This window comes from Punica granatum, chromosome 5, assembly GCF_007655135.1.
Source record: "Punica granatum isolate Tunisia-2019 chromosome 5, ASM765513v2, whole genome shotgun sequence".
NCBI lineage: Eukaryota > Viridiplantae > Streptophyta > Magnoliopsida > Myrtales > Lythraceae > Punica > Punica granatum.
The window spans coordinates 20,696,595-20,840,773 of record NC_045131.1 but is presented as its reverse complement, the minus strand read 5'-3'; the positions used below and the strand labels follow the sequence as shown (position 1 = coordinate 20,840,773).

Below are 144,179 nucleotides of genomic sequence, written 5' to 3'. Positions count from 1 at the left end.
CCTGAACCCACTAAGTATGTCCCCAGTGGAGTCGCCAAGCTGTACGGACCCGAATGTGGACTCTCGTCGGGGCCCGCATCGCGCGCTTTTGGATCGCGCGGCTTGGTCGGAACGTCCACCTTCCCGCGGGGACGCGCGTCGGACACGCGTGAGAGAAGGAGTCGCCACTTATCATTTTACGACCCGAAGGTCGAGGGCGGATAAGTTACCCTGGGTCTAGGGGTATGGAACACCTAGTTTGTTGTTAAGGCATTGATCTGTGCGGAACCGGAAAATCCGTGTTCGGGGGTTCATGTTACGTGCGGGCCTATATCCCGCACGCCCTTTCGGTACTCTGGTTTGCTAGGCTTGCATGTTTTATTATTTACCGCGTGAATTAAGCTGCACTCGGCTCGCACGTTTTGACACCGGATATTCGATGAACCAAACGATGTCGGTTGAGAAGCCGGGAAAGAAGTAAATCTATATGTCGGGGAATTGGTTCACAATCTTGCATTACAGTTCATCGAACCATGGAGGTTGAATCCCTGCGTGAACCAGAACCGCGATATCTTGGATTCACTTGTGTCTGGGCAAGCATTAGACCGATTCGATTAATTCGACTCTCGGACCGTTCGCTCACCGACTGGAATTCTTACAGAATAAATGCACCAAATAGAATCCTTACAATGCTCTCAAAAACAATAAATACAAATTGCAAAAGGGTCGAATTCCAGTCGTTTCGCGTTCGGTTATTATTCCACTCTAACTCACCGTGAGTTTAGGGAAAAGACCGAAGAACTGAAATTCAATGAACGCTCTCACTGAATAGGGCGTTGGACCCTGTGAGTGTTGATTAGGGTGTTGGACCCTGTGCTCGATGATTAGGGCGTTGAACCCTAATATTATTCGGCCTAGGGGTCAGGCCCGACCCGCATGGCAAACAGGTGCAGAAAGATAACAAGCAACAGGTTAATAACAGACAAAGTGTTTGTTATTGTCTTGTTTACGTGAATTAACAGATTATTAACCCAGGGGTGTTTTTGCAAGCAAATGCCATATGCTAAACAATCAAACATATGCCAATGTTTCAGCATTCGGCTTTGTTTTGAGAACTTGACAAAGAGAGTCAAATCTCAGGTGTGTGAATCGCTTTTACAGTTGTTCTGTATTGTGACACTGAATTACCACTGAATTAACCAAACTCGTGTTTTGACTCTAGATTTGGAATCTAGAATTCCTCCTAACCATTATCTAGTGTTTGGTTAGGTCGAGTGAAAGGTTAATCAACATTTCACAGGTTTTCTGACAAGGATCAACTGTTCTAGTTACCCGAGTCTATGTTAGGATAGCAGAAACTCATCAGTTAGATAAGAAAAGGCTATGCAGATGAACCTGCACCTGAACAGGTAGCCCGTTCTTATCCCGTACTGTAGTGTTTCTGTTATGCTAACCCTAAGGATGTCGCTGGATTGTGAAAAGACGATTTTGCCCTTTATTTGAAAATTGTTTTCAGAAAAAAGGGGAAACATCACAGTGCGGGCCACCTCGGCCTGTAGCCGGTGTCGACCGATTCCCTGGATCATCCAGGGTTGTGCAAGAACCCTGAAAAAGCCAAAGAATCGGTTGATCTGTCCGGAAGTGATCCAGAAAGATCTTCTGTATCTTGACATGAGTTACCTGGAATCAAGTGAAAACTCAAGTTGAGACACAAAAGCCCTTTTTAGACGTCCATGCTACATCGGACCGCGCGTTTCGGGTTTTGAAATTGATAAGTTTAAAAAGGGCACCAACATCCTTTGACGACTCGTCGACGCGAGTTATCAGTTAATGTCCAATTCGGGTAAACTTTATCAGTGTGAAGTGAGTTTAATCGTGTGAGCGTCCCGATTAACCAGTTTGTGGCATTAATGCTTAAGGGTTGTGCCGAATGCATTAATTGTGAAAACGATTCGCGACTCGACGACCAAGACGATTCCATAAGGATCGAGGATAATTTGGTCTAATGACCGAAACTATCCTCATAACCAAATGGACCCGAATGAGTCATCGATACTCGAATCCATGCATGCTTTGTTTAAAAGAGTCTTTACATGATATTTTAATATGGGAATCGTAAAGACATTGAAGTAAAACTTCACATCATCCGATCAACAAATTAAACTTGAGATAAGGAATTCATTCTTGACTCAAGGAAGGCCAAGAAGCCCTCGGCTTCATCTTGTGAAGGGTGGCCGAAGGTTCTCATGGCTCTATCCGAGTCACGAACGATTTCCTAATCGTGGTTTAATTATTTCTCGCATGCTCAAACATCGACCGTGATAAATAGCACCCTTTTTTAACAAAAGCCGGCGTTATCACGATTTGTTTAGCTCATTCAAACATACAAACATTCACAAACGTGTTAATTAAGGAAAAGGATAACATAACACCGGCTTCATGCATGCAATAATGATAAACAAACTCGGAAATTAACTTGAATAGGCTAAGGAGACCGATCTTAACCCGAAAAGAGCAATTTAAATCTCAACCCTCTCCTTTAGAGAATTGGCCGAGACTTAATGTGCCATAATAGGGTCGGGATAGTCTTCTTTATGATGATCCAAGCCCCTTTCCGACATGGTAGCAAGTCCTAAGATAGTGTACGTGTATAATATAACATAAAATTGCATAAAAATTAAATCTTGTGAATGAAACATGCATGAAAACACCATAATACTCCATAGCCATGCAAAAATATAAAAAGTCCTAACTCCTCTAAGTCGAAGTGTTTTACCTAGCCTCGGAATACGAGGAAAGAGTCGGGGAAGTGTTTGAGAGTCGGGTGACTCGGTGGAACCCTTAAAAGGGTATTCGGGTGCAAGGATGGACGTGCACGGGCACGGTCGAGCACGGTGACGGGAGCTAGTGGGCACGGACGTGCGCTGGTGACGGGCGCGTGCGCTGGTGACGGGCGCGGGCGTGCGCTGATGACGGGCGCGGCGTGCGCTGGTGACGGGCGCGGCGTGCGCTGGTGACGGGCGCGGGCGGGACGCGGGTGACGCCTGGCTGCGGATGCTGGCTGCGCTCGGTGACGCCTGGCTGCGCTCGGTGACGCCTGGTGACGGGCACTGTTCACCCGAGAGCTCCAACTTCACCCGAAATGATCCAAAATGATAAGCAAACGACTCCAAACTAAAAAACTGGGTTCAGAAATGGAATCCTTGGGTCCGAAACATGTCGTCTATGAAGTTTGAAGAATTTTGGATATAAGTCGGAATAGTGCCCGCTATGGATCCCGACCTAAACTCCAAAGCTATTTGGCTTGATTCTTGATTTTCATGAAGTTCTTTGCTTGCTGCTGGTTCCTAAGGAGTTGAGAGCATTTTCTAGAGGGAGAAACTAGCAAGATGAGGTGTGCTTCATGAATCATTAGCTTAATCACAAATAGGCAATATATATGTGAAGCTAATGAGCAATTAAGCAAAACAAAGCACCATTAAGGGCCTCATTAATGAAGGTCGGTTGCCCTAATGGAGATGAGGATGAATGTCATCCAAGTATCTTGATGAGGAAGAGCCAAGAAGCATTAATGGAGGTGGAGTTAATGGCTTGAGTGTTGACTTGGAAGACCAAAGATATTTTGGGCTAGGTGAGGGCAAGAGAGGAAAGGGGAAAAGGCCGAAAAGTTTGGGGCAAAGGGCGGTTGCCCTTGGGCAGCCCGTGGGTCCCACGGCTTGTGAGGAGAAACCGGGAAAAGACTCGGGTCTCGATTGGTCGCGTATTCGAAGTTCGTGGTTCGAATTGAACGTCGAATTGTCTGTATACGCGTGAAAACGGAGTTAATGAGCCCAAGATTGACATTTTCTATTGAGAAATGTCCCGGATGTGTGTGGGGCTCGGGAGCCGATTTTGCCCATTGCAAGTGATCGGGGCGAAGTTGTCCGCTTCTGACAGCATATCCCGTGTCTGCATCTCATGTTGGTCATTTTGGCATAAGTTGTCAAACCACGTGAACAATCATCCCTTAAGCCGGTAATGCTAACGTGGGGCCGGAGACGTCCTAGGAGGCCGAGACTGGTTTTCTCAAGATGACTTCTGAGTTGCTTGGGCACTCCGGAGATTACTGTAATCTCTGTTTGTCAAGATTAGACCTCCAAGGACTTGAAGAGTGTATCTGAGACCTCTAAAGCACTGTTTGAGAGATCTAGATGAGTTGTGTGAATTATTCCGACGACTCCACATTGAGCCTTAAGAAGGCTAGCATTGTGTAACGTAAGCATTCGGCGTCAAATTTCCCCAAAGAGGACCTCCGGATATGGATTTCCACTGAAAATGGTCATTTCCGCTCTTCGGAGGTTACTCGGGAAACCGCGAAGGGTTTTGCTGTCTGTTTTGCCCAATTGTGAATGTCTGCTAGAGTTTTCTGGGCAATGCAGTATGAACTTCGTTTGCCGTAATTCCATCAGACCCTTCTCCGGCTATGCTCTTCTGAAGAGGGGTATGCTTGTTTTGCCGTTCGGAAGTCATTTGAAGTGTCTGTGTGACTTCCAAAAGACAATCTGAAGCGTTGTTCCTACTCTGTGTGCTGATGGGGCATGGCCGCGTCTGATATTTGGAATTAACTTTTCTCTAGGAAACCGGCATTTTTGGACTTCCACTGAAAAGTTGTCTGTATACAGAAAGTTGTTCTGTATAGAACAGATGATTTGCAAAATGCCTTTGGGGACACTCTTCATCTATTTGGCACTGGTGTGGATTTTTGGAGTCCAATATTCACTATCTTCCGATGACCGAGCGAACTATCGGAAAATAGTGCCGTCCGTGTAATACACTGAAAACGCCGGTTTTGGACATTGTTGAGTTCTTTGGTCGCTCTGTTCCCCTTTGGTGACCCCTAGAGTCCTTCTGTCATGTCCATGGGCCATTTGCTCAATTTTGCCAACTTGAGGATGAATAGTGATTTCTTGCTCTGCCGAGCCGTTTTCTGTATTCTGCTCAAGTCGTGGCTTGGGTCATTGCTAATATCATTGTTTGGAATGGTGAGCCAAAATGGGGTGCTGACAGCGAACAGCTGATCGAAGGTTGAGGGGGTCCCCAATCCTTTTGCAAATTTGGCTACAGAGCCACACAAGCCTCTTTGGCCTCGTGCCCCCAGTTCTGTTTTTCAACCACTCGGAGTCGATCATTTTCTGGTTACTACCTTTAGTGCACGTGGAAGAACGCAAGGTTTCCGAGTGGATCAAAATTTTTCGTGAAATATCACCCAAGGGCTTTAAGTGGCGTGCCGCGTGGATGCCACCCGGACCCATGGCCCTTAGATGCCATGATTTTAACGGAATCCCACTTTTGAGCCATGCGGGGTCCACCACTTACTTCCCGTTGCGAGTAATGAGGCAGTTTGGTAGCCTACAGACAGTCCCCGAGGACATGGCACGGACTAGGTTCGAACACACTTGGCGGGAGGATCAGACGTCCGTAGATTGCCAAAGTGATATCCAACAGGTCCTATCCGCATGGCGCACTGCGGTCACAGAGCTACCTTACTTTCCCGAACACCCTACTCAGGATGAACGGGATTTTCGGGCTACGGAAGAGTACATCCTCCGTTTCTACCGACGGAGTTCGTTAGTACACGAAGATTCCACCGACTCTCCACAACTTGAGGATAGCACAGCATATGGGGCACCCTCAACTTCGAGCATCGCCGTCCAAGCGGAACTCACTAGCCTCGGGTCTGAGAGGGACCGCCTTCGTTGGGAGGTCGCTGAGAAAGATGAGCAACTCATCGATCAGCGCCAGCTTCAAATGGAGCTCGCCCAAGCACGCGCCGAGTTACAGAGACGTGATCAGGAGTTGGCACGTGCGAACGCTACCTTGGAGAGGTCCAAGAAGAGGACCCATGGAGGTCCCCACCCATCTTAGGATAGATATCTCCACTAAGCTTTCGCCTGGAATTGGTGTTTTCCGTGGCAATGTTCACTTGTGCCCCGAGCGAGATGGAAGATCGACTTAAGGATTTATTTTCCAAACTGCATTGTATTTTAAACTCTTTGAATCAATGCGAACGACAGCATTAGCTTTCAAAACCCACGCATTGCATACATTTGATATATTTATTGTCTTGCGGCTACAACGCATTTCCGCGCGATAGACAAGTTGTGTCGACCTTCGCGGGTAGACCACTTGCGGTCTTCACCTCTCCATGGCAAGACGTGCTATGACCAGAGGCCGTCCAGCCCGGCCACCCACCCCGCACGATAGGCGAGTCGTGCCCACTTTCGCGGGCAGGCCACTCGCGGCCTTCACCCTTCCTCCACAGCAAGACGAACTGTGGCCCGAGGGCCGATCAACCTTCCCAGGCGAAGTTAACCAACACTAACTTCTTCCTAACAGAGAGTGTCACTGCGTGATCGGACGCACGTCCCTCCGCGTGACCCAGCGCATCTACCAGCGATCGAGCGCGCCTTACACATGTCCAAGCATGTTCACACCAACTCATACATGCCTGCTCAACGTATCAATGCATGTCTCTCGGTGTGCTCGCACGACACCTACCAGGCCAGTTCGCTTCCCTACACACTTGCATTGAAATGCTGAACGGTTCATGCTTCTTCATTGTTTTCTTTTCCCATTGCAGGAAATTCTCAACAAGAAGACAGCCTGAATACTAAGCGACCACAATTGAGACAACAAACGTCTCCCATCCATCCAGCTCCTTGGGATTTCAACACTAAGTCCCCATCCCTGCTCCATAGAGCAATACCGCAAGCAAATCGGCGTCACTGCATTGCAGCGCCTTGCGCTATTCCTCAGCATTGACCTTTGCTCTTACATCTCTTGCATTTTCCTATCGAGCATGCATTTACTGCATCGGACCTCAGTTCTGCATTTACTGCTTTCGGGCCTCGGCCCAGCATTTACTGCTTTTGGGCTTCGGCCCCGCATTTACTGCTTTCAGGTTTTGACGCCTCGCATTTACTGCTTTCAGGCTCATCTGAAATCCAAAATCGACTTGGATACAAATTCATCCAAGCGATACTTCAAGGAGCAAGTCTAATCTTTCCACTACAAAGACAGAAAGTGACAGCTCCACAAACAGAGCATGACCCAACTCTCCATCGCAGACCAGCACGGTCATGCCTCCGATCAAAGAATGGATCTCATCCACCTCCGTTGTGGTCGCCGACTAAACACTGGGGCAACACGCGCAGTTTTCTTTAAACTCTTTGTTGCTTTCATTCAAATGCATTCCCACAAATGGGCTCCCGACATGAACAAATCCTTCAATGGAGCATTAGGACAGTCTCGAAGACGCCCTATTAGTTCTGTTGGACCTGCTCGACTCACCTGTCCTCGTGGGACTCGGCTTCTCGAGCCTTCCCTAGGACGGCTGCGCATGCCTACTCGCAATTAGGGAAAACATGCTTATGTGACCTCAGTCAGGGTCTAACCACTCCAGAGTGATGATGACTACATTCCCGGAAACAAATGTCATCCACACGCGACACCCCATGGGTCGTGTGCGAGACAAAAGGGATTTTCCCATGGGTCCACCCCATATTTCTTACCGCATACTCCACCGCACAATCGCCTAACACACTATCTTCTTTGTCATCTTTTACAGGGACACGTCGGTCACAGGCGAAGAATGATGCACAGGCTCACGCCTTTCTGAGAACTCCTCTCGAGCCTTCTCCCTTATACTTTGACAGGGAAGGGGCTCGGCACGGAGATACCCCCTACAAAGCTAAAGACAAAAACAACTGAGCGAGCCTTATGCCATCAACGCAACGATTTCAGTTGACATTGACGACATGAGACGGCCAGGGGCGACAGTTGCAGAAACCGCCCACCATGAGTCACATCGATGACAAAAGACCGGGGCATTCGCGTTCAACGCTTGCACCGAGACCACCTCGGACATCATCCACCCACGAAAAGCTTTTCCAAGCGACGTACACTGGGGCATCCCCGGTTGAAGTTCGCGCCAACACAACCTCGGCAAGCGACGTACACTGGGCCTCCCTGGTTGAAGTTCGCCCCGAGGTCGCCATCGTGGGTCACTCCAGCAAGTGACGTTGGAACGCTCCTGGTCATTTGCGTTAAGTCCAGGCCTCCTCCACAACAAGCATCAAGACAACTCCGGCCACTGATTCCCTAGGGCAAATTTGTATTTTCCTTCTAGACAATAGGGGAATTCACCTGAAGAGATTGCAAGGGAAAATGACATGAAGTTCAACTTTCGAGTGCACGGGAGTCAAACTTCCAAGAAAGCCGGTCCTCACAAAATAGGGCTAGCAACACACGACAAGTCTCCACGAGGCGAAGCACACCAAAGTGGCATCGGCGATACAAAGTCGAGGAGTTTCAAACAAAGACACGGGGCACAAAACAAACCCCAGCTGCAAGAAAAAAAAAAAAACAGAGCGAAAAGAAGCGGGAAAAACCCGCCAATGAAGAGAGAGAGAAAAGATGCAGGAAAAACCTGCTAATGAACAAAACAAGGCACCGCCGAGATTTAAAACTCCGACGCCGCCAATTCTGAGAAATCAACAAACCCTGACAAAAGGGGAGCAGCAGACACAACTCCTCGACGGAGACAGAAAACAATGCATTTGGAGGTTGAATCCTTCGAACCCTTCGCCCTTGCAAACTCGAGAGATAAAAGAATCGAGCCCGCTAGGTCGAAAACCCCTTTTTGGGGCGACCTAGGCAAAAGCTAGGGTAAAAGAGAGGCACGACCGAAAAAACTTTGGGGCGGTCGTGGCAAAAGGAGAGCTCTTCCCCTTTAGGTTGAGAGGTGCGGCCCCGAGGTGGGTGATCGTAGCAAAAGGAGAGCAAAACGAGAGATAAATAAAATTGCCCCTAGTCTCTCACACATCGTGTGGACAAGAGATCCCCAAGGGAAGTGGCCAGTTTATCTATTCCAACACGATCCCCGATCGGCTCTCCAATACCACTCAACCGTCCAAGGGGGAACCTTCCTCAAGCACAGTGGGTAACTGAATATGCCGTCCAAGCAGTTCAGTACAACCTACACAACAGAAGGACGAAGAAAAATGGGGGTACATCTCATTGCAGGCGTGAACCCGTGTATCCTTTTAGCCTGCGGGCAACATGCTTCCCAAGCTTTCTCTTTTCACTTTGTCTTTGCATAACTCCGAATGGGTCACAGCCACCCTTCAACAGGCTATCACAGAGCCAAAATCCCAGACATTCCTCTCCAAGAGTCTAGTCACAACGCTTTGGAAATGGTCAGACCGAGTCTGACCAAATCTGAGTAGAAATCCCCAAGCGGGTTGCAAATGCAGCGCCCTACTGTACCCTATTGAGAAGGGTTCAAAGCCGACGGGCGCGTCGAACAAACGATAGAATTGCTAGGGCATCGTCGGGGAAGTCTCGATATGCCCAATACATAGCTAACGGGAGCCCCTGGAGGCCTCGCATCTAGGCCTCCGAGAACGGGACCTACTTATACTGTCAAAGCAAAAATCTTCATGGGTTGTTTAGGTGACCCAAAACTGAAGATCTGCGTGTCGCAACAACATTTTCATGCTTACCTGTGTCCATTACTTGTTAGTATTTCTAACATGATTTACTAGTAATGTCAGGATCACAGGTACTGCAAACAGCATGAACTACGACAGACTCTGATTCCTAGTTCCACGGGATACGTAGGCGCTCTGTCTTAGAGCTCGAGTCTCGCAATACAAGACGCCGACTTTTAGCGAACTTCTTGCAGGTCAAAGCATGACCGCCCAAGCAGCAGAGCTGGCCTCCGACAAAGCACAATCATTCCTCAGCAGCAAAGTCGGTTTCCGGCAGCCCAATAGGTAACCGCCTAGCGGCGAGCCCGGCTTTCGGCAGATCAAACGCATCACTGCCACAGAGGTAAGGCTTCAGTGAAATGACTTCGTCCCAGCATCAACGCTTGCCTCCGACAAATCAACGCTCCTTGGAAAATATCTCCCCAAGATCGATTCATCTCTACTTCATGTGACGGATGACAATCTCAACCCAAGAGGAGAATCTTCAGAGCAGCACTCCAGGCACTCAGTTGCATCGCAATCAGTTGGCAAATAACGAAGCATTTTGCCACCACATCGATTGCAACATGGACGAAATCAACGAGGGAAGGAACACAATGATTCCTTCCACACCTCACACCACTCCCCAGTGTTTGCATTTACTTCTCACACATTTATTTCTGCAATGCACTTTCATTAGCGTGCACCCTCTCAGGACTGCAGTGCACATTTATTTCCGCAATGCACTTTCATTAGCGTGCACCCTCTCAGGACCGCAGCACACATTTATTTCCGCAATGCATTTTCATTAGCGTGCACCCTCTCAGGACCGCAGTGCACATTTATTTCCGCAATGCATTTTCATTAGCGTGCACCCTCTCAGGACTGCAGTGCACATTTATTTCCGCAATGCATTTTCATTAGCGTGCACCCTCTCAGGACCGCAGTGCACATTTATTTCCGCAATGCATTTTCATTAGCGTGCACCCTCTCAGGACCGCAGTGCACATTTATTTCCGCAATGCATTTTCATTAGCGTGCACCCTCTCAGGATTGCAGTGCACATCGCAAGTCCACCGGGTAGGCGCCTTTGAACTATGCAGTTCATTCGGTATGCGCCCCGTGCATATTGCAAACCAGCCGAGCAAGCGCTCGTGCACATCGCAAGTCCACCGGGTAGGCGCCTTTGAACCATGCAGTTCATTCGGTATGCGCCCCGTGCATATTGCAAACCCCTTCGGGTCAGTCCCGACTACCTTTCTTGCATTGGGGTCAGTCCCCTTCGGGTCAATCCCGATTACTTTTCCTGCATTGGGGTCAGTCCCCTTTGGGTCAGTCCCGATTACTTTTCCTGCATTCGGGTCAGTCCCGATTACTTTTCTCGCATTGGGGTCAAACCCCTTCGGGTCAGTCCCGACTACCTTTCTTGCATTGGGGTCAGTCCCCTTCGGGTCAATCCCGATTACTTTTCCTGCATTGGGGTCAGTCCCCTTCGGGTCAATCCCGATTACTTTTCCTGCATTGGGGTCAGTCCCCTTCGGGTCAGTCCCGATTACTTTTCCTGCATTCGGGTCAGTCCCGACTACTTTTCCTGCATTGGGGTCAGTCCCCTTCGGGTCAGTCCCGACTACTTTTCCTGCATTGGGGTCAGTCCCCTTCGGGTCAGTCCCGATTACTTTTCTTGCATTGGGGTCAGTCCCCTTCGGGTCAGTCCTGATTACTCTTCGTGCATATTGCAAACCCCTTCGGGTCAGTCCCGATTACTTTTCTTGCATTGGGGTCAGTCCCCGTCGGGTCAGTCCCGACTTTAATTGCCTGTTTCAGCTTTGTTCCGAACTCTACATGTTATTGTGCACATCTCACCATATTCCCTCTTATTAGGTACAACATCCTACATATCCAAAACAAAAAGGAGAGGGCCATATAGGAAATTCCATTTTGATCATTGCTATCAAACTGGGGTGCTTTTGAAATCTTTGATTGCATCCTCTACTCGAGCAAGCAGTCAAAGAGGGGCAAGCTGTCAGCACCCCATTTTGGCTCACCATTCCAAACAATGATATTAGCAATGACCCAAGCCACGACTTGAGCAGAATACAGAAAACGGCTCGGCAGAGCAAGAAATCACTATTCATCCTCAAGTTGGCAAAATTGAGCAAATGGCCCATGGACATGACAGAAGGACTCTAGGGGTCACCAAAGGGGAACAGAGCGACCAAAGAACTCAACAATGTCCAAAACCGGCGTTTTCAGTGTATTACACGGACGGCACTATTTTCCGATAGTTCGCTCGGCCGTCGGAAGATAGTGAATATTGGACTCCAAAAATCCACACCAGTGCCAAAAAGATGAAAAGTGTCCCCAAAGGCATTTTTCAAATCATCTGCTCTATACAGAACAATTTTCTGTATACAGACAACTTTTCAGTGGAAGTCCAAAAATGCCGGTTTCCTGGAGAAAAGTTAATTCCAAATATCAGACGCGGCCATGCCCCATCAACACACAGAGTATGAACAACGCTTCAGATTGTCTTTTGGAAGTCACACAGACACTTCAAATGACTTCCGAACGACAAAACAAGCATACCCCTCTTCAGAAGAGCATAGCCGGAGAAGGGTCTGATGGAATTACGGCAAACGAAGTTCATACCGCATTGCCCAGAAAACTCTAGCAGACATTCACAATTGGGCAAAACAAACAGCAAAACCCCTCGCGGTTTCCCGAGTAACCTCCGAAGAGCGAAAATGACCATTTTTAGTGGAAATCCATATCCGGAGGTCCTCTTTGGGGAAACTTAACTCCGAATGCTTACGTTACACAATGCTAGCCTTCTCAAGGCTCAATGTGGAATCGTCGGAATAAATCACACGACTCACCTAGACCTCCCGAGCAGCGCTTTAGAGGTCCCAGATACACTTTTCAAGTCCTTGGAGGTTTGATCTCGACAAACAGAGATTACAGTAATCTCCGGAGTGCCCAAGCAACTCAGAAATCATCCTGAGAAATCCAGTTTCGACCTCCTAGGACGTCTCCGGCCCCACGTTAGCATTACCGGCTTAAGGGATAATTGTTCACGTTGTCTGACAATTTATGTCAAAATGACCAACGTGAGATGCGGACACAAGATATGCTGTCAGAAGCGGACAACTTCGCCCTGGTCACTTGCAATGAGCAAAACCGGATTCCGAGCCTCGTACACATCCGGGACATTTCTCCATGAAAAATGTCAATCTCGGGCTCATTAACTCCGTTTTCTCGCGTATATCGACAATTCGACGTTCAATTCGAACCACGAACTTCGAATGCGCGACCAATCGAGACCCGAACTTTGGCCTGAACTTACCTCGCGACCCGTGGGACCCACGGCCAACTCATTGCCGCCTCACCCATGCCCATTGCCCTCCATGTCTCTTTTCATCTTCTTCTTCAAGCCAAGAAGACAACTTGCATTTGTCTTCCTTTTGCAAAATATCTAAGTGTTTCAATTCAACACTCCAACTTCCCATCCAAGCCATCAATGCTCTTATCTCTTCTCCATTAATGCAATGGATGAGGATTGAGCTTGATATTTCCTTAAGAAATTCGGATTCCACTAATCCATGGCCCTAATTGCACTTTTCTTCACTAATCTTGCATTTAAGCTTTTCTATATATTGTCCAAATGTCATTAACTTAAGGGGGGACCTTAAAAACACTCTCTCTCTAGCATTTCTCACTCTTCAAAAGCTCTCAAACTCCATAGCAAACCGCAGCAAGCTTCAGCCATTTCCAGCAAGCAAAACCAAGCAAAACCGGGCAAAGTCTTAAGTCGGAATCCATCCCGGCTTGAATCCAAACTTTACCAAACTTCATATCCCACATGTTTTCGAGCCCCTCTATCCATTTCTGAACTTAGATTTTATGTTTGAAGCCTCTAAGCCATAGAACCAGCCTTGAACAAAATCTGGACAGATTTGGTCCTTCTCGGGTAAAAAATGTCAAACCGGGTTTCAAGCCTTTCCAAGTCGGTTTGAGCTACCAAAACCCATCAAACACCTCCCCACACAACCCTAGGGTGTCAAGAAGTCAAGAAATCCAAGAAAAACCCGTCGGTTTAACCCCAGGAAGAAGAAACAGCCCGACTGCCCAGTCGGGTCGAAATTTCTGACTGTTTGTGCGGTTTTCTTGCAGATCGGGTCGATCCGAGACTCTTTTCGGAAAACGACCACCACAGCCACCTCCAGAGGTGAGTTAGCAGTCGGGAGCCGTTGGCCTTGCTCAAAAATTCCATTTGGAACCTCCGTAGCAACGTCCGACCCGACTGGTGCCAGACGGGTCCGAATTTCCAGACGTACTCTGTTTTCCGTGAACTTTGCAGGGCTGTACGGGTCGACCCGATAACTCTGGGACCAAACGACCACCACAGTCACCTCCGGGGGTCAGTTAGGAGTCAGGAGCCACTGCCCTTGCCTCAAAATTCCATCGGGAGCCTCCGTGGCGACGTCCGACCCGACTTGTGCCAGTCTGGTCTGTCCAATATTTCAGCCGGGTCTGTTCGATGCCATTCGGGTCTGTTCAACGGAAAACAGCTCAAAACCGACCCCTCAACGGTCCAACCCGACTCTTGAAGGTCCCATCCCGCATCTCGGGACTAGTTGGAGCTCTCGGGTGACCAGCGTCCGTCACCGAGCGTCACCGAGCGCAGCCAGCGCCCGTCACCGAGCGTCACCGAGCGTAGCCAGCGCCCGTCACCGAGCGTCACCGAGCGCAACCCTCGAGCGTCACCAGCGTCCGTCACCGAGCGTCACCGAGCGCAACCCTCGGGCGTCACCAACGTCCGTCACCGAGCGTCTCCAGCGCCACCCGCGCCCATCACCAGCACACCCGCGCCCGTCACCCGCGCACGCCCGTGCTCGTCATCCAGCGCCACCCGCGCCCATCACCAGCCCACCCGCGCCCGTCACCCGCGCACGCCCGTGCTCGTCATCCAGCGCCACCCGCGCCCATCACCAGCACACCCGCGCCCGTCACCCGCGCACGCCCGTGCTCGTCATCCAGCGCCACCCGCGCCCATCACCAGCACACCCGCGCCCGTCACCCGCGCACGCCCGTGCTCGTCATCCAGCGCCACCCGCGCCCTTCACCAGCACACCCGTGCCCGCCACCCCGCACTCCGTGCTCCTCATCCAGCGCCACCCGCGCCCTTCACCAGCACACCCTGCCCGTCACCCGCGCACGCCCGTGCTCGTCATCCAGCACGCCCGCGCCCGTCACCAGCGCACGCCGTGCCCATCACCCGCGCACGCCCGCGCCCATCACCCGCGCACGCCAGCGCCCGTCACCCGCGCACGCCCGCGCCCGTCATCATCGCACGCCCGCGCCCGTCACCCGCGCACGCCCGTGCCTGTCATCCGCGCACGCCCGCGCCTGTCACCGCGCACTCCCGCGCCCACCACCAGCGCCTGTCCGTGCCCACTAGCTCCCGTCACCGTGCTCGACCGTGCCCGTGCACGTCCATCCTTGCACCCGAATACCCTTTTAAGGGTTCCACCGAGTCACCCGACTCTCAAACACTTCCCCGACTCTTTCCTCGTATTCCGAGGCTAGGTAAAACACTTTCGACTTAGAGGAGTTAGGACTTTTTATATTTTTGCATGGCTATGGAGTATTATGGTGTTTTCATGCATGTTTCATTCACAAGATTTAATTTTTATGCAATTTTATGTTATATTATACACGTACACTATCTTAGGACTTGCTACCATGTCGGAAAGGGGCTTGGATCATCATAAAGAAGACTATCCTGACCCTATTATGGCACATTAAGTCTCGGCCAATTCTCTAAAGGAGAGGGTTGAGATTTAAATTGCTCTTTTCAGGTTAAGATTGGTCTCCTTAGCCTATTCAAGTTAATTTCCGAGTTTGTTTATCATTATTGCATGCATGAAGCCGGTGTTATTTTATCCTTTTCCTTAGTTAACACGTTTGTGAATGTTTGTATGTTTAAATGAGCTAAACAAATCGTGATAACGCCGGCTTTTGTTAAAAAGGAGTGCTATTTATCACGGTTGATGTTTGAGCATGCGAGAAATAATTAAACCACGATTAGGAAATCATTCGTGACTCGGATAGAGCCATGAGAACCTTCGGCCACCCTTCACAAGATGAAGCCGAGGGCTTCTTGGCCTTCCTTGGGTCAAGAATGAGTTCCTTATCTCAAGTTTAATTTGTTGATCGGATGATGTGAAGTTTTACTTCAATGTCTTTACGATTCCCATTAAAATATCATGTAAAGACTCTTTCAAACGAAGCATGCATGGATTCGAGTATCGATGACTCATTCGGGTCCATTTGGTTATGAGGATAGTTTCGGTCATTAGACCAAATTATCCTCGATCCTTATGGAATCGTCTTGGTCGTCGAGTCGCGAATCGTTTTCACAATTAATGCATTCGGCACAACCCTTAAGCATTAATGCCACAAACTGGTTAATCGGGACGCTCACACGATTAAACTCACTTCACACTGATAAAGTTTACCCGAATTGGACATTAATTGATAACTCGCGTCGACGAGTCGTCAAAGGACGTTGGTGCCCTTTTCAAACTTATCAATTTCAAAACCCGAAACGCGCGGTCCGATGTAGCATGGACGTCTGGAAAGGGCTTCTGTGTCTCAAACTTGAGTTTTTACCTGATTCTAGGTAACTCAGGTCAAGATACAGAAGATCTTTCTAGATCACTTCCGGGCAGATCGACCGGTTCTTTGGCTTTTTTGGGGTTCTTGCACAACCCTGGATGATCCAGGGAATCGGTCGACACCGGCTACAGGCCGAGGTGGCCCGCACTGCGATCTTTCCCCTTTTCTGAAAACAATTTTCAAATAGAGGGCAAAATTGTCTTTTCACAATCCAGCGACATCCTTAGGGTTAGCATAACAGAAACACTACAGTACGGGATAAGAACGGGCTACCTGTTCAGGTGCAGGTTCATCTGCATAGCCTTTTCTTATCTAACTGATGAGTTTCTGCTATCCTAACATAGACTCAGGTAACTAGAACAGTTGATCCTTGTCAGAAAACCTGTGAAATGTTGATTAACCTTTCACTCGACCTAACCAAACACTAGATAATGGTTAGGAGGAATTCTAGATTCCAAATCTAGAGTCAAAACACGAGTTTGGTTAATTCAGTGGTAATTCAGTGTCACAATACAGAGCAACTGTAAAAGCGATTCACACACCTGAGATTTGACTCTCTTTGTCAAGTTCTCAAAACAAAGCCGAATGCTAAAACGTTGGCACATGTTTGATTGTTTAGCATATGGCATTTGCTTGCAAAAACACCCCTGGGTTAATAATCTGTTAATTCATGTAAACACGACAATAACAAACACTTTGTCTGTTATTAACATGTTGCGTGTTATCTTTCCGCACTTGTTTGCCATGCGGGTCGAGCCTGATCCCTAGGCCGAATAATATTAGGGTTCAACGCCCTAATCATCGAGCACAGGGTCCAACACCCTAATCAACAGTCACAGGGTCCAACGCCCTATTCAGTGAGAGCGTCCATTGAATTTCAGTTCTTCGGTCTTTTCCCTAAACTCACGGTGAGTTAGAGTGGAATAATAACCGAACGCAAAACGACTGGAATTCGACCCTTTTGTAATTTGTATTTATTGTTTTGAGAGCATTGTAAGGATTCTATTTGGTGCATTTATTCTGTAAGAATTCCAGTCGGTGAGCGAACGGTCCGAGAGTCGAATTAATCGAATCGGTCTAATGCTTGCCCAGACACAAGTAAATCCAAGATCTCGCGGTTCTGGTTCACGCAGGGATTCAACCTCCATGGTTCGATGAACTGTAACGCAAGATTGTGAACCAATTCCCTGACATATAGATTTACTTCTCTCCCGGCTTCTCAACCGACATCGTTTGGTTCATCGAATCTCCGGTGTTAAAACGTGCGAGCCAAGTGCAGCTTAATTCACGCGGTAAATAATAAAACATGCAAGCCTAGCAAACCAGAGTACCGAAAGGGCGTGCGGGATATAGGCCCGCACGTAACATGAACCCCCGAACACGGACTTTCCGGTTCCGCACATACCAATGCCTTAACAACAAACTAGGTGTTCCATACCCCTAGACCCAGGGTAACTTATCCGCCCTCGACCTTCGGGTCGTAAAATGATAAGTGGCGACTCCTTCTCTCACGCGTGTCCGACGCGCGTCCCCGCGGGAAGGTGGACGTTCCGACCAAGCCGCGCGATCCAAAAGCGCGCGATGCGGGCCCCGACGAGAGTCCACATTCGGGTCCGTACAGAGTGTACGTGTTTTAACAAGTTGTTAATCCGGGGTATTTTGGCATGCAAATCCTACCCTAGACAAACAAGCACGTGCCAATGTTTTAGCATTCGGCTTTGTTTTGAGAACTTGACAAAGAGAGTCAAATCTCATGTGTGTGGATTGCTTTTACAGTTGTTCTGTATTGTGACACTGAATTTCCACTGAATTAGCCAAACTCATGTTTCGACTCTAGATTTGGAATCTAGAATTCCTCCTAACCATTATCTAGTGTTTGGTTAAGTCGAGTGAAAGGTTAATCAGCATTTTGCATGTTTTCTGACAGAGATAACCGTTCTAATTACCCGAGTCTATGTTAGGATGACAGAAACTCATCAGTTAGATAAGAAAGGGCTATGCAGATGAACCTGCACCTGAACAGGTAGCCCGTTCTTGTCCCATACTGTAGTGTTTCTGTCATGCTAACCCTAAGAGTGTCGCTGAATTGTGAAAAGACGATTTTGCCCTTTATTTGAAAATTGTTTTCAGAAAAGGGGAAACATCGCAGTGCGGGCCACCTCGGCCTGTAGCCGGTGTCGACCAATTCCCTGGGTCGTCCAGGGTTGTGCAAGAACCCCGAAAAAGCCAAAGAACCGGTCGATCTGCCCGGAAGTGATCTAGAAAGATCTTCTGTATCCTGACCTGAGCTACCTGGAATCAGGTAAACATTCAAGTTGAGACACAGAAACCCTTTTCAGACATCCATGCTACATCGAACCGCGCGTTTCGGGTTTTGAAATTGATAAGTTTGAAAAGGGCACCAACGTCATTTGACAACTCATCGACGCGAGTTATCAGTTAATGGCCAATTCGTGTAAACCTTATCAGTGTGAAGTGGGTTTAATCATGTGAGCGTCCCGATTAACCCGTTTGTGGAATTAATGCTTAAGGGTTGTGCCGAATGCATTAATTGTAAAAACGATTCGTGACTCGACGACCAAGACGGGTCAAGAAAGACCGAGGAAGATTCGGCCAACGATGGCCGAAACACCCTTTGGTCCTAATAGGCCCGAAAGGGTCTCCGAATTGCGAATCCATGCATATTTTGGTTTGGAAAGACATTTCATGTGAAATTATCGATGTAATTGAACTTGCAAATTACACGAAATCCGAGAACGGATTTAAAACGGGAAGAGGAAGCCTCATGGAACCCGAATAACTCCATGAGACTCTCGGCCTATTCTCCTTGGATAAAGCCGAGAGGTCTCATGGCTTGTATTTGGTTTCATGAGTTTTCCCCGTCTTGTTTTGAATCGTTTCTCGCATGCTCAAACATCAAACATGTTAAATAACACGATTAAACGAAAGTCGGTATTATCATGATTTAAATAACACATTCAAGCATGCAAACATGCACAAACATATTATTAAAGGAATCGATAAAACAATACCGACTTCATGGATGTGAGAAAAACGATAAAACTCAGGAAACAATTTAAATCGGGCCAAAGGAATCCGGTCTTGACCCAAAAAGGTCAAGAAAGCTCTAGGTTACCTCATGGAGAGGTTAACCCGAATGATCTCGGCTTTTCCGGGTCGGGATAGTTTCCTCGACTTCGATTTAAATATTTCCCGACATGCTAGCAAGTTAAACGATGATAAACATGCATGGTGTAATAAGGAAATTGCATAATATTAAAGTTCGGAATTAAAATCATGCTTAAAACCCCTCAAAACTCTATAAACACAACAATAATGTAAAAGTCCTAGCTCCTCTAAGTCGGGAATGGTCATACCTAGTCCCGAGATGCGGGATGGTACCTTCAAGAGTCGGGTTGGACAGTTGATGGGTCGGGTTTGGGCTGTTTTCCGTTGAACAGACCCGAATGGCACCAAACAGACCCGAATGGAAGGGTGGACAGACTTGACTGGCACAAGTCGGGTCGGACGTCGCCACGGAGGCTCCCGATGGAATTTTGAGGCAAGGTCGGCGGCCTTGGATAGCCAAGGGACTCCTCTAGGTGACCGTGGTGGTCGTTTGTTCCCAGAGTTGTCGGGTCGACCTGTACAGTCCTGCAAAAATCACCCAAAACAGAGCACGTCTGGAAACTGGCCCGACTGGGCAGTTTTCGGGTCGGAATTCATAACGATGGATTCCGATGGAATTGTTGAGCAAGGCCAACGTCTCCTGACTCCTAACTGACCCCTGGAGGTGGTAGAAGTGGTCGTTCATCGAAAAGGGTCACGGATCGACCCGATCTGCAAGAAAACCGAACAGACAGTCAGAAACGCCGGCCCGACTGAGCAGTTTTCGGGTCGGAATTCATAACGGTGGATTCCGATGGAATTTTTGAGCAAGGTCGGTGGCTCCCGACTCCTAACGAACCCCCGGAGGTGTTTGATGGGTTTTGAAAGTTCAGACCGACTCGAGAAGGTGAGAAAACAGGGTTGGAAGTTTTGACCCGGTTGGGCCAAAACTGTGCTCGGTTCTGTACTGAGCTGATTCTCTAACTTAGAGGCTTCAAACTTGAAATCTAAGCTCGGAAATGGATAGAGGGGGTCGAAAAAATGTAGGATATGAAGTTTGGTGAAGTTTGGATTTAAGTCGGGATGGATTCCGACTTAAGTCTTGAGTGTTTTGCTTGGTTTTTGGGTGGTTCTTGCTTGCTGCGATTTTGCTGAAGTTCTTGGGAGGTTGAGAGCATTTGTTTGAGTGAGAAATGCTAGAGAGGGAGTGCAAGATGAGTTGTGATTAAAGTGTCTTGCAATTAGGCACTTATAGGATGCCTTAATGAGCCAAATTAGTGAGTTTAAGTGCAATTAGAGGGGGGTGCTTAGGGGTTCCGAATTTTGGAGGGAAGATTAGGGTGGGGAAGTTGTCTTGTTGAGTGTGGGGAAAGGAAAGGAAGGAGTGATGGGTGTGATAGGATGTGATAGGAAGTGATGGATGGATGGAGGGAGGTGATGGATGGGAGGAAAATTCAAATGTGTAGTGGGGGTGTGTTGGAGCCGACGGTGGGAGGGGCTTGAGCCGCGGCTTGGGCTGTCCAATCCAAGCCGAGGGTTGAGCCGTGGCTTGGGGTTGAGCCGCGGCTCGATGGCTTGGCTTGGCTAGGCTGTGGGTCCCATCCGATTAGGAGAAAAGCCGGCAAACGCTTGAGACTCGATTGAGCTCGCATCCGACCTCCGATGTCCGATTAATTTGAAGATTTGGAAAGCTTGAAAGACGAAGATTTGGATGAATCTAATATCGCCATGCGTCGCGTGAACGGACGTTCGGGCAACTCGGCGCCTCGGGAGTCGGTTTTGCCCTGTTTGGACGTTCGGAGTGGAATTTAGTGCCCCTTGATCCCCGATTGTTCCTTGTGCATCCTATCATTCATTTTGACGATCCTTTTGCCCCGTGAGGGATTGTTGGCTCGTCATCCTCGATCGGGGACCGTTGGCCCGGGAAGACCTAGGGACCTTGACCGGGATTTTCTCGGTGTGCCCTGAATGCCTTGAGGCGCTTGAAGATTATTGTGAGGTACTCAGAGATCGTTGTGGTCTCTGCTTTCCGTGGGAATACCCGAAGGTTCGCCGGGAGGCGTTCGTGACCACTGAAACGTACTTCGGGAGACCGAGCCGAGTTCCGGAAGGTTGTCTGAAGCTTGCTCCCCGGCCCTGGTGGTCCCTGGGCGCCTGTAGACCCGTTTTGAGGGGCCGTTTGCTTGTCAGTGGAGCGAACCCCGGGAGCTCTGTCAGAAAAGGCGTCCGTGGGGGATCGGGGTGTCCCGGCCTAAGCAGGATGCCCCAGAAATGCGCCCGGACGTGTCATTGGTCACTTTGGCACTGAGAGGGATTTTTGGAGTCCCATATTGGGCACCTTTCGGTGCTTCGGTGACTCGGTGATGAATAGTGCCACAGTGCCAGCTCCGCTGTCTTCGGGATTCCTTATCCGTTCATTCTTCTGACTGCTCTCTTTCGTCTTTCTCGGTGGATTGTGCTCTTCTCCTACTGCTCCTGGCCCCGTGCCCGCATATTTGCCTCTGATTGCCGGGCGATGAATAGTGTCCCGAGCTTCAGTCGGGAATCCTCGCGCGGGAAGCTAGTGGGCCAAAATAGGGTGCTGACACCCGCCAATGAAGAGAGAGAGAAAAGATGCGGGAAAAACCCGCCAACAAAAAATGGGGCAATGCCGAGGTTCACCAAAAGCACCGGCACCCCCAATCCAAAAGAAATAAACAAATCCCGACAAAAGGGGAAGCAGCAGTCGCAACTCCTCGACGGAGACAGAACGTAACACACTCGGAGGTCGAATTATTCGAACCCTTCGCCCTTGCAAACTCGAGAGACAAAAGAATCGAGCCCGCTAGGTCGAAAACCCCTCGGGGCGACCTAGGCAAAAACTAGGGCAAGAGAGAGGCACGACTGAAAATCCCGAGGTGGGCGGTCGTGGAAAAAGGAGAGCTCATCCCTTTAGGTTGAGAGGTACGGCCCCGAGGCGGGTGACCGTAGCAAAAGGAGAGTAAAACGAGAGACAAACAAAACAGTCACCCTAGGCTCTCGCATACTGTGCGGACCAGGGATCCCCAAGGGAAATGACCAGGTTATCTACTCCAACACGATCCCCGATCGGCTCTCCTACCGAACTCAACCGTTCAAGGCGGATTCTTCTTCAAGCACAGCGGGCGACCAAGCACGCAATCCAAACAGTTCAAGACAGCCAACACCAATCGAAGGACGGAAGAGAAGGGGCTACATCTCACGGCAAGCGTGAACCCGTGTATCCTTTTAGCCTTGGGCAACGTGCTCCCCAAGCTTTCTCTTTTCTCTTTGTCATTGCACAACTCCAAAATGGGTCATAGCCAACTTTCAATCGGCTAACACAGAGCCAAAATCCTAGACATTTTTTTCCGGGAGTCTAGTCATAACACTCTGGAAATGACTAGACCGAGGTCTGACCAAATTTGAACAAAAAAATTCCCCATGCGGGTTACAAATGCAGCTGCCCCACGGCACCCTGATGAGAAGGGTCCTAAGCTCACGGGCGCGTCGAACATCCGATAGAGCAGTTTGGGCACCTTTGAGAACGTCTCGATATGCCCATGCAAGGCCAACAGGGGCCCCGAAGGCCTCACATCGGGGCCTCTGAAAGCGGGACCCCCATTCGCATCACCAAAGCAAAAACTCTCTACGGGTCGCCCCGGCGACCCGAAACTGAACAGCATGCGTTACAAACACTTCCTTTTACCTGTGCTTACAAATCGCTAGTAATCCCATGACTTACTAATGATGTTAGGATCACAGGTACAACAAACACAAGAACTACGGCGGACTCTGATTTCTGACCCCTCGGGATACGTAGGCGCTCTACCCTAGAACTCGAGTCCCTCATCGCACGACGGGGGCATCCCCAGCAAACTACAATCGCCCCTGCGATAAAGTCGGCACCTGGCAGAGCAACAAGCAACTGCCCTAGCAGCAAAGCCGACTTCCGGCAGATCAAACACACCGCCACCCCAGGGGCAAAGTAACGATGAAACAACTTCATTGCGATGCGCATGGAACCCCAATGGGCATCTCCTCCTTAACGGACTCATATCTGTCTCACGCGACAGGTCGTGCTCTCGAGGCACTGGAAGTCGTTGAGGGATGCACCACACCGTCCAAACCGACGATGTTTAAAGAAGGACAAACGATGGAGGGTCGTCATCAGCTGCAGCACGTGATGTAATCCAAGCCCAACACCAAGCAAACCACGTTGCCTGACGCTTTATGCGATCCCCGAGCAAGTGTCTCGGGTCTGTCCCAGTTTTCAAATTCCAGTTCAGGTCCATCCTGGTTTTAAAATTCCAATTCGGGTCCATCCCGGTTTTAAACTTCATGTTCGGGTCCATCCCGGTTTTAAACTTCCTGTTCGGGTCTATCCCGGTTTTAAATTCCTGTTCGGTCCAGCCCGGTTTTAAATTTCTGCATTCGGGTCCATCCCGGCCACATTCAGATCTATCCTGGCTCCTGCGGGTCCATCCCGGCTTTAAATTCCTCGTTCAGGTCTATCCTGGCTCTTTCGGGTTCATCCCGGCTTTAAATTCCTTGTTCAGGTCTATCCTGGCTCCTTCGGGTCCATCCCGACTTTAAATTCCTCGTTCAGGTCTATCCTGGCTCCTTCCGGTCCATCCCGGCTTTTAAATTTCTGTTCAGGTCCATCCTGGCCCCTCGGGTCCATCCCGGCTTTTAAATTTCTGTTCAGGTCTATCCTGGCCCCTCGGGTCCATCCCGGCTTTTAAATTTCTGGTCAGGTCTATCCTGGCTCCTTCGGGTCCATCCCGGCTTTAAATTTCTGTTCACGTCTATCCTGACCCCTCGGGTCCATCCCGGCTTTTAAATTCCTGTTCAGGTCTATCCTGGCCCCTCGAGTCCATCCCGGCTTTTAAATTTCTGTTCAGGTCTATCTTGGCCCCTCGGGTCCATCCCGGCTTTTAAATTTCTGTTCAGGTCTATCCTGGTCCCTCGGGTCCATCCCGCCTTTAAATTTCTGTTCAGGTCTATCGTGGTTTCTTTCGGGCCCATCCCGGTCTTAATCTCCAGCGCAATATCCCGACATGTCCAAGCAAGGTGCGAGCAGCCATGGGGGAGGAACGGTATCAGAGCTGTCGCTGGGCTAAAAAAGGGGGTGCTCATTATAGTCTTTGGCTACATCTTCTAACCGAGCATGCAACCAAAGAGGGGTAAGCTGTCAGCATCCCATTTTGGCCCACCGGCTTCCTACATGAGAATCCCCTATCGAAGCCCGGGTTACTATTCATTACCCGGCAATCGAAGGCGAACGTGCTGCCACAGAGTTATGAATGATAGGAAAAGAGCTGGGTCCACTAGAAAAGCAGAAGAGAGCAGTCAGAAGAACATACAAGCAAAGAACCCCGAAAACAACGGAGCCGGAACTGTGGCACTATTCATCACCGAATCACTGAAGCACCGAAAGGTGCCCAATATGGGACTCTAAAAATCCCTCTCAGTGCCAAAGTGACCAATGACGCATCCGGGCGCGCTTCGGAGGTGTCCTGCTTAGGCTGGGGCGTCCCCCAATATCTCAGGGACGTCTTTTCTGATAGGGCTCCCGGGGCCCGATCCACTGACAAATGAACGGCACCCGAAAACGGGCCTACAGGCACCTAGGGACTACCAGGGTCATGGAACAAGCTTCAGATGACCTTTCGGAACTCTACGGGGTTTCCCGAGGGACGTTTCAGTGGTAGCAAATGCCTCCCGGCGAATCTCCGGGGCACATCCATCGAAAACAGAGATCACAACGATCCCCGAACGCCTCAAGACATTCGGGGAACACTAAGAAAGCTCCAGTCACAAGTCCCTAGGTCTTCCCGGGGCAACGGTCTTCGGTCGGAGATGACGAGCCAACGATCCCCCATGAGGCAAAAGGGTCACCGAAACGAACATTAAGGTGCACAAAGAGCAATCGGGGACCAGGGACGCTCAACTCCACTCCGAGTGTCCGAACAGGGCAAAACCGATTCTCAAGGCGCCGAGTCGCCCGAACGTCCGTTCACACGACGTATGGCGATATTGGGCTCATTCAAATCCTCTTCGTTCAAGCATTCCAAATCTATAAATTAATCGGACATCGGAGACCGGACGAGCGTTCAATCAAGTCTCAAGCTTTTTCCGGCTTTTCTCTTATTCGAATGGGACCCACAACTCAGCCAAGCCAAGCCACCAAGCCGCGGCTCAACCCCAAGCCACGGCTCAATCTCCAAGCCGTGGCTAAAACCCAAAATTTGGTGGCTCCAAGCTTCAAGAAGCTCCCCCATCCACACATTTCAAATCCTTCTTACACCCATCACTTCCTATCACTTCCCCATCACCTCCCATCAACTTTCTCTTCTCTTCCTTTCCCCACACTCAACAAGACAACTTCCCCACCCTAATCTTCCCTCCAAAATTTGGAACCCCTAAGCTCCCCCCTCTAATTGCACTTAAACTCACTAATTTGGCTAATTAAGGCATCCTATAAGTGCCTAATTGCAAGACACTTTAATCACAACTAAATTTCCATTCTCTCTCAAGCTTTCTCACTCTAGGAGGACCTCCAAAACCCTCTCAAACTCCAGCAATCAGCCCTGGTCGTTCAGCCCAAGCACAGCCCCGTCCAAGGCCGAAAATGCCGGAAAACTCAACCGTTTTCCGGCGACCGCCATCCAACCTGATCCAAACTTGACCAAACTTCATATCCCACATGTTTTCGACCTCCTAAGTCCATTTCCGACCTTAGATTTTTCATTTGAAGCTCCCAGCACATCGTTCCAGCTCTGTCCAGATTCGGGTCCCTAAGGCGTTTTCCCGGTTTCTAAGCGAGTTCTTCCTTCTCGACTTAAGCAAGCTCAACCAAACTTCATATCCCACATATATTCGACCTCCCGAGTCCATTTTCGGTGTTAGTTTTGCGATTTGAAGTTTCCAGCTTGCCGAACCATCTCTGTCCAGAACCGAGTTCCATAGGCATTTTCACGGTTTCCCGGGCTTCCTCGACATTTCCACCACCCCACGACTATGGCGAGTCGTGCCATCACTTTCTAGGGGTTCCTTACAACCCTCACTCTCCCCCGCAACGAGGTGGTCGCGTGCCGAGATCCGTCCAACCGTGCACCACCGCCATTTCCCTCTTTTCTCCCTTCACAGATTTTTCCAGCTTTTTACCGGTTTTCTTTGCATCTTTCAGGAAAATTGACATATCCAATCCTTCCGAAACCACCGCAGGCATGATCTTCAGTGAGTTAGGAGTCCAATGCCACCGACCTTGCAGCAAAATACCACCAAGAGCCTCCGGGACAGCCATTTCTTTCTGACCTGCCCAGTCGGGTCAGTTCCGCCCAGTCGGTTCTGTTTTCTGCCAGCTAACCCGACTTTGTTTTCTATTTCCAGAAAATCTACGCATGTTCTCCTCCTGAAACCACCGTAGACGCGATCCTTGGTCTCTTGGGAATCCAATGCAACTGGCCCAGCACGAAAATTCCATCCCGATCAACCGGTACAGCCCCGACAAGCCGGACTGCCAGTCGGGTCTGCCGCCGACCCGACTTCGCTGATTCGGGTCTGTTCATTCCAGGGGGCAGAACCGATTTCCCAAGCCCTTTTTCCGGCTTTCCTCGAATTTTCCCGCATCCCGGGGCTAGGTATAATCATTCCCAACTCAGAGAAGTTAGGACTTTTACGTTTTCTTTGCGTTTGTGGGGCGATAAGGCGGTCCATGACCGATTCGCATGCAAGTTTATGTTTTTATGTGTTTTTCACATCGTATTATGCATGTCTTCATCGTATATAGTGCTAGCATGTCGGGAAATAGCATGAATCGGAGTCGAGGAGACATTGTTGGATTGGGCAAGCCAAAGGAGCCTCTCGGCCTCACCCCAAGGGAGGTGGTCGAGAGCCCCTCTTGGCTTCCTCGGGCCATGGATGGCCTCCTTTCCCCGACTCAAGTCGTTTCCCGAGTTTTTACATTTTTCACTTCCCATGAGTCGGTGTCGTTTTATCGATTCCTCTAAATATCGTGTTTGTGCTTGTTTGTATGTTTAATTGCGTTCCTAAGATCATGGCGGCACCGGCTATGTAAAAAATGTACGTTGTCATCATGTTTGATGTTTTATGCATGCAAGAAACGGTCAAAACCGATTCTTGGAATTGATTGTAATCACAATTTTCATTGGGTAAATTACAAAAAAAAACTCAAGTTTTGTAAAATGTCTCAATTTTGTCCTAAATTTTGTTTTGTAACAGAAAAAACCATAAGTTTTCTAAAATGTCTCAAAAATGACCTTCGTTATAACTTCCGTCAATTTTTGCTGCTGATGGTAGGTCCCTTTAACAGTCCACGTAGGTCACACGTAGGCAAAAATTGACGGAAGTTATAACGGAGGTCATTTTTGAGACATTTTAGAAAACTTATGGTTTTTTCTGTTACAAAACAAAATTTATGACAAAACTGAGACTTTTTACAAAATTTGGGTTTTTTTTTTTGTAATTTGCCCATTTTCATTTAATCATCGGTTTCATGTTAATTCGTATGTTAGGTACGTTAATATCGATCAATCATTTCATTGCTCCATAACAATTGAGGCTCGCGGTCTCAATCATTAAACCACTTCACAAACGGGAAACGGGACGTACCATTCGGCTAAATGAACCACTCGGCCTAAGTAATTGGATAAATCGAATATCAACTCGTAAACGCGTCGACGAATCACTAAACGGTGAGAGTGCCCTTTTAAAATTCACAATTTCAAAACATTGAGACACATAACACGAATAGAATTAGTGTCAAGGGAGCACTCGTGCGCTATGACTCGAGTCAAGGCCCGATTTGAGGAGGCTCATGTCTAAGTGCGCGAGTCCTCTTTGGACCTCTTCGTGTCATGCGATCCCAACTTCCACATACACACCCTACACGTTTTACCGTTCAAAGGGCATGACCATCATTTCGTGATTCGCCGACATTCTAGGCGTTAGGGAGACGGAAACACCTCGATCTATGGACGAAAAAGGGCAACCCGTTCGGGTGCGAATTTCATTCGTACGACCCATTCCGTTCACTTTCGGTGTTTCTATCTTCCTACCGTAGATTCGGTGGTGAACATTTTATTTCAGTTACAAAATACCGAAAACCGGATTAATCATGCACTCGGCATAAACGAACATTAGATAATTGATAGGTGGAATGCTAGGTTCCAATCTAGAGTCAAAACACAAGTTTGGTTAATTCGGTGAAACCATAGTGACACTTAACCGAATAAAAGCTCTAAAACAAATCCACTCATGTAATCGGCTTAGAACCATATTCTAGCCCACCATCCATGTTTGCCTAGGCTAGACACATTGTTTGTTAATCAACCCCGGCTAACAACTGATTAGATCACGTACATTCGACTTAGCACACAACTTGTTTGTATTCACCTACATTTGTCAGTTGTTATCTGTCTTTCATCAGTTTTCTTTTGTTTTCCATTGTCTTTTACTGATTTGTTGCGATTCGGGTCCGAGCCCATAAGTTACGTGTTGCACGGGGTCCAACGCCCCAAATCACCGAACACGAGGTCCAACGCCTCCTGATTCACTGAGCGCGTGCAACCCGAGTGCGGAATGGGATCTAGCCTCGAGTCACCATCGTGCTCCAAACATGGCCTATGTGGAAGGCAATTTGGATTGGATGTGTGAAACGTGTTTAGATATCACCCAGGAGCTCAATCGGTCCAACGGTTGCAGTGGGAACTAATCGGTTCTCCTGCAAACCGTCGGTTCGATTGGACCCGACCCCTGGCTCTTTGAGCCTGCATTGCCTTAATTTGTTTGTCGGTCATTCAAAATACGCGGTGAGCCGGAGCGGAATATTGGCCCAATGCAAACCGATCGGGATCCATTTACTTATTCGGTTACTCTTTGTAATTATTCGAGAGAACATTGCGAGGATTTTATCTGTACACTCACTCATTCATTTGTAAGGATCCCCGATCGGCGAGCGAGAGGTTCGAGTGTCGAACCGACCAAGTCGGTCTATTGTTACCAAGAGGTGAGTAAGCTCGAATACTCGCAGTTTCGGTTCGCACAGGGAATCGACCATCACGGTTCGATGAACTGTAACGTTAAGATAGTGAACCGATTCCTCGACGCACAAGCCTACTCATCTTTCGGATTCTTGGCCCAACTTGATCAATTCATCGACTTTACGGTGTCAAAACGGGCGAGTCAAGTGTAACCCTAAATCACGCGGTAAATAAACAAAACGGCAAGCCTAGCAAGCTAGAGTACCGAAAGGGCGTGCGAGATATAGGTCCGCACGTAATAGAACCCCCGAATTCGGAATTTTCGGTTCCGCATGACCATTACCTTAGCATTTAGGTGTACCCCGTACCCCTAGACCCGGGTGACTCAACGGCCCTCGACCTACGGGTCGTAAACAGTAAGTGGCGACTCCTTCTCACGCGTGTCCGTCGCGCGTCCCCGGGAAGTTGGACACTCCCAAGCCGCGTTGCATAGGCTTCGCGCATGCGTGCCCCGACGAGATAAAATTCGGTTGCGCACACCAAGAACTTGAACAACAAATTCATCGACGAACTCTGTGCCCAATTTAAGATTCAGCACCGCAACTCCACTCCATACCATCCGCAAATGAACGGTGCGGTGGAAGCTGCGAATAAGAACATCAAGAAGATCATTGAAAAGATGACGGTGAATTACAAGGATTGGCACGAAATGCTCCCTTACGCTCTCTTGGCATACCGAACATCAATCTGGACCTCCACGGGGGCAACTCCATATTCCTTGGTTTATGGCATGGAAGCAGTCCTCCCAATTGAGGTTGAAATCCCTTCCATGAGGATTCTTGCCGAAACCGAACTTGAAGAAGCAGAATGGGCGAAACAGCGTTATGAACAGTTAAACTTCATTGATGAAAAGAGATTGAAAGCGCTATGCCATGGACAGTGCTACCAGCAAAGAATGGCTCGGGCATTCAACGCAAGAGTCCGTCACCGCGAATTCAACCCCGGTGACCTCGTTTTGAGGAAAGTCCTACACGTCACACCGGACTCTTGGGGAAAGTTCTCGTACAAATACGACGGACCCTTTGTTGTCAAGGAGACCTTCTCCGGGGGAGCCGTCATTTTAAGCGACATGGATGGGACTGAAAATGCGCTCCCGGTCAACGCTGACGCCATCAAGAAATATTATCCATGACCACCCATGTTGTATCTCAATTGCCGGACCTCGTGTCCATTTCTTTTATAACATCTTTTTCATTCATCCATGTGTATACAGACTCCTGTCATTTTCTTCAACACGCAACCTTCCTGAGATAAAAGAATAATAATTTTCCCGCTAGGTCGAAAACCTCCCCGAGGCGGCCTAGGCAAAAGTTAGGGAACGAGGGGCACGGCTTAAAATCCCGCAAAGGGAAGTCGCGGCAAAAGGAGAGCATAAATCATTTCCTCGCTAGGTCTAAAACTCTCAAAGGGAGGCCTAGGCAAAAGTCAGAGGACTCGAGAGGTGCGATCTCACCCAAAACACAGGTGATCGTAGCAAAAGGTGAGTGTTCATGTGAGAAAAATCAAATAAAATACCCCGCTAGGTCATCACGCATCTCGTGGCCTAGGCAAAAGTTAGGGGACAATGTCGGCTTGACCACGAAAGAAAGGCAACACTCCTCCGTGAAGCTACACCGAGTAGTGGTTCGGCATCCTCCGACGCAAGCAAACTCTCTTCGGCTCTCCAGGCCAAAGACCCGCTTCGAAATGGGGTCGAGTCGACGTATCCTTGATTTGGAGGATCCCATAAGATCCCTCCTTTTACCTTTATGCACATATTCTACGGGCTACTCGTTCCAGAAAAAGCCATTCTCCGATAGGGACACGACCACCCTCCAATGGTCACCAATAGCAAATCCCCGACACATCTTTACATAGATTCTTCTTACGCGTCATAGTCTCATCGACTGAGTGCGACTGACGTCCTTTGTAGGTTTCGTTTCTCCGTGAGCAGGTACGGTCGGAAACCCTAAGAGGCATCTTCTCCCCGACGGACGCGCGTTTGGCCCATGTAGCAGGTCGCAATCCCAAACCAAGTGAAGGGCCCAAAAGGGGGAAAACCACTCGACTCCCGCTCAAACCACGACAAATAACGCCTCGCATGGCACAAGCATGACTTCGGTTCCGAAACGCACCATCCGCCTCTGCCGGCACCTCTGAGATGCCATCTGGCATCGATGTCCACCTCTAACTTCCCTACACTTTAGTGATTTTACTGCTTTTTACGGGTTTCGGCCTAGTGATTTACTGCTTTCTACGGGCCTCGGCCTAGTGATTTTACTGTTTTTTACGGGCCTCCGCCTAGTGATTTACTTCTTTCTACGAGCCTCGGCCTAGTGATTTACTGCTTTCTACGGACTTCGGCCTAGTGATTTTACTGCTTTCTACGGGCCTCGGCCTAGTGATTTTACTGTTTTTTATGGGCCTCGGCCTAGTGATTTACTGCTTTCTACGGGCTTCGGCCTAGTGATTTACTGCTTTCTACGGGCCTCGGCCTAGTGATTTTACTGCTTTTTACGGGCCTCTGCCCAGTGATTTACTGCTTTCTACGGGCTTCGGCTTAGTGACTTTACTGCTTTCTACGGGCCTCAGCCTAGTGATTTACTGCTTTCTACGGGCTTCGGCCTAGTGATTTACTGCTTTTTACGGGCCTCGGCTTTCTACGGGCCTCGGCCTAGTGATTTTACTGCTTTTTACGGGCCTCGGCCTAGTGATTTACTGCTTTCTACGGGCTTCGGCCTAGTGACTTTATTGCTTTCTACGGGCTTCGGCCTAGTGACTTTATTGCTTTCTACGGGCTTCGGCCTAGTGATTTACTGCTTTCTACGGGCTTCGGCCTAGTGATTTACTGCTTTTTACGGGCCTTGGCCTAGTGATTTACTGCTTTCTACGGGTTTCGGCCTAGTGACTTTACTGCTTTCTACAGGCCTCGGCCTAGTGATTTTACTACCTTTTACGGGCCTCGGCCTAGTGATTTACTACTTTCTACGGGCTTCGGCCTAATGATTTACTGCTTTCTACTGGCTTCGGCCTAGTGATTTACTGCTTTTTATGGGCCTCGGCCTAATGATTTACTGTTTTCTACGGGCTTCGGCCTAGTGATTTTATTACTTTCTACGGGCCTCGGCCTAGTGATTTTACTGCTTTTTACGGGCCTCGGCCTAGTGATTTACTGCTTTCTACGGGCTTCGGCCTAGTGATTTTACTGCTTTTTACGGGCCTCGGCCTGGTGATTTACTGCTTTCTACGGGCTTCGGCCTAGTGATTTACTGCTTTTTACCGGCCTCGGCCTAGTGATTTACTGCTTTCTACGGGGTTCGGCCTAGTGACTTTACTGCTTTCTACGGGCCTCGGCCTAGTGATTTTACTGCTTTTTACAGGCCTCGGCCTAGTGATTTACTGCTTTCTACGGGTTTCGGCCTAGTGATTTACTGCTTTCTACGGGCCTCGGCCTAGTGATTTTATTGCTTTCTACGGGCTTCGGCCTAGTGGCTTTATTGCTTTCTACGGGCTTCGGCCTAGTGATTTGCTGCTTTCCACGGGCCTCGGCCCTGCACATACTGTCATGCGGGCTTAGGCCCCTCACCCACATTTCCTAATTTCCGCTTCTCAACCATACGGTTACCCTGTGGCAGGTTCGGGCGCTTTTGCACATCCTTCCTAAGTATCCAACGCGGAGGGACGAACTATTACACAGAGTGACAACAAGGCGGTCGCCTGGACCAAAAAGGGATGCTTCTCATGATCTTTGGTTACCTCCTCTAATCGAGCACGCAACCAAAGAGGGGCAAGCTGTCAGCACCCCATTTTGGTCCACCGGCTCCGACGGAGGACTTCGACCAAAGCTCGGGACACTATTCATAATCTGGAAACCGGAGGCGAACGTGCGGGCACAAAGTCGTGATTAACAAGAGAAAAGTGGGGTCCACTAGGAAAGCATGAGAGGGCAATTGGGAGAGTAAACAGACGACGAGTCCCGAAGCAACAGGAGCTGGCACTGCGGCACTATTCATCATCAAATCACCGAAGCATCGAAAGGTGCCCAATAGGGGACTCTAAAAATCTCTCCCGGTGCCAAAGTGACCAATGACGCATCCGGGCGCGTTTCGGAGGTGTCCTGCTTAGGCCGGGGTGTCCCCCAAACTCTCACAGACGCCTTTTCTGACTGGGCTCCGGGAGGCCCGACCCACTGACAAGTAAACGACACCGGGAAACGGGCCTGCACGCACCCAGGGACCACCGGGATCACGGAAAAAGCTTCAGATGACCTTGCGGAACTTGACTTGGCTTCCCGAGGGACGTTTCAGTGGTCACAAACGCCTCCCGGCGAACCTTCGGGGCACAGTCATGGAAAACAGAGATCACAACGGTCCCCGAACGCCTCGAGACATTCGAGGAACACCGAGAAAGCCCCGCTCGCGAGTCCCTAGGTCTCCTCCAGTTAACGGTCTTCGGTGAGGGACGGCGAGCCAACAATCCCGCACAAGACAAAAAGCCCACCGAGACAAGCACTACAATGCACAAAGGAGCAATCGGAGAACGGGGACGATTAATTCCACTCTGAATGCCCAAACGGGACAAAACCGGCTCTCGAGGTGCCGAGTCATCCGAACATTCGTTCACATGAGATATGGCGATATTAGGCTCATTCAAATTCTCTTCGTTCAAGCATTCCAAATCTATTAATTATCGGACATCGGAGATCGGACGAGCGCTCAATCAAGTCTCGAGCTTTTCCCGGCTTTTCTCTTAGTCGAATGGGACCCACAGCTCAGCTAAGCCAAGCCACCAAGCCACGGCTCAAACCCTAAGCCTCGGCTCCAACCCTAAGCCGCGGCTTGGCCGCATCTAGCCACAGCTTGATCCTCATGGCCGGTGGTTCAAACCCAAGAACTCCCCCCCTCCACACAATTCAAATATCCCTTACACTTCTTCACATCAACTCCCATCTTTCCATCAATTTCCATCAACTCCCATCAACCTTCCGCTCACAAACCCCACCCTAATCTCCTTGATATTTTCGGTAGCCCACACTTAGGCATCCTAAACACACTTAACTTTCCCTAATTGCTTCATTAAGCTCCCCTTTATAAGCCTTTGCACCATTAAGTTTAATCACTTCTTCAACTTCATTCTCTCTCAAGCCAACTTCTCTCTAAAAAGCTCTCAACCTCCAGCCCTTGCCCTCATCCTCGCACAGCCCGTTCCAAGGCCGAAACCGGCCAAAATCACCGGAAAATCACCCGGTATTCCAGTAACCACCCGACCCGACTTAAACCAAAAATCACCAAACTTCCTAGCCCACATATTTCCCACCTCCTAAGTCCATTTCCGGGCTTAGATTTTTCATTGGAAGCCTCCATCATCACGTTTCAGCCGTGCGAACAATCGGGTCCCGAGACTGCTACCGAGGGCACACCAGACCTCTACGCGTGCCATTTCGCTCCACGACTTTGGCGAGTCGTGCCATCACGTTCAAAGGGTTCCTCAGAATCCTCACCCTCTCCCGTGAAGAGGTGGTCAGGGTTCGAGGGCCGATCCATCGTGCACAACCACCATTCCACCCGTTTCTTCCTTACCGGGTCCCCTTTTCTTTACCGAACTTTCTTTCACTATTTCGAGCTTGTCCAGGGTTTGGCACGTTCGGGACAGTCGACAAACACCTAGATCCGTCTCTTAGGAGTCCAAGGAGCCCGATCTTGCACCGTGCCGTGGTCGGAGATAGCGTGCCGAGCTCGATCTTCCCAAGCTGTCACGGTCGTTGCTTACGAGTACCCGTCACTCGTAGCGTCCAGCCGAGTCTTGCGACTCTCAAGGCCACTTCCCCGACTCTTTCCCTCATGCATCGAGGCTAGGTAACATTCCTTTACGACTTAGAGAAGTTAGGATCCTTTATGTTTGTTGTTATGAAGTGTTAGTGCGATTTAAAGAGCCCGAATGCATGAAAGTTGTTATTTTTCTTTCGGATCTGCGCCTCCCATGCACTCCCATGCATCGTTACGTACTTTTACTTTCTTTGCTACGTCCGAACATTGCATGAACGTGCATGCCATAATGGGAGACGACCTAGTTCGAGGTTGGAGAGCCCCTCGTGGTCCGTAGGGGTATCGGAACTCACGACCATTCCTCCCGAAGGGATGGCCGAGAGTTCCCTTGTCCCTCACGGACGCACCGGGAGTTCTTTCACCCCGAAGTCCGTTGCTCCCTACACTCACTTGCCTTTAACCATGTCAGCAACCCATTTTAGCCCACCGGCTTCCTACAAGAGAATCCCCGACCAAAGTCCGGGTTACTATTCATCACCGGGCAATCGGAGGCGAACGTGCGGTCACGGAGTCATGAACAACAGGAGAAGAGCTGGGTCCGCTAGAAAAGCAGAGGAGAGCGGTTAGAAGAATAGACAAGACAAGGAACCCCGAAAACAGCGGAGCCGGCACTGTGGCACTATTCATCATCGAATCACTGAAGCACCGAAAGGTGCCCAATATGGGACTCTAAAAATCCCTCTCAGTGCCAAAGTGACCAATGACACGTCCGGGTGCGCTTCGGGGACATACCGCTTAAGCCGGGACGCCTCCAATCTCTCACGGACACCTTTTCTAACAGGGCTCCCGGGGCCCGCTCCACCGACGAGTAAACGACACTCCAAAACGGGCCTACAGACACCCAGGGACCACCGGGGTCGGGGAACAAGCTTCAGACGACCTTTCAGAACTCTACAGGGCTCCCCGAGGGACGTTTCAGTGGTGGCAAACGCCTCCCGGTGAATCTTCGGGGTACATTCACGGAAAACAGAGATCGCAACGATTCCCGAACACCTCGAGACATTCAGCGAGCACTGAAAAAAAAAAAAACCCGGTCACAAATCCCTAGGCCTTCCCGGGCTAATGGTCTTCGGTCGAAGGCGACGAGCCAACGATCCCCCACGGGGCAAAAGGGTCACCGAAACGAATGTCAACATGCACAAAGAGCAATCGGGGACCGGGGACGCTCAATTCCATTCCGAATGTCTGAACAGGGCAAAACCGACTCTCGAAGCGCCGAGTCACCCGAACGGTCGTTCATACGACATAGGGCGATATCAGGCTCATTCAAATCCTCTTCGTTCAAGCATTCCAAATCTATAAATTGATTGGACATCGGAGATCGGATGCGCGTTCAATCAAGCCTCAAGCTTTTTCCGGCTTTTCTCGCAATCGAACGGGGCCTACAGCTCAGCCAAGCCGAGCCATCAAGCCACGACTCAACCCTAAGCCACGGCTCAAACCCACGGCTCCGACGTGACAACCCTAGCCGCGGCTGAAACCCTCCCACCGTCGGCTCCATCCCATGGCCGGCGGCCTCTCTCCTCCCGAATCGAGTCGATTCCTACGTCCCCTTACCTTTAATCACACATAATACGTTGGCATGACGGGAAGTGGTCCGAATCGAGGCCGAAGAAATTCTCCCGACTCGTGTGAGTCATGGAAGCTCACGGCCATCCTTGAGGGAATGTGGCCGAGAGCTTCCTTGGACCACATGAGTCCGGGAAGCCTTCTTCCACCTCGAGACGGACCGATTCCCGTGTTTTATCCATTTCGTTATTATTTGAATCAATGCCCCGCCTTATCGCTTTCATCTAAATGTCTCATTCGTGCGCGTTTGTATGATTTTATGTGATTATGGTCACGGCGGTATCGAGATGAGTAGAACATGTATTATTAACGTTCTTAACGTATTATGCATGCAAGGAAGGGCCCGAACCGATGTGGGATACCACCTGTGACCCAAGACGGGTCAAGGAGGCCTCTCGGCCTAATCTATTGGAAGATGGCCGAGTGCTCCTTGACCCCTCCCGGGTCTAGGGTGGTCTTCTCTGTCGTTTCGCGTTTGTTTCTTGGAATTGAGTGCATTTATGTTCGTGTTCCATCGCTAGACGTATGTTAATTTCATAACAAACAAGCGGACTTCGAACCATTACCCATTAAACCCATGATGCCTATAATATAAGGTCACCACCACCGAATAACTTCACAAACGGGATAAACGGGACGTGCCATTCGATTAATTAAGTCATTTGGACTAAGTAATTGGACAAATTGGTTATTAATTCATAAACGCATCGATGATTTACGGAATGGTGAGAATGCCCTTTTCCATTAAAAGCTCACAACTTCAAAACACCGAGACACGTAACACGAATAGAATTGACGTCTAACGAGTACTCGCGTGCTATGACTCGAGTCAAGACGCACGAGTCCTCCTTAGACTTCTTCGTGTGACGCGATCTCCAATTTATACATGAACATTGCAATTTTACCATCCAAGGGCATAATCGTTATCCCGTGATTCACCGATACCCTAGGCTTTAGGGAGTTGGAAACACCTAGAGCTATGAACGAGAAAGGACAAACCGTTCGGGTGCAAGTTTCATTCGCGCGGCCCATTTCGTTCATTTTCAGTGTTTCTTTCTTCCTATCGTAGATTCGGTGGGGAGCATTTTATTTCAGTTACAAAACACGAAAAACCGGATTAATCATACATTTGACCTAATCAAACACTAGATATTGGATAGGCGGAATGATAGATTCCAATCTAGAGTCAAAACACGAGTTTGGCTAATTCGGTGAAATCGCAGTGTCACCTCACTGAATAAGAGTCTTAAAACAAACACACACATGTAATTGGCTTAGAACCCTATTCTAATCCACCATCTATGTTTGCCCAGGTTAGATACATTGTTTGCCAACCAACCCCGGTTAATAACTGATTAAATCACGTACATTCGGCCTAATATACGACTTGTCTGTATTCACCGATAATTATCAGTTGTTGTTTGTATTTCATCAGTTTTATCAGTTTTCTTCTATTTTATTCTTGCATTTGCTGATTTGTCGCGATTCGGGCCCGAGCCCATAGGTTACGTGTTACACGGGGTCCAATGCCCCAAATCACCGAACACGAGGTCCAACACCTCCTAATCCACCGAGCGCGTGCAACCCGAGTGCGGAATGGGATCTAGCCTCGATTCACCGTCACACTCCGATTGTGGCCTATGTGGAAGGCAAATTTGGATTGGGTGCGTGAAACGGGTTTAGATATCACCCAGGAACTCGATCGGTCCATCGGATACAGTGGGAACCAACCGGTTCTCCTGTAAACCGTTGGATCGATCGGACTCGACCCCCGGCTCTTTGAGCCAGCATTGCCTTAATTTGTTTATCGGTTGTTCAAAATACATGGTGAGTCGGAGTGGAATATTGACCCAATGCAAACCGATCGGGACCCATTTACTCATTCAGTTGTACTTTGTAATTAGTCGAGAGAACATTGTGAGAATCTTATTCGTATATTCACTCATTCACTTGTAAGGATCCCCGATCGGCGAGCGAGAGGTCTGAGTGTCGAATCGGTTAAGTCGGTCTATTGTCACCGAGGGATGAGTAAGCTCGGATAATCGTGGTCTCGGTTCGCGCAGGGAATCGACCATCACGGTTCGACGAACTGTAACGCTAAGATAGCAAACCGACTCCTCGATGCACAAGCCTACTCATCTTTCGGACTCTTGGCCCAACTTGATCAATTCATCGAATTTACAGTGTCAAAAAGGGCGAGTCGAGTGCAACTCTAAATCACGCGGTAAATAAACAAAATGGCAAGCTTAGCAAGCTAGAGTACCAAAAGGGCGTGCGGGATATAGGCCTGCACGTAATAGAACCCCCGAATTCGAAATTTCCGATTCCGTACGACCATTGCCTTAGCATTTAGGTGTACCCCGTACCCCTAGACCCGGGTAACTTGCCGGCCCTCGACCTTCGGGTCGTAAAATGGCAAGTGGCGACTCCTTCTCACGTGCGTCCGTCGTGCGTCCCCGGGAAGGTGGACACTCCCAAGCCGCGTTGCATAGGCGCACGCACGCGTGCCCCGACGAGACTAAATTCGGGTGCGCACAGCTTGGCGACTCCACTAGGGATCACTTAGAGGGTTCGGGCTCGTTTCCGGTTGCTTGCTTGCGTGTTTATTTACCGCTTTCTGTACATTTATTTTCAAGCACCATTATTTCTTGCATTTGCATCGCATCATTCTAGCGGGTTCTTAAGTACCTTGTCCGAAATCCCACGGGCACCAATATAGGAAGCTAGGTTAGTCAGAAGTTCCGAGTAAAGGAACGGATCGAGTCGGCTATGCCACCGAACCGGCCCCCAAAGATCCTCGCCTGATTTCAAGGAACTCACACCCTTGTATCGGGAGCCCCCATCCCTAGTTAGCGGTTCTCCCAGTAGCACCGAAAACCATGCATGCACAGGGACCGTCATGTTGGACCAATTTTTGCCTCCATGCCGTCAACCGACCCAAAAGTTGAGTCCTTGAGTCGGCCCGTAGTTTTTTTTAGGACAGGCATTTTGTTGTTTTTTGTAAGAAAGAGCGATGTATACTGTAAAGAACACGACTATAGTTTACCTTTTCGCACTGCATACATTTTTTCCGAAAAAAAAACTTAGGACATTGCATTGATTTGATTCTTAAGATGTTAAGTCGGCATCTCCTCCATCTAGGTAAGGATGGACCGCCCGGCTCCCGGTCTCAGGCTCAAAGCAATCACACCGCCAAGACAAGATATCATGCGCATCTGGAGGACTCTCCGGCCGGTGGATCACGCTTTCATCCGGGGCATCATCGGAGATATGGTCATGTTCACCGAAACCCCGGTGGATTGGTTCTTCTTGAGGACCGCCATCGAATTTTGGGACCCCGAGCACGCAGTATTCAGCTTCCGGGGGACGGAGTTAGCCCCTACGATCGAGGAATACACGGCACTCATCCAGAGGCCTACGCCCACGACCCAAGGTATCTTCGTGCCTAACCGGTTCGCAACCATTCGGGGTCAGCTCTCCAGCTTCCTCAGCATACCTACCCAAGACATACACGAAGAGCTTCACCAAGGATGGGATCACGGCATCAGGATCGCGTGGCTCTCCGATTGGACGCTCCTCCACGCGATGACACCTACAACGGCTTCCTATCAACGCGATGCCTGTCATGGATTCCTGCTCTTGGTCTTTGGCACTCTCCTGTTCCCACACTTGCCGAACCTCATTGACGGGGCTATAGCCCAAGTCGTCCTCCAAGCGGTGGGAGGCCATAGTTATGTGGAGGCTTTATTAGCCGAGACTGTTCGGTCTCTTGACTACGTTAGGGAGGTTCGGCGCGGCAGGATGAGGGGATCCCCGCACCTACTGCAGACTTGGCTTCTCGCGCACGTCCGCCCCTTTTGCTCATCACATCCGTTCTCCTACATCTCCGACGAGCGTTCGTTGATCGAACGCCTTGCACCAGTCATCCCACCTCCCGAGCACAGCTTCTCAGAATGGAGGCGTTTTTGGCATGAGTTGACGCCCGCACGGTTCTTATGGGTCGCCCGATGGAATCCCGGCGGCCCCATGATCACGGGATGTCCCGGAATTGTGGGAGTTCCCCTTCTCAGCCACTTGGGGAGCACGCTCATATTCCCCGGCCGGGTAATCAGACAACTAGGCGGCCTACATGACATTCCCGCCGAGGCGGACTGCCTACCTTTCCGTATCCAATGGGCCGACTCTACATCCACTGCCCCCGCAAGATTCCTACAGATTCGGGAGATTCGCCGCCAACGGGACGCTAGCACCATATAGCGTCTGTACTTCCCCGAACACCCCACTGACGAAGAGCGAGCATTCTCCGCCACATCAGCATACGTGGCTCGGTTCTATTCACAGGGATCGGCATCGCCGCAACGGTCCCAGGCCGCCCCGACTCCCCGAGCTACATCTACCCTCACTCCCGAAGCCGAAAGCTCCATCCAAGCGGCCATGCACGCAGAACTACGGGCCATCAAGGAGGAACGAGATAGGCTCCGTTGCGAGCTTGTTGATTCCCGCGCAGAGGTCGCAGACTACAAGGAGCTTCAGACGGAGTTGACTCGAGCACGCGCCCGAGTTGCACATCTAGATCGGGAGATGGCCCGTTTGAGCGCGCAGTTGGACCGAGTGCACAAAAGGGCGCGCAACCTCGCCCACCCCTAGGATTAGCGGATGTGCCCAGTTTTGCCCTCGCTCGGACCTACGCCGCTTTCAAACGGCCACCGAGCGCAAAGGGATGTCGGCTTTACGTTTATGTTCCTTTCCTTCTGTGTGTTGTATTTTGTAAAACTATGGAACTCGAATCCGATCAATATAATGACATTAGCGTTTCGAAAATTCATGCATCTCATACATCTCGTTATCTTATTTATTCCGCACTTGTCATTCAGAATATCGCATGGTCTTTACATACTTTTGGAATTCTAGGCGATTATAACTGGCGTCGCACCGTTATCCGACTCGTCAACATCTCAGAATGGCGGAAGAAGATCGAGTCGACATCTCCGAGGAAGTCAACCCGCCGGCTCCAGCCCTTTCTCAACCACCTCCAACGCACGCTCCACCGCCTCCGACTCCTGCAGGCATGCTCCCGGCGTACTCGGGCGCCCCTCCTACGCATCTCCAGCCCCCGACGTCTTTAAGAGCGCCCCTTGCACGGGCCTCACAGACGCCCTCCGCCTCCGACGACCAAGCCCGCATCGCGGCACTCGAGGGCACGGTCAACCAAATGGCCACCAACATGGCAGAGCTGCTTGCCCTACTCAAGGGATCCAACTGAGCCTCTTCGAGCTCTACGCCTCCACCAGGACCGGGGCCGACGGCAGATCCAACCCCGTGGGCTCCACCAACCCAAGCCCCAGAGAACATTGAGGCTCCCGCACCGCCAACGCTGCACACATCCACGGTCCACCCTTTCACCAGCCAATTTCCGCCGCCGCCGGCCCCCACGGCCGTCCCTCTTCCACCGGTGACTTTCCTATCCTCGGAGCACGTCTTGTCCGCGCCTCCGCCCGTTTCCATACCGGCCCCAGCTATGGCCTACACAGTACCTCCACCGATGGTTTTCCCGGCGTCCAGCGCACCTGCTCCGACTCATCTTCAAGCCGCGGAGCTTCCTCCCTATCCGTTTCTACAGCCTCACGACGGCCTCTCCTACCAGGCACCGCCCCCCATAAACACCACCTTCCACGAACCGAGCACGTTAACTCATGCGGCCCAGTTCGCCTCACCGACGCATTTCTTCCCCGAGGCCGATGCCGAACAGGAGCGTAGATTGAAACGAATGGAAGAAACGATACGGGCCTTACAGGCGGGTGATGCTCGTCCCGACGCACGCTATGGCGACTGCAGCCTATTCCCGGGTATGCGGCTGCCCCCGAAGTTCAAGGTCCCGGAGTTCAAGACTTATGAAGGCACGACGGATCCACGCTACCACCTCTGCCACTACCGAGGGAAGATGTTGCAGTATTGGGAATACGAGGAGTTTGTCATCCACTCCTTCTAGGATAGCCTGTCGGGATCGGCCCTCGATTGATTCATGTCGCTGAAGGCCGAGGATATCTCGACGTGGGAGGACCTTTCCCGGAAGTTCACCGACCAATACCGATATTGCGCGGAAACGCCTCCCACCCTTCTGGAACTGAGCACGAAAGAAATGGCACGGGGCCAAAGGTTCGAGGAATACGCTGCCAAGTGGCGTGCCCAAGCAGTGAAGCACATCCCTCCAATCAGTGAAGCGCAACAGATCCAGCTGTTTCACTCTACACTGAGGGGAGTGTACTATTCACACCTGTTGGCGCACACTTCGTCGTTCTCCGACCTCATCGAGGCCGGGAAAAAGCTGGATTTGGGGATCAAGCTCGGAAGGATGGAGGACCCCACCGGCAAAGGGGAGGAGTCATCAAAGAAGGCCCCCGCGGCGCCTTCGTCTTCCGGCGGGAGGAGAGCGAAGGAAGTTTCGGTAAACACCGTCAATACGGCGCATCAGGCACCCCAGCAATATTCGGTGAATCTCACGACCACACCGACCACCACTCCTACCTACTTTCCTCCGCCTCCACAGCACCAACCTCAGTCGATCTACTATTCAGCCCCACCGGTCCCACCACCGACGACCTCACAACCATTCGACCACTTTGCACCCGCCTCCGCTTAGCCCTCTCAACCCAGGCCCCCGGTGTCGAGGGCTCCTCCACCGGCACAACAGAACCCTACTTCGCAGGGCCAACAGGCCGGCGGCACGCAAAGCCGACCCCGCAAACAATACTCACCGTTGTCCGCTCCTCTCTCTCACATATATCTGCAACTCTTGGCGGGGAATCAGATTCAGCCGATATCCCCGGGTCCGAACTTCGACCCGTCCGTTCAGGATCAGTCCAAGCACTGCGAATATCATCAGGGCGCGCCGGGGCACACTCTCGACAATTGTTGGAGGTTGCGGGACGAAATTCAGAGGATGATTGACAGCAACAAACTCACCTTCAACGCCGTCAGGCCCCCAAACGTGCAGGCCAACCCCCTCCCGGACCATAGGCCGAGTTCGGGGCCTTCCATCAACATGATTTCTATATGCGCCTTGGGGAGGGTCGAAGAAGCGCAGGAGAATCCCCTTCCCTTTGTGATCAATTACACTCCTGAAGAAATCACAGTCGGGTTCACGGGACACGTGGCCTCACCGGCCCCGTTCGTTGTCGACATCCCTGCCCGGGAGCCGTACTCAGATAGCAAGGTCCCCTGGACCTACGAAGGAAGTGTTGGGAGTGTCGAGCAGCAATTCAGTGTCATGGGGGTGACACGCTCGGGGCGGGTGTATGAGAGCTCGGCGGCCAAGGACAAGGGGAAAGCGCCCGCCGTTGAAGACGGGGCGACACTCGAAAGCTCGCCTTTCCCGCCCAAGAAGGTGACCGAGGAGGAAGCCGAAGCTTTCATGAAGATCGTGAAGGCAAACGAATACAAAGTGGTCGAGCAAATGGCCAAATCTCCGACCCACATCTAGTTGCTTGCCTTCCTCCTCGGCTCGGAACCTCACCGGGAAGCCCTCTTCCGGGTACTGACCACGGCACAAGTCCCGAAGGAAACACCCCCGGACAGGATAAAGGAGACGATCGGGTCCATCTTCTCCAACACCATCTCGTTCTTGGACGACGAGCTCCCGTCTGAAGGATGGTCACACTCGCGGGCATTGCACATTGTCTGCAAGTGCAACAACTACATCATCGGCCGGGTCATGATTGACAACGGGTCCGCTCTCAACGTATGCCCAGTAACCACCCTGAAACAGATGAACGTGGACCTCAATCGAGTCCGCCCAAGCAAGACAGCGGTCCGAGCCTTCGACGGCTCACGCAGGGAGGTAAACGGGGAGATCGACCTCCTCATAGACGTTGGCCCGTGCTCGTTCAGCATCACATTCCAGGTGCTTGACATCCCGAACGCATTCAGCCTGTTGCTCGGGAGGCCTTGGATCCACTCGGCCGGCGCCGTTCCCTCTTCTCTGCACCAACGGTTGAAGTTCATCGTCGATGAGAGGCTCATTACAGTGAAGGGAGAGGAGGACTACACCATCTACAAGGAGATGGCGGTGCCCTACATCAGCGTCGGGGACGATGAAAACCTCCCCTTCCACTCATTTGAAACTATCTCCGTCATCCGGGACTACGGAGAGAGTGGACCATCCCGTGCCGACCGCATGATAGGGAAGGTTCTCCTGCGCAACAACTACGTTCCCGACACCGGCCTCGGGGCGCGCGGGCAAGGGATCAACCGCCCTATTGAAGTCGAAGGATACAAACACAGGAGGGGACTCGGTTTTCGCCCCTCCTGTCATGAGATCATCGAGGCCTGCAAGGGCAACCATCTTCACCACCTCGCCGCATACTACGGGAGGCTCAACAGGGGCACTTCAGTCCCCCCGCTATCTCGCTTCTTCCCTGGGCCTTCACACACTATCGGGGGCACCCTTGACGACCCTTCCTCGGACTCCGACGACACTCCTGCCACTCCTTCAGCCGTGTGCGCCGTCACCGAGGAGATTCCTTCAGGGGTTCACATCCGCTTGGCGCAAGAAAACGAGGAGCTGGACAACTGGACCTCAGTCCCGCGCTACTCGGCTGTGACTACCGATGTGTAAGGCTTATCTACGTATAGGATGTTCCCCGCGTGTCGGCATAGCCATGCGCCACACGACGGGAGAGGGGTTTCTATTATGGCTTCTTGTTCACAACATCAATGAAATCTCTCACGCATTTTTTTAAATTCCCTTGCATTCTTTCTCCCTCTCCTATTCTCTATTGCGCAGCGTTATAAATTTTCTAAGACGATTATCTCGAATTTCCAGGCTCCACTCGAATCCAAATCCTCGATGCTTCGATTCGAACCTATCCTGAGAGCAACTCGGTGAGCCCCAACCCGTATACTTTGGGAAAGGGCTTCCCGAGGACAGTCAAGTGCCCGAGATAGAAGAGAGTCTGCGTCACCTCGAAGACCATCAAATCACCTCGGTCGAGCCAACGGAGGAGATCAACGTGGGCACCGAAGAAGAGCCTCGCACCTCGAAGATCGGGACAGCCCTCGACCCTACACAGCGAACCCGGATGATCGACTTCCTGAAGGAATATCAGGAGGTCTTCGCCTGGTCTTACGCCGACATGCCCGGCTTAGACCCCTCAATAGTCGAGCACTTCCTCCGGCTCGACACCGAGAAATTCCCGCCCAAACGGCAACAGTTACGGCGACAGCGGGCTAGCCCTCTTCTCCGCATCAAGGAAGAAGTCTTCAAACAGATCAATGCGGGATTCCTGTGCGCACCCGAATTTCATCTCGTCGGGGCACGCATGCGCGAAGCCTATGCGACGCGGCTTGGGAGTATCCACCTTCCCGGGGACGCGCGATGGACGCACGTGAGAAGGAGTCGCCACTCACTGTTTACGACCCGTAGGTCGAGGGCCGTTGAGTCACCTGGGTCTAGGGGTACGAGGTACACCTAAATACTAAGGCAATGGTCGTACGGAACCGGAAATTTCGAATTCGGGAGTTCTATTACGTGCAGGCCTATATCCCGCACGCCCTTTCGGTACTCTAGTTTGCTAGGCTTGCCGTTTTATTTATTTACCGCGTGATTTAGGGTTGTACTTGACTCGCCCGTTTTGACACCGTAAAATCGATGAATTGATCAAGTTGGGCCAATAATCCGAAAGATAGTCGAGGAATCGGTTCACTATCTTAGCGTTACAGTTCATCGAACCGTGATAGTCGATTCCCTGCGCGAACCGAGACCGCGAGTGTTCGAGCTTACTCATCTCTTGGTAACAATGGACCGACTTGACCGGTTCGACACTCGGACCTCTCGCTTGCCAATCGGGGATCCTTACAAATGAATGAGTAAATGTACAAATAAAATCCTCGAAATGTTCTCTCGAATAATTACAAAGTATAACTGAATGAGTAAATGGATCCCGATCGGTTTGTATTGGGCCAATATTCCTCTCTAGCTCTCCGTGTATTTTGAATAATCGATAAGTAAATTAAGGCAATGCGGGCTCGAGGAGCCGGGGGTCGGGTCCGATCGTTCCAACGGTTTGCAAGAGAACCGGTTGATTCCCACTGCAACCGTTGGACCGATCGAGCTCCCGGGTGATATCTAAACCCGTTTCACGCATCCAATCCAAATTGCCTTCCACATAGGCCATATTTAGAGTATGACGGTGAATCGAGGCTAGATCTCATTCTGCACTCGGGTTGCACGCGCTCAGTGAATTAGGAGGCGTTGGACCTCGTGTTCGATGGTTCGGGGCGTTAGACCCCGTGCAACACGTAACCTATGGGCTCGGACCCGAACCGCAACAGATCAGCAAAAGCAAATGGAAAACAGAAGAAAACTGATGGAAAACAAATAACAATTGACAAACGTAGGTGAATACAGACAAGTTGTGTATTAAGTCGAATGTACGTGATTTAATCAGTTATCGACCGGGGTTGATTTGCAATCAATGTGTCTAGCCTAGGCAAACATAGATGGTGGGCTAGAATATGGTTCTAAGCCGATTACATGTGTGAATTTTTTTTAGAATCCTTATTCAGTGAGATGACACTGCGGTTTCACCGAATTAACCAAACTCATATCTTGACTCTAGATTGGAATCTAATATTCCACCTATCCATTATCTAATGTTTGTTTAAGTCAAGTACATGATTAATCCGGTTCTTCGTCTTTTGCAACTGAAATAAAAAGGTTCACCACCGAATCTACGATAGGAAGATAGAAACACCGAAAGTGAACGGAATGGGCCGTACGAATGAAACTCGCACCCGAACGGGTTGCCCTTTTTCGACCATAGATCGAGGTGTTTCGGTCTCCCTAACGCCTAGAATGTCGGCGAATCACGAAATGATGGTCATGCCCTTTGAACAGTAAAACGTGTAGGGCGTGTATGTAGAAGTTGGGATCGCATGACACGAAGAGGTCCAAAGAGGACTCGCGCACTTAGACATGAGCCTCCTCAAATTGGGCCTTGACTCGAGTCATAGCGCACGAGTACTCCCTAGACACTAATTCTATTCGTGTTATGTGTCTCGATGTTTTGAAATTGTGAATTTTAAAAGGGCACTCTCACCGTTTAGTGATTCGTCGACGCGTTTACGAGTTGATATTCGATTTATCCAATCACTTAGGCCGAGTGGTTCGTTTAGCCGAATGGTACGTCCTGTTTCCCGTTTGTGAAGTGGTTTAATGATTGAGATCGCGAACCTCAATTGTTATGGATTAATGAAATGATTGTTCGATATTAACGTACCTAACATACGAATTAACCTGAAACCAATGATTAAATGAAAATTGTGATTACAATCAATCCCAAGAATCGGTTTTGACCGTTTCTTGCATGCGTAAAACGTCAAACATGATAATAACACACATTCTATAAAGCCGATGCCGCCATGATCTTGGATGCGCAAACAAGCGCGCAAACAAGCACATAATGCAAACGCAAATATCGTATTTAAGGGAATCGATAAAACGGCGTCGGCTCATGCAACAACGAAATAAAATAAAATAAAATAAATACGGGACCCGACTGATTTCGGGGCGAAAGAGAGCTCCTTGGACCCATTTAAGTCGTAGAAAAATGTTACCTAGCCTCGGAACACGAGGAAAGAGTCGGAGAAGTGGCAAAGGGAGTCGGGAGACTCGGCTGGAACGAACAGACCCGAACCGGTGCAGTCGGGTCGACTGGCAGACCTGACTGGCAGTCTGGCTTGTCGGGGCTGTACCGGTTGATCGGGATGGAATTTTCGCACGGGGCCAGTTGCGTTGGATTCCCAAGAGACTAAAGATCGCGCCTGTGGTGGTTTCGGAAGGAGAGCATGCGTAGATTTTCTGGAAATCGAAAACAAAGTCGCGTTAGCTAGCAGAAAACAGAACCGACTGGGCAGAATTGACCCGACTGGGCAGGTCAGAAAGAAATGGCTGTCCCGGAGGCTCCCGGTGGTATTTTGCTGCAAGGTCAGCGGCATTGGACTCCTAACTCACTGAGGATAATGCCTGCGGTGGTTTCGGAAGGAGAGCATGCGTAGATTTTCCGGAAATCAAAAACAAAGTCGAGTTAGTAAAAAAAAGACAGATCCAGTCGAGACAAGCAGACCCGACTGGCACCCGGCAAAGAAAAGGCTCCACAGGAGGCTCCCGGTGGTCTTTTGATGCAAGGTCGGTGGCATTGGACTCCTAACTAAGTGAGGAACACGGTGATAGGTGGCTTGTAGCAAGATGCAACCCGAGCTGACCTGTGCGTTCCTGCAAAGTTCGGGTTAGAAAAGACAACCAGAGGAACAAACCCGACTGGCACCCGATGAAGAAACGACTCTACGGGAGGCTCCCGGTGGTCTTTTGGTGCAAGGTCGGTGGCATTGGACTCCTAACTAACTGAGGATCATGCTTGCAGTGGTTTCGTGAAGATTAGACATGTCAATTTTCCTGAGAGATGCAAAGAAAACTTGTAAAAACTGGAAAAAATCTGTGAAAGGAGAAATGAGAGAAATGGCGGTGGTGCGCGGTTGAGCGGCTCTCGGCACGCGACCACCTTGTCACGGGGGAGAGTGAGGGTCATGAGGAACCCCTAGGAAATGATGGCACGACTCGCCATAGTCGTGAGGTAGTGGAAATGTCCGGGGAGCCCGGGAAGCCGTGAAAACACCTATTGAACCCGGTTCTGGACAGAGCTGGTTCGGGCTGCTGGGAGCTTTAAATCACAAAACTAACATCGGAAATGGACTCGGGAGGTCGAATACATGTGGGATATGTAGTTTGTTTGAGGCTCGGATAAGTCGGGAAGGAAGAACTCGCCTAGAAACCGGGAAACACCCTAGGGATCCGATTCTGGACTGGGCTGGAACTGCATACTGGAAGCTTCAAATGCCGAAACTAACACCGGAAATGGACTCGGTAGGTCGAATACATGTGGGATATAAAGTTTGGTCAAGTTTGGTTCGGGTTGAGTGGCGGTCGCCGGAAAACGGTTGAGTTTTCCGGCAATTTTGCCTTGGTTTCGGGCTGAGAGAAAGCTGGACGAATTTTTGAAAAATGCTGAGCTCTAAGGGGCTTGAGAGGATTTTCTAGAGTGAGAGAGCTTGAGAGAGAATGGATGGTGAGTTGTGATTAAGTTAATGATGCAATGGGCTTATAAAGGAAGACTAAATGACAAGATTAAGTGGAGTTAAGTGTAATTAAGTGGTGCTTAGGGGATCCGAATTTTTGGAGGGAAGATTAGGGTGGGGAAATTGTCATGTTGAGTGTAGGGGAAGTTAGGGAAAAGTGGATGGGAGGTGATGGGAAGTGATGGATGGAAGATAGGTGTAAGAAGGTGTAAGAGATATTTGAATTTGTGTGGTGGAGGGAGCTTCTTGAGTTATAGCCACCGAATTTTGGGATTGAGTCGTGGCTTAGGGATTGAGCCGTGGCTTGGGGTTGAGCCGCGGCTTGGTGGCTTGGCTTGGCTGAGCTGTGGGTCCCATTCGAATAAGAGAAAAGCCGGGAAAAGCTCGAGACTTGATTGAACACGCGTCCGATCTCCGATGTCTAATTAATTAATAGATTTGGAACGCTTGCGCGAAGAGGATTTGAGTGAACCCAATATCGTCATATGTCATGTGAACGAATGTTCGGGTGGCTCGGCGCCTCGAGAGTCGGTTTTGCCCTGTTCGGACATTCAGAGTGGAGTTGAGTGCCCCCGGTCTCCGATTGCTCTTTGTGCATCTTAATATTCGTTTCGGTGACCCTTTTGCCTCGCGGGGGATCGTTGGCTCGTTGTCCCCGACCGAAGACCATTGCCCCAGGGGAGACCTAGGGACTTGTGACCGGGGTTTTCTCAGTGCTCGCTGAATGTCTCGAGGTGTTCGGGAATCGTTGCGATCACTGTTTTCCGTAAATGTGCCCCGAAGATTCACCGGGAGGCGTTGGCTACCAATGAAACGTCATTCGAGGAGCCCCGTAGAGTTCCGAAAGGTCGTTTGAGGCTCGTTCCACGACCTCGGTGGTCCCTGGGTGCCTGTAGGCCTGTTTTGGGGTGCCGTTTACTAGTCAGTGGAGCGGGCCCCGGGAGCCCTGTTAGAAAAAGAGTCCGTGAAGGACTGGGGTGTCCCGGCTTGAGCAGGACACCTCCGAAATTCATCCGGATGCGTCATTGGTCATTTTGGCACTGAGAGGGATTTTTAGAGTCCCAAATTGGGCACCTTTCGGTGCTTCAGTGATTCGGTGATGAATAGTGCCACAGTACCGGCTCCGCTGTTTTCGGGGTTCTTTGCCTGTAAGTTCTTCTGACTGCTCTCTTTTGCTTTTCTAATGGACCCAGCTCTTCTCCTGTCGTTCATGACTCTGTGACCGCACGTTCGCCTTCGATTGCCGAGCGATGAATAGTAACCCGGGCTTTGATTGGGGATCCTCGTGTTAGGAAGCCGGTGGGCCAAAATGGGGTGCTGACAGCTTGCCCCTCTTTGGCTGCCTGCTCTGTTAAAGGATGTAGCCAAAGATTATAAGAAGCAACCCCTTTTTGGGCCCGGCGACAGCTCTGATACCGTTCCCCCCCCATGGCTGCTCGTACCTTGCTTGGACATGTCGGGATATTGCGTTGGAAATTAAGACCGGGATGGACCCGAAAGAAATCAAGATAGACCTGAACAAGGAATTTAAAGCCGGGATGGACCCGAGGGGCCAGGATAGAGCCGAACAGAAATTTAAAAGCCAGGATGGGCCCGAGGGGCCAGGATAGACCTGAACAGAAATTTGAAAGCCGGGATGGACCCGAGGGGCCAGGATAGACTTGAACAGAAATTTAAAAGTCGGGATGGACCCGAGGGGCCAGGATAGACCTGAACAGAAATTTAAAAGCCGGGATGGACCCGAACGAGCCAGGATAGACCTGAACAGAAATTTAAAGCCGGGATGGACCCGAAGGAGTCAGGATAGACTTGAACAGAAATTTAAAGCCGGGATGGACCCGAGGGGCCATGATAGACCTGAACAGAAATTTAAAAGCCGGGATGGACCCGAGGGGCCATGATAGACCTGAACAGAAATTTAAAAGCCGAGATGGACCCGAAGGAGCCAGGATGGACCTGAACAGATATTTAAAGCCGGGATGGACCCGAACAGGAATTTAAAACCGGGATGGACCCGAAACGGGAATTTAAAACAAATCGGGATGGACCCGAAACGGGAATTTTAAAATCGGGATGGACCCAAAACACTTGCTCGGGGATCTCGTAAAGTGTCCGGCGACGTGGTTTGTTTGGCATTTGGCCTGGACCACCTTATGCATGGTAGCTGATGATGACCTTCTATTGTTCGTCCTCCTTTGAACATCGTCGGTTTGGACAGTGTGGTGCATCCCCCAACGACTTCCGGTGGCTCGAGAACACGACCTGCCGCGTGAGGCAGACATGAGTCTATTAAGGAGGAGATGCCCTTTGGGGTTCCATGCGCATCGCGATAAAGTTGCTTCGTCGGTTCTCTGCCCCTGGGGTGGGGGTGTGTTTGATCTGCCGGAAGCCGGCTTTCCTGCTAGGGAGATTATAGTTTGCTGGGGATGCCCCGGTCGTGCGATGAGGGACTCGAGCTCTGGGGTAGAGCGCCTACGTATCCCGAGGGGTCGGAAATCAGAGTCCGCCGTAGTTCCCGCGTTTGTTATACCTGTGATCCTGACATCATTAGTAATTCATGGGATTACTAGCGATTTGTAAGCACAGGTAAAAGGAAGTGTTTGTAATGCATGCTCTTCAGCTTCGGGTCGCCTGGGCGACCTGTGGAGAGTTTTTGCTTTGGTGATGCGAATGGGGGTCCCGCTTTCAGAGGCCCCGATGTGAGGCCTCCGGGGCTCCTGTTGGCCTTGCATGGGCATATCGAGACGTTCTCAAAGGTGCCCAAGCGGCTCTATCGGTTGTTCGACGCACCCGTGAGCTTAGGACCCTTCTCATCAGGGTGCCGTAGGGCGGCTGCGTTTATAACTCGCATGGGGAATTTTTTGTTCAAATTTGGTCAGACCTCGGTCTAGTCATTTTCAGAGTGTTATGACTAGACTCCCGGAAAGAAATGTCTAGGGTTTTGGCTTTGTGGTAGCCGATTGAAGGTTGGCTATGACCCGTTTTGGAGTTGTGCAATGACAAAGAGAAAAGAGAAAGCTTGGGGAGCACGTTGCCCAAGGCTGAAAGGATACACGAGTTCACGCTTGCCGTGAGATGTACCCCCCCTTCTCTTCCGTCCTTCGGTTGGTGTTGGCTGTTTTAAACTGTTTAGATTGCGTGCTTGGTCGCCCGCTGTGCTTGAAGAAGAATCCGCCTTGGACGGTTGAGTTCGGTAGGAGAGCTGATCGGGGATCGTGTTGGAGTAGATAACTTGGCCATTTCCCTTGGGGATCCCTGGTTTGCGCAGTGTGCGAAGGCCCAAGGTGACTGTTTTGTTTATCTCTCATTTTACTCTCCTTTTACTACGGTCACCCGCCTCGGGGCCGTACCTCTCAACCTAAAGGGGATGAACTCTCCTTTTGCCACGACCGCCCGCCTCAGGATTTTTAGTCGTGCCTCTCTTTTGCCCTAACTTTTGCCTAGATCGCCCCGAGGGGTTTTCGACCTAGCGGGCTCGATTCTTTTGTCTCTCGAGTTTGCAAGGGCGAAGGGTTCGAATAATTCGACCTCCGAGTGCGTTACGTTCTGTCTCCATCGAGGAGTTGCGTCTGCTGCTCCCCTTTTTTGTCGGGGTTTGTTGATTTCTTCTTTGAATTGGCGGTGCCGGAGTTTTATATCTCGGCGGTGCCTTGTTTTGTTCATTGGCGGGTTTTTCTCGCATCTTTTTTCTCTCTCTTCATTGGCAGGTTTTTCCCGCTTCTTTTCGCTCTTTTTTTTCTTGCAGCTGGGGTTTGTATTGTGTCCCCATGTATTTGTTTTACTTTTCCCGACTTTTTCGTTGTTGCAGGTGCTTTGATGTGCTTTGCCTCGCGGAAACTTGGTGTTTGTTCTTCATGCATTCGGAAGCCGAACTACGTGTTCTTCGACCTTGCAATCTTTACAAGTGATTTCCCCTGTTGTCTAGAGAAAGAAAATGCAAAATTGCCCTAGGGAGTGTGTGACCGAAGTTGTCCTGATGCTTGCTGTGGAAGATGCCCATTCTTGATGCGGATGACTAGGAGCATTCCAATGTCGTTTGTTGGAGTGACCCACTATGGCGACCTCAGGGCGAACTTTAACCAGGGATGCCCCAGTGTACGTCGCTTGCCGAGGTCGTGTTGTCGCGAGCTTCAACCGGGGATGCCCCAGTGTACGTTGCTTGGACGGCCAGATGATGTTCGAGGTGGTCTCGGTGTGAATGATGAATGCGAATGCCCCGATCTTCATTGTTAATGTGACCTGAGGTGGGCGCCTTGTACAATCATCGTCCCCGATCGTGCTTGTGGCTCCAGCATCAGTTGTACGCCGGAGAGGTGTGCTCTCAAAGCCGATAGGCATGTTTGTTTGTCGATTGAGACGGTTGCGCTGAAGGCATGCGGCTCATTCGGATGCTTCCGTCGTCGGCTTCATAGGGGGTACCTCCTTGTCGGGCCCTGCCCTACTAAAGTATAGGAAGAAAGACCCGATAGGAGTTCTCGAGGAGGTGTGAACCCGCGTATCGCTCTTCGCCCGTGACCGGTGTGTCCTGTGAAGGATGACAAAGAGGATGATGCATTAGGCGATTATGCTGTGGAATATGTGGTAAGAAATGTAATGTGGACCCATGAGAAATTCCTTCATCCAACGCGCGACCCATGGGGTGCCGCACGTGGGGGACACTCAATTCCGAGATCTAGTCATCGCCACCCTGGAGTGGGCAGACCGTGGCTAGGGGCCACATAGGTGTACTTTCCCCGATTGCTAGTTGGCATGCGCAGCCGTCCTAGGGAAGGCTCGAGAAGCCGGATCCCATGAGGACAGACGAATCGAACAATTCCGACAGAACCAACAGGGCATCTTCGGGGCTGTCCTAGTGCGCCCGTGAAGGGTTCGTTCATGTCGGGAGCTTGTTTGGGAATGCATATAAATGTAAAAGAGAGTTTAGGGAAGAGTGCATGTTGCCCCAGTGGCTGGTTGATGGCCACAGTGGAGGGTGGGCAGGGATCATTCTCCGATCGGAGATGTGACCGTGCTAGTGACTTTCGCGGCGGGTGGGCAGGGCCATGCTCTGTTCGCCGGAGCTGTTGCTTGTGATCTTTTGCGGTTGAAGGATCAGACTTGCTCCTCGGAGTATCGCTTGGATGAATTTGAATCCAAGTCGATTTTGGATTTTAGATGAGCCTGAAAGCAGTAAATGCGAGGTGTCAAAACCTGAAAGCAGTAAATGCGGGGCTGGAGCCCAAAAGCAGTAAATACTGGGCCGGGGCCCGAAAGCAGTAAATGTAGGATTGAGGCCTGAAAGAAGTAAATGCAGGACCGAGGCCTGATGCGGGGCCGAAGCCCAAAAGTAGGGCTGGAGCCTGATGCAGGGCCGAAACCCAAAAGTAAATGCAGGGCCGGAGGCCGATGTAAGGTCGAAGCCTAATGTAGTAAATGAGGGGCCGGAGCCCGATGCGGGGCCGAAGCCTGATGCGGGGCCGAAGCCCAATGTAATAAATGCGGGGCCGAAGCCCAATGCAAAAAATGCGAGGCCGGAATGCAGTAAATGCGGGGCCCGAGCCCGATGCAGGGCTGAAACCCGATGCGGGGCCAAAGCCCGATGCAATAAATGCGGGGCCGGAACCCGATGCAGGGCTGAAGCCCGATACGGGGCCAAAGCCCGATGCAATAAATGCGGGGCCGGAGCCCGATGCGGGGCTGAAGCCCGATATGGGGCCAAAGCCCGATGCAATAAATGCGGGGCCGGAGCCCGATGCTGGGGTCGAAGCCCAATGCAGTAAATGCAGGGCCGGAGCCCGATGCAGGGCTGAAGCCCGATGCGGGGCCGAAGCCCAATGCAATAAATGCGGGGTTGATAGGAAAGTGCAAGAAATGCGAAAGCAAATGTCAATGTTGAGGAATAGCGCAAGGCGCTGCAATGCGGTGACGCTGATTTGCTTGTGGTCTTGCTTTGTGGAGCAGGGATGGGGACTTAGTGTTGAAATCCCAAGGAGCTGGATGGATGGGAGACGGTCGTTGTCTCATTTGTGGTCGATCACTATTCAGGCTGTCTTCTTGTGTAGAATTTCCTACAATGGGAAAAGAAAACAATGAAGGAGCAAACTATATTCGCGATTTCAGCGTAAGGGCGTAAGGGATTGAACTAGCCTGGTAGGCGTCGTGCGAGCGCACTGAAAGACATGCACAAGGTGTGTCGAGGATGCGTGCATGGGCAAGGTAGGGGTGTGCTCGCACGACGCGGAAATGGCACGCTCAGTTGTGCTGATGGAAGCACTTGTAGCATAGAGGGATGTGTGCTCAACCATGCAATGACATAATCGATTGCGCGGGATTAATGGGGGGTTAGTGTTGCTTGGATGGTTGGCCCTTTAGCTACTGATTGTCTCGCCGTAGAGGAAGGGTGAGGACCACGAGAGGTCCACCTGCAAAGGCGGTCACAACTTTGTCTACCGTGTGGTAGTGTTAATCGTTGTGTGAAACAGTGAATGGATAGGATGCATGCAGTGCGTGAGTTTTCAAAGGCTAATGTTGTCGTTCACATTGACTCGAAAGGTTCAAAGTACAATGCAAATTTTGTAAAATAGAGCCTTAAGCTGATTTGCCACCACACTCGGGGTTTGAGCGAGCGCGGCCTCGGAAAGCACCGGTTCTAGGCGAGGGCCTTGCGGAGATATCTATCCTAGAGTGCATGTATGGTCCTCCACGAGCCCTCTTCCTAGACCTCTCCAGGGCGGCGTTCGCCCAAGCGAGCTCCTGACCGCATCTCTGCATCTTGGCACGGGTTTAGGAGAGCTCCCTCTAAGGTGGTTGGCCGGCGAGTTCTTCATCTCTCAGTGACCTCTCGGTGATCAAACCTAGTGTTGATGAGGTCGATCATGTTGTCCCGGAATATACACCATTCGGGTTCTGTGGCGGGTCGGTGAGGTCCTCGTGTGTTGGCGGACTCTGTCGAGGTGCGGGCAGGAGGCCGAGCAAGGCGTCCCTTACCAAGACGATAGGAAAATCCGCTTAGGACTCGTCAACATGAATGACATCCTAATTTTTGAAAATTGCATGAAGCATGAGTGCGAAGAGAGTAAATGCCCACGGCTTAATAGAAATTACATGTACATCGCTCTTGAAATGGAAAAGACTCAAATGACTCGCAAGCCGACTCGATGGACTGTTGTCGGAGTCGGGTTGAAGGCTTGCATGGAGGCATAACACGATGCATGGATTGGTGCTACAGGGACCGTGCTATCTATGGATGGGGGCTCCCGACTCAAGGGTGTGAATTCCTTGAAATCGAGCGAGGATCTTTGGGGGCCGGTTCGGTGGCATAGCCGACTCGATCCGTTCCCTTACTCGGAACCTTTGACTAACCTAGCTTCCTATTTTGGCGCCCGTGGGATTTCGGACAAGGCACCTAAAGCTAGCATGATATGCAATGCATGTGTAAAATAAATGTGCGTAAGTAGATAAGCGGTAAACGACGAAAAGCAGTAAATAAACAAGCAAGCAAGCAAACGGGTTTGAGCCCAAACCCTCTAGATGTCCCCAGTGGAGTCGCCAAGCTGTGCGCACCCGAATTTCATCTCGTCGGGGTACGCATGCGCGAAGCCTATGCGACGCGGCTTGGGAGTATCCACCTTCTCGGGGACGCGCGACGGATGCACGTGAGAAGGAGTCGCCACTCACTGTTTACGACCCGTAGGTCGAGGGCCGTTGACTCACCTGGGTCTAGGGGTACGAGGTACACCTAAATACTAAGGCAATGGTCGTACGGAACCGGAAATTTCGAATTCGGGGGTTCTATTACGTGCGGGCCTATATCCCGCACGCTCTTTCGGTAGTCTAGTTTGCTAGGCTTGCCGTTTTATTTATTTACCGCGTGATTTAGGGTTGCACTTGACTCGCCCGTTTTGACACCGTAAAATCGATGAATTGATCAAGTTGGGCCAATAATCCGAAAGATGAGTAGGCTTGTGCGTCGAGGAATCGGTTCACTATCTTAGCGTTACAGTTCATCGAACCGTGATGGTCGATTCCCTGCGCGAACCGAGACCACGAGTGTTCGAGCTTACTCATCTCTTGGTAACAATGGACCGACTTGACCGGTTCGACACTCGGATCTCTCGCTTGCCGATTGGGAATCCTTACAAATGAATGAGTGAATGTACAAATAAAATTCTCGAAATGTTCTCACGAATAATTACAAAGTATAACTGAATGAGTAAATGGATCCCGATCGGTTTGCATTGGGCCAATATTCCTATCTAGCTCTCCGTGTATTTTGAATAACCAATAAGTAAATTACGGCAACGCGGGCTCGAGGAGCTGGGGGTCGAGTCCGATAGTTCCAACGGTTTGCAGGAGAACCGGTTGATTCCCACTGTAACCGTTGGACCGATCGAGCTCCCGGGTGATATCTAAACCCGTTTCACGCATCCAATCCAAATTGCCTTCCACATAGGCCATATTTGGAGTATGACGGTGAATCGAGGCTAGATCCCATTCTGCACTCGGGTTGCACGCGCTCAGTGAATTAGGAGGCGTTGGACCTCGTGTTCGATGGTTCGGGGCGTTAGACCCCGTGCAACACGTAACCTATGGGCTCGGACCCGAACCGCAACAGATCAGCAAAAGCAAATGGAAAACAGAAGAAAACTGATGGAAAACAAATAACAATTGACAAACGTAGGTGAATACAGACAAGTTGTGTATTAAGTCGAATGTACGTGATTTAATCAGTTATCGACCGGGGTTGATTTGCAATCAATGTGTCTAGCCTAGGCAAACATAGATGGTGGGCTAGAATATGGTTCTAAGACGATTACATGTGTGAATTTTTTTTAGAATCCATATTCAGTGAGATGACACTGCGGTTTCACCGAATTAACCAAACTCGTATCTTGACTCTAGATTGGAATCTAATATTCCACCTATCCATTATCTAATGTTTGTTTAAGTCAAGTACATGATTAATCCGGTTCTTCGTCTTTTGCAACTGAAATAAAAAGGTTCACCACCGAATCTACGATAGGAAGATAGAAACACCGAAAGTGTACGGAATGGGCCGTACGAATGAAACTCGCACCCGAACGGGTTGCCCTTTTTCATCCATAGATCGAGGTGTTTCGGTCTCCCCAACGCCTAGAATGTCGGCGAATCACGAAATGATGGTCATGCCCTTTGAACGGTAAAACGTGTAGGGCGTGCATGTGGAAGTTGGGATCGCATGACACGAAAAGGTCCAAAGAGGACTCGCGCACTTAGACATGAGCCTCCTCAAATCGGGCCTTGACTCGAGTCATAGCGCACGAGTACTCCCTAGACACTAATTCTATTCGTGTTATGTGTCTCGATATTTCGAAATTGTGAATTTTAAAAGGGTACTCTCACCGTTTAGTGATTCGTCGACGCGTTTACGAGTTGATACTCGATTTATCCAATCACTTAGGCCGAGTGGTTCGTTTAGCCGAATGGTACGTCTTGTTTCCCGTTTGTGAAGTGGTTTAATGATTGAGACCGCGAACCTCAATTGTTATGGATCAATGAAATGATTGTTCGATATTAACGTACCTAACATACGAATTAACATGAAACCAATGATTAAATGAAAATTGTGATTACAATCAATTCCAAGAATCGGTTTTGACCGTTTCTTGCATGCGTAAAACGTCAAACATGATAATAATACACATTCTATAAAGCCGATGCCGCCATGATCTTGGGTGCGCAAACAAGCACATAATGCAAATGCAAATATCGTATTTACAGGGAATCGATAAAACGGCATCGGCTCATGCAACAACGAAATAAAATAAATACGGGAACCGACTGATTTCGGGGCGAAAGAGAGCTCCTTGGACCCATTTAAGTCGTAGAGAAATGTTACCTAGCCTCGGAACACGAGGAAAGAGTCGGAGAAGTGGCAAAGGGAGTCGGGAGACTCGGCTGGAACGAACAGACCCGAACCGGTGCAGTCGGGTAGACTGGCAGACCCGACTGGCAGTCTGGCTTGTCGGGGCTGTACCGGTTGATCGGGATGGAATTTTCGCACGGGGCCAGTTGCGTTGGATTCCCAAGAGTCTAAAGATCGCGCCTGTGGTGGTTTCGGAAGGAGAGCATGCGTAGATTTTCTGGAAATCGAAAACAAAGTCGGGTTAGATAGCAGAAAACAGAACCGACTGGGCGGAATTGACCCGACTGGGCAGGTCAGAAAGAAATGGCTGTCCCGGAGGGTCCCGGTGGTATTTTGCTACAAGGTCGGCGGCATTGGACTCCTAACTCACTGAGGATCATGCCTGCGGTGGTTTTGGAAGGAGAGCATGCGTAGATTTTCCGGAAATAAAAAACAAAGTCGGGTTAGTAAAAAAAAGACAGATCCAGTCGAGACAAGCAGACCCGACTGGCACCCGGCAAAGAAAAGGCTCTACAGGAGGCTCCCGGTGGTCTTTTGATACAAGGTTGGTGGCATTGGACTCCTAACTGAGTGAGGAACACGGTGATAGGTGGCTCGTAGTGAGATTCAACCCGAGCTGACCTGTGCCTTCCTGTAAAGTTCGGGTTAGAAAAGACGACCAGAGGAACAAACCCGACTGGCACCCGATGAAGAAACGACTCTACGGGAGGCTCCCGGTGGTCTTTTGGTGCAAGGTCGGTGGCATTGGACTCCTAACTGACTAAGGATCATGTCTGCAGTGGTTTCGTGAAGATTAGACATGTTGATTTTCCTGAGAGATGCAAACAAAACTGGTAAAAACTGAAAAAAATCTGTGAAGGGAGAAAAGAGAGAAATGGCGGTGGGGCGCGGTTGAGCGGCTCTCGGCACGCGACCACCTTGTCACGGGGGAGAGTGAGGGTCATGAGGAACCCCTAGGAATTGATGGCACGACTCGCCATAGTCATGAGGTAGTGGAAATGTCCGGGGAGCCCGGGAAGCCGTGAAAACACCTATTGAACCCGGTTCTGGACAGAGCTGGCTCGGGCTGCTGGGCGCTTCAAATCGCAAAACTAACACCGGAAATGGACTCGGGAGGTCGAATACATGTGGGATATGTAGTTTTTTTGAGGTTCGGATAAGTCGGGAAGGAAGAACTCGCCTAGAAACCGGGAAAGTCCCTAGGGATCCGATTCTGGACTGGGCTGGAACTGCATACTGGGAGCTTCAAATGCCGAAACTAACACCGGAAATGGACTCGGGAGGTCGAATACATGTGGGATATAAAGTTTGGTCAAGTTTGGTTCGGGTTGTGTGGCGGTCGCCGGAAAACGGTTGAGTTTTTCGGCAATTTTGCCTTGGTTTCGGGCTGAGGGAAAGCTGGACGAATTTTTGAAAAATGCTGAGCTCTAAGGGGCTTGAGAGGATTTTCTAGAGTGAGAGAGCTTGAGAGAGAATGGATGGTGAGTTGTGATTAAGTTAATGATGCAATGGACTTATAAAGGAAGACTAAATGACAAGATTAAGTGGAGTTAAGTGCAATTAAGTGGTGCTTAGGGGATCCGAATTTTTGGAGGGAAGATTAGGGTGGGGAAATTGTCATGTTGAGTGTAGGGGAAGTTAGGGAAAAGTTGATAGGAGGTGATGGGAAGTGATGGATGGGAGATAGGTGTAAAAAGGTGTAAGAGATATTTGAATTTGTGTGGTGGAGGGAGCTTCTTGAGTTTGAGCCACCGAATTTTGGGATTGAGCCATGGCTTAGGGATTGAGCCGTGGCTTGGGGTTGAGCCGCGGCTTGGTGGCTTGGCTTGGCTGAGCTGTGGGTCCCATTCGAATAAGAGAAAAGCCGGGAAAAGCTCGAGACTTGATTGAACACGCGTCCGATCTCCGATGTCCAATTAATTAATAGATTTGGAACGCTTGCGCGAAGAGGATTTGAGTGAACCCAATATCGCCATATGTCATGTGAACGAATGTTCGGGTGGCTCGGCGCCTCGAGAGTTGGTTTTGCCCTGTTCGGACATTCGGAGTGGAGTTGAGTGCCCCCGGTCTCCGATTGCTCTTTGTGGATCTTAATGTTCGTTTCGGTGACCCTTTTACCTCGCGGGGGATCGTTGGCTCGTTGTCCCCGACCGAAGACCATTGTCCCGGGGGAGACCTAGGGACTTGTGACCGGGGTTTTCTCAGTGCTCGCTGAATGTCTCGAGGTATTCGGGAATCGTCGCGATCTCTGTTTTCCGTGAATGTGCTCCGAAGATTCACCAGGAGGCGTTGGCTACCAATGAAACGTCATTCGAGGAGCCTCGTAGAGTTCTGAAAGGTCGTCTGAGGCTCGTTCCACGACCCCGGTGGTCCCTGGGTGCCTGTAGGCCTGTTTTGGGGTGCCGTTTACTAGTCAGTGGAGCGGGCCCCGGGAGCCCTGTTAGAAAAAGCGTCCGTGAAGGACTGGGGTGTCCCGGTTTGAGCAGGACACCTCCGAAATACATCCGGATGAGTCATTGGTCATTTTGGCACTGAGAGGGATTTTTAGAGTCCCATATTGGGCACCTTTCGGTGCTTCAGTGATTCGGTGATGAATAGTGCCACAGTGCCGGCTCTGTTGTTTTCGGGGTTCTTTGCCTGTAAGTTCTTCTGACTGCTCTCTTCTGCTTTTCTAATGGACCCAGCTCTTCTCCTGTCGTTCATGACTCTGTGACCGCACGTTCGCCTTCGATTGCTGGGTGATGAATAGTAACCCGGGCTTTGATTGGGGATCCTCGTGTTAGGAAGCCGGTGGGCCAAAATGGGGTGCTAACAATTCCTCGAGGTTTGCAACTATTCAGAGTGGGTGGCAAACATTGTGCTAGTGGAAAAGAAGGATGGAAAGGTCCGAGTCTGCGTCGACTACCGAGATTTCAACAAGGCTAGCCCTAAGGACAACTTCCCCTTGCCGCACATCGACGTCCTAGTCGACAATACGGCGCGCCACGCCCAATTCTCTTTCATGGATGGCTTCTTCGGATACAATCAAATCCGGATGGCTGAGAAGGACAAACTCAAGACGACGTTCACTACGATGTGGGGAACCTTTTGCTACCGCGTTATGCCTTTCGGCCTCAAAAACACGGGGGCAACTTATCAGAGGGCTATGGTCACATTAGTCCACGACATGATGCACAAGGAAGTCGAGGTTAATGTCGACGACATGATCGCCAAGTCCAAGGAAGAAGAAGACCACATTGTCAACCTGAAGCGCCTTTTCGACCGCCTAAAAGAATACAAACTCCAGCTTAATCCGGCAAAGTGCACATTCGGCGCTCGGTCAGGAAAACTGCTAGGATTCGTGGTCAGTGAGCGCGGTATCGAGGTGGATCCGGATAAAGTCAAGGTGATCAAAGAGCTTCCCCCGCCGTCAACGGTCTGAGAGGTACGCGGCTTCTTGGGGCGACTGAATTACATTGCACGCTTCATTGCAAACCTGACAGATAAGTGCCAACCACTCTTTCGCTTGCTCCGCAAGAATGCAGCGATGGAGTGGGACCGCGAGTGTCAGAAGGCCTTTGACACCATCAAGGCCTACCTAATTCAGCCGCCGATATTGGTACCACCCGTGCCGAACCGGCCCCTCATTTTGTACCTCACAGTACGCCGACAGTCCTTAGGGTGCATGCTGGGGCAAGAAGACGAGTCAACGCGCACAGAAAGGGCGATATACTACTTGAGCAAGAAGTTCACCGAAGTGGAATCCAATTATCCAGAGATCGAGAAGATGTGTTGCGCGTTGGTATGGGTCATACAAAGGCTCCGACAGTACACACTCTATTACACGATCCGCTTATTGTCAAAAGCGGACCCCTTGCGGTATTTGCTCAATAGCCCCTCCTCCATAAGGAACATCGCAAAATGGCGCTGCCAGTTGACGGAATACGACATAGAGTACGTGCCTCGCACGTCTGTCAAGGGGCAAGCGATTGCCGACCATCTAGCAGAATTCCCGATTGACGACGACACGCCGATTAACACGGACTTCCCGGATGAAGGAATCATCCAGGTAGATGAAGAGAAAGAGGAGCCAACGTGGAAGATGTACTTTGACGGGGCTGTCAATTCCGTAGGATCCGGAGTTGGGGCAGTCTTGATATCCCCGGACGGGCGTCATTATCCCGTCGCAGCGAAAGTGGATTTCTCCTGTACCAACAATGTAGCCCAGTACGAGGCGTGCATTCTCGGTTTGCAAGCGGCGATTGATTTCAAGGTGAAGGAGTTAGAGGTGTTCGGTGACTCCATGCTCACAATCTTCCAAATGTTGGGGCAATGGAAGACGAAAGACGCAAAGTTGGTCCCGTACCACGAATACCTTGAGGAGTTGGCGAAAAATTTCGAGAAGATCTCGTTCACCTACACTCCACGCGCGAAGAATCAGTTCGCAGACGCACTTGCGACACTTGCATCCATGGCGAGTATTTCAGAGGGGAACATTGTCGAACCTCTCGAAATCGAGGTGGCCAAAGGCCCGGCCCACTGCAACGCGATTGAAGCGTCCGAAGCGAAGCCGTGGTACGAGGACATCAAGAACTTCTTGCAAACGGGCCAATATCCCCCGTTCGCCGATCGCCACGATCGAAAGACGCTCAGGCGCCTTGCGATGCACTACTTTCTGAGCGGTGAGATACTATACCGCCGCTCCTTTGATTCCACGCTCCTCCGATGCATCGACGAACACAAATCGCGGCGTCTTATGAAAGAAGTGCATGGAGGAAATTGTGGGCCCCACATGAATGGCCTCATGCTCGCTAAGAAAATCATGCGCTTAGGCTATTATTGGTCCACCATGGAGACTGATTGCGTAAAGCATGTCAGACACTGCCACCGATGCCAAGTGTACGCCGATCAGATTAAGGCGCCACCCAACGAGCTACGCCCGATGACGGCCCCGTGGCCCTTCTCAATGTGGGGGATGGACGTGATCGGCCCGATCAACCCTAAAGCGTCTAACGGGCACACATTCATCTTGGTGGCAATCGATTACTTCACCAAGTGGATCGAGGCTATCACTCTCGCATCGGTCACCGCAAAAGCCGTAGCCCGTTTTCTCAGATGCGACGTCATCGCCCGGTACGGGGTCCCTGCGACAATCATCACAGACAACGCCAAGAACCTGAATAATAAGGTCATCGACGAGTTCTGTGCACAATTCAAAATCCGACACCGCAACTCCACCCCATACCGTCCCCAAATGAACGGTGCGGTGGAAGCGGCGAATAAGAACATTAAGAAGATCATCGAAAAAATGACGGTGAACTACAAGGATTGGCACGAGATGCTCCCCTATGCGCTCTTGGCGTACCGGACATCCATAAGGACTTCAACCGGGGCAACCCCGTACTCCCTAGTCTATGGCATGGAGGCAGTCCTCCCGATCGAAGTGGAGATCCCTTCCATGAGGATTCTCGCCGAGGCCGAACTTGCAAAAGCGGAGTGGGCGAAACAGCGATATTAGCAACTAAACCTCATCGACGAGAAAAGGCTGAAAGTGCTGTGCCACGGACAGTGCTACCAACAGAGGATGGCACGAGCATTCAATGCCAAGGTCCGTCCCCGAGAGTTCAGTCCCGGTGACCTCGTCCTGAGGAAGGTTCTACATATCGCACCCGACTCTCGAGGAAAGTTCTCGTACAAATACGACGGCCCCTTCGTCGTCAAAGAGATTTTCTCCGGAGGAGCGGTCATTTTGAGCGATATGGACGGCACCGAAAATGCCCTTCCCGTCAATGCTGACGCCATCAAGAAGTATTACCCATGAGCACTCGTACGTTTTATTGTAAGACATTTCTGTTCTCGTGAACGAGCGTCAATTCCCGCCGTTTTGTCCAATACTAAGCTTCCTTGAGAAAAAAAAATAAATTCCCCCGCTAGGTCGAAAACCTCTTCGAGGCGGCCTAGGCAAAAGCTAGGGAACGAGTGGCACGACTTAAAATCCTGCAAAGGGGAGTCGCGGCAAAAGGAGAGCATAAATCATTACCTCGCTAAGTCGAAAACCTCTTCGAGGCGGCCTAGGCAAAAGTTAGAGGACCCGAGGGGTGCGATCTCGCCCAAACACGGGGAATCGCAGCAAAAGGTGAGCATTCATGTGAGAAAGGTCAAATAAAATACCCCGCTAGGTTATCACGCATCTTGCGGCCTAGGCAAAAGTTAGGGGATAATGTCGGCTCGACCACGAAAGAACAGCAACACTTCTCCGTGGAGTTACACCGAGTAGTGGTTCCGCATTCTCCGACGCAAGCAAACTCTCGTTGACTCTCCAGGCTCGAGACTCGCCCCGGGAATAGGGTCGAATCGACGTATCCTTGATCTGGAGGATCCCATAAGATCCCTCCCATTACCTTTATGCATGTAATTCTACGGGTTATCCGTCTCGGAAAAGCTATTCCCCGATAAGGACACGGCCGCCTTCCAAATGGCCACCCATGTCATATCCCCAACACATCTTTACATAGATTCCTTTTACACGTCGTAGCCTCAACGATTTCGCGCGGCTGACGTCCTTTGTAGGCCTTTCCTTTCCACGCGCAGGTGCGATTGAGATCCCCAAGGGCATCTCTTCCTTAACGGACTCATGTCTGCCTCACGCGACAGGGTGTGCTCAGTACGTCGGAAGTCGTCGAGGGATGCGCCACACCGACCAAGCCGACGATGTTCAAAGAAGGGCAAACGATAAGAGATCATCATCATTCGCCGCACGTGATGCAATCCAAGCCCAACACCAAGCAAACCACGTCGCCTGACGCTTTATGCAATCCCCGAGCAAGTGTCTCGGGTCTGTCCCAGTTTTCAAATTCTTGTTTCGGGTCCATCCGGGCTTTAAAATTCCTGCTTCGGGTCCATCCCGGCTTTAAAATTCATGTTTCGGGTCCATCCCGGCTTTAAAATTCCTGTTTCGGGTCCATCCCGGCTTTTAAATTTCTGTTCGGGTCTATCCTGGCCCCTCGGGTCCATCCCGGCTTTTAAATTTCTGTTCGGGTCTATCCTGGCCCCTCGGGTCCATCCCGGCTTTTAAATTTCTGTTCGGGTCTATCCTGGCCCCTCGGGTCCATCCCGGCTTTTAAATTTCTGTTCGGGTCTATCCTGGCCCCTCGGGTCCATCCCGGCTTTTAAATTTCTGTTCCGGTCTATCCTGGCCCCTCGGGTCCATCCCGGCTTTTAAATTCCTTGTTCAGGTCTATCCTGGCCCCTCGGGTCCATCCCGGCTTTTAAATTCCTTGTTCAGGTCTATCCTGGCCCCTCGGGTCCATCCCGGCTTTTAAATTTCTGTTCAGGTCTATCCTGGCCCCTCGGGTCCATCCCGGCTTTTAAATTCCTTGTTCAGGTCTATCCTGGCCCCTCGGGTCCATCCCGGCTTTTAAATTTCTGTTCAGGTCTATCCTGGCCCCTCGGGTCCATCCCGGCTTTTAAATTCCTTGTTCAGCTCTATCCTGGCCCCTCGGGTCTATCCCGGCTTTTAAATTTCTGTTCAGGTCTATCCTGGCCCCTCGGGTCCATCCCGACTTTTAAATTCCATGTTCAGGTCTATCCTGGCCCCTGGGGTCCATCTTGGCTCTTAAATTTCCAGTTCAGGTCTCTCCTGGCCCCTCGGGTCCATGCCGGCTTTTAAATTTCCAGTTCAGGTCTATCCTGGCCCCTCGGGTCCATCCCGGCTTTTAAATTCCTTGTTCAGGTCTATCCCGGCCCCTCGAGTCCATCCCGGCTTTTAAATTTCTTATTCAGGTCTCTCCTGGCCCCTCGGGTCCATCCCGACTTTTAAATTTCTGTTCAGGTCTATCCTGGCCCCTCGGGTCCATGCCGGCTTTTAAATTTCCAGTTCAGGTCTATCCTGGCCCCTCGGGTCCATCCCGGCTTTTAAATTCCTTGTTCAGGTCTATCATGGCCCCTCGGGTCCATCCCGGCCTTTTAGTTTCTGTTCAGGTCCATCCTGGCCCCTCGGGTCTATCCCGGCTTTTAATTTCTTACTCGGGTCCACCCTGGTTTCTCCTGTTTTCTTTCGGGTCCATCCCGGTTTCTTTCGGGTCCATTCCGGTCTTAATTTCCAGCGCAATGTCCCGACATGTCCAAGCGAGGTACAAGCAGCAGTGGGGAGGGGACGGTATCAGAACTGTCGCCGGGCCCAAAAGGGGGATGCTTATCATGGTCTTTGGCTACATCATCTAACCGAGCAAGCAACCAAAGAGGGGCAAGCTGTCAGCACCCCATTTTGGCCCACCGGCTTCCTAGAAGAGAATCCCCGACCAAAGCCCGGGTTACTATTCATCACCCGGCAATCGGAGGCGAATGTGTGGTCACGGAGTCATGAACAACAGGAGAAGAGCTGGGTCCGCTAGAAAAGCAGAGGAGAGCGGTCAGAAGAATAGACAAGACAAGGAACCCCAAAAACAGTGGAGCCGGCACTGTGGCACTATTCATCATCGAATCACTGAAGCACCGAAAGGTGCCCAATATGGGACTCTAAAAATCCCTCTCAGTGCCAAAGTGACCAACGACATGTCCGGGTGCGCTTTGGGGACATACCGCTTAAGCCGAGACGCCTCCAATCTCTCACGGACGCCTTTTCTAACAGGGCTCCCGGGGCCCGCTCCACCGACGAGTAAACGGCACTCCAAAACGGGCCTACAGGCACCCAAGGACCACCGGGGTCGGGGAACAAGATTCAGACGACCTTTCGGAACTCTACAGGGCTCCCCGAGGGACGTCTCAGTGGTGGCAAACGCCTCCCGGTGAATCTTCGGGGTACATTCACGGAAAACAGAGATCGCAACGATTCCCGAACGCCTCGAGACATTCAGCGAGCACTGAAAAAAAAAACCCGGTCACAAATCCCTAGGCCTTCCCGGGCTAACGGTCTTCTGTCGAAGGCGACGAGCCAACGATCCCCCACGGGGCAAAAGGGTCACCGAAACGAATGTCAAGATGCACAAAGAGTAATCGAGGACCGGGGACCAGGGACGCTCAATTCCATTCCGAATGTCTGAACAGGGCAAAACCGACTCTCAAAGAGCCGAGTCACTCGAACGTTCGTTCATACGACATAGGGCGATATCAGGCTCATTCAAATCCTCTTCGTTCAAGCATTCCAAATCTATAAATTGATTGGACATCGGAGATCGAATGCGCGTTCAATCAAGCCTCAAGCTTTTTCCGGCTTTTCTCGCAATCGAACGGGGCCCACAACTCAGCCAAGCCGAGCCATCAAGCCACGGCTCAAACCCACGGCTCCGACGTGACAACCCCAGCCACGGCTCAAACCCTCCCACCGTTGGCTCCATCCCATGGCCGGCGGCTCCAAGGAGGCTTCCTCCTTCCCTCCACCATAAATTTGAAATATCTCTTACACATCTTACACATCCATCACTTCCCATCACTTCCTATCACTTCTCTCTTGCTTCCCCTACACATTATGTGACACTTTCCCCTCCCTAATCCCATTGGGAATTTCGGCAGCCCATATAAGCTCCCCCTAACCACACTTAGCTCATCTAATCACACCATTAGCCACTCCTATAAGTTCCCATTTATCATTAACTCTAATCACTTCTTCATTCTCATTCTCTCTCAAGCCAATCTCTCTCAAGAATTCTCCCAAGCTCCAGCCCACTCCCACTCATTCGTCCATCCCGAGCCAAGGCCAAAACCGGCCAAAACCGTAGGAAAACCACCCAACCCGACTTAAGCCAAAAATCACAAAACTTCCTAGCCCACATATTTCCCACCCCCTAAGTCCGTTCCGGGCTTAGATTTTCGATTTGAAGTCTCCAATACCCCGTTTCAGACGCACGAAGAATCGGGTCCTTAGACCGATATCGGGTGCACTCCGAATCCTCCACGCGTGCCATTTCGCTCTACGACTTTGCCGAGTCGAGCCATCACGTTCAAAGGGTTCCTCACAACCCTCACCCTCGCTCGTGAAGAGGTGGTCGCGATCCGAGGGCCGATCCACCGTGCACAACCACCGTTTCACTGTTTCCTCTTTTACCGGGTTATTTACTTTCACACCAGACTTTCTCTCACTGTTTCGGGTTCATCTAGGGCTTGGCACGTTCGGGTCTGTCCAGGGACGTCTAGATCTGCCTCTTAGGAGTCCAACGAGCCCAACCTCGCACCGTGCCGTGCCTGGAGCAAGCGTGCCGACCCCGTTCTTCCCGAGCTGCCGCGGCTGTCTTCCTCTCGGGTTACTCACCTGTAGCCATCAACCCGAGTCTTGCGACTCCCACGGCCACTTCCCCGACTCTTTTCCTCGTACATCGGGGCTAGGTAACATCCCTCTACAACTTAGAAAAGCTAGGACCTTCGATCCTTGTTTGTATGAAGTGCTCGTACGTTTAAAGATCCGAATGCATGAAATGTTATTTTTCCTTTTAGATCCGGACGTCCCCATGCATAGCATGCATTGAGCACGTTTATTTCCCCTATTATCCATGCCCATACATTGTACTAGCATGCATGTATAGTACTCGAGGGGTCGAGTCCGTGGGGAGGAGATCGGCATGGACTCGAGGAGGCCATAGAACCTCTCGGCCGAACCTCATGTAGGAGGGCCGTGAGCCTCTTCGGCCTCCTTGGGTCCATGACCCTCTCCTTCCCCCGGATTAAGCCGCCTCTAGATGAGGAAAGTCCCTAACCGTGGCTAAGAAATGCTTAAGTGAAAGGAAACAACTCGGATCCGGATGGAGAGGCTCCCTTGGCCACGAATTGGACCATAGGACTCACGGCCTAGCCTCTAAGGAGAGACCCGTGAGCTCCCTTGGCCGATCCGGGGCTATGGCGGCCTCTCTCCTCCCGAATCGAGTCGATTCCTACGTCCCCTTACCGTTAATCACACATAATACGTTGGCATGACGGGAAGTGGTCCGAATCGGGGCCGAAGAAATTCTCCCGACTCGTGTGAGTCATGGAAGCTCACGGCCATCCTTGAGGGAATGTGGCCGAGAGCTTCCTTGGACCACACGAGTCCGGGAAGCCTTCTTCCACCTCGAGACGGACCGATTCCCGTGTTTTATCCATTTCGTTATTATTTGAATCGATGCCGCCTTATCGCTTTCATCTAAATGTCTCATTCGTGCGCGTTTGTATGATTTTATGTCATTATGGTCACGGCGGTATCAAGATGAGTAGAACATGTATTATTAACGTTCTTAACGTATTATGCATGCAAGGAAGGGCCCGAACCGATGTGGGATACCATCCGTGACCCAAGACGGGTCAAGGAGGCCTCTCGGCCTAATCTTTTGGAAGATGGCCAAGTGCTCCTTGACCCCTCCCGGGTCTAGGGTGGTCTTCTTTGTCGTTTCGCGTCTGTTTCTTGGAATTGAGTGCATTTATGTTCGTGTTCCATCGCTAGACGTATGTTAATTTCATAACAAACAAGCGGACTTCGGACCATTACCCATTAAACCCATGATGCCTATAATATAAGGTCACCACCACCGAATAACTTCACAAACGGGATAAACGGGACGTGCCATTCGATTAATTAAGTCATTTGGACTAAGTAATTGGACAAATTGGTTATTAATTCATAAACGCATCGATGATTTACGGAATGGCGAGAATGCCCTTTTCCATTAAAAGCTCACAACTTAAAAATACCGAGACACGTAACACGAATAGAATTGACGTCTAACGAGTACTCGCGTGCTATGACTTGAGTCCGGGCCCGATTTGAGGCGGGTCGAGTCAAGACGCGCGAGTCCTCCTTAGACTTCTTCGTGTGACGCGATCTCCAATTTATACATGAACATTGCAATTTTACCATCCAAGGGCATAATCGTTATCCCGTGATTCACCGATACCCTAGGCCTTAGGGAGTTGGAAACACCTAGAGCTATGAACGAGAAAGGACAAACCGTTCGGGTGCGAGTTTCATTCGCGCGGCCCATTTCGTTCATTTTCGGTGTTTCTTTCTTCCTATCGTAGATTCGGTGGGGAGCATTTTATTTCAGTTACAAAACACGAAAAATCGGATTAATCATTCATTTGGCCTAATCAAACACTAGATAATGGATAGGCGGAATGATAGATTCCAATCTAGAGTCAAAACACGAGTTTGGCTAATTCGGTGAAACCGCAGTGTCACCTCACTGAATAAGAGTCTTAAAACAAACACACACATGTAATTGGCTTAGAACCCTATTCTAATCCACCATCTATGTTTGCCCAGGTTAGATACATTGTTTGCCAACCAACCCGGTTAATAACTGATTAAATCACGTACATTCGGCCTAATATACAACTTGTTTGTATTCACCGATACTTATCAGTTGTTGTCTGTATTTCATCAGTTTTATCAGTTTTCTTCTGTTTTATTCTTGCATTTGCTGATTTGTCGCGATTCGGGCCCGATCCCATAGGTTACGTGTTACACGGGGTCCAATGCCCCAAATCACCGAACACGAGGTCCAACGCCTCCTAATCCACCGAGCGCGTGCAACCCGAATGCGGAATGGGATCTAGCCTCGATTCACCGTCACACTCCGAATGTGGCCTATGTGGAAGGCAAATTTGGATTGGGCGCGTGAAACGGGTTTAGATATCACCCGGGAACTCGATCGGTCCATCGGATACAGTGGGAACCAACCGGTTCTCCTGCAAACCGTTGGATCGATCGGACCCGACCCCCGGCTCTTTGAGCCCGCGTTGCCTTAATTTGTTTATCGGTTGTTCAAAATACACGGTGAGTCGGAGTGGAATATTGACCCAATGCAAACCGATCGGGACCCATTTACTCATTCAGTTGTACTTTGTAATTAGTCAAGAGAGCATTGTGAGAATCTTATTCGTATATTCACTCATTCATTTGTAAGGATCCCCGATCGGCGAGCGAGAGGTCTGAGTGTCGAATCGGTTAAGTCGGTCTATCGTCACCGAGGGATGAGTAAGCTCGGATAATCGTGGTCTCGGTTCGCGCAGGGAATCGACCATCACGGTTCGACGAACTGTAACGCTAAGATGGCAAACCGACTCCTCGATGCACAAGCCTACTCATCTTTCGGACTCTTGGCCCAACTTGATCAATTCATCGAATTTACGGTGTCAAAACGGGCGAGTCGAGTGCAACTCTAAATCACGCGGTAAATAAACAAAATGGCAAGCCTAGCAAGCTAGAGTACCGAAAGGGTGTGCGGGATATAGGCCCGCACGTAATAGAACCCCCGAATTCGGAATTTCCGATTCCGTACGACCATTGCCTTAGCATTTAGGTGTACCCCGTACCCCTAGACCCGGGTAACTTGCCGGCCCTCGACCTTCGGGTCGTAAAATGGCAAGTAGCGACTCCTTCTCACGTGCGTCCGTCGCGCGTCCCCGGGAAGGTGGACACTCCCAAGCCGCGTTGCATAGGCGCGCGCACGCGTGCCCCGACGAGATTAAATTCAAGTGCGCACAAACCGTGATTAAAATATGTCGGCACGATGGGAAATGGCCGAAATCTAGGGAAGAGAGGCCTCATGACCTCGGTTGCACCAAGAAGGACCCCCGGTTATCTTCCACGGAAGAGGGCCGAGAGGCTCCTTGGCCCACCCGAAGTCGTGGACCTCTTATCCCGTGATTCCGGATATTTCCCATGATTTGTTTCTTCTTCTCTTCGATTTGTTATCATATGGGTCGACTTCGTTTTTATCGTTTCCCTTAAACATAATGCTTGTGTATGCTCCACGTGTTTGTTCGTGCACCGGAAGTCATGATGGCGTCGCTTTATTGAATATCTGCATCATTGACATCTATGGTGTATGAAGTATGTAAGAAACGATTGAAATCGGCGTGAGAGGCCACTCAAGATTCGGGGTCGAGCTAAGGAAACATTCGGTTATTTCCCTCGGGATGTGGTCGAGTGTTCCGTGGCTATCCTCGAGTCTAGGCCGGCCTCTTCCTCCGCTTGGAAGTCGGTTCTTAGAGTTGTTTGTAATTATACTTTTCGTTTAATTGTTGATCATGCATTAACTATTTATTAGTCATGTTAGTTTCGGATAATCACTCATCAAACCCATAATTATGATACAAATTGGTAACCACCGAATAATTCCACGAATAGGGAAAGTGGGACGTGCTATTCGATTAACTAAGCCGCCTGAACTAAATAATTGGATAAATGGACTATTAATTCGTAAACGCATCGATGGTTCACGGAACGGCGAGAATGCCCTTTTCCCTAAAAAGCTCACAATTTCAAAGCACTGAGATGTGTAACACGAATAGAATCGATGTCTAGCGAGTACTCGCATGTTACGACTCGAGTCCGGGCCCAATTTGAGGCGGCTCGAGTCGAGACGCGCAAGACCTCCTTAGATTTCTTCGTGTCGCACGATCCTCAATTTGCACATGAACATCACACGTTTTATTATCCAAGGGCATAATCGTCATTCCGAGACCCACCGATATCCTAGGCGTTAGGGAGTTGGAAACACCTCGATCGATGGGCGAGAAAGGGCAACCCGCACAGGTGCGAGATTCATTTGCACGGCCCATTCCGTTCACTTTCGGTGTTTCTATCTTCCTATCGTAGATTCGGTGGTGGACATTTTGTTTCAGTAACGAAACGCGAACAATTGAATTGATCATGCACTTGGCTTAAACAAACATTAGACAATGGACAGGTGAAACGCTAGATTCCAATCTAGAGTCAAAAACATGAGCTTGGCTAATTCGGTGAAACGGCAGTGTCATCTCACTGAATAAGAATTCTAAAACAAACTCACACATGTAATTGGCCTAGAACCCTATTCTAGTCCGCCATCTATGTTTGCCTAGGTTAGATACATTGTTTGCTAATCAACCCCGGTTAATAACTGATTAAATCACGTACATTCGACTTAATATACAACTTGTCTGTATTTACCTATATTTGTCAGTTATTGTCCGTTTTTCATTAGTTTTATCAGTTTTCTTCTGTTTTCCATTTGCTTTTGCTCATTTGTTGTGGTTCGGGTCCGAGCCCATAGGTTACATGTTGCACGGGGTCCAACGCCCCAAATCACCGAACACGAGGTCCAATGCCTCCTAACTCACTGAGCGCGTGCAACCCGAGTACGGAATGGGATCTAGTCTCGAGTCACCATCACACTCCAAACATGGCCTATGTGGAAGGCAATTTGGATTGGATGTGTGAAACGTGTTTAGATATCGCCCGGGAGCTCGATCGGTCCAACGGTTACAGTGGGAACTAATCAGTTCTCCTGCAAACAGTCGGTTCGATTCGACCCGACCCCCGGCTCTTAGAGCCCGCGTTGCCTTAATTTATTTATCGGCTATTCAAAATACACAGTGAGCCGGAGCGGAATATTGGCCCAACGTAAACCGATCGGGATCCATTTCCTTATTCAGTTATACTTTGTAATTATTCAAGAGAACATTGTGAGATTTTTATTTGTATGTTCACTCATTTGTAAGGATCCCCGATCGGCAAGCGAGAGGTCTGAGTGTCAAATTGGTTAAGTTGGTCTATCATCACCGAAGGATGAGTAAGCTTGAATAATCGTGGTCTCGGTTCGCGCAGGGAATCGACCGCCATGGTCCGATGAACTGTAACGATAAGATAGTGAACCGATCTCTCGACACACAAGCCTACTCACCTTTCGGGTTCTTAGCCCAACTCAATCAATTCATCGATTTTGCGGTGTCAAAATGGGCGAGTCGAGTGCAACTCTAAATCACGCGGTAAATAAACAAAACGGCAAGCCTAGCAAGCTAGAGTACCGAAAGGGCGTGCGGGATATAGGCCCGCACGTAATAGAATCCCCGAATTCGGAATTTCCTGTACCGTACGACCATTGCCTTAGTATTAGGTGTACCTTGTACCCCTAGACCTGGGTAACTTGCTGGCCCTCGACCTTCGGGTCATAAAATGGCAAGTGGCGACTCCTTCTCATGCGCGTCCGTCACGCGTCCCCGGGAAGGTGGATACTCCCAAGCCGCGTTGCATAGGCCTCGCGCATGCGTGCCCCGACGAGATTAAATTCGGGTGCGCACAGTCAATTACATGTGTGAGTTTGTTTTTAAGATTTCATTTCGTGAATGTCACTACGGCTTCACTGAATATGCCAAACTCGTATTTTGACTCTATATTTGGAACCTAGTGTTCCGCCTAGCCATTATCTAATGTTTGATTAAGTCAAATGCATGATTAATCCGATTTTATATGTTTTGTGACAGAAATAATAATGCTAACTACCGAATCTACGGTAAGAAGATAGAAACACCGAAAGTGGATGAAATGGGCCATGCGAATGAAACTCGCACCCGAACGGGCTGCCCTTTTCTATCCATAGATCGTGGTGTTTCGGTCTCCTTAACGCCTAGCATATCGGCGGATCACGAAATGACGGTTATGCCCTTGGGCGGTAAAATGTGTGAAGTGCACGTGTAAAATGGAGATCGCGTGACACGAAGAGGTCCGAAGAGAACTCACATATTTCGACTTGAGCGCCTCAAATTGGGCCCGGGCTCGAGTCGTAGTACGCGAGTGCTCCCTAGACACGAATTCTATTCGTGTTATGTGTCTCGATGTTATAAAATTGTGGATTTTGAAAAGGGCATTTCCACCGTTTCGTAACCCGTCGATGCGTTTACAAATTGATATTCGATTTGTCCAATTATTTAGGCCAAATGGTTTAATTAGTCAATTGACACGTCCCATTTCCTTGTTTGTGGGATTATTTAGTGATTATGTCTTCGAGTCACGAATGTTATGGAGTCGATGGGCGATCGTCCAAAACTAACGCGCCTAACATGGGAGCTAACAAGTAATCAACGATTAAACGAAAAAGAAATTACACTCAATTCCAAGAGCCGATTTCGAAGCGACAAAAGAGGCCAACTTAAACTCAAAAAGGGTCACGGGGAATTCGGTCATTCCATAATGGAGATGACCGAATATTTCCGGATGGTCTCTTGTATCGGTTCTAATCGTTTCTTGCATGCATAAAGCGTCAAACATGATAATAACACACATTCTATAAAGCCGATGCCGCCATGATCTTGGATGCGCAAACAAGCACGTAATGCAAATGCAAATATCGTATTTAAAGGGAATCGATAAAACGGCGTCGGCTCATGCAACAACATATGCGTGGAGGGAAGACAATACGGGAACCATCTTATTTCGGGGAGGGAGAGGCCATGGTGGCCTCGGATGAGCCAAGGGGAACTCACGGGTCCCTCCCTTGGGACTAGGCCTTGAGTTTCCATGGTTCAACCACGGCCAAGACGGTCTCTCCCACCTCGACTTTAGCCGTTTCCCGTCATGCTAACGTGTAATATGTGATGAGCGAACATAAAATGCATGAACCAACCAATTTCGGGGAAAGGGAGGTCACGTTGGCCCCAGATGAACCAAGGAGGCTCTCGGATCCCTTCCTCGGGGATTAGCCATGAGCTTCGATGGTTCGAACGAGGCTAAGTTGGTCTCTCTTACCTCGCCTTCGGTTATTTCGTGCCATGATATACATGCTAGAACAATATTCGAGTGTAACAAACGACATAAATATGCATGGAAACGAATAAAGGTCGGAACTTGCATGCAAACGAGTGTTATTCATCTTATCACTCCATAACAAGCAAATATCGAGAACCTAATTTCCCTAAGTTGTATAGGAGTGTTACCTAGCCTCGGAACACGAGGAAAGAGTCGGAGAAGTGGCAAAGGGAATTGGGAGACTCGGCTGGAATGAACAGACCCGAACCGGTGCAGTCGGGTCGACTGGCAGACCCGACTGGCAGTCTGGCTTGTTGGGTTGTACCGGTTGATCGGGATGGAATTTTTGTGCGGGACCAGTTGCGCTGGATTCCCAAGAGACTAAGGATCGCGCCTGTGGTGGTTTCAGGAGGAGAGCATGCGTAGATTTTCTGGAAATCAAAAACAAAGTCGGGTCAGTAAAAAAGGACAGACCCAGTCGGGTCAAAACAGACCCGACTGGCACCCGATGGAGAAACGGCTCCACAGGAGGCTCCCAGTGGTTTTTTGATGCAAGGTTGGTGGAATTGGACTCCTAATTGACTGAGGATCACGGTGATAGGTGGCTCGTAGGGAGATTCAACCCGAGCTGACCTGTACGTTCCTGCAAAGTTTGGGTTAGAAAAGAAAACCAGAGGAACAAACCCGACTGGCACCCGATGAAGAAATGACTCTACGAGAGGCTCCCGGTGGTCTTTTGATGCAAGGTCGGTGGCATTGGACTCCTAACTGAATGAGGATCACGCCTGTGGTGGTTTCGTGAGGATTTCATGCCTATATTTTCCTGGAAGATGCAAAGAAAACCGGTAAAAACTGGAGAGATCCGAGAAGGGAGAAAGGAGAGAAATGGCGGAGGTGCATGGTTGAATGGCTCTCGGGGGGAGAGTGAGGGTCGTGAGGAACCCTTAGAAAGTGATGGCACGACTCGCCTTAGTCGTGAGATGGAGAAGACATCGAAGAAGCCCGGGATGCACTCGTTGTACGGACCCGAATGTGGACTCTCGTCGAGGCCCACATTGCGCGCTTTTGGATCGCGCGGCTTGGTCGGAACGTCCACCTTCCCATGGGGACGCGCGTCGGACACGCGTGAGAGAAGGAGTCGCCACTTATCATTTTACGACCCGTAGGTCGAGGGCGGATAAGTTACCCGAGTCTAGGGGTATGGAACACCTAGTTTGTCGTTAAGGCATTGATCTGTGCGGAACCGGAAAATCCGTGTTCGGGGGTTCATGTTACGTGCGGGCCTATATCCCGCACGCCTTTTCGGTACTCTGGTTTGCTAGGCTTGCATTTTTGTTTTATTTACCGCATGAATTAGGCTGCACTCGGCTCACACGTTTTGACACCGTAACTTCGATGAATTAAACGATGTCGGTGGAGAAGCTGAGAGAGAAGTAAACCCGTGTGTCGGGGAATTGGTTCACAATCTTGCGTTACAGTTCATCGAACCATGGAGGTTGAATCCCTGCGTGAACCAGAACCGCGAGTTCTTGGATTTACTTGTATCTGGGCAAGCATTAGACCGATTCGATTAATTCGACTATCGGACCGTTCGCTCACCGACTGGAATTCTTACAGAATAAATGTACAAAATAAAATCCTTACAATGCTCTCGAAAACAATAAATACAAATTACAAATGGCCGAATTCCAGTCGACTCGCGTTCGGTTATTATTCCACTCTAACTCACCGTGAGTTTAGGGAAAAAGACCGAAGAACTGAAATTCAATGGACGCTCTCACTGAATAGGGCGTTGGACCCTGTGAGTGTTGATTAGGGCGTTGAACCCTAATATTATTCGGCCTAGGAATCAAGCTCGACCCGTATGGCAAACAAGTGCAGAAAGATAACACGCAACATGTTAATAACAGACAAGGTGTTTTGTATTTACCGAATGTACGTGGATTAACAAGTTTATTAATCCAAAAGTGTTTTTGCAAGCAAATGCCATATGCTAAGCAATCAAACACGTGCCAATGTTTTAGTATTCTGCTTTTGTTGGAAATTTGGAAAAGAGAATCGAATATCATGTGTGTAGATTGCTTTTATAGTGATTCGGTGTTGTGACACTGAATTACCACTGAATTGATCCAAACTTGTATTTTGACTCTAGATTTGGAACCTAGAGTTCCGCCTAACCATTTTCTAGGATTTGGTTAAGTCGAGTGAAATGATTAGTCCGATAACTGTATTTTGATACAGAATACCCAACTGACATCTTAAACTGCGCTAGGATGTCGGCGAATCACGAAATGATGTTCTTGCCCTTGATTTGAAAATTTGTTTTCAGAAAAGGAGAACAACACAATAAGGATTTGAAAGTATGAGGGTTTTGAAAAGGGCATTAACACCGTTTTGTAATTCGTCGACGCGAGTTACAAATTAATGTCCAATTCGTGCAAAGTTATTTAAATGGAATGAATTAACCGTGTGAACGTCCCGATTAACCCGTTCGTGGAATTAATGCTTAAGGTTATTGCCGAATACTTTAATTGTGAAATCGATTCGTGATTCGGCGACCAACACGAATCCGTAAGGATCGAGGATATTTGGTCCAATGACCGAAACTACCCTCGTAACCGAATGGACCCGAATGAGTCAACGATACCCGAATCCATGCATGTTTTGTTTTGAAAAGACATGTAATCGATGTTTTAACATGGGAATCGTGGAAATATCGAAATTACACTTTCGTACAATCCGAGAAATGAATTAAACTCGAAATAAGGAAATCATTCTTGATCCAAAAAGGGCCAAGAAGCCCTCGGCTTCACCTTGTCAAAGATGGCCGAATACTCTCATGGCTCGATTCAAATCACAAAGAATTTCCTTGTCTTGGTTTAATCATTTTTCGCATGCTCAAACATCAAACATCATGAATAACACGTTTTGACAAAAGCCGGTATTACCACGATTTGATTAACTCATTTAAACATGCAAACATTCACAAACATGTTATTTAAGGAATCGATAAAATAATACCGGCTTCATGCATGCAAGAACAACAAAATAAACTCGGAAAATAACTTGGATCGGGCTAAGGAGACCAATCTTAACCCGAAAGAGCAACTCAAGTCTCGGCCATCCCATTTAGAGACTTGGCCGTGAGCTCACTTGCCATTTCCGGGTCGGGATAGTCTTCCAAACAACAATCCAAACCTTTTTCCGACATGCTAGCAAGTTATAAGGTAATACACATGCATAATATAACATAAAATTGCATAAAAGTTAAGTCTTGCAAGTTAAGTATGCATAAAATACCATAGTACTCCATAGCCATGCAAAAATATAAAAAGCCCTAACTCCTCTAAGTCAAGAGTGATTTACCTAGCCTCGGGATACGAGGAAAGAGTCGGGGAAGTGTTCGAGAGTCGGGTGACTCGGTTGAACGCTTGGAAGGATGCTTGGGTGCAAAGGATGCACGTTCGGGGAGCTAGGTGCACGGGGACTGCGGCTGGAATGCACGGGGCGCGGGCAGGCGCGCGGGCGTGCAGGCGTGCGCGCGGGGCGTGCGGGCGTGCGCGGGGCGCGGGCGTGCTCGGGCGTGCGCGCGGGCGTGCGCGCGGGCGTGCGCGCGGCTGGCGCTGGCGGGTCACTATTCACCCGAGAGTAGCGATTTCACCCGAAATGCACTATTTGACCTGAAACAATAATTTAAAGACTTCAAATGGAAAAACCAATTTCACCAATGAACTCCATGGGTCCAAAATGAGTGGGATATGAAGTTTGAGAAATTTTGAGCTTAAGTCGGGATGATGAACATCGGCTTCCGACTTAAGAACTCAAGGCTCTCTTTTGATCTTTTCGGTTTTCTTTTCTCTTCCTTCTAAGTGCTGAAGTTTTCTGGTTCTTGAGTGTTCTTGGCTATGGAGTTTGAGAGGATTTCTTGAAAGAGAAAGGTTGGAGAGAGTGTGTAAGAGGAGAAGTGATTATCTTAATCACTTTTGGGCCATTTATAGGCAAAGCTAATGACACAATTAGCAAAAGCAAGTGCTCTTAACCCCCATGCTTAGAAAATATCAAGCCTCATCCTCTTCCATTGCATTAATGAAGAAGAGATAAGACATTGATGAGCATTGATGAGCATTGATGGAGGCTTGAGTGTTGTCTTCAAACTCTTGGATATTTTCAAGCAAGAGTGCAAGTTGGCTTCTTGCATTGAAGAATAAGAAGAAGCTTCTAGAGTAAAGGGTGACTCATCTTGAATAGCCCGTGGGTCCCACGACCGAAGAGGAGAAACTGGGAAAAAGCTCGGGTCTCGATTGATCGCGCATTCGAAGTTCGTGGTTTGAATTGAACGTCGAATTATCGATATACGCGAGGAAATGGATTTAATGAGTCCGAGATTGGCATTTTCCGTGAGAAATTGCCAAATGTCTGTATGAGGCTTGGAAGCCGGTTTTGCTCCTTTTATGCATTCAGAGCCAGGTTACCCACTTCTGACAGCATATCTTGTATCTGCATCCCACGTCGGTCATTTTGACATAAATTGTCAAATTACGTGGGCCCTTGTCCCTTAAGCCGGTAAATACAAATATGGAGCCGGAGATGTCCTAGGAGGCCGAAACTGGATTTCTCATATTGCTTTCTGAGTTTCTTGGGCGATCCGGAGATTACTGCGATCTCTGTTTGCTGAGATTGGGCCTCTAAGGATATGAAAAGTGCATCTGAGACCCTTAAAGCACTGCTCGAGGGGTCTAGATGAGTTGTGTGATTCATTCCGACAATTCCACATTGAGCCTTGAGAAGGCTAGCATTGTGTAAGGTAAGCATCCGGCGTCAAGTTTCCCCAAAGAGGACCTCCGGATATGGATTTTCACTGAAAATGGCCTTTTGTGCCCCTCGGAGGTTACTCGGGAAACCGTGAAGGGTTTTGCTGTCTGTTTTGCCCAATTGCGAATGTCCGCTGGAGTTTTCAAGGCAATGTAGTGTTCTTCGTTTGCCGTAATTCCATCAGACCAGTCTCCGGTTACGCTCTTCCGAAGAAGGGTATGCCCGTTTTGTCATTTGGAAGTCATTCAGAGTGTCTATATGGCTTCTAAAAGACAATATGAAGCATTGCTCGTGCTCTGTATGATTGAGGGGCATGGCCGCATCTGATATTTGGAATTAACTTTTCTTCGAGAAACCGGCATTTTTGGACTTCCACTGAAAAGTTGTCTGTATACAGAAAGTTGTTCTGTATAGAGCAGATGATTTGCAAAATGCCTTTGGGGACACTTTTCATCTGTTTGGCATTGGAGTGGATTTTTGGGGTCCAATATTGGCTGTCTTCCGATGATCGAGCGAACTATCGGAAAATAGAACTGTCCGTGTGATATACGAAAAATGCCGGTTTTGGATATTGCTGAGCTCTCTAGTCACTCTATTACCCTTTGGTGACCCCTGGAGTCCTTCTGTCATATGCATGTGTCATTTGCCCGGTTTTGCCGACTTGAGGATGAATAGTGATTTTCTGCTCTGTTAAGTCGTTTTTCTGTATTCTGCTCAGGTTGTGGCTTGGATCATTGCTGATATCATCGTTTGGAAAGGTGAGCCAAAATGGGGTGCTGACAGCTTGCCCCTCTTTGACTGCATGCTCGAGTAGAGGATGCAGCCAAAGATTTCAAAAGCACCCCAGTTTGATAGCAATGATCGACATGGAATTTCCGATAACAGTCTTCTCCCTCTTACTTTGGATATGTGGGGATGTTATACCTGATGCAGAAATGTAAAAGTCAGGATGAACCTGAGGGGATGGACCCCTAAACAGATAAGTAGTCGGGACGTACCCGAAGTGCAGGAAAGTAGTCGGGACGTACCCGAAATGCAGGAAAGTAGTCGGGACGTACCCGAAATGCAGAAAAGTAGTCGGGACGTACCCGAAGTGCAGGAAAGTAGTCGGGACGTACCCGAAATGCCGGAGAAGTAGTCGGGACGTACCCGAAATGCGGAGAAGTAGTCGGGACGTACCCGAAATGCGGAGAAGTAGTCGGGACGTACCCGAAATGCGGAGAAGTAGTCGGGACGTACCCGAAATGCGGGAAAAGTAGTCGGGACGTACCCGAAATGCGGGAGAAGTAGTCGGGACGTACCCGAAATGCGGAGAAGTAGTCGGGACGTACCCGAAGTGCGGAGAAGTAGTCGGGACGTACCCGAAGTGCGGAGAAGTAGTCGGGACGTACCCGAAGTGCGGAGAAGTAGTCGGGACGTACCCGAAGTGCGGAGAAGTAGTCGGGACGTACCCGAAGTGCAGGAAAGTAGTCGGGACGTACCCGAAATGCAGAAAAGTAGTCGGGACGTACCCGAAGGGTTTGCAATATGCACGGGGCGCATACCGAATGAACAACATGGTTCAAAGGCGCCTACCCAATGGACTTGCGGGGTGCGGGGCGTGTTGCCCGGCGAGTTTACAAGGTGCGGGGTGTTTTGCCCGGCGGTTTGCATGGTGCAGAAAAGTAGTCGGGACGTACCCGAAGTGCGGAAAAGTAGTCGGGACGTACCCGAAGTGCGGAAAATAGTCGGGACGTACCCGAAATGCGGAAAAGTAGTCGGGACGTACCCGAAATGCGGACAAGTAGTCGGGACGTACCCGAAATGCGGAGAAGTAGTCGGGACGTACCCGAAATGCAGGAAAGTAGTCGGGACGTACCCGAAATGCAGAAAAGTAAATTGCATGGGATGCATTGCAAAAAGTAAATGCAAACGTTGGGGAGTTGCGTGAGGTGTGGAAGGAATCATTGTGCTTCCTCCGTCACTGAGCTTGTCCGTGTTGCAATCGATGTAGTGGCAGAATGTTTCATTGTTTGCCAACTAATTGCGATGCAACTGAGTGCCTGGAGCGCTACTCTGAAGATTCTCCTCTTGGGTTGAGATTGTCACCCGTCACATGAAGTAGAGATGAATCGATCTTGGGGAGATATCTTCCAAGGAGCATTGATTTGTCGGAAGCAAGCGTTGATGCTGGGACGAAGTCATTTCACTGAAGCCTTACCTCTGTGGCAGTGATGTGTTTGATCTGCCGAAAGCCGGGCTCACCGCTAGGCGGTTACTTATTGGGCTGCCGGAAACCGACTTTGCTGCTGAGGAATGATTGTGCTTTGTCGGAGGCCAGCTCTGCTGCTTGGGCGGTCATGCTTTGACCTGCAAGAAGTTCGCCAAAAGTCGGCGTCTTGTATTGCGAGACTCGAGCTCTAAGACAGAGCGCCTACGTATCCCGTGGAACTAGGAATCAGAGTCTGTCGTAGTTCATGTTGTTTGCAGTATCTGTGATCCTGACATTACTAGTAAATCATGTTAGAAATACTAACAAGTAATGGACACAGGTAAGCATGAAAATGTTGATGCGACACGCAGATCTTCAGTTTTGAGTCACCTAAACAACCCATGAAGATTTTTGCTTTGACAGTATAAGTAGGTCCCGTTCTCGGAGGCCTAGATGCGAGGCCTCCAGGGGCTCCCGTTAGCTATGTATTGGGCATATCGAGACTTCCCCGACGATGCGCTAGCAATTCTATCGTTTGTTCGACGCGCCCGTCGGCTTTGAACCCTTCTCAATAGAGTCCAGTAGGGCGGCTGCATTTGCAACCCGCTTGGGGATTTCTATTCAGATTTGGTCAGACTCGGTCTGACCATTTCCAAAGCGTTATGACTAGACTCTCGGAGAGGAATGTCTGGGATTTTGGCTCTGTGATAGCCTGTTGAAGGGTGGCTGTGACCCATTCGAAGTTATGCAAAGACAAAGTGAAAAGAGAAAGCTTGGGAAGCACGTTGCCCGCAGGCTAAAAGGATACACGGGTTCACGCCTGCAATGAGATGTACCCCCATTTTTCTTCGTCCTTCTGTTGTGTAGGTTGTACTAAACTGCTTGGACGGCGTATTCAGTTACCCACTGTGCTTGAGGAAGGTTCCCTCTTGGACGGTTGAATGGTATTGGAGAGCCGATCGGGGATCGTGTTGGAATAGATAAACTGGCCACTTCCCTTGGGGATCCCTTGTCCACACGATGTGTGAGAGACTAGGGGGCAATTTTATTTATCTCTCGTTTTGCTCTCCTTTTGCTACGGTCACCCACCTCGGGGCCGCACCTCTCAACCTAAAGGGGAAGAGCTCTCCTTTTGCCACGACTGCCCCAAAGGGTTTTCGGTCGTGCCTCTCTTTTACCCTAGCTTTTGCCTAGGTCGCCCCAAAAAAGGGTTTTCGACCTAGCGGGCTCGATTCTTTTATCTCTCGAGTTTGCAAGGGCGAAGGGTTCGAAGGATTCAACCTCCAAATGCATTGTTTTCTGTCTCCGTCGAGGAGTTGTGTCTGCTGCTCCCCTTTTGTCGGGGTTTGTTGATTTCTCAGGATTGGCGGCGTCGGAGTTTTAAATCTCGGCGGTGCCTTGTTTTGTTCATTGGCAGGTTTTTCCTGCATCTTTTCTCTCTCTCTTCATTGGCGGGTTTTTCCCGCTTCTTTTCGCTCTGTTTTTTTTTTCTTGCAGCTGGGGTTTGTTTTGTGCCCCGTGTCTTTGTTTGAAACTCCTCGACTTTGTATCGCCGAGGCCACTTTGGTGTGCTTCGCCTCGTGGAGACTCATTATGTGTTGCTAGCCCTATTTTGTGAGGACCGGCTTTCTTGGAAGTTTGACTCCCGTGCACTCGAAAGTTGAACTTCGTGTCATTTTCCCTTGCAATCTCTTCAGGTGAATTCCCCTATTGTCTAGAAGGAAAATACAAATTTGCCCTAGGGAATCAGTGGCCGGAGTTGTCTTGATGCTTGTTGTGGAGGAGGCCTGGACTTAATGTAAATGACCAGGAGCGTTCCAACGTCACTTGCTGGAGTGACCCACGATGGCGACCTCGGGGCGAACTTCAACCAGGGAGGCCCAGTGTACGTCGCTTGCCGAGGTTGTGTTGGCGCGAACTTCAACCGGGGATGCCCCAGTGTACGTCGCTTGGAAAATTTGTGCTAGTGCGAACTTCAACCGGGGATGCCCCAGTGTACGTCGCTTGGAAATGCTTTTCGTGGGTGGATGATGTCCGAGGTGGTCTCGGTGCAAGCGTTGAACGCGAATGCTCTGGTCTTTTATCGTCGATGTGACTCGTGGTGGGCGGTTTGTGCAACTGTCGCCCCTGGCCGTCTCATGTCGTCAATGTCAACTGAAATCGTTGCGTTGATGGCATAAGGCTCGCTCAGTTGTTTTTGTCTTTAGCTTTGTAGGGGGTACCTCCGTGCCGAGCCCCTTCCCTGTCAAAGTATAAGGGAGGAGGCTCGAGAGGAGTTCTCGGAAAGGCGTGAGCCTGTGCATCATTCTTCGCCTGTGACCGGCGTGTCCCTATAAAAGATGACAAAGAAGATAGTGTGTTAGGCGATTGTGCGGTGGAGTATGCGGTAAGAAATATGGGGTGGACCCATGGGAAAATCCCTTTTGTCCCGCACACGACCCATGGGGTGTCGCGTGTGGATGACATTTGTTTCCGGGAATGTAGTCATCACCACTCTGGAGTGGTTAGACCATGACTGAGGTCACATAAGCATGTTTTCCCTAATTGCGAGTAGGCATGCGCAGCCGTCCTAGGGAAGGCTCGAGAAGCCGAGTCCCACGAGGACAGGTGAGTCGAGCAGGTCCAACAGAACTGATAGGGCGTCTTCGAGACTGTCCTAATGCTCCATTGAAGGATTTATTCATGTCGGGAGCCCATTTGTGAGAATGCATTTGAATGAAAGCAACAGAGAGTTTAAAGAAAACTGCGCGTGTTGCCCCAGTGTTTAGTCGATGACCACAACGGAGGTGGATGAGATCCATTCTTGATCGGAGGCATGACCGTGCTGGTCTGCGATCGAGAGTTGGGTCATGCTCTGTTTGTGGAGCTGTCACTTTCTGTCTTTGTAGTGGAAAGATTAGACTTGCTCCTTGAAGTATCGCTTGGATGAATTTGTATCCAAGTCGATTTTGGATTTCAGATGAGCCTGAAAGCAGTAAATGCGAGGCGTCAAAACCTGAAAGCAGTAAATGCGGGGCCGAAGCCCAAAAGCAGTAAATGCTGGGCCGAGGCCCGAAAGCAGTAAATGCAGAACTGAGGTCCGATGCAGTAAATGCATGCTCGATAGGAAAATGCAAGAGATGTAAGAGCAAAGGTCAATGCTGAGGAATAGCGCAAGGCGCTGCAATGCAGTGATGCCGATTTGCTTGCGGTATTGCTCTATGGAGCAGGGATGTGGACTTAGTGTTGAAATCCCAAGGAGCTGGATGGATGGGAGACGTTTGTTGTCTCAATTGTGGTCGCTTAGTATTCAGGCTGTCTTCTTGTTGAGAATTTCCTGCAATGGGAAAAGAAAACCATGAAGGAGCATGAACCGTTCATCATTTCAATGCAAGAGTATAGGGAAGCGATCTGGCTTGGTAGGTGTCGTGCGAGCACACCGAGAGACATGCATTGATACGTTGAGCAGGCATGTATGAGTTGGTGTGAACATGCTTGGACATGTGTGAGGCGTGCTCGATCGCTGGTAGATGCGCTGGGTCACGCAGAGGGACGTGTGTCCGATCACGCAGTGACACTCTCTGTTAGGAAGAAGTTAGTGTTGGTTAACTTCGCCTGGGAAGGTTGATCGGCCCTCGGGCCACAGTTCGTCTTGCTGTGGAGGAAGGGTGAAGGCCGCGAGTGGCCTGCCCGCTAAAGTGGGCACGACTCGCCTATCGTGCGGGGTGGGTGGCCGGGCTGGACGGCCTCTGGTCATAGCACGTCTCGCCATGGAGAGGTGAAGACCGCAAGTGGTCTACCCGCGAAGGTTAGCACAACTCACATGTCGTACGGGGTGGGTGGCCGGGCTGGACGGCCTCTGGTCATAGCACGTCTCGCCATGGAGAGGTGAAGACCGCAAGTGGTCTACCCGCGAAGGTTAGCACAACTCACATGTCGTACGGGGTGGGTGGCCGGGCTGGACGGCCTCTGGTCATAGCACGTCTCGCCATGGAGAGGTGAAGACCGCAAGTGGTCTACCTGCGAAGGTTAGCACAACTCACATGTCGTACGGGACATGGTAGTTGCTGTGCAAACATCGGATGCAGGCAATGTATGAGTTTTCAAAAGCTAATGTCGTTGCATTGATTTGATTCAAGTTCCCAGATTTACGAAGATGGTTCATTTGAAAAAGGGAACTTAAGCAATAAACCAATGCAATGTCCTAGTTTATTTGAAAACATGCATGCAAGTGCAGAAAGAATAAATTATAATTGTATCTGTTACAATGTACATCGCTCATTATAGAAAACAACAAAAGGCCCGCCTAAAAGAAAAACTACGAGCCGACTCAAAGACTCAACTTTTGGGTCGGTTGACGGCATGAAGGCAATTTTGGTCCAGCATGACGGTCCCTGTTTATGCATGGTTTAGGTGCTACCGAGATAGCAACTAACTAAGGATGGGGGCTCCCGACTTAAGGGTATCAATTCCTTGAAATCGGGCGGGATTCTTTTCAAGGCCTAAGCGACAGATGAACCGCGCGCCGTACCCCTACTTCGAACCCCTGTCTAACCTAGCTTCCTAGATTGCCGCTCGTGGGATTTCAAGCGTGGTACTTAAATCCACTAGAATGATGCAATGCAAGTGCAGAAAGTAAAGGTGCATAAAGTAGATAAGCGGAAAATTACAGGAAGCGGTAAATGAACATGCAAGCAAACAAACGGGATCGAGCCCGAACCCACTAAGTATGTCCCCAGTGGAGTCGCCAAGCTGTACGGACCCGAATGTGGACTCTCGTCAGGGCCCACATTGCGCGCTTTTGGATCGCGCGGCTTGGTCGGAACGTCCACTTTCCCGTGGGGACGCGCGTCGGACACGCGTGAGAGAAGGAGTCGCCACTTATCATTTTACGACCCGTAGGTCGAGGGCGGATAAGTTACCCGAGTCTAGGGGTATGGAACACCTAGTTTGTCGTTAAGGCATTGATCTGTGCGGAACCGGAAACTCCGTGTTCGGGGGTTCATGTTACGTGCGGGCCTATATCCCGCACGCCCTTTCGGTACTCTGGTTTGCTAGGCTTGCATTTTTGTTTTATTTACCGCATGAATTAGGCTGCACTCGGCTCACACGTTTTGACACCGTAACTTCGATGAATTAAACGATGTCGGTGGAGAAGCTGAGAGAGAAGTAAACCCGTGTGTCGGGGAATTGGTTCACAATCTTGCGTTACAGTTCATCGAACCATGGAGGTTGAATCCCTGCGTGAACCAGAACCGCGAGTTCTTGGATTTACTTGTATCTGGGCAAGCATTAGACCGATTCGATTAATTCGACTCTCGGACCGTTCGCTCACCGACTGGAATTCTTACAGAATAAATGTACAAAATAAAATCCTTACAATGCTCTCGAAAACAATAAATACAAATTACAAATGGCCGAATTCCAGTCGACTCGCGTTCGGTTATTATTCCACTCTAACTCACCGTGAGTTTAGGGAAAAAGACCGAAGAACTGAAATTCAATGGACGCTCTCACTGAATAGGGCGTTGGACCCTGTGAGTGTTGATTAGGGCGTTGAACCCTAATATTATTCGGCCTAGGGATCAAGCTCGACCCGTATGGCAAACAAGTGCGGAAAGATAACACGCAACATGTTAATAACAGACAAGGTGTTTTGTATTTACCGAATGTACGTGGATTAACAAGTTTATTAATCCAAAAGTGTTTTTGCAAGCAAATGCCATATGCTAAGCAATCAAACACGTGCCAATGTTTTAGTATTCTGCTTTTGTTGGAAATTTGGAAAAGAGAATCGAATATCATGTGTGTAGATTGCTTTTATAGTGATTCGGTGTTGTGACATTGAATTACCACTGAATTGATCCAAACTTGTATTTTGACTCTAGATTTGGAACCTAGAGTTCCGCCTAACCATTTTCTAGGATTTGGTTAAGTCGAGTGAAATGATTAGTCCGATAACTGTATTTTGATACAGAATACCCAACTGACATCTTAAACTGCGCTAGGATGTCGGCGAATCACGAAATGATGTTCTTGCCCTTGATTTGAAAATTTGTTTTCAGAAAAGGAGAACAACACAATAAGGATTTGAAAGTATGAGGGTTTTGAAAAGGGCATTAACACCGTTTTGTAATTCGTCGACGCGAGTTACAAATTAATGTCCAATTCGTGCAAAGTTATTTAAATGGAATGAATTAACCGTGTGAACGTCCCGATTAACCCGTTCGTGGAATTAATGCTTAAGGTTATTGCCGAATACTTTAATTGTGAAATCGATTCGTGATTCGGCGACCAACACGAATCCGTAAGGATCGAGGATATTTGGTCCAATGACCGAAACTACCCTCGTAACCGAATGGACCCGAATGAGTCAACGATACCCGAATCCATGCATGTTTTGTTTTGAAAAGACATGTAATCGATGTTTTAACATGGGAATCGTGGAAATATCGAAATTACACTTTCGTACAATCCGAGAAATGAATTAAACTCGAAATAAGGAAATCATTCTTGATCCAAAAAGGGCCAAGAAGCCCTCGGCTTCACCTTGTCAAAGATGGCCGAATACTCTCATGGCTCGATTCAAATCACAAAGAATTTCCTTGTCTTGGTTTAATCATTTTTCGCATGCTCAAACATCAAACATCATGAATAACACGTTTTGACAAAAGCCGGTATTACCACGATTTGATTAACTCATTTAAACATGCAAACATTCACAAACATGTTATTTAAGGAATCGATAAAATAATACCGGCTTCATGCATGCAAGAACAACAAAATAAACTCGGAAAATAACTTGGATCGGGCTAAGGAGACCAATCTTAACCCGAAAGAGCAACTCAAGTCTCGGCCATCCCATTTAGAGACTTGGCCGTGAGCTCACTTGCCATTTCCGGGTCGGGATAGTCTTCCAAACAACAATCCAAACCTTTTTCCGACATGCTAGCAAGTTATAAGGTAATACACATGCATAATATAACATAAAATTGCATAAAAGTTAAGTCTTGCAAGTTAAGTATGCATAAAATACCATAGTACTCCATAGCCATGCAAAAATATAAAAAACCCTAACTCCTCTAAGTCAAGAGTGATTTACCTAGCCTCGGGATACGAGGAAAGAGTCGGGGAAGTGTTCGAGAGTCGGGTGACTCGGTTGAACGCTTGGAAGGATGCTCGGGTGCAAAGGATGCACGTTCGGGGAGCTAGGTGCACGGGGAATGCGGCTGGAATGCACGGGAGGCGCGCGGCGTGCGCGGGGCGCGGGCAGGCGCGCGGGCGTGCAGGCGTGCGCGCGGGGCGCGCGGCGTGCGCGGGGCACGGGCGTGCGCGTGCGTGCGGGCAGGCGCGCTGGCGTGCGCGGGCGTGCGCGGGGCGTGCGCGCGGCCGGCGCTGGCGGGTCACTATTCACCCGAGAGTAGCGATTTCACCCGAAATGCACTATTTGACCTGAAACAATAATTTAAAGACTTCAAATGGAAAAACCAATTTCACCAATGAACTCCATGGGTCCAAAATGAGTGGGATATGAAGTTTGAGAAATTTTGAGCTTAAGTCGGGATGATGAACATCGGCTTCCGACTTAAGAACTCAAGGCTCTCTTTTGATCTTTTCGGTTTTCTTTTCTCTTCCTTCTAAGTGCTGAAGTTTTCTGGTTCTTGAGTGTTCTTGGCTATGGAGTTTGAGAGGATTTCTTGAAAGAGAAAGGTTGGAGAGAGTGTGTAAGAGGAGAAGTGATTATCTTAATCACTTTTGGGCCATTTATAGGCAAAGCTAATGACACAATTAGCAAAAGCAAGTGCTCTTAACCCCCATGCTTAGAAAATATCAAGCCTCATCCTCTTCCATTGCATTAATGAAGAAGAGATAAGACATTGATGAGCATTGATGAGCATTGATGGAGGCTTGAGTGTTGTCTTCAAACTCTTGGATATTTTCAAGCAAGAGTGCAAGTTGGCTTCTTGCATTGAAGAAGAAGAAGAAGCTTCTAGAGTAAAGGGTGACTCATCTTGAATAGCCCGTGGGTCCCACGACCGAAGAGGAGAAACCGGGAAAAAGCTCGGGTCTCGATTGATCGCGCATTCGAAGTTCGTGGTTTGAATTGAACGTCGAATTATCGATATACGCGAGGAAATGGATTTAATGAGTCCGAGATTGGCATTTTCCGTGAGAAATTGCCAAATGTCTGTATGAGGCTTGGAAGCCGGTTTTGCTCCTTTTATGCATTCAGAGCGAGGTTACCCACTTCTGACAGCATATCTTGTATCTGCATCCCACGTCGGTCATTTTGACATAAATTGTCAAATTACGTGGGCCCTTGTCCCTTAAGCCGGTAAATACAAATATGGAGCCGGAGATGTCCTAGGAGGCCGAAACTGGATTTCTCATATTGCTTTCTGAGTTTCTTGGGCGATCCGGAGATTACTGCGATCTCTGTTTGCTGAGATTGGGCCTCTAAGGATATGAAAAGTGCATCTGAGACCCTTAAAGCACTGCTCGAGGGGTCTAGATGAGTTGTGTGATTCATTCCGACAATTTCACATTGAGCCTTGAGAAGGCTAGCATTGTGTAAGGTAAGCATCCGGCGTCAAGTTTCCCCAAAGAGGACCTCCGGATATGGATTTTCACTGAAAATGGCCTTTTGTGCCCCTCGGAGGTTACTCGGGAAACCGTGAAGGGTTTTGCTGTCTGTTTTGCCCAATTGCGAATGTCCGCTGGAGTTTTCAAGGCAATGTAGTGTTCTTCGTTTGCCGTAATTCCATCAGACCAGTCTCCGGTTACGCTCTTCCGAAGAAGGGTATGCCCGTTTTGTCATTCGGAAGTCATTCAGAGTGTCTGTATGGCTTCTAAAAGACAATATGAAGCATTGCTCGTGCTCTGTATGATTGAGGGGCATGGCCGCATCTGATATTTGGAATTAACTTTTCTTCGAGAAACCGGCATTTTTGGACTTCCACTGAAAAGTTGTCTGTATACAGAAAGTTGTTCTGTATAGAGCAGATGATTTGCAAAATGCCTTTGGGGACACTTTTCATCTGTTTGGCATTGGAGTGGATTTTTGGGGTCCAATATTGGCTGTCTTCCGATGATCGAGCGAACTATCGGAAAATAGAACTGTCCGTGTGATATACTGAAAATGCCGGTTTTGGATATTGCTGAGCTCTCTAGTCACTCTATTACCCTTTGGTGACCCCTGGAGTCCTTCTGTCATATGCATGTGTCATTTGCCCGATTTTGCCTACTTGAGGATGAATAGTGATTTTCTGCTCTGTTAAGTCGTTTTTCTGTAATCTGCTCAGGTTGTGGCTTGGATCATTGCTGATATCATCGTTTGGAAAGGTGAGCCAAAATGGGGTGCTGACACTCGTGAAACCCGATTCTGCTCAACTCTGGGATATGAAGTTTGGTTGAGTTTGCTTAAGTCGAGAGGGAAGAACTCGCTTAAAAACCGGGAAAACGCTTAAGGGACTGTTTCTGGACAGAGCTAGAACGAGGTGCTGGGAGCTTCAAATGAAAATTCTAAGGTCGGAGATGGACTTAGAAGGTCGAAAACATGTGGGATATGAAGTTTGGTTGAGTTTGCTTAAGTCGAGAAGGAAGAACTTGCCTAGAAACCGGGAAGCTCCCTAAGGACCCGATTCTGAACTGGGCTGGAATTGCATGCTGGAAGCTTCAAATGCCGAAACTAACACCGGAAATGGACTCGGGAGGTCAATTACGTGTGGGATATGAAGTTTGGTCAAGTTTGGTTCGGGTTGAGTAGCGGTCGCCGGAAAACGGTTGAGTTTTCCGGCAATTTTGGCCTTGAGCCGGGCTGTGCTTGGACTGAACGAAATGTTGGAGTTTGAGAGGAATTTGAGAGAGTTTTTGAGTGAGAAAGCTAGAGAGAGAGTGCAAGAGGAGTTGTGATTAAGTTAATGACCCAATGCACTTATAAAAGCAAGCTTAATGACAAGATTAAGTGGAGTTAAGTGCAATTCAGTGGTGCTTAGGGGATCCGAATTTTTGGAGGGAAGATTAGGGTGGGGAAGTTGTCTTGAAAGGTGATGGGAGGTGATGGATGGAAGAGTGGAGTTGATGGATAGAAGAAGTGGAGTTGATGGGTGTAAGAGATATTTTGAAAAATGGGTGGATGAGGCTCATTTGGCTTGTCATTAGAGGAGAGCCATGGCTAGCGGCTTAGCTCGGCTCGGCTCGGCTCAGCTTGGCTAGCTCAAGGGTCCCACTTGATTAGGAAGAAAGCCGGAAGAAGCTCGGGGCTCAATTGATCACGCATTCGATTTCCGTGGTTCGCTTGAATGACGAATTACTGATGTATGCGCGAATACGATTTTAATGAGCCTAATATTGACATGCTTATTGAAAGCGAATGCTCGGGTGACTCGGGGACTCGAAAGCCGGTTTTGCTCCGTTTGGAAGATCGGAGCGAAGTTGTCCGTTTCTGTGGCCTGTTCGCGCCTCTGCGTGTTATACTGCTCGTGTTGGCGTGCTTTGTGCTTTGGGCAGAACGGTTTACTTGCCGGCCCCGACTGGAAATCGATAACCGGAGACGTCCTAGGAATCAGCGAACGGGGCTCTCTTAGTGGTTCCCAAGTTTTCTGATGTGTTCGGAGACCACTGCGATCTTCGTTTGTCAAAACGAGCCCCGAAGGTTTGCCGGGAGGCGTTCGTGGCTGTCAGCACCCTATTTTGGCCCACCGGCTCCCTACACGATAATCCCCGACCAAAGCCCGGATTACTATTCATCACCCGACAATCGGAGGCGAACGCGCGGGCACAGAGTCACGAATGACAAGAGAAAGAAGGGTCCACTAGGAGAGCATGAGAGGGCGATCGAAAGAGTAAACAGACGACAAGTCCCGAAGCAACAGGGGCTGGTACTGCGGCACTATTCACCACCGAATCACTGAAACACCGAAAGGTGTCCAATATGGGACTCTAAAAATCCCTCTCGGTGCCAAAGTGACCAATGACACATCCGGGCACATTTCGGAGGCATCCTGCTTAAGCCGGGACACCCCCAATCTCTCACAGACGCCTTTTCTGACGGGGCTCCGGGGGGGCCCGATCCACTGACGAGTAAACTGCACCCGAAAACGGGCCTGCAAGCACCCAAGGACCACCGGGGTCATGGAACGAGCTTCAAATGACCTTTCAGAACTCTACGGGGTTTCCCGAGGGACGTTTCAGTGGTCACAAACGCCTCCCGGCGAACCTTCGGGGCACATTCATGGAAAACAGAGATCACAGCGGTCCCCGAACACCTCGAGACATTCGGGGAACACTGAGGAAGCCCCGGTCACAAGTCCCTAGGTCTCCTCCGGCTAACGGTCTTCGGTCAGGGACGGCAAGCCAACGATCCCGCACAAGACAAAAGGCTCACCGAGACGAGCACTACGATGCACAATGGAGCAATTGGAGAACGGGGACATTCAACTCCACTCTGAATACCCAAACGAGGCAAAACCGACTATCGAGGCGCCGAGTCCCCCGAACATTCGTTCACATGACATATGGCGATATTAGGCTCATTCAAATTCTCTTCGTTCAAGCATTCCAAATCTATTAATTAATCGGACATCGGAGATCGGACGCGCGTTCAATCAAGTCTCAAGCTTTCCCCGACTTTTCTCTTAGTCGAATGGGACCCACAGCTCAGCCAAGCCAAGCCACCATGCCACAGGTCAAACCCAAGATCTCGGCTAAATCCCCAAGCTGCGGCTTGGCCGCAATTAGCCGTGGCTCAAACCCAAACCCGGCAGCTCCAAGGGGTTTTCCCCTTCCCTCCACCACAAATTTCAAATCCTTCTTACACCCATCACTTCCTATCCCTTCCCCATCACCTCCCATCAACTTTCCCTTCCTTTCCCCACACTCTACATGACACAAACCCCACCCTAATTGCCTTGAAAATTTCGACAGCCACACTTAGGCCTCCTAACCGCACTTAACTTCCCTTAATCGAGCCATTAAGCTGGCCTATAAAGCCCCATTCATCATTAACCCTAATCACTTCTTCATCCTCACTCTCTCTCAAGCCAACATCTCTCCAAAAACCTCTCAAGCCCAGCCCTCTCCTTCACTCTACGTTCAGCCCCTCTCAAGGCCGGAACCGGCCAAAATAACCGGAAAACCGCCCAGTATTCCGGTAACCACCCGACCCGACTTAAGCCAAAAATCACAAACTCCCTTGCCTACATATTTCCCACCCCCTAAGTCCATTTCCGGGCTTAGATTTCTCATTTGAAGCCTCCATCATCACGTTTCAACCGTGCGAACAATCGGGTCTCAAGGACGCCACCCGCGTGCACCCGGACTTCAACAACGTGCCATTTCCTCCCACGACTTTGCCGAGTCGTGCCATCACGTTCAAAGGGTTCCTCATAACCCTCACCCTCCCCCGTGAAGAGGTGGTCACGGTCCGAGGGCCGATCCACCGTGCACAACCACCGTTCCACCCATTTCTTCTTTATCGGGCCCACTTTTCTTTACCGAGTTTTCTCTCACTGTTTCGGGCTTGTCCAGGGTTCGACACATTCGGGACTGTCCACGAACGTCTAGATCCATCCCTTAGGAGTCCAACGAGCCCGATCTTGCACCGTGCCGTGGTTGGAGCTAACGTGCTGAGCCCGATCTTCCCAAGCTGCCGCTGCTGCCACCTCTCGGGTACCCGCCATCCATAGCGTCCAACCGAGTCTTGCGACTCTCAAGGCCACTTCCCCGACTCTTTCCCTCATGCATCGAGGCTAGGTAACATCCTTCTACGACTTAGAGAAGTTAGGATCCTCGATATTTGCTTGTATGAAACGTTGATGTGATCTAAAGAATTGGAATGCATGAAAGACGTTATTTTTCCTCTAGATCCGGATTCCTCATGCAAACCCATGCATCGTACGTGCTTCATTCCTTTTATTACGTCCGTATGTTGTGTGAGTAAGCATGCATAACGGGAAATGGTCCGAATCCGAAAGGATGAGACCGTCATAGACTCGAGAGAGTCATAGAGCCTCTCGGCCGAGCCTCATAAGGGGGGGGGGGGGGCGTGAGCCTCTTTGTCTCTCTAGGGTCCATGACTGCCTCATCCTTCCGGATTAGGCCATTTCCACGATCGTGGTGTCCCTAACCATGACTAAGATACAATGGCATGACGAGAAACACTCGTGATCTAGGAGGGAGAGGCTTTGGAGGGTTCGGTCGTGTCAAGGAACCCACGGCCATCTCCTTGCGATGGGGCCGTGAGGCTCCTTGGCCCACTCGAAGTCCTAAGGTTCTCCGTTCCTTGAGGCCGTGTGATTCCCGTGAGTTATTTCCAAGTATATCGTTGAATGAGTTAACGTCGTTGTTGATTCCTTGAATATGGTGTTTTTGAGTGTCTCACGTGTTTATTTGTGTGAATCCGGGTCGTGTTGATGTCGATTTAGTGAAATGTGTGTTATTCTCACGTGCATGTTGCATGATGTATGTAAGGGACGATTAGGAATGACGTGAGAGACCCACCGAAACTTGAATCGGGTCAAGGAGCATTCGGCCAATCATCCTTGGGGGGTGGCCGACTCCTTCGTGACCTCTTTTGGAGTTTCGGTTGGCCTCTTCATCATTCCGAAGTTGATCCTTGGAATTGTTTGCAATTACGCTTCCTTTTAATTGTCGTCTACATGTTTATTACTTATTAGACATGCTAGATCCGAATATCACCCATCCAAACCATAACCGCAATGTGGAACAATTGTGCACACCCGAATTTAATCTCGTCGGGGCACGCATGCGCGCGCCTAAGAAAACGCGGCTTGGGAGTGTCCACCTTCTCGGGGACGCGCGACGGACCCATGTGAGAAGGAGTCGCTACTTGCCATTTTACGACCCGAAGGTCGAGGGCCGGCAAGTTACCTGGGTCTAAGGGTACGGGATACACCTAAATGCTAAGGCAATGGTCGTACGGAACCGGAAATTCCGAATTCGGGGGTTCTATTACGTTCGGGCCTATATCCTGCACGCCCTTTCGGTACTCTAGCTTGCTAGGCTTGCCATTTTGTTTATTTACCGCGTGATTTAGAGTTGCGCTCGACTCGCCCGTTTTGACACCGTAAATTCGATGAATTGATCAAGTTGGGCCAAGAGTCCGAAAGATGAGTAGGCTTGTGCATCGAGGAGTCGGTTCACTATCTTAGCGTTACAGTTCATCGAACCGTGATGGTCGATTCCCTGCGTGAACCGAAACCACGAGTATCCAAGCTTACTCACCATTTGGTGGCGATAGACCAACTTAACCGATCCAGCACTCGAACCTCTCTCTCACCGATCAGGGATCCTTACAAGGAGATGAATGAACATACAAATAGAATCCTCACAATGTTCTCTCAAACAATTACAAAGTATAACCGAATAAGTAAATGGATCCCGATCGGTTTGCATTGGGCCACTATTCCGCTCCGGCTCACCGTGTATTTTGAATAACCGATAAATGAATTAAGGCAACGCGGGCTCAAGGAGCCGGGGGTCGGGTCTGATCGATCCAAGGTTTGCAGGAGAATCGGTTGATTCCCACTGTAACCGTTGGGCCGATCGAGCTCCCGGGTGATATCTAGATCCGTTTCACACGCCCAATCCAAATTGCCTTCCACATAGGCTGTGTTCGGAGTGTAACGGTGAATCGAGGCTAGATCCCATTCCGCACTCGGGTTGCACGCGCTCGGTGAATTAGGAGGCGTTGGACCTCATATTCGGTGGTTTGGGGCATTGGACCCCGTGTAACACGTAACCTATGGGCTCGGGCCCGAATCGCGACAAATCAGCAAAAAGCAAGAATAAAACAGAAGAAAACTGATAAGACTGATGAAATACAGACAACAACTGATAAGTATCGGTGAATACAGACAAGTTGTGTATTAGGCCGAATATACGTGATTTAATTAGTTATTAACCGGGGTTGGTTAGTAGACAATGTATCTAACCTAGGCAAACATAGAGGGCGGGCTAGGATATGGTTCTAAGCCAATTACATGTGTGTGTTTGTTTTATGACTCTTATTCAGTTAAGTGTCACTGTGGTTTCACCGGATTAGCCAAACTCGTGTTTTGACTCTAGATTGGAATCTATCATTCCGCCTATCCATTATCTAGTATTTGATTAGGCCGGATGTATGATTAGTCCTGTTCTTTGTGTTTTGTAATTGAGATAAAATGATCCCCACCGAATCTACGATAGGAAGATAGAAACACCGAAAGTGGACGGAATGGGCCGTGCGAATGAGACTCGTACCCGAACGGGTAGCCCTTTTCCGTCCATAGATCGAGGCGTTTCCGACTCCCTAGCGCCTAGGGTATCGGTGAATCACGGAATGACGATTATGCCCTTGGATAATAAAATTGCAATGTTCGTGTATAAATTGGAGATCGCGTCACACGAAGGAGTCTAAAAAGGACTCTCGTGCCCCGACTCGGGCCGCCTCAAATTGGGCCCGGACTCGAGTTGTGGCACGTGAATACTCCCTAGACATCAACTCCATTCGTGTTACGCGACTCGGTATTTTGAAATTGTGAATTTTTAATGGATAAGGGCATTCACGCCGTTCCATGAGTCATCGATGCGTTTACGAATTAATAATCAATTTATCCAATTACTTAGTCCAAGTGACTCAATTAGCCGAGCGGAGCGTCCCGTTTATCCCATTTATGAGATTTTTTTAGTGATTATCACTCCGCACTGTGGTTACGGTTTTAGCGGGAAATATTCGAGTCTAGTACATCCGCTATGCAATTCGGATTCGTCTATCAACTAGAAGAGATAATATAACCGTGAACAATTCCAAGGATCGATTTCGGAACAACGAAGAGACCAAGCGAAACTCCAAGGAGGTCACGGATGATTCGGCCACCTCTCGAGGATAAATGGCCGAATATTCCTTGACCCGTCTCGAGTTTCGGTGGGTCTTTCACGTCATTCCTGATCGGCCCTTGCATGCAACGAGTGACGTGCGCATAAAAAAACGACATATGTTTCATTAGATTGGCGTTATCATAATACCAATTTACGCAAATAAACACACAAGACATTCAAGGACATCATATTCACGAAATCAACAAACAATTTTACCCAACTTCACGATAAGATTAAGGGTGTGTGCGGGAATCGTACGGCCTCGAGGAAAGGAGAGCTCGGAGGCTTCGAACACGCCAAGGAGCCTCACGGCCCCATTGCAAAGGGGATGGCCGTGAGTTCCTTGGCGTGACCGAGGCCTTCTCAGGCTCTTCTCCCTTGATCCCGTGTTATTCCACTTATTTAATCACGTCTTAGTCATGGTCTCGATCGTATGAAATTGTACACGACACACGAGTGACATGTTTGAATGGAAATAACGACGCAACATTGATCCAACTAATAACATAAAGGAGGAAAAACACAGGAATCGACCCATCCCGAGGTGGAAGAAGACTTCCCGGACTCGTGTGGTCCAAGGAAGCTCTCGGCTATGTTCCTTCACAGGATGCCGTGAGCTTCCATGGCTCACACGGGTCGGGAGAGTCTTCTTCGACCCCGATTCGAGCCCTTTCCCGTCGTGCCATCGTGCTACATGCGACTTAACGGTAAAAAGATGTGGGAATCAACCCTTTTCGGGAAAAGGGAGGACATCCTAGCCCCGGACGAGCCATAGGAGCTCACGGGTCTATCCCTAGAGACTAAGCCGTGAATCCCATGGCTCAACCGTGGCCGAAATGTCCTCACCCGTCCGGAACCGACCTCCTCCCCACCATGGCACGCGAGTTCACACTTCATACGGACATGGCACGATCATATATATATATATATAACATGCGTACGTTGCATGAAAATGCATGGGATTCACGGATCTAAACGAAAAACACAAACCTTCGTACATTCGAGTTCTTTAAGCCACATAAGCACTTCATACAAGCAACGATTAAAGGTCCTAGCTTCTCTAAGTTGTAGATGGGCGTTACCTAGCCTCGATGCACGAGGAAAGGAGTCGGGGAAGCGGCCGTGGGAGTCACAAGACTCGGGGTGGACGTCACGGGTGGGTGACCCGGGTGAAGGCAGCCGCGGCAGTCCGTGGAAAAATGGGTCGGCACGCGAGCTCCTGGCACGGCACGGTGTGAGGTCGGGCTTGTTGGACTCCTTAGAGGTAGGTCTAGGCGTTCGTGGAAGGTCCCGAACGTGCCGAAGCCTAGAAAAACCCAAAATAGTGAGATAAAGCTCGGTAAAAGTCAAGCGGACCCGGTAAAGGAGAAACGGGCGGGACGACGGTTGTGCACGGTTGATCGGCCCTCGGATCGTGACCACCTCTTCACGAGAGAGGGTGAGGGTTGTGAAGAACCCTTTGAACGCGATGGCACGACTCGGCAAAGTCGTGGAACGAAATGGCACGCGTGGAAGGTTCGGTGTGCACCTAGTATCGATCAAGGGACCCGATTCTTCGTGCTGCTGAAACAAGGTATGGGAGGCTTCAAATCGAAAATCTAAGCCCGGAAATGGACTTAGGGGGTGGAAAATATGTAAACTAGGGAGTTTGGTGATTTTTGCTTAGGTCGGGTCGGGTGGTTACCGGAATACAGGGTGGTTTTCCGGCGGTTTCGGCTGGTTTTGGCCTTGGCAAGAGGTCGCACGAACTGTGGGGGTGGGCTGGAGTTAGAGAGGATTCTAGAAGGAGATTGGCTTGAGAGAGAAGGAGAATGAAGAAGTGATTAGAGTTAATGATGGATGAGACTTTATAGGCTAGGTTAATGGCCCGATTAAGTGAAGTAAAGTGCGGTTTAGTGGACTAAGCTAGGGCTGCCGAAAATTTAAGGCAATTAGGGAGGGGAAATGGTCACTTAGAGTGTAGGGGAAGCAAGAGGAAGAGTGATGTGAGGTGATAGATGTGAGAGAAATTCAAATTTGTGGTGGGAGAGAGACTTGAGCCGCCGGCCATGGAGGGGGAAGCCGCGGCTTGGGGATGTCCAATCGGAGCCGTGGGTTTGAGCCGTGGCTTGGGGTTGAGCCGTGGCTTGATGGCTCGGCTTGGCTGAGCTGTGGGTCCCATTCGATTGAGAGAAAGCCGGAAAATGCTTGAAACTTGATTGAGCTGGCATCCGACCTCCGATGTCCAATTAATTTGGAGATTTGGAATGCTTAAATGACGAGGATTTGAATGAGCCTAATATCGCCACGTTTCGTGTGAACGATCGTTCGGGCGACTCGGCGCCTCGAGAGTCGGTTTTGCCCTGTTTGGACGTTCGGAGAGGGGTTTAATGTCCCTCGGTCCCCGATTGCTCTTTGCGCATCCTAACATTCATTTTGGCGATCCTTTTGCCCCATGAGGGATCATTGGCTAGTCGCCCTCGGTCGGGGACCGTCGGCCCGGGAAGACCTAGGGACTTTAACCGGGGTTTTCTCAGTGTGCTCTGAACGTCTTGGGGTGCTCGGGGCTCGTCGTGAGGTGCTCGGGGATCGTTGTGATCTCTGTTCTTCGTGGACGTGCCCCGAAGGCTCGCCGGGAGACGTTCACGACCACTGAAACGTCCCTCGAGAAACCGAGTCGAGTTCCGGAAGGTCATCTGAAGCTTGTTCCCCGACCCTGGTGGTCCCTGGGTGCCTGTAGGCCCGTTTTGGGGGGCCATCTGCTTGTCAGTGGAGCGGGCCCCGGGAGCTCTGACAGAAAAGGCGTCCGCGAGAGACCAGGGTGTCCCGGCTCATGCGGCTTGCCCCGGAAATGCGTCCGGACGTGTCATTGGTCACTTTGGCGCTGAGAGTGATTTTTGGAGTCTCATATTAGGCACCTTTCGGTGCTTCAGTGACTTGGTGATGAATAGTGCCACAGTGCCCGCTCCGTCGTTTTTCGGGACTCCTTTTTCGTTCGTTCTTCTGATTGCTCTCCTCCGCTTTCCTCCGTGACCTAGCTCTTTATCCTATCACTCATGACCCCGTGTCCGCCTATTTACCTCTGATTGCCGGGCGATGAATAGTGTCCCAAGCTTGGGTCGGGAATCCTCGTGTGGGAAGCCGGTGGGCCAAAACCGAAGAATCTCACAAATGGGAAAATGGGACGTGTTATTCGATTAATTAAACTACTAGGACTAAATAATTGGATAAATTGATTATTAATTCATAAACGAATCGATGGTTCACGGAACGGCGAGAATGCCCTTTTCCTTAAAAAGCTCACAATTTCAAAGCACCGAGACGTGTAACACAAATAGAATCGATGTCTAGCAAGTACTCGCGTGCTACGACTCGAGTCTGGGCCCAATTTGAGGCGGCTCGAGTCGAGACACGCGAGTCCTCCTTAGACTTCTTCGTGTCACACGATCTTCAGTTTGCACATGAACATCACATGTTTTTATTATCCGATGGCATAATCGTCATTCCGAGATCCACCGATTTCCTAGGCGTTAGGGAGTTGGAAACACCTCGATCTATGGGCGAGAAAGGGCAACCCGCTCGGGTGTGAGTTTCATTCGCACTGCCCATTCCGTTCACTTTCGGTGTTTCTGTCTTCCTATCGTAGATTCGGTGGTGAACCTTTTATTTCAGTTACAAAATACCAAGAGCCGGATTAATCGTGCACTTGACTTAAACGAACATTAGATAATGGGTAGGTCGAATGTTAGGTTCCAATCTAGAGTCAAAATACGAGTTTGGCTAATTCGGTGAAACCGCAGTGTCACCTCACTGAATAAAAATCCTAAAACAAGTTCACACATGCAATTGGCTTAGAACCATATTCTAGCCCACCATCTTTGTTTGCCTAGGTTAGATACATTATTTGCTAATCAACCCTGGTTAATAACTGATTAAATCACGTACATTCGACTTAATATACAACTTGTCTGTATTTACCGGCACTTGTCAGTTATTGTATGTTTTCGTCAGTTTTACCATTTTTCTTCTATTTTCCACTTGTCTTTGCTAATTTGTTGCGGTTCGGGCCCGAGCCCATAGGTTACATGTTGCACGGGGTCCAACGCCCCAAACCACCAAACACGAGGTCCAACGCCTCCTAACTCACTGAGCGCGTGCAACCCGAGTGCGGAATGGGATCAAGCCTCGATTCATCATCATACTCCAAACATGGCCTATGTGGAAGGCAATTTGGATTAGATGTATGAAACGTGTTTAGATATCACCCGGGAGCTCGATCAGTCCGACGGTTACAGTGGGAATCAACCGGTTCTTCGGCAGACCGTTGGTTCGATCGGACTCGACCCCCGGCTCCTTGAGCCCGCATTGCCTTAATTTATTTATCGGTTATTCAAAACACACGGTGAGCCGGAGCGGAATATTGGCCCAATGCAAACCGATCGGGATCCATTTACTTACTCAGTTGTATTTTGTAATTACTCGAGAGAACATTGCGAGGATTTGTTTGTACATTCATTCATCCATTTGTAAGGAGCTTCGATCGGAGAGTGAGAGGTCCGAGCGTCGAACTGGTTAAGTTGGTCTATCCTCACCAAGAGATGAGTAAGCTCGAATACTCGCGGTTTCGGTTCGCGCAGGGAATCGACCATCACGGTTCGATGAACTGTAACGCTAAGATAGTGAACCGACTCCTCGACGCACAAGCTTACTCATCTTTCGGATTATTGGACCAACTTGATCAATTCATCGACTTTACAATGTCAAAACGGGCGAGTCAAGTGTAACCCTAAGTCACGCGGTAAAATAAACAAAATGGTAAGCCTAGTAAACTAGAGTATCGAAAGGGCGTGTAGGATATAGGCCCGCACGTAATAGAACCCCCGAATTCGGAATTTTCGGTTCCGTATGACCATTGCCTTAGCATTTAGGTGTACCTTGTACCCCTAGACCCGGGCGACTCAACGACCCTCGACCTACGGGTCGTAAACAGTAAGTGGCGACTCCTTCTCACGTGCGTCCGTCGCGCGTCCCCAGGAAGGTGGACAATCCCAAGCCGCGTTGCAAAGTCTTCGCGCATGCGTGCCCCGAAGAGATGAAATTCGGGTGCGCACAGCTTGGCGACTCCACTAGGGACATACTTAGTGGGTTTGGGCTCAATTCCGTTTGCTTGCTTGCATGTTTATTTATCGCTTTCCGTACATTTATTTTAAGCACATTTATTTCGCACACATTTATTTTACGCACTTGCATCGCATCATTCTAGCGGGTTTCTAGGTACCTTGTCCGAAATCCCACGGGCACCAAAATAGGAAGCTAGGTTAGTCAGAGGTTCCAAATAAGGGAACGGATCGAGTCGGCTATGCCACCGAACCGGCCCCCAAAGATCCTCGCTCGATTTCAAGGAATTCACACCCTTGAGTCGGGAGCCCCCATCCATAGATAGCACGGTCCCTGTAGCACCGAACCATGCATCGTGCTATGCCTCCATGCAAGCCTTCAACCCGACGCCGACAACAGTCCATCGAGTCGGCCTGCGCGCCACTTGAGTCTTTTATATTTCAAGAGCAATGTACTTTGTAATTTGTACTAAGCCATGGGCATTTACTTTTCTCTGCACATATGCATCATGCAGTTTTCAAAACACACTACGATGTCGTTCATGTTGACAAGTCCTAAGCAGATTTTCTTATCGTCTTGGTAAGGGACGCCTCGCTCGGCCTCCTGCCCGCGCCTCGACAGAGTCCACCAGCACACCAGGACCTCACCGACCCGCCACGAAATGCGGATGGCGTATACTCCGGGACAGCATGATCGACCTCACCAACACTAGGTTCGATTACCGAGAGGTTGCTGAGAGATGAGGAACTCGCCGGCCAACCACAACTTGGAGGGAGCTCTCCCAAACCCGCGACAAGCTACAAAGATACGATCAGGAGCTCGTTTGAGCGAATGCCGCCCTGGAGAGGTCTAGGAAAGGGCCTCATGAAGGCCTACACATGCACTCTAGGGTAGATGTCTCCGCAAGGCCCTCGCCTAGACCCGGTGCTTTCCGAGGCCGCGCTCGCTCAAATCCCAAGTGTGGTGGCAAATCAGCTTAAGGCTCTATTTTACAAAATTCGCATTGTACTTTGAACTTTTTGAGTCAATGTGAACGACAACATTAGCTTTTGAAAACTCACGCTTTGCATGCATCCTATCCATTTACTGTTTTACACAACAATTAACACTACTACACGGTAGACTAAGTTGTGACCGCCTTTGTAGGTGGACCTCTCATGGTCCTCACCCTTCCTCCACGGCGAGACGATCAGTAGCTCAAGGGTCAACCATCCAAGCAACACTAACTCCCCATTAATCCCGCGCAATCGATTACGTCATTGCATGGTTGAGCACACGTCCCTCCATGCTACGAGTACTTCCATCAGCACAACTGAGCGTGCCCTTTCCACGTCGTGCGAGCACACCCCTACCTTGCCCATGCACGCATCCTCGACACACCTTGTGCATGTCTCTCAGTGTGCTTGCATGACGCCTATCAGGCCTGTTCGCTCCCCTACACAGTTGCATTCAAATTACGAATAGTTCTAGTTCCTTCATTGCTTTTCCTCTTCCCATTGCAGGAAATAACTGACAAGAAGGTAATTTGAACCTTGAACGCTATGATCAGGACAATGAATACTTCCCGTCCAGCACCTTGGAACTTCGACACCAAATCCCAACCCTCCCTCCGCAAAAGATCACAAGCAACAGCTCCGACGAACAGAGCATGGCCCTGCCCACTCGCCGCGAAAGTCACTAGCACGGTCACATCTCCGACTGGAGAATGATCCCTGCCCACCCTCCACTGTGGCCATCAACCAGACACTGGGGCAACATGCACTCTTCCCTAAACTCTCTTTTACATTTATTTATATGCATTCCCAAACAAGCTCCCGACTAGAACAAACCACTCAAGTGAGCATTAGAACAATCCCAAAGATCCCCTATTAGTTCTTTCGGGCCTGTTCGACTCGCCTGTCCTTATAGGACCCGGCTCCCCGAGCCTTCCCTAGGACGGCTGCACATGCCAATCCGCAATCGAGGAAAGTACACATATGCGGCCCCTAGTCACGGTCTGACCACTCCAGGGTGGTGATGACTAGACTCCCGGAATTGAGTGTCCCTCACACGCGGTACCCCATGGGTCGCGCACTGGACGAAGGAATTTCCCATGGGTCCACCTTACATTTCTTACCACATATTCCACCGCATAATCACCTAATATATCATCTTCTTTGTCATCCTTCACAGGGAGACGCCAGTCGCGGGCGAAGAGCGATGCGCTGGTTCACACCTCCTCGAGAACTCCTATCGGGTCTTTCTTCCTATACTTCAGTAGGGAAGGGCCCGACAAGGAGGTACCCCCTATGAAGCCGACGACGGAAGCGTTCGAACGAGCCGCATGCCTTCAGCGTAACCGTCTCAATCGACAAACAAGCATGCCCATCGGCTTCGAGAGCACACCTCTCCAGCATACAACTGATGCTAAAGCCACAAGCACGATCGGGGACGATGATTGTACAAGGCGCCCACCACAGGTCACATTAACAATGAAGATCGGGGCATTTACGTTCATCATTCAGACCGAGACCACCTCGAACATCATCCGGCCACGATGAGCATTTCCAAGCGACGTACGCTGGGGCATCCCCGGTTGAAGCTCGCAACAACACGACCTCGGCAAGCGACGTACATTGGGGCATACCTGGTTAAAGTTCGCCCTGAGGTCGCTGTGCGCACCCGAATTTGATCTCGTCGGGGCACGCATGCGTGCTTTTGGATCGCGCGGCTTGGGAATGTCCACCTTCCCGTGGGGATGCGCGACGGACACGCGTGAGAAGGAGTCGCCACTTACTGTTTACGACCCGTAGGTCAAGGGCCGTTGAGTCGCCCGGGTCTAGGGGTACGGGGTACACCTAAATGCTAAGGCAATGATCTGTGCGGAACCGGAAAATCCGTGTTCGGGGGTTCATGTTACGTGCGAACCTATATCCCGCACGCCCTTTCGGTACTATGGTTTGCTAGGCTTGTATGTTTTATGATTTACCACATGAATTAAGCTGCACTCGGCTCGCACGTTTTGACACCGAAGATTCGGTGAATTAAACGATGTCGGTTGAGAAGCCGAGAGAGAAGTAAACCCGTATGTTGGGGAGTTGGTTCACAATCTTGCGTTACAGTTCATCGAACCATGGAGATTGAATCCCAGCGTGAACCAAAACTGCGAGATCTTGGATTTACTTGTGTCTGGGCAAGCAATAGACCGATTCGATTAATTCGACTCTCAGACCGTTCGCTCACCGACTGGAATTCTTACAGAACAAATGTACAAAATAAAAGTCCTTACAATGCTCTCGAAAACAATAAATACAAATTACAAAAAGGGTCGAATTCCAGTCGTTTCGCGTTCGGTTATTATTCCACTCTAACTCGCCGTGAGTTTAGGGAAAAAGACCGAAGAACTGAAATTCAATGGACGCTCTCACTGAATAGGGCGTTGGACCCTGTGAGTGTTGATTAGGGCGTTGAACCCTGTGCTCGATGATTAGGGCGTTGAACCCTAATATTATTCGGCCTAGGGATCAGGCTCGACCCGCATGGTAAACAGGTGCGGAAAGATAACACGCAACATGTAAATAACAGACAAGGTGTTTGTTATTATAGAGTGTATGTGTTTTAACAAGTTGTTAATCCGGGGTATTTTGGCATGCAAATCCTACCCTAGACAAACAAGCACGTGCCAATGTTTTAGCATTCGGCTTTGTTTTGAGAACTTGACAAAGAGAGTCAAATCTCATGTGTGTGGATTGCTTTTACAGTTATTCTGTATTGTGACACTGAATTTCCACTGAATTAGCCAAACTCATGTTTCGACTCTAGATTTGGAATCTAGAATTCCTCCTAACCATTATCTAGTGTTTGGTTAAGTCGAGTGAAAGGTTAATCAGCATTTTGCATGTTTTCTGACAGAGATAACCGTTCTAGTTACCCGAGTCTATGTTAGGATGACAGAAACTCATCAGTTAGATAAAAAAGGGCTATGCAGATGAACCTGCACCTGAACAGGTAGCCCGTTCTTGTCCCATACTGTAGTGTTTCTGTCATGCTAACCCTAAGAGTGTCGCTGAATTGTGAAAAGACGATTTTGCCCTTTATTTGAAAATTGTATTCAGAAAAGGGGAAACATCGCAGTGCGGGCCACCTCGGCCTGTAGCCGGTGTCGACCAATTCCCTGGGTCGTCCAGGGTTGTGCAAGAACCTCGAAAAAGCCAAAGAACCGATCGATCTGCCCGGAAGTGATCTAGAAAGATCTTCTGTATCCTGACCTGAGCTACCTGGAATCAGGTAAACATTCAAGTTGAGACACAGAAACACTTTTCAGACATCCATGCTACATCGGACCGCGCGTTTCGGGTTTTGAAATTGATAAGTTTGAAAAGGGCACCAACGTCATTTGACAACTCATCGACGCGAGTTATCAGTTAATGGCCAATTCGTGTAAACCTTATCTGTGTGAAATGGGTTTAATCATGTGAGCGTCCCGATTAACCCGTTTGTGGAATTAATGCTTAAGGGTTGTGCCGAATGCATTAATTGTAAAAACGATTCGTGACTCGGCGACCAAGACGGGTCAAGAAAGACCAAGGAAGATTCGACCAACGATGGCGGAAACACCCTTTGGTCCTAATAGGCCCGAAAGGGTCTCCGAATTGCGAATCCATGCATATTTTGGTTTGGAAAGACATTTCATGTGAAATTCTCGATGTAATTGAACTTGCAAATTACACGAAATCCGAGAACGGATTTAAAACGGGAAGAGGAAGCCTCATGGAACCCGAATAACTCCATGAGACTCTCGGCCTATTCTCCTTGGATAAAGCCGAGAGGTCTCATGGCTTGTATTTGGTTTCACGAGTTTTCCCCGTCTTGTTTTGAATCGTTTCTCGCATGCTCAAACATCAAACATGTTAAATAACACGATTAAACGAAAGTCGGTATTATCATGATTTAAATAACACATTCAAACATGCAAACATGCACAAACATATTATTAAAGGAATCGATAAAATAATAACGACTTCATGGATGTGAGAAAAACAATAAAACTCAGGAAACAATTTAAATCGGGGCAAAGGAATCCGGTCTTGACCCAAAAAGGTCAAGAAAGCTCTAGGTTACCTCATGGAGAGGTTAACCCGAATGATCTCGGCTTTTCCGGGTCGGGATAGCTTCCTCGACTTCGATTTAAATATTTCCCGACATGCTAGCAAGTTAAACGATGATAAACATGCATGGTGTAATAAGGAAATTGCATAATATTAAAGTTCGGAATTAAAATCATGCTTAAAACCCCTCAAAACTCCATAAACACAACAATAATGTAAAAGTCCTAGCTCCTCTAAGTCGGGGATGGTCATACCTAGTCCCGAGATGCGGGATGGTACCTTCAAGAGTCGGGTTGGACCGTTGATGGGTCGGGTTTGGGCTGTTTTCCGTTGAACAGACCCGAATGGCACCAAACAGACCCGAACGGAAGGGTGGACAGACCCGACTGGCACAAGTCGGGTCGGACGTCGCCACGGAGTCTCCCGATGGAATTTTGAGGCAAGGTCGGCGGTCTTGGATAGCCAAGGGACTCCTCTAGGTGACCGTGGTGGTCGTTTGTTTCCAGAGTTGTCGGGTCGACCCGTACAGTCCTGTAAAAATCACCCAAAACAGAGCACGTCTGGAAACTGGCCCGACTGGGCAGTTTTCGGGTCGGAATTCATAACCATGGATTCCGATGGAAATTTTGAGCAAGGCCAACGTCTCCTGACTCCTAACTGACCCATGGAGGTGGTAGAAGTGGTCGTTCATCGAAAAGGGTCACGGATTGACCCGATCTGCAAGAAAACCGAACAGACAGTCAGAAACGCCGGCCCGACTGAGCAGTTTTCGGGTCGGAATTCATAACGGTGGATTCCGATGGAAATTTTGAGCAAGGTCGGTGGCTCCCGACTCCTAACGAACCCCCGGAGGTGTTTGATGGGTTTTGAAAGATCAGACCGACTCGAGAAGGTGAGAAAACAGGGTTGGAAGTTTTGACCCGGCTGGGCCAAAACTGTGCTCGGTTCTGTACTGAGCTGATTCTCTAACTTAGAGGCTTCAAACTTAAAATCTAAGCTCGGAAATGGATAGAGGGGGTCGAAAACATGTAGGATATGAAGTTTGGTGAAGTTTGGATTTAAGTCGGGATGGATTCCGACTTAAGTCTTGAGTGTTTTGCTTGGTTTTTGGGTGGTTCTTGCTTGCTACGATTTTGCTGAAGTTCTTGGGAGGTTGAGAGCATTTGTTTGAGTGAGAAATGCTAGAGAGGGAGTGCAAGATGAGTTGTGATTAAGTTAATGACCAAATGGACTTATAAATGCAAGCTTAATGACAAGATTGAGTGAAGTTAAATGCAATTAAATGGTGCTTAGGGCATCCGAATTTCTTAAGAGGGATTAGGGAGGGGAAGTTGTCTTGAAAAGGTTGATGGGAAGTGATGGATGGAAGAGTGGAGTTGATGGATGGAAGAGTGGAGTTGATGGATGTAAGAGATATTTGAAATGTGTGGTGGAGAGAGCTTCTTGAAGGATTGAGCCACCGAATTTGGGTTTTAGCCGCGGCTTGGAGTTTGAGCCGTGGCTTGGGGTTGAGCCGTGGCTTGGAGGCTTGGCTTGGCTGAGCTGTGGACCCCATTCGACTAAGAGAAAAGCCGGGAAAAGTTCGAGACTTGATTGAACGCGCGTCTGATCTCCGATGTCCAATTAATTTATGGATTTGGAATGCTTGAATGACGAGGATTTGAATGAGCCTAATATCGCCATGCGTCGTGTGGACGAACGTTCTGGCGACTCGGCGCCTCGAGAGTTGGTTTTGTCCTGTTTGGACGTTCGGAGCGGAGTTTAGCATCCCTCGGTCCCCGATTGCTCTTTGTGCATCATAACATTCGTTTCGGTGACCCTTTTACCCCGTAGGGATCGTCGGCTCGTCGTCCCCGGCCGAGGACCGTCAGCCCGGGGAGGCCTAGGGACTTGTGACCGAGATTTTCTCAGTGTTCCCTGAATGTCTTGAGGCGCTCGGGGATCGTTGTGGGGTGCTCGAAGATCGTTGTGATCTCTGTTTTCCGTGGAAATGCCCCGAAGGTTCGCCGGGAGACGTTCGTGCCCACTGAAACATAGCTCGGGAGACCGAGTCGAGTTCCGGAAGGTTGTCTGAAGCTTGTTCCCCGGCCCTGGTGGTCCTTGGATGCCTGTAAGCCCGTTTTGAGGGGCCGTTTGCTTGTCAGTGGGGCGAACCCCGGGAGCTCTGTCAGAAAAGGCGTCCGTGGGGGATTGGGGTGTCCCGGCTTAAGCAGGACACCCCGGAAATGCGCCCGAACGTATCATTGGTCACTTTGGCACTGAGAGGGATTTTTGGAGTCCCATATTGGGCACCTTTCGGTGCTTCGGTGACTCGGTGATGAATAGTGCCACAGTGTGAGCTCCGTCGTTTCGGGGATTCCTTGTTCGTTCGTTCTTCCGATGGCTTTCCTCCGCTTTTCTCAGTAGACCGTGCTCTTCTCCTATTGCTCATGACCCCATGCTCGCCTAATTGTCTCTGATTGCCAGGTGATGAATAGTGTCCTGGGCCTCGGTCGGAAATCCTCGTGTGGGAAGCCGGTGGGCCAAAATGGGGTGCTGACAGCTTGCCCCTCTTTGGTTGCATGCTCGGTTAGAGGATGTAGCCAAAGATCATGAGAGGCACCCTTTTTGGTCCCGACGACCGCTTCTGTCGTCGTTCTCCATGGTAGCTTGCCCCTCCTGTCATGAGATAGTAGCATGATTAGGATTTGGAGGATGTGAAGTAGTAGGTGAAGGGCCGAAGCCCGCGGAAAGCAGTAAAATGGACGAGAAGTCCGTGGACACGAAGTCCGAAAAGCAGTAAATTGTAAGTTTACGAAAAGTAGAGACACGGGTTTATGGGTCCGTGTGGTGCAGGGAGGTAAGAACACGGGCTTATGGGCCCATGCAGCAAAGTAAAGACAGTACTCGGTCCTGCAGAGGGTGAAGACGGGACTCGGCCCTGCAGAAAAGTAATGATGGGATTTGGCCCTGCATGAAAGTGAAGACGGGACTCGGCCCTACATAAAAGTAAAGATGGGGCTCGCCCCTGCAGAAGAGTAATGATGGGATTTGGCCCTGCATAAAAGTGAAGACGGGACTCGGCCTTGCAGAAAAGTGATGATGGGACTTGGCCCTGCATGAAAGTGAAGACGGGACTCGGCCCTACATAAAAGTAAAGATGGGGCTCGGCCCTGCAGAAGAGTAATGATGGGACTTGGCTCTGCATAAAAGTGAAGACGGGACTCGGCCCTGCAGAAAAGTGATGACGGGACTTGGCCCTGCATGAAAGTGAAGACGGGACTCGGCCCTGCAGATGGGACTAGGCCCTGTAGAAGAGTAATGATGGGACTCGGCCCTGCATAAAAGTAGAGACGGGACTTGGCCCTGTAGACAAGTAAAGACGGGACTCGGCCCTGCATAAAAGTAGAGACGGGACTTGGCCCTGCAGACAAGTAAAGACGGGACTCGGCCCTGCATAAAAGTAGAGATGGGACTTGGCCCTGCAGAATGCTGATGACGGGACTCGGCCCTGCACGGAAGTGAAGGCGGGACTCGGCCCTGCAGATGGGACTTGGCCCTGTAGAAGAGTAATGATGGGACTCGGCCCTGCATAAAAGTAAAGATGGGACTCGGCCCTGCATAAAAGTAGAGACGGGACTTGGCCCTGCAGACAAGTAAAGACGGGACTCGGCCCTGCATAAAAGTAGAGACGGGACTTGGCCCTGCAGACAAGTAAAGACGGGACTCGGCCCTGCATAAAAGTAGAGATGGGACTTGGCCCTGCAGAATGCTGATGACGGGACTCGGCCCTGCACGGAAGTGAAGACGGGACTCGGCCCTGCAGAAGGGACTCGGCCCTGTAGAAGAGTAATGATGGGACTTGGCCCTGCATAAAAGTGAAGACGGGACTCGGCCCTGCAAAAAAGTGATGACGGGACTCGGCCCTGCATAAAAGTGAAGACGGGACTCGGCCCTGCAAAAAAGTGATGACGGGACTCGGCCCTGCATAAAAGTGAAGACGGGACTCGGCCCTGCAAAAAAGTGATGACGGGACTCGGCCCTGCATAAAAGTGAAGACGGGACTCGGCCCTGCAGAAAAGTGATGACGGGACTCGGCCCTGCATGAAAGTGATGACGGGACTCGGCCCTGCATGAAAGTGAAGACGGGACTCGGCCCTGCATAAAAGTAAAGATGGGGCTCGGCCCTGCATAAAAGTGGTGGTGGGACTTGGCCCTGCAGATGGGACTCGGCCCTGCGGAAGAGTAATGATGGGACTCGGCCCTGCATAAGAGTAAAGACGGGACTCGGCCCTGCATAAAAGTAGAGACGGGACTTGGCCCTGCAGACAAGTAAAGACGGGACTCAGCCCTGCATAAAAGTAGAGATGGGACTTGGCCCTGCAGAATGCTGATGACGGGACTAGGCCCTGCGTATTCCGTGAGACCGGGAGTCAACGTCTGCGGTGGTCCTAGCTGCTTGGCACCTGTGACCCTAACATCATTAGCAAGTCATAGTGAGTCATTAACGATGTATTGGTGTACCAATGCTTATGAAGATGATGTCATTGTGACACACGACGCTTCAGTTTTGGGTTCCCTAGGTGACCCGTAAAGAACTTTGCTTTGGTAAATACGGTTGGATTCCGCTTTCAAAGGCCTCGATGCGAGGCCTTCAGGGACTTTTGTTGACCATGCGTGGGTATATTAAGATGTCCTCAGTGACGCCCTAGCGACTCCGTCGGTTGTTCGACGCGCTTGTCGGCTTAGGACCCTTCTCGTCAGGGTAGCACAAGGCGGCTGCATTTGTGACCCGTATGGGGAGTTCTGCGCAAATTTGACCAGACCTCAGTCTAGTCTTCCCAAAGTGTTATGAGTAGGCTCCCGGAAAGGAATGTTTGGGATTTTGGCTTTGTGGTAGTCGATTGAAGGGTGACTGTGACCCATTTTGGAGTTATGTAAATGACAAGGAGAAAAGAAAGAAAGCTTAGAGAACACGTTGTCCCAAGCTAAAAGGATACACGGGTTCACGCCTGCAGCGAAATGTACCCCCCTTCTTGTCTTTCCGCGGTATGGGCTGTGCCAAACTCCCGGGATGACGTGCTCGGTTGTCCAGTATGCCTGGGAAAGAATCCGCCTTGGAAAGTTGAATTGTGTTGAAGAGCCGATCGGGGGTCGCGTTAGAGTGGATAGCCTGGCCATTTCCCTTGGGGATTCCTAGCTCGCGCAGTGTGTGAGAGCCTCGGGTGACTGTTTTGTTTATCTCTCGTTTTGCTCTCCTTTTGCTACGGTCACCCACCTCGGGGCCGCACCCTCAACCTAAAGGGGATGAACTCTCCTTTTGCCACGACCGCCCGCCTCGGGATTTTTGGTCATGCCACTCTTTTGCCCTAACTTTTGCCTAGATCGCCCCGAGGGGTTTTCGACCTAGCAGGCTCGATTCTTTTGTCTCTCGAGTTTGCAAAGGCGAAGTGCTCGAATGATTCGACGTTCGAGTGCGTTACGTTCTGTCTCCGTCGAGGAGTTGTGACCGCTGCTTCCCTTTTTGTTGGGATTTGTTCATTTCTTTTGGATTGGGGGTGCCGGTGCTTTTGGTGAACCTCGGCATTGCCCCATTTTTTGTCGGCGGGTTTTTCCCGCTTCTTTTCTCTCTCTCTTCATTGGCGGGTTTATCCCGCTTCTTTTCGCTCTGTTTTTTTTTTTGTAGCTGGGGTCTGTATTGTGCCTCTTGTATTTGTTTGAAACTCCTCGACTTTGCATCATCGAGGCTGCTTTTGTTTGCTTCGCCCCATGGAGACTTGATGTACTTTGTTGTCCTAGCCCAATTTTGTGAGGGCTGGTTTTCTCAGAAGTCTGATGCTTGTGCACTCCAAAGCCGAACTTCGCGTCTTTTGTCCTTGCAAGTATTACAAGTGGACTTCCCCTATTGTCTAAGAAAATGTGCGGTTGCTATGTGAATAAACAACTGATGTTTCCCCTGTACGAATGTCCAAACGGGGATGCCCCGGTCTTCATTTGTTAAGTTGGCCCGCGGCAGGCTCCTAGTGCGATGTCCCCGATCGTTTCTTGCTGTTCGCTACAGTGCGTGCCTCTTGGATGGTGCACGCTGTTAAAGTTGTCGGATGTTCAAGGAAGACGGTCGCATCGATGTCGAGTGATTCGCTCGATTGTCCACGTCTTCGGCTCCGTAGGGGGGTACCTCATGGTCGGACTCTTCCCCAATCAAAGTAAAAGGGTGAAGGGCCCGATAGAGTTCTCGAGGAGGTGTGAACCCGCGCATCGCTCTTTGCCTGTGACCGGCGTGCCCCTGTGAAATACAACAAAGGAAGTGATGTATTAGGCGATTATGCGGTGGAATGTGTGGTAAGAAATGTAAGGTGGACCCATGAGAGGTTCCCTCATCCAGCGCGCGACCCGTGGGTGCCGCGCGTGGGGGACACTCAATTCCGGGAGTCTAATCATCACCACCCTGGGGTGGTCAGACTGTGATTGTGAGCCGTATAGGCGTACTTTCCCCAATTGCGGGTTGGCATTCGCAGCCGTCTTAAGAAAGACTCGAGGAGCCGGGTCCCAAGAGGACTGGCGAGTTGAACAGATCCGACAGAATCAATAGGGCGTCTTCGGGACTGTCCTAGTGCCACTAGGAGGGTTTGTTCACGTCGGGAACCCATTTATGAATGCATATATAGAAGAGAGTTTAAGGAAGAATGCGTGTTGCCCCGGCGGCTGGTCGATGGCCACAGCGGAGGGTGGGTAGGGATCATTCTCCGGTCGGAGATGTGACCGTGCTAGTGACTTTCGTAGCGGGTGGGCAGGGCCATGCTCTGTTTGTCGAAGTTATTGCCTGTGATCTTTTGCGGAGGGAGGGTTGGGATTCGGTGTCGAAGTTCCAAGGTGCTGGACGGATGGAAGACGTTTGTTGTCTCAATCGTGGTCGATCAGTGTTCAGGTTGTCTTCTTGTGTAGAATTTCCTACAATAGGAAAAGAAAACAATGAAGGAGCAAACTATATTCGCGATTTCAGCGTAAGGGCTTAGGGGATTGAACTAGCCTGGTAGGCGTCGTGCGAGCGCGCCGAGGGTGTGTGCATGGAGAAGGTGGAAGCATGCTCGCACGACGCGGAAGGACCCACTCGGTTGTGCTGGTGGATGTGCTCGGTTGCACGAAGAGACGTGTGCTCAGTTACGCAATGACGTTTGGCTGCGCTGGATTAGTGAGAAGCTAGCTTTGCTTGGGAAGATGGATCGGTCCTCGGGCCATGGCTCGCCTTACCGTGGAGGGAGGATGAAGGTCGTGGTCGATCTACCTGTGAAAGAGGTCCTCACTCACTTGTATGGTGGGATGTTAGTTGTTATGCGAAATAGTAAATGAACAGAATGCATACGATGCGTGTATTTTCGAAAGCTAATGTTGTCATTTACATTGACTCGAAAGGTCTAAAGTGCAATGTAAATCTTGTAAAATAAAGTCCTAAGCTGATCTTCCACCACACTCGGAGTCTGAGCGAGCACAGCCTCGGAAAGCATTGGTTCTAGGTGAGGGCCCTGCGAAGATATCTATCATATAGTGCATGTATGGTCTTCCACGAGCCCTCTTCCTAGACCTCTCCAGGGTTGCGTTCGCTCAAGCGAGCTCCTGACCGCATCTCTGCATCTTGGCACGGGTTTGGGAGAGCTCCCTCTGAGGTGGTTGGCCGGCGAGTTCTTCGTTTCTCAGCGACCTCTCGGTGATCGAACCTAGTGTTGATGAGGTCGATCATGCTGTCCCAGAGTATACGCCATCGGCATTTCGTGGCGGGTCGGTGAGGTCCTTGTGTGCTGGTGGACTCTGTCGAGGTGCGGGCAAGAGGCCGAGCGAGGCGTCCCTTACCAAGACGACAGGAAAATCCGCTTAGGACTCGTCAACATGAATGACATCCTATTTTTTGAAAATTGCATGATGCATGTGTGCGAAGAGAGTAAATGCCCACGGCTTAATAGAAATTACATGTACATCGCTCTTGAAATGGAAAAGACTCAAGTGGCACGCAGGCCGACTCGATGGACTGTTGTCAGCGTCGGGTTGAAGGCTTGCATGGAGGCATAGCACGATGCATGGTTCGGTGCTACAAGGACCGTGCTACGTAAGGATGGGGGCTCCCGACTCAAGGGTGTCAATTCCTTGAAATTGAGCGGGGATCTTTGGGGGCCTAATCGTCGGTCCAACCGTGCGACGTACCCTTACTCGGAACCCCTATTTAACTTATGCTCCTATTACCGGTCGTGGGACGCGACCCATAGGTACCTAGAAGCTAGTATGATATGCAATGCATGTGCGGGAAATAAAAGTGCGTTAAGTAGGTAAGCGGGAAATGCGGAAAGCGGTAAATAAACAAGCAAACAAAGCAAGCGGGAACGAGCCCGAACCCTCTAAAAGTCCCCAGTGGAGTCGCCAAGCTGTGCGCACCCGAATTTGATCTCGTCGGGGCACGCATGCACGCTTTTGGATCGCGCGGCTTGGGAATGTCCACCTTCCCGTGGGGATGCACGACGGACACGCGTGAGAAGGAGTCGCCACTTACTGTTTACGGCCCGTAGGTCGAGGGCCGTTGAGTCGCCCGGGTCTAGGGGTACGGGGTACACCTAAATGCTAAGGCAATGATCTGTGCGGAACCGGAAAATCCGTGTTCGGGGGTTCATGTTACGTGCGGGCCTATATCCCGCACGTCCTTTCGGTACTATGATTTGCTAGGCTTGCATGTTTTATGATTTACCGCATGAATTAAACGATGTCGGTTGAGAAGCCAAGAGAGAAGTAAACCCGTATGTCGGGGAGTTGGTTCACAATCTTGCGTTACAGTTCATCGAACCATGGAGGTTGAATCCCTGCGTGAACCAAAACCGCGAGATCTTGGATTTACTTGTGTCTGGGCAAGCATTAGACCGATTCGATTAATTCGACTCTCAAACCGTTCGCTCACCGACTGGAATTCTTACAGAACAAATGTACAAAATAAAAATCCTTACAATGCTCTCGAAAACAATAAATACAAATTACAAAAAGGGTCGAATTCCAGTCATTTCGCGTTCGGTTATTATTCCACTCTAACTCGCCGTGAGTTTAGGGAAAAAGACCGAAGAACTGAAATTCAATGGACGCTCTCACTGAATAGGGCGTTGGACCCTGTGAGTGTTGATTAGGGCGTTGAACCCTAATATTATTCGGCCTAGGGATCAGGCTCGACCCGCATGGCAAACAGGTGCGGAAAGATAACACGCAATATGTAAATAACAGACAAGGTGTTTGTTATTATCGAGTGTACGTGTTTTAACAAGTTGTTAATCCGGGGTATTTTGGCATGCAAATCCTACCCTAGACAAACAAGCACGTGCCAATGTTTTAGCATTCGGCTTTGTTTTGAGAACTTGACAAAGAGAGTCAAATCTCATGTGTGTGGATTGCTTTTACAATTGTTCTGTATTGTGACACTGAATTTCCACTGAATTAGCCAAACTCATGTTTCGACTCTAGATTTGGAATCTAGAATTCCTCCTAACCATTATCTAGTGTTTGCTTAAGTCGAGTGAAAGGTTAATCAGCATTTTGCATGTTTTCTGACAGAGATAACCGTTCTAGTTACCCGAGTCTATGTTAGGATGACAGAAACTCATCAGTGAGATAAGAAAAGGCTATGCAGATGAACCTGCACCTGAACAGGTAGCCCGTTCTTGTCCCATACTGTAGTGTTTCTGTCATGCTAACCCTAAGAGTGTCGCTGAATTGTGAAAAGACGATTTTGCCCTTTATTTGAAAATTGTTTTCAGAAAAGGGGAAACATCGCAGTGCGGGCCACCTCGGCCTGTAGCCGGTGTCGACCAATTCCCTGGGTCGTCCAGGGTTGTGCAAGAACCCCGAAAAAGCTAAAGAACCGATCGATCTGCCCGGAAGTGATCTAGAAAGATCTTCTGTATCCTGACCTAAGCTACCTGAAATCAGGTAAACATTCAAGTTGAGACACAGAAACACTTTTCAGACATCCATGCTACATCGGACCGCGCGTTTCGGGTTTTGAAATTGATAAGTTTGAAAAGGGCACCAACGTCATTTGACAACTCATCGACGCGAGTTATCAGTTAATGGCCAATTCGTGTAAACCTTATCAGTGTGAAATGGGTTTAATCATGTGAGCGTCCCGATTAACCCGTTTGTGGAATTAATGCTTAAGGGTTGTGCCGAATGCATTAATTGTAAAAACGATTCGTGACTCGGCGACCAAGACGGGTCATGAAAGACCGAGGAAGATTCGACCAACGATGGCCGAAACACCCTTTGGTCCTAATAGGCCCGAAAGGGTCTCCGAATTGCGAATCCATGCATATTTTGGTTTGGAAAGACATTTCATGTGAAATTCTCGATGTAGTTGAACTTGCAATTACACGAAATCCGAGAACGGATTTAAAACGGGAAGAGGAAGCCTCATGGAACCCGAATAACTCCATGAGACTCTCGGCCTATTCTCCTTGGATAAAGCCGAGAGGTCTCATGGCTTGTATTTGGTTTCACAAGTTTTCCCCGTCTTGTTTTGAATCGTTTCTCGCATGCTCAAACATCAAACATGTTAAATAACACGATTAAACGAAAGTCGGTATTATCATGATTTAAATAACACATTCAAACATGCAAACATGCACAAACATACTATTAAAGGAATCGATAAAATAATAACGACTTCATGGATGTGAGAAAAACAATAAAACTCAGGAAACAATTTAAATCGGGGCAAAGGAATCCGGTCTTGACCCAAAAAGGTCAAGAAAGCTCTAGGTTACCTCATGGAGAGGTTAACCCGAATGATCTCGGCTTTTCCGGGTCGGGATAGTTTCCTCGACTTCGATTTAAATATTTCCCGACATGCTGGCAAGTTAAACGATGATAAACATGCATGGTGTAATAAGGAAATTGCATAATATTAAAGTTCGGAATTAAAATCATGCTTAAAACCCCTCAAAACTCCATAAACACAACAATAATGTAAAAGTCCTAGCTCCTCTAAGTCGGGAATGGTCATACCTAGTCCCGAGATGCGGGATGGTACCTTCAAGAGTCGGGTTGGACCGTTGATGGGTCGGGTTTGGGCTGTTTTCCGTTGAACAGACCCGAACGGAAGGGTGGACAGACCCGACTGGCACAAGTCGGGTCGGACGTCGCCACGGAGGCTCCCGATGGAATTTTGAGGCAAGGTCGGTTGCCTTGGATAGCCAAGGGACTCCTCTAGGTGACCGTGGTGGTCGTTTGTTCCCAGAGTTGTCGGGTCGACCCGTACAGTCCTGTAAAAATCACCCAAAACAGAGCACGTCTGGAAACTGGCCCGACTGGGCAGTTTTCGGGTCAGAATTCATAACGATGGATTCCGATGGAATTTTTGAGCAAGGCCAACGTCTCCTGACTCCTAACTGACCCCTGGAGGTGGTAGAAGTGGTCGTTCATCGAAAAGGGTCACGGATCGACCCGATCTGCAAGAAAACCGAACAGACAGTCAGAAACGCCGGCCCGACTGAGCAGTTTTCGGGTCGGAATTCATAATGGTGGATTCCGATGGAATTTTTGAGAAAGGTTGGTGGCTCCCGACTCCTAACTTTTTGAGTGAGAAATGCTAGAGAGGGAGTGCAAGATGAGTTGTGATTAAGTTAATGACCAAATAGACTTATAAATGCAAGCTTAATGACAAGATTGAGTGAAGTTAAATGCAATTAAATGGTGCTTAGGGCATCCGAATTTCTTAAGAGGGATTAGGGAGGGGAAGTTGTCTTGAAAAGGTTGATGGGAAGTGATGGATGGAAGAGTGGAGTTGATGGGTGTAAGAGATATTTGAAATGTGTGGTGGAGAGAGCTTCTTGAAGGATTGAGCCATCGAATTTGGGTTTTAGCCGCGGCTTGGAGTTTGAGCCGTGGCTTGGGGTTGAGCCGTGGCTTGGAGGCTTGGCTTGACTGAGCTGTGGACCCCATTCGACTAAGAGAAAAGCCGGGAAAAGTTCGAGACTTGATTGAACGCGCGTCCGATCTCCGATGTCCAATTAATTTATGGATTTGGAATGCTTGAATGACGAGGATTTGAATGAGCCTAATATCGCCATGCTTCGTGTGGACGAACGTTCGGGCGACTCGGCGCCTCGAGAGTTGGTTTTGCCCTGTTTGGACGTTCGGAGCGGAGTTTAGCGTCCCCCGGTCCCCGATTGCTCTTTGTGCATCATAACATTCGTTTCGGTGACCCTTTTACCCCGTAGGGATCGTCGGCTCGTCGTCCCCGGCCGAGGACCATCAGCCCGGGGAGGCCTAGGGACTTGTGACCGGGATTTTCTCAGTGTTCCCTGAATGTCTTGAGGCGCTCGGGGATCGTCGTGGGGTGCTTGAAGATCGTTGTGATCTCTGTTTTCCGTGGAAATGCCCCGAAGGTTCGCCGGGAGACGTTCGTGCCCACTGAAACGTAGCTCGGGAGACCGAGTCGAGTTCCGGAAGGTTGTCTGAAGCTTGTTTCCCGGCCCTGGTGGTCCTTGGATGCCTGTAAGCCCGTTTTGAGGGGCCGTTTGCTGTTCAGTGGGGCGAACCCCGGGAGCTCTGTCAGAAAAGGCGTCCGTGGGGGATTGGGGTGTCCCGGCTTGAGCAGGACGTCCTGGAAATGCGCCCGGACGTGTCATTGGTCACTTTGGCACTGAGAGGGATTTTTGGAGTCCCATATTGGGCACCTTTCGGTGCTTCGGTTACTCGGTGATGAATAGTGCCACAGTGTGAGCTCCGTCGTTTCGGGGATTCCTTGTTCGTTCGTTCTTCCGATGGCTTTCCTCCGCTTTTCTCAGTAGATCGTGCTCTTCTCCTATTGCTCATGACCCCATGCTCGCCTATTTGTCTCTGATTGCCGGGTGGTGAATAGTGTCCCGGGCCTCGGTCGGAAATCCTCGTGTGGGAAACCGGTGGGCCAAAATGGGGTGCTGACAGTCGCCATAGTGGGTCACTCCAACAAACGACACTGGAACGCTCCTAGTCATCCGCATCAAGAATGGGCATCTTCCACAGCAAGCATCAGGACAACCTCGGTCACACACTCCCTAGGGCAATTTTGCATTTTCTTTCTCTAGACAATAGAGGAAATCACTTGTAAAGATTGCAAGGACGAAGAACACGTAGTTCGGCTTCCGAATGCATGAACAACAAACACCAAGTCTCCGAGAGGCAAAGCGCATCAAAGCACCCGCAATAACAAAAAAGTCGGGAAAAGTAAAACAAATACATGGGGATACGATACAAACCCCAGCTGCAAGAAAAAAACAGAGCGAAAAGAAGCGGAAAAAACCCGCCAATGAAAAGAGAGAGAAAAGATGCGAGAAAAACCCGCCAATGAACAAAACAAGGTACCGCCGAGATATAAAACTCCGGCACCGCCAATTCGAAGAAGAAATCAACAAACCCCGACAAAAAGGGGGAGCAGCAGACGCAACTCCTTGACGGAGACAGAACGTAACGCACTTGGAGGTCAAATTATTCGAACCCTTCGCCCTTGCAAATTTGAGAGACAAAAGAATCGAGCCTGCTAGGTCGAAAACCCCTCGGGGCGACCTAGGCAAAAGCTAGGGTAAGAGAGAGGCACGACTGAAAATCCCAAGGCGGGCGGTCGTGGCAAAAGGAGAGTTCATCCCCTTTAGGTTGAGAGGTACGGCCCCGAGGCGGGTGACCGTAGCAAAAGGAGAGTAAAATGAGAGATAAACAAAACAGTCACCCTGGGCCTTCGCACACTGCGCGGACCAGGGATCCCCAAGGGAAATTGTCAAGTTATCTACTCTAACACGATCCCCGATCGGCTCTCCTACAGAACTCAACCGTCCAAGGCGGATTCTTCTTCAAGCACAGTGGGCGACCAAGCACGCAATCCAAACAGTTCAAGACAGCCAACACCAACCGAAGGACGGAAGAGAAAGGGGGGGTACATCTCACGGCAAGCGTGAACCCGTGTATCCTTTCAGCCTTGGGCAACGTGCTCCCCAAGCTTTCTCTTTTCTCTTTGTCATTGCACAACTCCAAAATGGGTCATAACCACCCTTCAATCGGCTACCACAAAGCCAAAATCCTAGACATTTCTTTCCGGGAGTCTAGTCATAACACTCTGGAAATGACTAGACCGAGGTCTGACCAAATTTGAACAAAAAATTCCCCATGCGGGTTACAAATGCAGTCGCCCTACGGCACCCTGATGAGAAGGTCCTAAGGTCACGGGCGCGTCGAACAACCGATAGAGCCGCTTGGGCACCTTTGAGAACGTCTCGATATGCCCATGCAAGGCCAACAGGAGCCTCGGAGGCCTCACATCGGGGCCTCTGAAAGCGGGACCCCCATTCGCATCACCAAAGCAAAAACTCTCCACGGGTCGCCCAGGCGACCCGAAACTGAAGAGCATGCGTTACAAACACTTCCTTTTACCTGTGCTTACAAATCGCTAGTAATCCCATGACTTACTAATGATGTTAGGATCACAGGTACAACAAACATAAGAACTACGGCGGACTCTGGTTTCCAACCCCTCGAGATACGTAGGCGCTCTACCCCAGAGCTCGAGTCCCTCATCGCGCGACCGGGGCATCCCCAGCAAACTACAATCGCCCCTACGACAAAGCCGGCACCTGGCAGAGCAACAAGCAATCGCCCTAGCAGCAAAGCCGGCTTTCGGCAGATCAAACACACCGCCACCCTAAGGGCAAAGCAACAACGAAGCAACTTCATTACGGCAGCAACGCCAATTTACGGCAGATCAACACCTTTGGAACAGCATCAGCCTTGTACACTCATCGCGCACCACTGTCCACATGACTAATGAAGAGTTATGCTCTTCTCTGCAGATGCGCATGGAACCCCAAGGGGCATCTCCTCCCTAACAGACTCATATCTGTCTCACGCGACAGGTCGTGCTCTCGATACACCGGAAGCCGTCAAGGGGTGTTCCACGCTACCAAACAACCGACGTCCAAAGAAGGGCAAGCATTGAGGAATCATTATCAGTCGTCGCACATGATGCAATCCAGGCCCAACGCCAAGCGAACCACATCACCTAATGCTTTGCGCGATCCCCGAACAAGTGTCTCGGGTCTATCCTAGTTTTTAAATTCCCGTCTCGGGTCCATCGCGATTTTAAATTCCTGTTCGGGTCTATCCCGGTTTAAAATTCCTGTTCGGGTCCATTCCGGTCTAAATTCCTGTTTCGGGTCCATCCCGGTCTAAATTCCTGTTCGGGTCCATCCCGGTCTGTTCGGGTCCATCTCAGTCTAAATTCCTGTTCGGGTCCATCCCGGTCTAAATTCTTGTTCGGGTCCATCCCGGTCTAAATTCTTGTTCAAGTCCATCCCGATCTATTCGGGTCCATCCCGGTCTAAATTCCTGTTTCGGGTCCATCCCGGTCTAAATTCCTGTTCGGGTCCATCCCGGTCTAAATTCCTGTTTCGGGTCCATCCCGGTCTAAATTCCTGTTCTTGTCCATCCCGGTCTAAATTCCTATTCGGGTCCCTCCCGGTCTGTTCGGGTCCATCCCAGTCTAAATTCTTGTTTGGGTCCGTCCCGGTCTGTTCGGGTCCATCCCGGTCTGAATTCCTAGTCAGGTCCATCCCGATCTGTTCGGGTCCATCCCGGTCTGAATTCCTGTTCGGGTCCATCCCGGTTTAAATTCCTGTTCGGGTCCATCCCGGTCTGTTCGGGTCCATCCCAGTCTAAATTTCTGTTCGGGTCCATCCCGGTTTAAATTCCTGTTTCGGGTCCATCCCGATTCTAATTTCCTACACAATATCCCGATGTATCCAAGCAGGGTACGAGCAGCCATGGGGGAACTGTATCAGAGCAGTCGCCGGGCCCAAGAGGGGGTGCTTCTTACAATCTTTGGCTACATCATTTAACTGAGCATGCAACCAAAGAGGGGCAAGCTGTCAGCACCCCATTTTGGCCCACCGGCTCCCTACACGATAATCTCCGGCCAAAGCCCGGATTACTATTCATCACCCGACAATCGGAGGCGAACGTGCGGGCATAGAGTCACGAATGACAAGAGAAAGCAGGGTCCACTAGGAGAGCACGAGAGGGCGATCGAAAAAGTAAACAGATGACAAGTCCCGAAGCAACAGGGACTGGCACTGCGGCACTATTCACCACCGAATCAATGAAACACCGAAAGGTGTCCAATATGGGACTCTAAAAATCCCTCTCGGTGCCAAAGTGACCAATGACACATCCGGGCACGTTTCGGAGGCATCCTGCTTAAGCCGGGACACCCCCGATCTCTCACAGACGCCTTTTCTGACGGGCCTCTGGGGGGGGGCCCGATCCACTGACGAGTAAACGGCATCCAGAAACGGGCCTGCACGCACCCAGGGATCACCGGGGTCATGGAATGAGCTTCAAATGACCTTTCGAAACTCTACGAGGTTTCTCGAGGGACATTTCAGTGGTCACAAACGCCTCCCAGCGAACCTTCAGGGCACATTCATGGAAAACAGAGATCACAGTGGTCCCCGAACACCTCGAGACATTCGGGGAACACTGAGGAAGCCCCGGTCGCAAGTCCCTAGGTCTCCTCCGGCTAACGGTCTTCGGTCAGGGACGGCGAACCAATGATCCCGCACAAGACAAAAGGCTCACCGAGACGAGCACTACGATGCACAATGGAGCAATTGGAAACGGGGACACTCAACTCCACTCTGAATATCCAAACGGGGCAAAACCGACTCTCGAGGCGCCGAGTCACCCGAACATTCGTTCACATGACATATGGCGATATTAGGCTCATTCAAATTCTCTTCGTTCAAGCATTCCAAATCTATTAATTAATCGGACATCGGAGATCGGACGCGCGTTCAATCAAGTCTCGAGCTTTTCCCGGCTTTTCTCTTAGTCGAATGGGATCCACAGCTCAACCAAACCAAGCCACCAAGCCACGGCTCAAACCCAAGATCTCGGCTCAATCCCCAAGTCACGGCTTGGCCGCAATTAGTCGCTGCTCAAACCCAAACCCGGCGGCTCCAAGGGGTTTTCCCCTTCCCTCCACCACAAATTTCAAATCCTTCTTACACCCATCGCTTCCTATCCCTTTCCCATCACCTCCCATCAACTTTTCCTTCCTTTCCCCACACTCTACATGACACAAACCCCACCCTAATTGCCTTGAAAATTTCGACAACCACACTTAGGCCTCCTATCCTCACTTAACTTCCCTTAATCGAGCCATGAAGCTAGCCTATAAAGCCCCATTCATCATTAACCCTAATCATTTCTTCATCCTCACTCTCTCTCAAGCCAACATCTCTCCAAAAACCTCTCAAGCCCAGCCCTCTCCTTCACTCTACGTTCAGCCCCTCTCAAGGCCGGAACCGGCCAAAATCACCGGAAAACTGCCCGGTATTCCGGTAACCACCCGACCCGACTTAAGCTAAAAATCACCAAACTCCCTTGCCTACATATTTCCCACCCCCTAAGTCCATTTCCGGGCTTAGATTTCTCATTTGAAGCCTCCATCATCACGTTTCAGCCGTGCGAACAATCGGGTCTCAAGGACGCCACCAGCGTGCACCCGCACTTCAACAACGTGCCATTTCCTCCCACAACTTTGCCGAGTCGTGCCATCACGTTCAAAGGGTTCCTCATGACCCTCACCCTCCCCCGTGAAGAGGTGGTCACGGTCCGAGGGCCGATCCACCGTGCACAACCACCGTTCCACCCGTTTCTTCTTTACCGGGTCCACTTTTCTTTACCGAGCTTTCTCTCACTGTTTCGGGCTTGTCCAGGGTTCGGCACATTCGGGACTTTCCACGAACATCTAGATCCATCCCTTAGGAGTCCAACGAGCCCGATCTTGCACCGTGCCGTGGTTGGAGCTAACGTGCCAAGCCCGATCTTCCCAAGCTGCCGCTGCTACCACCTATGGGTACCCGCCATCCGTAGCGTCCAACTGAGTTTTGCGACTCTCAAGGCCACTTCCCCGACTCTTTCCCTCGTGCATCGAGGATAGGTAACATCCCTCTACGACTTAGAGAAGTTAGGATCCTCGATATATGCTTGTATGAAACGTTGATGTGATCTAAAGAATCGGAATGCATGAAAGACGTTATTTTTCCTCTAGATCCGGATTCCTCATGCAAACCCATGCATCGTAAGTGCTTCATTTCTTTTATTACGTCCGTATGTTGTGTGAGTAAGCATGCATAACGTGAAATGGTTCGAATCCGAAAGGATGAGACCGTCATAGACTCGGGAGAGTCATAGAGCCTCTCGGCCGAGCCTCATAGGGGGGGGCCGTGAGCCTCTTTGGCTCTCTAGGGTCCATGACCGCCTCATCCTTCCAGATTAGGCCATTTCCACGATCGTGATGTCCCTAACCATGACTAAGATACAATGGCATGACGAGAAACACTTGGGATCTAGGAGGGAGAGGCTTTGGAGGGTTCGGTCATGTCAAGGAACCCACGGCCATCTCCTTACGATGGGGCCGTGAGGCTCCTTGGCCCACCCGAAGTCCTAAGGCTCTCTGTTCCTTGAGGCCGTGTGATTCCCGTGAGTTATTTCCAAGTTTATCGTTGAATGAGTTAACGTCGTTGTTGATTCCTTGAATATGGTGTTTTTGAGTGTCTCCCGTGTTTATTTGTGTGAATCAGGGTCGTGTTGATGTCGATTTAGTGAAATGTGTGTTATTCTCGCGTGCATGTTACATGATGTATGCAAGGGATGATTAGGAATGACGTGAGAAACCCACCGAAACTTGAATCGGGTCAAGGAGCATTTGGCCAATCATCCTTGGGGGTGGCCGACTCCTTCGTGACCTCTTTTAGGTTCCGATTGGCCTCTTCATCATTCCGAAGTTGATCCTTGGAATTGTTTGCAATTATGCTTCCTTTTAATTGTTGTCTACATGTTTATTACTTATTAGACATGCTAGATCCGAATATCGCCCATCCAAACCATAACCGCAATGTGGAACAATAATCACCGAAGAATCTCACAAATGGGAAAAGGGGACGTGTTATTTGATTAATTAAACTACTTGGACTAAATAATTTGATAAATTGATTATTAATTCGTAAACGAATCGATGGTTCACGGAACGGCGAGAATGCCCTTTTCCTTAAAAGGCTCACAATTTCAAAGCACCGAGACGTGTAACACGAATAGAATCGATGTCTAGCGAGTACTCGCGTGCTACGACTTGAGTCCGGGCCCAATTTGAGGCGGCTCGAGTCGAGACATGCGAGTCCTCCTTAGACTTCTTCGTGTCACGCGATCTTCAGTTTGCACACGAACATCACATGTTTTTATTATCCGAGGGCATAATCGTCATTCCGAGATCCACCGATATCCTAGGCGTTAGGGAGTTGGAAACACCTCGATCTATGGGCGAGAAAGGGCTACCCGCTCGGGTGCGAGTTTCATTCGCACGGCCCATTCCGTTCACTTTCGGTGTTTCTGTCTTCCTATCGTAGATTCGGTGGTGAACCTTTTATTTCAGTTACAAAATACCAAGAACCGGATTAATCGTGCACTTGACTTAAACGAACATTAGATAATGGGTTGGTGGAATGTTAGGTTCCAATCTAGAGTCAAAATACGAGTTTGGCTAATTCGGTGAAACCGCAGTGTCACCTCACTGAATAAGAATCCTAAAACAAGTTCACACATGCAATTGGCTTAGAACCATATTCTAGCCCACCATCTTTGTTTGCCTAGGTTAGATACATTGTTTGCTAATCAACCCTGGTTAATAACTGATTAAATCACGTACATTCGACTTAATATACAACTTGTCTGTATTTACCGGCACTTGTCAGTTATTGTATGTTTTCGTCAGTTTTACCATTTTTCTTCTGTTTTCCACTTGTCTTTGCTAATTTGTTGCGGTTCGGGCCGGAGCCCATAGGTTACGTGTTGCACGGGGTCCAACGCCCCAAACCACCGAACACGAGGTCCAACGCTTCCTAACTCACTGAGCGCGTGCAACCCGAGTGCGGAATGGGATCTAGCCTCGATTCATCATCATACTCCAAACATGGCCTATGTGGAAGGCAATTTGGATTGGATGTATGAAACGTATTTAGATATCACCCGGGAGCTTGATCGGTCCGACGGTTACAGTGGGAATCAACCGGTTCTCCGGCAGACCGTTGGTTCGATCGGACCCGATCCCCAGCTCCTTGAGCCCGCATTGCCTTAATTTATTTATCGGTTATTCAAAACACACGGTGAGCCGGAGCGGAATATTGGCCCAATGCAAACCGATCGGGATCCATTTACTTACTCAGTTGTATTTTGTAATTACTCGAGAGAACATTGCGAGGATTTGTTTGTACATTCATTCAGCCATTTGTAAGGATCTCCGATCGGTGAGCGAGAGGTCCGAGCGTCGAACTGGTTAAGTTGGTCTATCGTCACCAAGAGATGAGTAAGCTCGAATACTCGCAGTTTCGGTTCGTGCAGGGAATCGACCTCACGGTTCGATGAACTGTAACGCTAAGATAGTGAACCGATTCCTCGACGCACAAGCCTACTCATCTTTCGGATTATTGGACCAACTTGATCAATTCATCAACTTTACGGTGTCAAAACGGGCGAGTCAAGTGCAACCCTAAGTCACGCGGTAAATAAACAAAACGGTAAGCCTAGTAAACTAGAGTACCAAAAGGGCATGCTAGATATAGGCCCGCACGAATTCGGAATTTCCGGTTCCGTATGACCATTGCCTTAGCATTTAGGTGTACCTTGTACCCCTAGACCCGGGCGACTCAACGGCCCTCGACCTACGGGTCGTAAAAAGTAAGTGGGGACTCCTTCTCACGTGCGTCCGTCGCGCGTCCCCGGGAAGGTGGACAATCCCAAGCCGCGTTGCAAAGGCTTCACGCATGCGTGCCCTGGCGAGATGAAATTCGGGTGCGCATAGTGGCCATTAAAAAGCCACTCGGGAAACCGATATGCTTTGCTTGGTCCGAGCCAAAATGATTTCCTTGGCCCTAGGGGTTGCTGGGAGTGGATGGTGCAGAGTTCGAGCGTTAACATTTCCCTGAATAGGCTATGAGCACAAGATTCCCCGTGAAAGGGGCCCTTTTGTTACCGGAATGGTACTCGGGAAACCTAAATGGATTATGCAATGCGATCGGGGTTTATTTCCCAAGCCCTTGCGGTCCCTGGGATTGATTGGCGCAGATTTCGTGTGCTGACGATTTGTTAAAAGGGTCTCCGGCTATGTCTTTTTGTAAAAAATGGCCCCTTTTCCGGGTCGGGATCCACTCGGGAGACCAAGATGAGCTCTGACACGCAGTCTAAATCCTGTTCCATGGTCCTGGTGGTCCTTGGGTGTGTGCAAGCCTGTTTCCGGGTGTTGTTTACTTGTCCGTGGATCGGGCGTCCTGGGAGCCCCGTTAGGAAGGCGTCTGCAAATGTTCGGGAGTAACCCGACTTAAGTAGTAGACTTCTGAAATGCGCTCGGACGTGCCATTGGTCATTTTGATACCACGAGGGATTTTTAGAGCCCCATATTGGATACCTTTTGATGCTCCGGTGATCCGACGATGAATAGTACCACAGGGCCAGCTTCTGTTGTTTCGGGGATCGTTGTTTATTTCCCCTTTTGACTACCCTTCTGAGCCTTTAGGGGGGGCTTTGCTTCTCTTCTGTAGCCCGTGCTCCCACGTTCGCGCGTTCGCCTCCGATTGTCGGGCCATGAATAGTAATCCGAGCTTCGGCCAGGAGTCCTTCGTTGGACCAAAATGGGGTGCTGACAGACAGCATATCTTGTATCTGCATCCCACGTCGGTCATTTTGACATAAATTGTCAAATTACGTGGGCACTTTGTCCCTTAAGCCGGTAAAAGCAAATGTAGAGCCGGAGATGTCCTAGGAGGCCAAAACTGAATTTCTCAGATTGCTTTCTGAGTTTCTTGGGCGATCCGGAGATCACTGTGATCTCCGTTTGCCAAGATTGGGCCTCTAAGAATATGAAAAGTGCATCTGAGACCCTTAAAGCACTGCTCGAGGGGTCTAGATGAGTTGTGTGATTCATTCCGACGATTCCACATTGAGCCTTGAGAAGGCTAGCGTTGTGTAACGTAAGCATCCGGTGTCAAGTTTCCCCAAAGAGGACCTCCGGATATGGATTTTCACTGAAAATGGCCTTTTGTGATCCTCGGAGGTTACTCGGGAAACCGTGAAGGGTTTTACTGTCTGTTTTGCCCAATTGCGAATGTCCGTTAGAGTTTTCAGGGCAATGTAGTGTGAACTTCGTTTGCCATAATTCCATCAGACCAGTCTCCGATTATGCTCTTCCGAAGAGGGGTATGCCCATTTTGTCGCTCGGAAGTCATTTAGGGTGTCTGTATGGCTTCCAAAAGACAATCTGAAGCACTGCTCGTGCTCTGTATGATTGTGGGGCATGGCCGCATCTGATATTTGGAATTAACTTTTCTCCGAGAAACCGGCATTTTTGGACTTCCACTTAAAAGTTGTCTATATACAGAAAGTTGTTCTGTATAGAGCAGATGATTTGCGAAATGCGTTTGAGACACTTTTCATCCGTTTGGCATCGATGTGGATTTTTGAGGTCCAATATTGGCTATCTTCAGACGGACGAGCGAACTATCGGAAAATAGGATTGTCCATGTAGTACACTGGAAATGCCGGTTTTGGACATTGTTGAGCTCTCTAGTCACTCTATTACCCTTTGGTGACCCCTGGAGTCCTTCTGTCACATGTGCATGTCTTCTGTTCAATTTTGCCGACTTGAGGATGAATAGTGATATCTGCTCTGTTAAGTCATTTTTCTGTATTCTGCTCAAGTTGTGGCTTGGACCATTGCTGATATCATTGTTTGGAAAGGTGAGCCAAAATGGGGTGTTGACACCCACTAGGTCATCACGCATTTTGCGGCCTAGGCAAAAGTTAGGGGGCAATGTCGACTCGACCACGAAAGAAAAGCGGCACTCCTCGTGAAGCTACAATGAGTAGTGGTTCGGCAGTCTTCGACGCAAACAAACTCTCTTCGACTCTCCGGACTCGAGACTCACTTCAAAACGGGATCGAATCAACGTATCCTTGATTTGGAGGATCCCATAAGATCTCTCCCTTTACCTTTGTGCACATATTCCACGAGTCACCCCGTTCCATGAAAGGCCATTCCCCTATAAGGACACGGTCACCCTCCAACGGTCACCGACAGCAAACCTCCGACACATCTTTACATGGATCCTTCTTTTATGTCATAGTCTCACTGATTGGGCGCAACTGACATCCTTTGTAGGTTGCCTTTTTCTCCATGCGCAGGTGCAGTCGAGAACCCCAAGGGGCATCTCCTCCTTGACGGACACGCGATTGATTCATGCAGCAGATCGCAACCTCGAACCGAGTGGAGGGCACTATAGGGAGGTCACTTGACCCCAGTTCAAGAATGCAACAAACAACATCTTGCGTCGCCTGAGCACGATCTCAACTCGAAACCAAGCAATCCACCTCTTCCAGCATCACGCGACGCCACCTAGCATCGATCCCCACTTCTACTTTCCCTGCGCTTTGGCAATTTACCGCTTTCCACGGGCTTCGGCCTAGTGATTTACCGCTTCCATGGGCTTCGACCTAGTGATTTACCGCTTTCCACGGGCGTCGGCCTAGTGATTTATTGCTTTCCACGGGCCTCGGCCTAGTGATTTACGGCTTTTCACGGGCCTTGGCCTAGTGATTTATTGCTTTCCACGGGTCTCGGCCTAATGATTTACCGCTTTCCACGGGCTTCGGCCTAGTAATTTACTGCTTTCCACAGGCTTCGGCCTAGTGATTTATCGCTTTCCACGGGCTTCGGCCTAGTGATTTACTGCTTTCCACGGACTTCGGCCTAATGATTTACCGCTTTCCACGGGCTTCGGCCTAGTGATTTACCGCTTTCCACGGGCCTCGGCCTAGTGATTTACTACTTTCCACGGGCTTCGACCTAGTGATTAACAGCTTTCCACGGGCCTCGGGCTTCGGCCTAGTGATTTACTGCTTTCCACGGGCTTCGGCCTAGTCAGCTACTGCTTTCCACGGGCTTCGGCCTAGTGATTTACTGCTTTCCACGGGCTTCGGCCCTACACATACTGCTTTCCAAGAGCTTCGGCCCTGCACATACTGCTTTGCGGGCTCAGGCCCCTCATCCACCGTTTCAAAATCTTCACCTCTCAACCATGCTGCTATCTTGTGACAAGTTCGTGCACTTGCACATTCTCCCTACACATCCAACTCAGAGGGACGAGCGACTACAGATATTGGCAATAAGGCAATCGCCGGGACCAAAAGGGATGCTTCTCATGATCTTTGGCTACATCCTCTAATCAAGCATGCAACCAAAGAGGGGCAAGCTGTCAGCTCCCCATTTTGCCCCACCGGCTCCTTACACCAAAACGCTCGTACTGAGGCTCGGGATACTATTCATGACCCAGTAATCGGGGGCGAACGCTCGGGCATAGGGGCACGGACTATGAGAGAGAGAAGCAAGGTCCACCAGGGAAAGCACAAAAGCCGATTAGAAGAGAAGCCGAACAACGAACCCTGAAAGCAGCAGAGGCCAGTACTGCGGTCCTATTCATCGCCGGATCATCGGAACGTCAAAAGGTATCCAATATGGGACTCTAAAAATCCTTCTTGGTACCAAAATAACCAATGACACCTTCGAGCGCATTTCAGAAGCCTCCTGCTTAAGCCGGGGCACCCCCAAACCTTCGCAGACGCCTTTCCTAACAAGGCCCCCACGAGGCCCGATTCACGAACAGATGAACGACACTCGAAAACAGGCCTGTGCACACTCGAGGGTTACTCGAACTGTAGAAAAAGGGTCAGACTGCCTATCGGAGTTCAACTTGTTCTCGTGAGTGGACCCCGACTCTGGAAAAAGACCCTTTCAGACGGGATCTAGCGCTCAGAGCTCATTCGGTGGAAAATTGACGTCCGAGTTTCACACCACTCACTCCCTACAACTCCTAGGACTAGGGAAATCATTTCGCCTTGGGACAAACAAATCAATTAGGTCTCCCGAGTGACATTTCAGTGGTCACGAACGCCTCTCGGCGAGTCTTCGGGGCATGTTCCTGACAAACTGAGGCCACAGCGGTCTCCAAACACCCCAGATCATTCGGGAAATACTGAGAAAACCTCGATCGCGGACCCCTAGGCCACCTCCGGCTAATGGTCTTCGGTCAAGGACGACGGGTCAACAGTTCCGCACGGGACAAAAAGCTCACCGAGACAAACAATACAGTGCACGGAGGAGTAATTGGAGAATGGGGACGGTCAATTCCACTCAAGATGTCCAAACAGAGCAAAACCGACTTTCGAGGTGCCGGGTCACCCGAATATTCATTCACGCGAAGTATGGCGATATTGGGCTCATTTAAATTCTCTTCATGCAAGCATTCCAAATCTATCAATTAATCGGACCACGGAAGCCAAGCACGTAACCAATCGAGCCCCGAGCTTCTCCCGGCATTTCTCCTAGTAAAATAGGACCCATAGTTCAGCCAAGCCAAGCCTCCAAGCCACGACTCAACCCTAAGCTTCGGCTCCAACCCCAAGCCACGGCTTGGCCGCACCTAGCCACGGCTAGATCCCCATGGCCGGCGGCTCAACCCCTCCATTCTTCCCTCCACCACACAATTCAAATATCTTCTTACACATATCTCCCATCCATCACCTCCCATCACTTCCCATCACTTCTCCTCTTGCTTCTCCCATACTCTAAGTGACATTTCCCCATCCTAATTCCCCTTAAATTTTCGGCAACACACACTTAACTCCCCGAAGCACACTTAGCTTGCCCTAATCGCATTAAGCACATTAAGCTCTCCTATAAGTTCTCTAGCATCATTAACTCTAATCACTTCTTCAACTCCATCCTCTCTCAAGCCAACTTCTCTCTAAAATCCTCTCAATCTCCAGCCCACTCCCTCATCCCCGCACAACCCATCTCGTGGCCAAACCGGCAAAAATCAACTGAAAACCACCCGGTATTTCGATCGACGCCTGACCCGACTTAAGCCAAACACAACCAAACTTCATATCCTACATATTTCTCATCCCCTAAGTCTATTTCCGAGCTTAGATTCTCCATTTGAAGCCTCCAACGTCGCGTTCCAACCGTGAGAACTATCGGGTTCCAAGAACCCTCACCCGGTGCACCCGACTTCCTCAACGTGCCATTTCCTTCCACGACTTTGGCGAGTCATGCCATCACGTTTAAAGGGCCCTCATAACCCCCACTCTCCCCCGTGAAGAGGTGGTCACAATCCGAGAGCCATACAACCGTGCACAACCTCCGTTTCACTCACTCTCTCTTATCGGGTTTCATCGTTTCTTACCGAAATTTCTCTCATCATTTCGGGTTTGTCCAGGCTCCGGCACGTTCGGAACTGTCCACGAACGTCTAGATCTATCCCTTAGGAGTCCGAGAAGCCCGATCTCACTTGGTGCCGTGGTCGGAGCTAGCGTGCCGAGCTCGATTTTCTCTGGCTGCCACGGACGTTGTCTTATGGGCATCTACTACCCTTGACGTCCAGCCGAGTCTTCTGACTCCCATTGCCACTTCCTCGACTCTTTTCCTCGTACATCGAGGCTAGGTAACACTCTTCTATGATTTAAAGGGACGAGCTCTTCGATCTTTGTTTGTTACGAGGCAATAAAGTGATAAAGTGCATGTTATATGCAAGTTAGATTTTTTTTCTTTAATTTCATGCAATCCCATGCAATACCATGTGTTTCATTTTTTGTTACATTCATATTTCGTATAAATGTGCATGTCATGACAGGAAATGACTCATTTCGAGGTTAGAGAGGTCCTTGTGGTCCGTAGGGGCCATAAGGACTCACGGCCACGCCTCTCGAAGGGATGGGTGAGAGTCCTCTTGTCCCTCATGGACGCACGGGAAACTCTCTCACCCTGAAGCTTGTTATTTCCTGCACCTTGTTGTCCCGGATGTCGTGTAGCATGTGGGCATGACGAGAAACGTTCGGAATCTAGGAGGGAGAGACCCTATGGGTCGGCTGCACCAAGGAATGCTCAGGACTACCTTCCTTGCAAGGGGGCCGAGAGGTCCCTTGGTCCATCCGAAGCTATGGACCTCTCGTTCCATGATGTCGTGGGTTTCTCGTGATCTATTTCCGAGTTTATCATTGAATGAGCCAATGTCGCTTTATAGATTCCATTGAATGCAATGTTTGTGTTTGTCTTGCGTGTCCATTTGTGTAACCGAGATCATGGTGACATTGGCTTAGTGAAATGTGTGTAAATCGTGTATGCATGCCACTTGATGTATGCGAGGACCGATTAGAAATGATATAAGAGACCCATCGAAACTCGAATTGGGTCAAGAAGCAATCGGCCGTTTATCCTTAGGAAATGGCCGAATTCCTCGTGACCCCCTCCGAGTTAGGATTCGCCTCTTTTGTCATTTCAAGATCGATCCTGGGAATTGCTTGTGATTACGCTTTTCTCTAACTGTTAACTACATGCTAATCATTTATTAGGCACGTTAGCTTCGGATAATTACCCATCAAAACCATAATTGTGACATGAAATGATAATCATTGAATAATTTCACAAATGGGAGAAACGGGACGTATCATTCGGTTAATTAAATCATTTGGACTAAATAATTAGATAAATTGATTGTCAATTCGTAAACGCATCGATGGTTCACGGAATGGCGGAAATGCCCTTTTCTTTAAAAGCCTACAATTTCAAAGTACCGAGACGTGTGACGCGAATAGAATCAGTGTCTAGCGAGTACTCGCACACCATGACTCGAGTCCGGGCCCAATTTGAGGCGGCTCAAGTCGAGATGCGCGAGTCTCTTTAGACCTCTTCGTGTCATACGATCTTTAATTTGTATGTGAACTACACACGTTCTACCACTCAAGGGCATAATCGTCATTCCATGATTCACCGATATCCTAGGCATTAAGGAGTCGGAAACGCCTCGATGTTTCATTCGTACGGCCCATTCCGTCCACTTTCGGTGTTTCTATCTCCCTATTGTAGATTCGGTGGCGGGCATCTTCATTTCTGTTGCAAAACGCGAAAAACCGGATTAATCATGCATCTGATTTAATCAAACATTAGATAACTGTCAGCGCCCCATTTTGGCCCACCGGCTTCCCACAAGAGGATTCCCGACCGAAGCCCGGGACACTATTCATCACCCGGCAATCAGAGGCAAATAGGCGGGCACGAGGTCATGAGCAATAGGAGAAAGGGCTAGGTCACTGAGAAAAGCGGAGGAAAGCCATCAGAAGAACGAACGAACAAGGAATCCCCGAAACGACGGAGCTGACACTGTGGCACTATTCATCATCGAGTCACCGAAGCACCGAAAGGTGCCCAATATGGGACTCCAAAAATCCCTCTCAGTGCCAAAGTGACCAATGACACGTCCGAGCGCATTTCCGGGGCATCATGCTTAAGCCAGGACACTCCGATCCCCCACGGACGCCTTTTCTGACAGAGCTCTCGGGGTTCGCCCCACTGACAAGCAAACAGCCCCTCAAAACGGGCTTACAGGCATCCAGGGACCACCAGGGCCGGGGAACAAGCTTCAGACAACCTTCCAGAACTCGACTCGGTCTCCCGAGCTACGTTTCAGTGGGCACGAACGTCTCCCGGCGAACCTTCGGGGCATTTCCACGGAAAACAGAGATCGCAACGATTTCCGGACACCTCACAACGATCCCCGAGCACCTCAAGACATTCAGGGCACACTGAGAAAATTCCGGTCAAAGTCCCTAGGTCTTCCCGGGCCAACGGTCCCCGACCGAGGACGACGAGCCAACAATCACTCACGGGGCAAAAGGATCGCCAAAACAAATGCAAGGATGCACAAAGGTCAATCGGGGGTCGAGGGGCACTAAACTCCACTCCAAATGTCCAAACGAGGCAAAACCAACTCTCGAGGCGTCGAGTCGCCCGAACGTTCGTCCACACGACGCATGGCGATATTGGGCTCGTTCAAATTCTCGTAGTTCAAGCATTCCAAATCTTCAAATTAATTGGACATCGGAGGTCGGATGCAAGCTCAATCGGGTTCAAGCATTTTCCGGCTTTTCTCTCGATCGAACGGGACCCACAGCTCAGCCAAGCCAAGCCACCAAGCCGCGGCTCAACCCCAAGCCACGGCTCAAACCCTCAAGCCGAGGCTCAGCCGCAATAAGCCACGGCTTGCCCCTATGGCCGGCGGCTCAAACTTCCCCCCACCACAAAATTCAAATCTTCTTACACCTCTTACACATCCATCACTTCCTCTTACACATCCATCACACCTATCACCCTCCTTTGCCTTCCCCTACACTCAACATGACATTTTCCCCTCATCAATGCCCCTCTAATTTCGGCAGCCCACTAATCCCCCCCTAACTGCACTTAACTTCTCTTAATCGGGCCATTAGCCTAGCCTATAAAGCCCCTTTCACCATTAGGCCTAATCATTTTTCTCCATTCCCCTTCTCTCTCAAGCCAATCTCTCTCCAAAAAACCTCTCAAGTTTCAGCCCTCTCCCTCACTTCCGTTCAGCCCGTGTCAAGGCCGAAACCAGCTAAAATCGCCGAAAAACCACCCGGTATTCCGGTAACCACCCGACCCGACTTAAGCCAAAAATCATCAAACTTCCTAGCCTACATATTTCCCACCCCCTAAGTCCATTTCCGGGCTTAGATTTTCGATTTGAGGCCTCCAGCACCCCGTTCCAGCCGTGAGAACTTTCGGGTCCCGAGACTTCCCTAGCCGTGCACACCGAGCAAGCCACGTGCCATTTCTTCCCACGACTTCGGCCAGTCGTGCCATCACGTTCAAAGGGTTCCTCACAACCCTCACTCTCCCCCGTGAAGAGGTGGTCACGGTCCGAGGGCCGATCAACCGTGCACAACCGCCATTCACCCGTTTCTCTCAAACCGGGTGTTCCTCATTTTTACCGAGTTTTCTCTTACATTTTCGGGTTTATTCAGGCCTTGGCACGCTCGGGTCTGCCCGTGCTCATGTAGATCCGCCTCTTAGGAGTCCAACGGACCCGACCTCGCACCGTGCCGTGGCCGAAGCAAGCGTGCCGACTTGTTTTTCCCCGACTGGCAGCGGCCGTCTTCTACCCGGGTCACCCATCCGCGACTTCAAGCCGAGTCTTGCGACTCCCACGGCCACGTCCCCGACTCTTCTCCTCGTGCACCGAGGCTAGGTGAAGTGCGAATGAGGCTCGAAATAACCGGAATGCATGCAAGACGTTGTTTTTTCCCTTAGACCCGGACATTCCATGCATGCCATACATCGTTGAACGTACCTTTCTTATTATCCACGTCTTCATGTCATGTTAATATGCATGCATAGTGCTAGGGATGGGTCGGATCCGAGAGAAGGAGACCGATATGGACTTGAGGAGACCATGGACCCTCTTGGCCGAACCTCATGAAGGAGGGCCGTGAGCCTCCATGGCCTCCTAGGGTCCATAACCGTCTCCTCTTCCCGGAATAGATCGCCTCCATACGTGGGAAGTCCCTAGCCATGACCGAGATGTGGTTAAGTGAAGGGATTGGCTCGGAGTCTAAGAGGAAGAGGCCTTGATGGATTCGGTTGCTCCAAGAGGACCACGGCCACCCTCCTTGCCATGGAGGCCGTGAGTTGCCTTGGACCACCCGAAGCCCTAGGGCTCTTCCTCCTTGACGCCGTATAATTCTCGTGTATTATCATCAAGGTTATCATGAAATAAATTAAACTTGTCGTTAATTTCGTGGAAATGATGTGTTGCATGTCTCGTATGCTTATTCATGTAAACCGTGATCGCGTCGGTCCCGGTCTAGGGAAGTATGTGTTGTTTTCATATATGTGCTGTTTGATGTATGCAAGGGTCGGCTAGGAATGACATGAAAGACCCACCGAGGCTTGAACCGGGTCAAGGAATGTTCGGCCGATCACTTTTAAGGGATGGCCGAACCCTCCCTATCCTCTTTTGGAGTCTCGGTCGGTCTTCCTGCCCTTCCAAAGACGACCTTTGGAATTATTTGTAATTATGTCTCTCTTTAATCGTTATCTACATGATCGTTATTTATTAGACTTGTTAGGTCTGGACATCGCTTGTTAAAATCATAACCGCAACATGAGTCAATAATCACCGAAGAATTCCACAAACGGGAAAACGGGACGCTTTATTCGGTTAACTAAATCATTTGGACCAAATAATGGGATAAACCGATTACTAATTCATAAACGCATCGATGATTTATGGAACGGCGAGAATGCCCTTTTTTCACTAAAATTCACAATTTCAAAATACCGAGACGCGTAACACGGATAGAATTGATGTCTGGCGAGTACTCACGTGCCTTGACTCGAGTCCGGGCCCAATTTGAGGCGGCCCGAGTCGGGGCATGAGAATCCTTCTTAGACTCCTTCGTGTGACGCAAATCTCCAATTTACACACGAACATCACAATTTTATCATCCAAGGGCATAACCGTCATTCCTTGATTCACCGATACCCTAGGCGCTAGGAAGCCGGAAACGCCTCGATCTATGGACGGAAAAGGGCCACCCGTCTGGGTGCGAGTCTCATTCGCACGACCCATTCCGCTCACTCTCGGTGTTTCCATCTTCCTATCGTAGATTCGGTGGGAAGCATTTTATTTCAGTTGCAAAACACGAACAACCGGATTAATGGTACATTCGGCCTAATCGAACCCTAGATAATGGATAGTTGGGAATATAGATCCCAATCTAGAGTCAAAACATGAGTTTGGCTAATTCGGTGAAACCACAGTGACACTTAACTGAATGAGAGTCATAAAACAAACACACACATGTAATTGGCTTAGAACCTTATCCTAGCCCGCCCTCTATGTTTGCCTAGGTAAGATGCATTGTTTGCCAATCAACCACGGATAATAACTGATTAAATCACGTATATTCGGCCTAATACACAATTCGTTTGTATTCACCGACACTTATCAGTAATTGTCAGTTGCTTTCTGTATTGTGTCAGTTATATCAGTTTTCTTTTGTTTTATTCTTGCTTTTGATGATTTATTGCGGTTCGGGCCCGAACCCATAGGTCACGTGTTGCATGGGGTCCAACGCCCCAAATCACCGAACACGAGGTCCAACGCCTCTTAACTCACCGAGCGCGTGCAACCCGAGTGTGGAATGGGATCTAGCCTCGATTCACCGTCACACTCCGAATACGGCCTATGTGGAAGGCGGATTTGGATTGAGCGCGTGAAACGTGTTTAGATATCACCCGGGAGCTCGATCGATCCAACGGTTACAGTGGAAACAAGTCGCTTTTCTACAAACCGTCGGTTCGATCGGACCCGACCCCCGGCTCTTTGAGCCCGCGTTGCCTTAATTTATTTATCGGTTATTCAAAATACACGGTGAGCAGGAGCGGAATAGTGGCCCAATGCAAAGCGATCGGGATCCATTTACTTATTCGGTTATACTTTGTAATTGTTCGAGAGAACATTGTGAGGATTCTATTTGTATGTTCATTCATCTCCTTGTAAGGATCCCCGATCGATGAGCGAGAGATCCGAGTGCTGGATCGGTTAAGTTGGTCTATCGCTACCAAAGGGTGAGTAAGCTTGGATACTCGTGGTTTCGGTTCACGCAGGGAATCAACCATCACGGTTCGATGAACTGTAACGCTAAGATAGTGAATCGACTCCTCGATGCACAAGCCTACTCATCTTTCGGACTCTTGGCCCAACTTGATCAATTCATCGAATTTACGGTGTCAAAAAGGACGAGTCGAGCGCAACTCTAAATCACGCGGTAAATAAACAAAAATGGCAAGCCTAGCAAGTTGGAGTACCGAGAGGGCGTGCGGGATATAGGCCCGCACGTAATAGAACCACCGAATTCGGAATTTCCGGTTCCGTACGACCATTACCTTAGAATTTAGGTGTACCCCGTACCCCTAGACCCGGGTAACTTGCCGGCCCTCGACCTTCGGGTCGTAAAATGGCAGGTGGCGACTCCTTCTCACGTGCGTCCGTCGCGCGTCCCCGGGAAGGTGGACACTCCCAAGCCGCGTTTGCTTAGGCACGCGCATGCGTGCCCCGACGAGATGAAATTTGGGTGCGCACAATAACGGATAGGCGAAATGCTAGATTCTAATCTAGAGTCAAAATACGAGTTTGGCAAATTCGGTGAAACCGCAGTGACACCTCATTGAATAGAGTTCTAAAACAAATTCACACATGTAATTGGCCTAGAACCATATCCCAGCCCACCTCTTTGTTTGCCTAGGTTAGATACATTGTTTGCTAATCAACCCCGGTTAATAACTGATTAAATCACGTACATTCGACCTAATATACAACTTGTCTGTATTTATCAATTTTTGTCTGTTTTTCATTAGTTTTATCAGTTTTCTCTGTTTATCATTTGCTTTTGCTGATCTGTTGCGACTCGGGACCGAACCCATAGGTTACGTAATACACGGGGTCCAACACCCCAAATCATCGAACACGAGGTCCAACGCCTCCTAACTCACTGAGCGCATGCAACCCGAGTGCGGAATGGGATCTAGTCTCGAGTCACCATCACACTCCAAGTATGGCCTATGTGGAAGGCAATTTGGATTGGATGTGTGAAACGTATTTAGATATCACCCGGGAGCTCGATTGGTCCAACGGTTACAGTGGGAATCAACCGGTTCTCCTGCAGACCGTTGGTTTGATCGGACCCGACCCCCGGCTCCTTGAGCCCGCGTTTCCTTAATTTATTTATTGGTTATTCAAAACACACGGTGAGCCGGAGCGAAATATTGGCCCAATGCAAACTAATCGGGATCCATTCACTTATTCAGTTGTATTTTGTAATTACTCGAGAGAACATTGCGAGGATTTGTTTGTACATTCATTCATTCATTTGTAAGGATCCCCGATCGGCGAGCGAGAGGTCCAAGTGTCGAGCCGGTCAAGTTGGTCTATTGTTACCAAGAGAGTAGTAAGCTCGAATACT

The 144,179-nt window shown here is 49.7% G+C and overlaps 1 protein-coding gene across 1 annotated transcript; it reads left to right on the top strand.

Moving 5' to 3' along the window:
• Positions 1-63,251: 63,251 nt before the first annotated feature.
• Positions 63,252-137,335, top strand: LOC116209056. Its single transcript, XM_031542620.1, has 3 exons — positions 63,252-63,977; positions 64,044-64,485; positions 137,169-137,335. The coding sequence occupies exons 1-3, from the start codon at positions 63,252-63,254 to the stop codon at positions 137,333-137,335; spliced, it is 1,335 nt and encodes a 444-aa protein (XP_031398480.1).
• The last annotated feature ends 6,844 nt before the right edge of the window (positions 137,336-144,179 follow it).

Coding starts and splice junctions, on each gene's coding strand:
- LOC116209056 (XM_031542620.1), top strand. CDS start 63,252: ATGGAGTGGGACCGCGAGTGTCAGAAGGCCTTTGACACCATCAAGGCC. Junction 63,978..64,043: donor AAGCGGCGATTGATTTCAAG/GTGAAGGAGTTA, acceptor GGGCAATGGAAG/ACGAAAGACGCAAAGTTGGT. Junction 64,486..137,168: donor AGAAGTGCATGGAGGAAATT/GTGGGCCCCACA, acceptor GATGTCGTGTAG/CATGTGGGCATGACGAGAAA.